At 49.1% G+C, this 142131-nt stretch overlaps 3 protein-coding genes across 14 annotated transcripts; 2 read left to right on the forward strand and 1 right to left on the reverse strand.

Moving 5' to 3' along the window:
* Positions 1–23077: 23077 nt before the first annotated feature.
* ZNF185 (zinc finger protein 185 with LIM domain) lies at positions 23078–85197 on the forward strand. 10 transcript variants are annotated; one of them, XM_053580225.1, is made up of 25 exons: positions 23078–23232; positions 34884–34971; positions 36057–36230; positions 37064–37142; positions 37333–37456; positions 37705–37770; positions 39332–39370; positions 39482–39559; positions 40168–40257; positions 40914–41000; positions 41921–42004; positions 42244–42285; positions 43359–43442; positions 48366–48452; positions 51301–51405; positions 52233–52331; positions 53735–53824; positions 59247–59444; positions 70990–71184; positions 74546–74656; positions 75776–75856; positions 77960–78031; positions 79570–79672; positions 84048–84146; positions 85018–85197. In XM_053580225.1, the coding sequence occupies exons 4-24, from the start codon at positions 37109–37111 to the stop codon at positions 84144–84146; spliced, it is 1968 nt and encodes a 655-aa protein (XP_053436200.1). In that variant the 5' UTR covers positions 23078–23232; positions 34884–34971; positions 36057–36230; positions 37064–37108; the 3' UTR covers positions 85018–85197. The 10 variants fall into 10 exon arrangements, with proteins under 10 accessions (XP_053436200.1, XP_053436198.1, XP_053436202.1 ...); XM_053580223.1 differs by lacking the exon at positions 34884–34971; XM_053580227.1 differs by lacking the exon at positions 34884–34971 and having other exon boundaries at positions 42247–42285.
* Positions 85198–97033: 11836 nt separating this feature from the next.
* PNMA5 (PNMA family member 5) lies at positions 97034–100857 on the reverse strand. Of its 3 annotated transcripts, none has more exons than XM_053580095.1 (4): positions 100581–100857; positions 98377–100403; positions 97880–98020; positions 97034–97512 (listed from the first exon to the last, which is right to left on the reverse strand). In XM_053580095.1, the coding sequence occupies exon 2, from the start codon at positions 100278–100280 to the stop codon at positions 98943–98945; it is 1338 nt and encodes a 445-aa protein (XP_053436070.1). In that variant the 5' UTR covers positions 100281–100403; positions 100581–100857; the 3' UTR covers positions 97034–97512; positions 97880–98020; positions 98377–98942. The 3 variants fall into 3 exon arrangements, with proteins under 3 accessions (XP_053436070.1, XP_053436068.1, XP_053436067.1); XM_053580093.1 differs by having other exon boundaries at positions 97034–97480; positions 97880–98035; XM_053580092.1 differs by having other exon boundaries at positions 97880–98035.
* An 11302-nt stretch (positions 100858–112159) lies between these two features.
* LOC128577712 (paraneoplastic antigen Ma6F-like) lies at positions 112160–116591 on the forward strand. The gene is made up of 3 exons (XM_053579995.1): positions 112160–112373; positions 112797–113389; positions 113930–116591. The coding sequence occupies exons 2-3, from the start codon at positions 112864–112866 to the stop codon at positions 115375–115377; spliced, it is 1974 nt and encodes a 657-aa protein (XP_053435970.1). The 5' UTR covers positions 112160–112373; positions 112797–112863; the 3' UTR covers positions 115378–116591.
* Positions 116592–142131: the final 25540 nt, after the last annotated feature.

Genomic DNA, 142131 nt, shown 5'->3' on the forward strand with positions numbered 1-142131 from the left:
TGTAGGGGGAAGGGAAGAGTCAATTCAGAAAATAGTAACTGGGTACCTTCTATGTGCAAAGGGATGCAGAGGTGACTAAGATAGAGCCCGTGACTAAGATAGAGCCCTTACCCTCAGAAATCTCAGTCCCACAGAAGAAGTGAAATGTAGACACTAATAACCCAAGTGCTTCTCTCCTTAACACAAACTATGAACATTGGGTCATATCCTGCTTGCCACCTACTTTTGTAAATAAAGTTTTATCAGTACACAGGCACACCCAAACATTTAATTGTCCATGGCTGCCTCTTCCTACAGTGGCAGAGTTGAGTGGTTATGACAGAGACCATCTGGCCTACAAAACGTAAAATATTTACTATCCTGCCCTTTACGGGAAAAGTTCGCCAATCCTGCTTAGGAGTGACTGATAGGCCAACAAACATGTGAAAAGATGTTCAACATCACTGATCATTAAGGAAATGTGAATCAACACCACAATGAGACACCACCTCATACCCATTAGGACAGCTGTTATCAGAAAAAAAAAAAGTATTGATGAGGATGTAGAGAAATTGGAACCCTTGGGCACTGTTAGTGGGAAAATAATGTAGCTTCTTTGAAAAACGATATAGCCATCTCCCCCAAAATAAAGTATTACCACATGATCTAGCACTTCCACCTCTGAGTCCATCCCCAAAAGAATTGAAAGCAAGGTCTTAAAGAGATACTTGTGCATTCATATTCATAGCAGCATTACACAAAATAGCCCAAGGATGGAAGCAACCAAGTATCCATCAGTAGATAAATGAATAAACAAAATGTGGTCTGTCAATACAATGGAATATTGTCCATCCCTAAAAATAAGATGGAAATTCTGACATATGCTACAGCATGGCTAAAACTCTGAGAACACAAAATAAGCCAGTCATAAAGGATATTTAAATCCAGAGACAGTAAGTAGAATGGTGGCTTCTAGGAACTTGGGAGATAGAATTGGGAGTTAGTGGGCAGCGCCTGTGGCTCAAAGGAGTAGGGCACCAGCCCCATATGCCAGAGGTGGTGGGTTCAAACCCAGCCCCGGCCACAAACTGCAAAAAAAAGAAAAGAAAAGAATTGGGAGTTAGTGATTAATTGAGTGCAGAGCGTTACTTGTGCAAGATGAAAACATTTGTGGATGGATTGTGGTGACAGTTGCACAAGATGATGAATGGGCCTAATGCTATAAAGTTACATACTTAAAAAGTGGCTAAGATGGTAAATTTTATGTTATATGCATTTCACTACAATTGAAATTATGTTTCTAAAGAAAGAGCGACTAACAAAAAACTGTGAGTGTGCAGAAGGAAGGTCACTACAGGAAAGGTGCCAGGGAAGCAGTGCCTTTGAGCCAGCCTGGAAAGATGAGGACAATTTAACCAACTGGAGAAGAGGAGGAATGGCATTTCAGCTTTCAGGCTGAGGGAGACACCATGGAGCTGTGGCTAGAAATAGTAGGAGATGAGCCTGCAGGAGTCAAGGAGCTTGGACTTTATTACCCGCTGCAGAGTGACATGATGACACTTGTGTTTGGGTGGTAGAGAGAGTGCAAGGAGAGGGACTGGAAGCAGGGGACCCTGGACTTCTATAGTCCAGGGGAGAGGCAATAAGCGTGTGTCTCCCCTGGGGAACTAGTAACGGAGATGCAGAGAAGACATAATCAGGCAATGCTTCTGGGCAAGAATGTGTAAGATGTGCTGATGGATTGGATGCAGTGCCAAGGAAGAGGTTGATAACTAGGAGGGTGAAGCTCAGAGGAATTGGTGGCCAGCTATGCCTTTCACTGAGCTGAGGAGCCAAAAGAGGGCAAGATTTGGGCAGAGTAAAGGAAAAGGTCAAATTCCGTTCTGGCCATGGTGAGTTTAAAAAACCTTGGGGTTTCTAGGAGGAAGTGTCTAGAAGGCAAGAGATAGATATTTGAGGGATCTTGGCCTATTCCTGCTACATGAAGCCATGGGAATGCAGGAGGATGAAGGATGGGACCTTGAGAATTAAGAGGTGAACCAAAAACTCAGGTGTCGAGGAAAACTCGGGAGGAGGAGGCCAAGTATGATAGAGTGGCCAGCACTAGGTGATGCTGAACACCTACTTTGTAACTGGTCCTGTGCTGGAAGCTAGGGATACCACAGTGAAGAATCTAGACAAGAACCTTCACAGAGCTCCCAAGCAGCTGTACAGAGGCTGGGGATTTGCACATCCTCTTCGTGGAACTCATGTCCTTCCTTCCTCCTCCCCAACATAGTGTTCCTTGATGGTGGTCTTCTGAAGGGCAGATATTCTTATATCTATTGATTGCCCTTCCAGCTCCTGGCCCAGAAAGGGGCGGTCATGCTGTGGACATTCAAGGTGTGTGACTGGTTTTGATGGAGGGGACTGGAGAAAAGACCAAAGATGAATGCTGAGCGAGATGACAGCACAGTTCAGGAAGGAGGCCTGTTGAGGCCAGCCCGGTCTCTTACTATCCCCCTTAGTACGGGGAAGCCCAAAGCTTTAGGCAGGTAAAAGGGCTTTTTCAAGACAAACAGCTAGTTAGGAGCGACATCCTGTTCCCAATGCCCTTCAACTTCTTTCTTAGGATAATCCTGAGTGGCCTGGCCCCCTTGCTTCTGCACTGGATGAGAACACTAGATATATCAGTGTCCTATGATTACTGTAGCAAATTACCATCAATTTAGTGGCTTAAAACAAAGTAAACTTACTTTCCTATAGTTCTGGAGGTGAGAAGTCCGAAATCAGTTTCAGTGGGCTAAAGTCAAGGTGTTGTCAAGGCTAGTTGTTTCTGGGGCCTCTCAGGGGGTTATCTATTCCTTGTCTTTTCCAGCCTCTTGCAGCTGTTATATTTCTTGGCTCATCGCCACCCCCCCATCTTCAAAGTGCACCACTCCAACCTCTTCTTCTTGTCATCACATGGCTTCTTTTCAGTCTGTGCCAAATCCCTCTCTGGATGCTTGTGATGACATTTAATGCCTTCCCCAGTGAGCCAGAATAACGTCCTCATGTCAAGACCCTTCACTTCATCACATATGCCAAGTCCCTTTGTGATATCAGTTTAAGAGTAACAGGTTCTAGGGGTTAGGACACAGACATCTTTGAGAGACCACTTTTCAACCTACCACAGTGACTAATGAGGCACCTGAGACTTAGAAAGAGGCTCCTCCAGGCTGGTGGGGCAGCAGAGTGGGAATGCTCTGCTCCTCTAAGCTTTGCCTGGCAAAACCAGTCAAACTTGAGGTTCTGTCCAAAGCCAAGTACAAAGTATTGAGACAGAACTAGTGTAGACAGTGGAGCCAGAGTTGAGTCTGAAGCCAGTCATTGTGTGGAGACCCTGGAGGAGAAGAGTACCGAGCAGGCCACTCAGGCATGGAAGGTCCTAGGGCCCAATTATGAGGCTGGGATCCAGCTGCAAGGGGGCCATTAGACAGGCAAGTCCTAACAAGTTTAATTGCCACAAATCCAGCATGGGGCAGCCCGTCAAGCCCTACCCATTACTCCAACTTACCTCCCACAGGGTACTCACCTGTGACAGGACAAGGACTGAAGCTAGATCCCTATACCCTGTCTGCCAAAACTAGTCAGATCATCAGTTTGGCTAGTTTGGCACCAAATGATGATGGCAAAAGCTGTACAGAGGTCACCCATAGGATAGTACTGACTTAGAGGGTGCTGAGTGATGTGGGCGGATCCTCAGGGCAGGTTCAAAAAGACCTAAGAATCCAATGGCTTGGGTGAGTGCTTGTCCCAGCACTGCCTCCAGGCTCACAATTAGGACTTCTGATCCTGGGTCTGGGCCTCAGGTCCCAGCAAGGAAAGGATTGAGACTTAGACATGCTCCTTTGGGGGCTGGGGTTAGAATTTAAAGGAATGAAGCTTAGAGGCTGATCTAGAGCTCTCTGACAAAGGCCATCTAGCCACAGCCCAACCGAAGGGGCTTCCAATAAGGGCCTAGGTAGCACTGAGACCAAGTCTACAGAGGTCCAAGGCCCCAGAGCACCACAAGCTGTTCAGGTAAGGGTACCCCATGCCACTGTGCAACCAAGGATTCCAAGTTCCCTGTCCCATTACCATGATAATCCGCTCAGGACCCTGGCTATGAAGAGGCTGCACTGGGTATAGAGGAGCCCAAGATAAACTCTGACATCTATAGCCCCTCTGGGCCAGGGTCTCTACGGAAAATGTGCTCAGGAACTTTAAAAGGACTCCCCCAGGGTTCAGTCACAACCATACTAACCTCACATTTTTGCCTTTTATTCCTGCCTCGCCTAGACCAAGGTGCCCCCAGAGGTAGAGCCTCCTTTACCCCCTGCAGTGCCAGCACAGGAAATGGTATGTTGGGATGATTAGAACTGAAGAGAAGCAGAAACTGCATCAGCATGAGACCCCAGCAATAATGAGAAAAAAATAACGATCCAAGTTCCATGGATCCAAGTTGGCCTGGGACAACCTGGGAATGGGGAAGGCTTTGGAGATCAGGCTGCAGCATCCACTCAGCCTGATCTTCTTGTGTTTAGAACTGAGAAGGGGCAAGCTGGGAGACACATAGGTCAGTCTCTGCCTTGCTCAGCGGCCAAGACGCCAAGATGGGCTGAGATTTGTCCAAGGTCTTTCAAGAAGAAAAGTCCATTCATGAAATAACTATTATAACAATAATCCCCTCCTAGAAGCTTCTGACCAGCTACTTCTAGAAGTGTTTGGTCCTCTCAGTTGCTCCCAGGTTGCTGTGCTGAGGAAAGAAGGAGGGAAATTCATAGGAATGAAGTACCCATTGGCCCACGGAGAGCAGATGGACACTGTTACACACTGCATTGTGTCCCCAAAATGAGGTGTTGTAATCCTAATCCCCAATACCTGTGAATGTGATTTGACCGAGAAAGAGGATCTTTGCAGATGTAATCAAGTTAGGAGGAGATCATTAGGGTGGTCCCTAATCCAGAATGATGATGTCCTCATAAAAAGAGAGAGACACAGACATATGAGTGAAGACAGCCATGAGGAGACAGAGGCAAAGATTGGAGTGATGTGGCCGTGGGCCAAGAACACTTGGGGCTACCAGAAGCTGGAGGGGACAAGGGAGGATCTTTTTCTAGAGGCTTCTGAAGGGCTGCTGAAACCTTGATCTCAGACTTCTGGCCCCAAGAACTGGGCGACAACAAATTTCTATTATTTCAAGCCACCGTCAAGTTTGTGGTACTTTGTCCTAGCAACTCACACACTGTCACAAATGTCTCATAACAGCCTCCCAATAAGGCAGCGACAGAAGCATCAACCCATTGTCCCATTCCAGTGTCCATATTCCTTGCTTTCCCTCTCTCAGCCACCACCACCCCAATTGAGAATAAACAGCGCCCCTCATCTTCAAAGCACTTGGAAATACTAATTAACTCTTAGTTAATTGGATGAATTAATGTGGAGCTCCAGTGACATCACCTCCATTCTGTGCCCAGATCTAGCCATAAGCAAAGTCTGGGACTGCTGGGCTGTGAGACTTGTCTTGTGGTAACATGTTGTGCCTTTCACAACCAGCCCACGGATCATGGCAGGGAAGGGCCTTCTATTCACTTCAGCTCCATGGGCTTCAGAAAATGGACAGCTGTGGGGACACTGGACAAATCAAGCACACACAACATAAACAGTTTCCGTGATTAAGTGTGTGCATGTGTGTGTGTGTGTTAACCACATACCCTCACACTGTCTGCACGTCACTGAAATGGTCCTCCTGGCGGTTTCTAAGCGAACACCTTGCAAAAACACATGTCATTGCAAATATTCCCATACCCCTGAGGGCCTGTGCATTGCTGCCTTGTAGAACTAAAGGGAGAATCCCTCTGCCCTTTATGTTCAGGACCCCAATAGGAGAGCGTGACTTGAGCTGGGCATGCAGCTGCTTGCAAGGCCTGGAGGCAGGAGCCTACCAGAAGTCAAAGGCAATCAGAGCCAGAAGCCACAGTTAGGAGAGACTCAGACCAAGGCCTGAAGGGCATGGCAGCCCCAGCCTTGCCCCACCACACCTGGCTCTTCTGTGGACAGAGGGAATGCCATGGTGGATGGAGTCAGGAGACTAGGATTAGAATCCTGCTTTTGAGATATGCTCTTGGCAATGGCCACTGAAAACCTCACCTGTGTGTCCTGGCAGGTGGACTTGAACATCATTGGTAATAAATGCCAATGGTTGTTCAACAGCAAAGAAAGTCCATCCCCATTCAATTCTCTTTCAACCCTTCAGATTATGAGGAAAAAAAAATCAAAAAACTAATCCCTAAAATCTCAGAGTTTGGTACTCTCATGGTTTTTAATTAGGTATTGAGGCACACTACAAAAATTGCATATTGTACATAAGTGCACAGCTTGACGCTGCTTGCAAAGAAAACACATCATGTAAAAGCACACAGATACTGGGTGTTTGTACCCCATTCTTGACACAGACCTCCTAAAGCCCTTATAATTTTCTAAGTGGTGGCCATGAGAAGAGCATCTTTTATTGTTCATAAGCCCTTTGAACCAGACCTTACTTTAATGAGGTGACTCTTGGTGGTCTCCTTAGATAGCTCCAAAGATGGGGGAGCTGTTGCCAAAAGAAGCAACCATGTGATTAGAGAGTTGGAACTTTCAGCTACCTCCGGAACTCTGTGGTGGCCAGAGAGGAGAGACAGAGTTCAATCGCCAATGAGCAATGATGTAATTAATCATGTTTACATGATGAAACTTCCATTTGAAACTCTTAAATTACAAGGTTTGGAGAGCTTCTGAGTTAGTGAGCATATGGAGGTTCTGGGAGGGTCTTCCCTTCCCTAATATCTTGACCTACGCCTCTCTGCCCTTTGGCTCTTCCTGGGTTGTATCCTTTATAATAAACAGTGATAATAAGTAAACTGTTTTTCTAAGTTCTGTGAGCCATTCTAGCAAATTTTTGAACATGAGGAGGGGTCATCAGAATAGTAATTTTATAGCCAGTTGATCAGATATGGGTGGTTTCTTGGGGTTTGGGACAAGCATCTTACATGGGGGCAATTTTGTGGGATCTTTGTTAACTCTGGGTTTCAAGTATTACAAGTGGATTATGGGATATCCAGTTTGCATCTGGAGACCTGAAGAATTAGTTGTTGGCTGGAGGAAAACACAAGCTTACACATTTGGTATCAGAGGTGTCGGGAGTCAAAACATTTCAGACCCTACTGTCAGTCAACCATTGATCTTCCTATTGCTGTGAAGGCATTTTGCAGGTATCATGAAAGTCTATTGTCGGTTGATTCTGAGTAAGGAGATAGTCCAAATCATCTGTGCAGGCCTCAGCCAATCAGTTGGGGAAATTTAAGAGCAGAGAAAGAAGAAATTCTGTTTCTGGACTGCAGCTCTGGCCCATGCCCAAGAGTCTCAGCCTGTCCTTTCTGGTGGCCTGCCATGTGGATTTTAGACTTTCCTGGCCAGTCCCCACCATCATGTAAGCCAATTCTTTGCAAGAAATCTCTTAGGCTAGGCAAGGTGGCTCATGCCTGTAATCCTAGCACTCTGGGAGGCTGAAGTGGGTGGATTGCTTGATATCAGGAGTTCGAGAGCAGCCTGAGCAAGAGTGAGACTCTACCTCTACTAAAAATAGAAAAACTGAGGCAGGAGGATTGCTTGAGCCCTAAAATTAGATGTTGCTGTGAGCTATGACACCACAGCATTCTACCCAGGATGACCGAGTGAGACTTTGTCTCAAAAAAAAAAAAAAAAAAAAAGGAAGAAACTTCTTAATATGTATCTCTTACTGGTTTTGTTTCTCTGCTGGAACCCACGTAGATCCATGATTGAACAGGGGCGCAAGTCTTGCTGCACCAATTCACCTGACTATAAAGGGTGGAATTCAGTTTGAGAACACGGCGGGCCAGCAGTCAAACTTTTCAATTATGTGCACTTGAAATCAGTGCCCACATCCTGCAGTTACTCCATATCCTAATTATCCTCCACCCCTATGTCCCCCAGGACTCGAAGCTGAGAAAGCCGTTGAGGAAGCTTCCTGGCTCTGCAGGTACTTCAGCACCACCCCTGCATCTTTCTCCTAGAACTCCCCATCCCACCCTGCCCACCTCCCTCGGGAGCTGTGGTCCTCCCTTGGAGCACAGCTGGGTCTCTGGGGATGCTTGTGGAAAATGCGAATCATTTCATCAGGCCAGTTATTTGGCCCGGCAGAGTCACTTCTCTGAATGGCTCCTACTGTCTGGGGTTGCTGTCCAGCTCCCCAGCTCCCCAGCTGTGTGGCAGTGGGCAAATGACCTCACTGCTCCTAGCCTCGCTGTCCTCCTATGGACCACATGGCACTCCAGCCCAAAGGTGAGGAAAGAGTCCCAGATCCTTTGCCCACCAGGCAGGGTGCGGCCTGGTGCTGATGGTGGGGCAGCAGTGGGGAGCAAGGGCAAATACCCTTCAGGCAGCCTGTCACGAGGACTGGCTCTGCCCTGTTTGGTCCTGTGAGAAGCCAGAATGAGCACACACCCCTCACCAAAGTAAGATGGCCATGGGGCTTTTCCTGCTGGGTGCTGGGGAGGTGGAATCCTTGTTCTCACTGAGACATTCAAGGTGGGGCAGCCAAGTGCAAGTCACCTTCTTTTTTTTTTTTTTTTGTAGAGACAGAGTCTGACTTTATGGCCCTCAGTAGAGTGCCATGGCATCACACAGCTCACAGCAACCTCCAACTCCTGGGCTTAAGTGATTCTCTTGCCTCAGCCTCCCAAGTAGCTGGGACTACAGGCGCCCGCCACAACGCCCGGCTATTTTTTGGTTGCAGTTCAGCTGGGGCCAGGTTTGAACCCGTCACCCTCAGTATATGGGGCTGGCGCCTTACCAACTGAGCCACAGGGGCCGCCCGCAAGTCACCTTCTGATCTTTCTAGAAATATCCTGCTAAAAGCCAATCACATGCTTTCTTTCAAATGTAGCATTTTGCACAAATGTTGAAACTGGCATAAGCAACGGGTTGCACCAGACTCTGTTACATTTAAGGCATGTCGGATTCCAATAATTTAATTTTGCCCAAAAGAAAACAGTTTCCTTAAGCCCAAGATTTTGAGGTTGCTGTGAGCCGTGATGTCACAGCCTCTACCAGGGTGACAAAATAAGACTGTGTCTCAAAACAAACACACAAACAAAAAAACCAAAAAAGTTTCCTTACAAAGTGGGAGAAAGAAGGGGGTTTTCCCAGGACGTCTACCAATGCGCTTAGCATCATGCCTAGCAGTAAATGCCAGCTTAGCATCATCCATGCATCTCCCACAGACAGCCCCTGACTCTACAGGCAAGTGGCTAACTGAGCAAGCTAAGCCCAGCAGATTGGAAGTTATGGGTCCGGGCTATGCGGCCGTAAACACTAGACTTGCCGCTCTGTGCCTCAGTCTCCTGATCTGCAAAGTGGGGATAATGTGTAGCAGTACACATGTCACAGGGCTATGGCAAGGATGGAGTGAGAAGATTGCAGCAAAGCACTGGACACTGCGCCTGACATCAAAAGCATTAAATCAGCCCCAGCAACTGTGTACCCTCTGATCATTCTCTTCACCCGAACTCTGTCAAGTCAGCCTTGCCAGCCATTAGGAGAATCTTGGTTAATTTTCAGAACTTTCTGGTGTCTGTGGTTAATAAAACTCAGACCATATTAAAATGGCAACCTCAGTCTGATTTAATTCTCCCCACACGCAGCGCAGCCTCCCTGAGCTCCTGGCTGCCCTGAAGGCCTGCTGCTACCCCACCTTCTCTGAGAAGAGGAAAGGACCCTGAATGTCTTACTAGGAGATGTGAGCACTTTTGAGAGCTCTTTGGGGCATGAGTAGGTTTCTGCCCCTTACACCCAGATGCATCCTGACAAATGTGACTTCTGACACCTTCCTGCAGGCTCCTGCCTTGAGGGGGTCCCTTTGGGAGCAGCTGTTGGCTCTGGAGCTCTGATCACTCTGCACACACTCAGCCCTGCCCACACTGCCTGGGTGAAAACATGCACTCCTGTAGCCTCAAGGGGCCATCTGTAGCTACCCCTGTTCCCCACATATGCTTGGCCTCTACCCTGGATGGTCCATCTGAGCCCCATCTCTTTATTGTCAGCTCACCTCCTCCCTTTGTTTCTCAGGCCCCTCAGCCTTGCCACCTCCCAAACTGACTTCATTCCCCACCCCTGAGAACAGCAGTTCTAAAGACAGAATTCCTACCCTGTCCCCTCCCCCCACCTATTTCACACAGAGTCTCTAATTCCAGAATAAAAGATTTACACAAGTAACTGAGCCAAGCAGTCCCCACTCCCTCTCCTCCCAGCTATGCACACCTGACACCTGTCCTTCTGTTGGGCTGGGCCAAGAAGTCCTGGGAGCCGGAGGGCTAGGGGGCCACCCATGTTGAAACTGTCAGTGGGGCCAGGGGCGGAGGAGATGGAAGTGGATTCTGTCCACGTAGGAACATTTCTACTGGTGCAAGAAACCAGCGTCAAGGTGGCCACAAGATGAGCTAAAAGAAGATGGATGGATGTGAGTCCACATTGGCTGTGCTTTGTGTGAAATTTGGACGTTATGGAAGGGAGCGATCGCCCTGTGCCACTTTCCTGCTCCCACCCTCCTTCGCAAGCTGATTGGGCACTGGCCAGGGGCAGCTTACAGCACTGGGGGTCCTTCTCTCATCCTTCTATTATTCCCAAGCACTTGCTGACCCCCTCTTCCTCCCCCGCCTTTTTCTCTGGTGAAATACAACAAAGGAGAAAGACTCATTCGTCTGGAAAAACTGCTGTGAGTCGGACTTTTACAAGGAGAGGATAAACTACAAAGAACCTCAGTCTGATGGTGGCCTTTCACTGAGAGGACACTTCCCCCTTCCCTCCCCTCCCTTTCTTTCTCCCTCCCTCCCTCCCTCTTTTCCCAAACCACAGCAGCCCCCTTATCCCCTATGGGCACAGCCTGGGCCAATACCTGTGACTTGAAGGTGCTCCCCTCTCCCCTCCTCCCTTCCCTCCCCTCCCCTCTCCTCTCCTTTCTTTCTCCTCTCTCTTTTTTTTCTTTGAGACAGAATCTCACTCTCTCACCAAGGCTAGAGTTCAATGACATTATCATAGTGCACTCCCACCTCAAATTCCTTGCCTTAAACCACCCTCCTGCCACCTCAGCCTCCACATACGTGTGCCATCACGTCACATCTGGCTAGATTTTTTTGTTTTCTTTTGGTTTGGCTTTTGTTTTGATAGAAACAGAGTTTCTCTATGTTGCTCAGGCTGGCTTAAACTTTCGGTCTCAAATGATCCTCCTGCCCCTGCCTCCTGATGTTTTCAGATTACAGGAGTGAGCCACCTATAACTCCTGGACTGAGGTGTTTTCTTGACGCTGTCATGTATCTTGCATTTGTGCAAATTGTTTTTTTCCCCTTTCATTCAACAATATATTGTAAGTACTTTCCATGTCCATAACTAGAGATTTAAAAGTCATCATCTAGCTATGAGCAAAGTTTCTATCAATAGATACATTCAAAATTTATAACAAGATGATGTGTGACTGAGCAAGATGGCTCTTGATCAGCTTGGTCCTGCCTCGGACCCACTTAATGGGAATCTCTGGGGGAGGGGGAAGTCCAGCACTCTGGGTTTTTATAAGCCCTCTTGGGGTTCTGATGCTCTCCAAAGTTTGAGACCGCTGGTGTAGAGACTCTCCTGATGCCAAAGTGATATGTATTCAGTAGAAACCAAACTCACTTTCAGGGCACTACTCAATATGTGACATGAGCTCTTCAACACTGTTATAAACTAGACTCTGTCAGATGCTTTTGCCCAACTTTAGGCTAATGGAAGTGTTCTATTATGAGACAGAGTCTCTCACTCTGTGCCATGGGTAGAGTGCTGTGGCTTTATAGCTCACAGCAACCTCAAACTTCTGGGCTCAAGCGATCCTCTTGCCTCAGCCTCCTGAGTAGCTGGGACTACAAGTGCTTGCCACAAATTCCAGCTAGTTGTTCTATTTTTAGTAGACATGGGGGTCTTGCTCTTGCTCAGGCTGATCTCCAACTCCTGAGCTCAAGCAATCCACCTGCTTCGGCCTCCCAGAGTGCTAGTATTACAGGTGTGAGCCACCACACCCAGCTAATGGAAGTGTTCTGAGTGTGTTTAAGGTAGGCCAGGCTAAGCTATGTTAAGTAGATTAGGTGTATTAAAAACACTTTCAGGGCCAGGCGCCATCGCTCATGCCTATAATCCTAACACTCTGGGAGGCCGAAGCAGATAGATTGCCTGAGCTCAGGAGTTTGGCACTCTAAGAGGCCAAGGAGGTTGGATTGCCCAGATGGCAGGAGTTGGCAGACCAGACTGAGAAGAACTAGACCCGGTATCTACTACAAGTAGGAAAATCTAGCCAGGTGTGTGGCAGGTTCCTGTAGTCCCAGCTACTCAGGAGGCCAAGGCGGGAGAATCACTCAGTTAGGAGTTCGGGACCAGCCTGAGCAAGAGTGAGACCTTGTCTCTACTAAAGTAGAAAAACTAGCCAGGCATTGTGGTGGGCACAATAGTCCCAGCTATTAGGGAGTTTGACACAAGAGGATCACGTAAGCCCAAGATTTTGAGGTTGCTGTGAGCTGTGATGTCACAGCACTCTATCCAGGGTGACAGAGTAAGACTCTGCCTCAAAAGAAAAAAAATAATAATAAATAAAATAAAAGCACTTTCAATTTATGACATTCTCAATTTAAGGTGGGTTTATGAGCCTGTAATCCCACTGTGAATGGAGGAGCTGTAGCTTAGCATCAGCTGGGAGGTTGTTAGAAACACAGAGGCTCAGCCAGGAGTGTGGCTGACCTGTGATCCCAGCACTCTGGGAGGCCGAGGCAGGTGTATTGCCTGAGCTCAGGAGTTCGAGACCAGCCTGAGCAAAAGTGAGACCCTCCCCCCCCCCCCCCCCGTCTCTCCTAAAAATAGAAAAACTAGCTGGGAATTATGGCAGGCACCTGTAGTCCCAGCTACTCGGGAGGCTAAGGAAGCAGGATCACTTAAGGCCAGGAGTTTGAGGTTGCTGTGAGCTATGATGCCGCAGCACACTACCCAGGTTGACAGAGTGAGACTGTCTCAAAAAGAAAAAAAAAAAAAAAAAAGTAAAGTAAAAAGAAAAGAAAGAAAGAAAAAGAAATAGAAATTCTTAGTCCTGCCTCAGGTCCACCTAATGTGGACCTCCCCCTGGAGGTCCAGCACTCTGTATTTTTACAAGCCCTCTGGGGGTTCTGATGCTCTCCAAAGTTTGAAAACCATTGGTCTAGAGCAGTGTTTTTCAACCTTTGTTATATCATGGCACACTTGAACCTATAGTTAAACATCCCCGCCACACTTAAATTAAATTGTTAATAAAAAAAGATTGTGCTTTGAATTTCTTTCAAAAATAATTAATGATCTTTAAAAATTTTTGCTGCATGCCTAAGATCCTGTCATGGCACACTGGTGTGGCACACCGATGGAAAATCACTGGTCTAAAGAATCACCCGTGTGATTAGAAGTTATGTTCAAGAATGTTCAGTGCAACAAAACAAGTAGAAACAATCCATCTACACACCAAGCGGTGGAAAGGGGCGAAGTGGTCAAGTTCTGGGTTTAGTTCGAAGGGAAAGTTGAAATATTTGCTGATGCGATGCACGTGGACAGTGAGGGATAGTGAGAAGTCAAGGATTATGCCAAGGTTTTTGGCCTGAGCCACTAGAAGAATGGCATGACCATCACCTGTGGTGGGGACAGCTGACGGAGAAACAGGTTTGGAAGAAGCAATAAGTTTGGTTTGGGACATGGAGTATGATGCCTGATAGATATGCAAGTGGTGGTGTTGACTAGGCCCTGGGAGGTAAGAACCTGCAATTCAGGGACAAGGCCTGAGTTGGAGATGTGCACTTACAGGTCACCAGCCTCCAGGTGAGATTTAAAGACACAGAATAGATTGAAATCATCGTGGAAATGAGTCTAATAAAGAAGAGTCCCAGGGATTGAATCCTGTGTTCCCTCCTACATTAGGAAATTTGCCAGTGGCGAGAGTGTAGGAGATGAGAAGGGGTCAAAGGAGACTGAAAAGGAGCTATTGGTGTGGTGTGGGAGGGAAACCGGGAGAGGGATGTGTTCTGGAAGCCAAGGGAAACGTGTTTTCAGAAGGTGGAGGTGATCTCCTGAGTTAAATGCTGCTGACATGCCCAGTAAAATGCAAACTGACCATTGGAGTTAGTAACATAGAATACCACTGACCTTGACAAGAGCCATTTGAGTGTAGTGATGGGAGTGAAAGAGGGAAACAGAGACAGTGAGTATAGATAATTCTCTCAAGGGTTGTCACTGTGAGGGGAAGAAAGAAAATAAATGGAGAGCAGCTAAGGGGAATGATGGGGTCAAGAAAAAATTTTTTACTTTTATGGTAGGAAGAATTACAGAATGTTTGTATACAGGTTGGATGATCAGTCACGAAGGAATAACTGATGACCCTGGAGAAAGAGAGAAATGTTAGCAAGATGTCCCTGAGTAGGCGACAGGAGATGGAGAGAGCACAAGCAGAAAAGTTGGGCTCTCATCTGAGCCAGGAGAGATCATTCCCAGGTACCAGAATGGGGCGGGGGGTGGGGGGGCAGAATGCACAGCTAATGGCACTGAGCTGTGGGTAGGCATTTATACGCATCACATTTAATACAACATAAATAAATCCTTTATATCTATGAGATAACAAAAAGAATTTTAAAACATTGGTATTGCTAGGTCAGAGAGTCCTCATTGTTCAATGTGTCACATATTTTGAGATCACCATCCCACAAAGTTGCGCTGACCCATCTTCTCACTCCTAGGCATCCCAAGGCATGAGTGCTCATCTGGCCACACCCTGGTTACCCAGGGTTTTACCCACCCATTTTAACTTTTACATACCTAAGGCAGGAGTAGAAAGTGTTGACCTCCTTTGCATTTTCTTCATATGTTAATTGGCAACTCTCCTGACTTCTTTTGTGATTGTTGCTTGCCCATTTTCCTATTGGGTTGCTTTAAAAGGAGCCCTTTTTTATTTTAGAAAGATCAAGCCTTTCACTTTCATATGTGGTGCAAATAACTCTTCCTGGTTTGTCTTTTGTCTAATGACAGCTATGATGGGTTTTACCATACGAAAGTTTTTAATTTCTCTGTCTTTTCTTCTGTGGTTTCTGGTTTTCATGACAAACTTAGAAAGGCAGTCTCCACCCCAGGATTCCTTCTAGTGCTTTTATGGTTTCATTTTTTTTACATTAAATTTCTGAGCCATCTGGAGTTTATTTCAGTGTGGAGTGTGAGGTAGGAAATCCAGCTTGTTTTTCCAAATGGCTAGTTATTCCAACATCATCTCTTGAATGACACACTTTTAATCCACTGACTCAAAATGCCACTTTGCTCACACATTGCATTTGAAATTATCTTTTATCCCTTCCTTCATTTGGTAGATGTTTCCTGTGTGTCCACTCAGGCACCAGGCCAGCATGAGGTACATTTCCTACCTCCAGGAAGAAGGGAGGAGGGAGGCAGGTAACAAGCCCTAGGCAGAAGGAGGCAGAAGAGACGCTCTGCTGGGCCTTGGTGGTTACAGACTACTTTCTGCTAGAGCAGCCACCTCCAAACTGAGACAGTGGAAGTGCAGTGGAAGGTAACCTGGGGTAACCTCAGTCAACACTAAGGTCTGGAGACAGAATGAGACTTAGGTGATGAATGAGACCTGGAGGGGAGGCTCAGATGCTGGCCCTGTTTCTAGCTGGGACAGCTGGAAATGGCCACCTTATCACCTAGAGAGTGACAAGGGGCAGGTGACTGCTTTGCAGAGAGTAGATGCAGAGGGCCACGAGTGGAAACCAGAAGACTGGGAAGATGTGAGGGGGCACTGGCTGGACGAGGAGGACGGTGGTGGCAGTGGAAGCGGCCTCTGGGTAGGTCTTGGAGGTGGAGCCACAATCAGGACTTGCTGCTTGATTGCACCAGGGAGGTGAAGGAAGGACAGGAAATCAGTTAGACACCTAGCTGATTTCAGCCTGGGTATCTGGGAGGTGCCTTTGATGATGAAAAAGACTGAGGGAAGAGCGATTTGGAGGGCACAGGATAGGGGAAAGGAGTTTTGTTTTGAACATATTTCATTCGAGTTGACTCTTAGCCATCCATGTGGTGATTTCAAGTAACAATAGCAGAAACAGCAAACACTAAGCACCACTGCTTAGCAAGCTCTATCTTTCTATTCTAAGCACTTCATGTGTCATTTCCTATTACCTCACAACAACCCGTGAAGGTAGATGCTGGTGTTCTCACCTCCATTGTACAGGTGAGAAATTGAAACTCAGAGAGGGCAAGTAATTTGCCCAAGTTCACACAGCTAGTAATTGGCACAGCTGGGATTTGCATGCAGACAGCTTGGTTCCAGAGTCTGTGCTCCTAACCTTTGTAAGTCCAGATAGGTGGAGTGTCAGGGAAGCCAAGAGAAGCAAGTTTTCTGAGAAGGAGGAAGTGATCAACTGTGGCTTAGAGGTGAGTGAGTGAAGAGGTGTGAACACTGAGTTTGGCAACGTGGAGATCATTAGGGACAGAAGCAATTTTAAGGGAGTGGTAGGGTTGAAATCCGGATGAGAGTGAGTTTATGGGAGAATGGAAGGGAAGTAGAGACAGTGAGTCTAGACAACTAACTCCTATGAGGAGTTTTTCTCAGTAGAGGAGTGGAGAGAGCAGTGACTGGAGGCTAGAGTGTAGTCATGTGAGATTCTTTTTCAAAAAAATGTTTATGGAAGAGCTCCAAATGAACCAGACATTTCTATGATGCAGAAGAGAAAGGGATAATTACAAAGAAGGAAGAGAAGAAGGGTGGGATTCCAGAAATTTCTATCATCAGCAGCAGCATTCTGCACAGCTGTGTGACCTTTGCCAGCACAGTTCTTTGCCTTCAGGCAGGTATGAAGAAAGCAGGCATTTAGATTTGTTCAGATTTGATGCCATAACAGGTGGATGTAACAAAGGAACAGAGTTGAAAAGAACTCAGTTGAAGGGACAGGTCATGGATCCTAAACTGGCCAGGGAGGGAATGAAGAGAGGAGAGGACTAATGAGGGGCAGAAAGTGGAGGGGCTGTGGCCAGGAGCCTGGAAGACCTTCAGTGTGGGAGCAGTTGAACAAGCCTGCTGAAGAGAGGAGGCTGGGGCAGAGAAGTGGAGACTGCTCCTGTGAGAAGAGATGGCTGCGGTGGAGTTGATAGTGTCTCCAGAGACACCTAGGAGCCCGAGGGTTGGGATGGCTGGTCCACAGCCATGGATACTGAAGTCACACAGTCCTCGCCACCCTCACGCCTGCATCGCATCCTCCTAGGCACTGTCCGACATCCAGCACAGAGACCTGCCTGAATGTCACATGGTGGGTGCTATAGGGTGACAGGCTAGTCTACCCAGAGAAGGAAGAGCCTACTGTGGACAGACTTGTGGGGGGGGGAGCTTGTTGGAGGATGGAGCCTGGCTTCAGCTGAGGCGGAGGTGGAGAGCTCCCTCCAGGGAGAAGCAGAGCTGCCCAGTGGAACTTTCTGTGATCCTGAACATGTCCTGTGTCCTCTCTCTGTGCTGTCCACCACAGTAGCCACCGGCCATATGGGGCTAGTGAGCACTTGAAGTGTTACCAGTGTGACTGAGAAACCGAATTTCCAATATTATTTCATTATGATTCACTTAAATTTAAATAACCCTGTGTGGTCAGTCACACCTCTTGTGACCAGTGGAGATATGTGCTAGTTATAGGCCCAAGATGGGACAAGTAGGGGAGGAAAAGGAAGAAGAGCAGGGTGCATGCTGCCAGAGGACCAGGGTGTATGGAGCCATTTAGTCAAGTTCAGGGTCCCCAAGTACAGATTATTGGGGCCAAGTGCAATGAACAGGGGCCAAATGCATCCCCCAGACAGGCTGGTCCAATTCCCTTGTGCTGAGATTTAAGTTTCTGTCAAGAGGCCTTGGCCAGCAGCAAAACTTGGGCCAAGGCAGGAGGAAGAGGAAAGCAGCACGATTGGAAAGTTCAGGGACCACAGTCCTGCTCAGATGAATGAGGGGCAGAGTCTGAACTGTCTCAAAAGCTGCTCCCCTTGAAGAAATCAAGGCAGATAAGGTCCCAAGGAGGTTTAAGGAGAAGGCTGATAATATAAGAGGTGAGTCACTGTATGGTGCCCTTTCCTTTGGGAAGAAGACTCAGATTTGCAACAGAGTTTCAAGGATCCACTGCATTTCCCCTTCCCAGGTGTGTATTTCCCAAGTGCACGGGCAATATGCCACCAAAAGGAACAAATCCACAACTCCGGGAGCTGGACAGACTCTCAGGCTGCTGCTGTGGCCTCAGCTCCCTCAGCCAGTGGTTTAGCCAGGCCAGGCTTAGCAAGGCCCCTGAATTAGAGCTCCCTCCATCAGAGGACAGAGCTAGCTGTTAGAAGTCAGCATTCACGTGCGGCCTGCATCTCCCTGCCAGGCCTCCCAGACCTGGGCCTCACTCAGGTCTGGGGAACCCACAGACCCCACCTCTGTCTCTGGCTTTTGTATTTCTTGAGCAGGAAACAGCTTCCATACCTTTTTTCTGCCCATGCTTGCAGTGCCCAGTGGGCATCTGTCCTGTGCCAGTAGCAAGGCCCATGGGGGCAGGGCCGGTCTGGGCTGCAGGGAGGAACTTCCAAGTCCCCAGGCTGAGGACCTGGACCCTGAGTGCGGGGCCCCTTGCCGGCAGCGCTGCCGCTGAGCTGAGCTCTGGACGAGGGGGCGCTGGGCAGGGAGCCCACTTGTCTCCTCCTCATGACTTCCCTTCCTCCTCATCCCAGGAGCCTCCTTGCCGGCCAACTGTACTAAAACTCCGGAAAACCATGGCGGGGAGGTTTTCCAATTAGAACATTCTTTTTCCGATCTGTGGATGATTCTTAAAGCAGCAAAAAGCCATTCTTCAGGGCATGCGGGGATTATCTGCCAGCAAGGCCTTGGCTACACTGGTGCACTTGTGCTCTAGGGGCCTGGCCTGTGCTGCTTCAGAGCCAGAGATGAAAGGCAGAGTCTGTGTTCTGGGGTATCAGGTCACACAGAGCTAGGCTGATGGCAGAGTGCTTCCTGGGCTTATCCACAGCTATGGACGCCAAGAGCAGTGGCCCCACAGGCTGCAGGGGTAGACAGATGGATGACCACCCCTCTGAGGAGACGCATGACTTCCCCTACTTTCCTAGCTTTAAGATAAGCCATGACCACTGTGGGGCCGCAGTCCACTAAGCAATCAACCCCTAAGCATCAATGCAGTTCCTTGTATCCTTATAGTGGAACGGGGCTGCCTTCCCCAGCAGACTGGGAGCTGCTCTAGGCTGGGATTGGATCTGACTGGTCACTGGACAGGGTGGAAATGACAGTGCATGGGGGCTTTAGACTAGTGAGGGTATGTGTGTGTATCAGGGAAGGGGACCACAGCCACTTTGCTAGGAATACAGGTCGAGGGTGGGGAATATAGGCCAAGGGTGGGGTGGGGAGCCCCACAGGACAAACCTGGTGGACTGGGGTGGGGGGCACGCTTATATGCTAAGGGGTGTGCCCTGTTCCTAGCAGGGGAGCTGGTTTCAGAGGCCTGGCCTCACAGGTTCAGGGCTACATAGGGCCTATCCTGTGTGCAGCCACACCTGGGGACCCCTGCCCCGAGGGGACCTACCCTGCTTGGAGTCAGCAGAGTCACCCAGCAAGTGTAAACTGGTTGAGGAGCTTAGGAGAATGAGATGGCAGGGCGGGCCCCTGAAAGGAGGGAGGAAAGAGGAGATGAGGGTGCAAGCAGGAGCCCAGCCTTCCCCACACATGAACCTGAGCACCCCGGCTTCTATCCAGCTGAGTGGGGCTCCGTCCAGAGCAACTGGGCCCCAGGATTTCGGCCCAACTCTGCCTCAGACTAGCTGCGTGATGCTGGCTAGATCGTGTCCCTACCCAGGCCTCCATTTCCCTATTCTTACAACTGCAGGGATGGGATTGGCTGCTCTTCTCCTGTGGGGATATTGCCTAGGTCATCTTCTACCTCTGCCTTGGAGACTTTTCAGCTGGAACAGCTGCCCAAGTCTGTTCCCAGCCCTGGCCCTCAGAAGCACGGTGGGCCCGGTCCTTCCAGCAGTATCTGCCATCATATCCGTCTGCTTGCTTCCATGCAGCCTCCCTAAGACTCTGTCTCCCTCACTTGCACATGGGCTATGCCTGCTCTCTGCACAGTCCTGACCACTGCTGCTCCCTGACTCTCCCCTCCAGCCCTCTCACCTGCTCAGGCAGCCCAGCCAGGCCATCTCACTCAGAGTCAGCATGTGTGTCCTCAGAGCAGGGTCTTGCTGTGGCCTGCTTGTCAGTGTGTGTGTGTGGGGGGGGGGGACTGCCCTGTCCTCTGGAGGTGGTAGTGCTGCCAAACTGGGGGGGGCTTCAGAAGAACCCCACTAGGGCCAAAGGGGTGGGTGGTTTCAGAGCTGAAGGTGGAGGCTGAGGCACAAGAGATGTGAGTAGGGAGGGACAGGGCCAAGCACAGGCCACACAGGTGTAGAGCCAGTGTAGAGACAGCCTTCACCTAGAACTCGAGGGGGCTCTGAGAGACAGTTCATGAAGGAGACAGTGTTGCAGCTATGAGAGGGAGGTCACCTGGAATCCCTGGGTAAGAAATGACATTCCAGACATGGGAGCATTTTGTGTAGGTCTTGGTGATACTGTCGTACTTGGCGTATCTGGGTCCATGTCATTTGGACATGCCTGGTGCCTGAGGAGGCTGCAGAAGCCAGGAGGGGCCTGGAAGTTTGGCTGAGGTGACTAAAGGTGGCCTTGGCAAGGGGTTGGGGGTGGGAAGCATCATTGGCAGACTCTGTTAGGGCAGTGGACAGGTGGGCAGGGCAGGGCAGGGCAGGGCAGGGCAGGGCAGTTACCATTCGAGTCAAACCCGTTTGCAGGCAAGATCAGCTGCAGGGCCTGGCAGCCTGGCTGGGAGGGAGGAGTTGAGGGATACCTAGTCTCCTTGGCTGGAGCCATCATCACGGATCTGGCCTGGGAAGGGGTTGAGTTCCCTGGAACATGAGAAGAGCTTGAGGCCCAGGGACAGCCCAGCTAGGGGCAGTCCTCACTGGCTGGCCTTGCCTTTGGACACAACTCTTGTTCATGCTCTCCAACTGGTCTACCTTGACGCAGGGCTCTGGAGCATGCTTATTCTTCCTTACTTCCTGCCCTCTATGTCTGATCCACACTACGTCCTGTATGCTCTACCTCTATGAGCTAGGGGCTCCTGAATGGGACAGGGGCTTAGAGAGGCAGTGTGACATGCTCTAGGTCATATAGTGAGTGTTTTTAGAAGTTAGGCTGCCAAGACAAATCCATGGCCATTAGTTGCCATGGTGGTTGAAAAGGTGACATTAGATGCTGGCCACCAGACTGGGGCATATGGTACGGAAGTGGGAAAATGTTTGTTGGCAAGAGACGAATATGAACTGAAATGACTTTATGTACAAGCCCCCCACACACATGTAGTCGCCTCCTCCCTACCTGATGAACCCTGGGAAGAGAAGGATGAGGGCAGCTGCCACAATCTCAGTCAGCCCTCCACCCCTGCCTTCTGCAAAATCTTCAGCTCTTCTGTGCTCATTCCCTTGACCAATGATGAGTCTTTCTGGAGTTCAGTCTAGAGCAATACAAGGTGACAGCTACTTGGTATCCTGTGGAGGAACCAGGGGAGTGCCCAGAAGGAAGTAATCTGCTTAACTGGGTGGCAGGCAAGGAGAGGCTTTACGGGCACTTGAGTGAAGTCTTGGAGAATGACTAAGTGTCTGCTAGTCCCACATGGGTATGAAGGGCATTCACCCCAAGGTGACAGCACATGTGATGCATTCAGAAGACAGAAGACGGGCAGCACCTGTGGCTCAAGGAGTAGGGCACCGGTCCCATATGCTGGAGGTGGAGGGTTCAAACCCAGCCCTGGCCAAAAACCACAAAAAAAAAAAAAAAGACAGAAGGCAGCCTTGAAGGGGCAGAGCCAGAGTGGCTGGACCCAGAGAGAGGAGTTTGGCTTTTATCCCAAGTCAAAGGGAAGGCATGAGAGACTTGTGCCACATGTGAACTATCAACCGGACTTCTGTGTAGAAGCTGAGAGGAAGGAAGGCAAGAACAGAGGTGGGGATACCAGCAGAGAGGCTGGTCCTGCAGGCAGGGCTTGGACTAGGGTGGTGGCAGTGGGCACCTAGAGAAAGGGGAGGATGGGAGGCCCGTGAGAATGGAGACCAGGCAGGCCTGGTGAAGGAGAACCTGGAGTCCATAATTTTGAGCCTATCATCCTCCCACTCCAACTCTTGGCCAACTTTACACCATTTCTGGGGTTGGATTAACAGACCCCTCACCTGGGAGGTGGTGCTCTCTCCACCTCAGCCCCAGCCCAGGCCTTGCAGAGGGCAAATACTCAGTAGGCACGAAGGAGGGCAAACGTGCATTCAACTGCATTTTCTGGGACTGTCTGGCTGTGTCTCCCTACCCGCCCTGTGAGGTGGCCCTGTTTGCTGTGCCTCAGGCGCCTAAGGTCTTCCGAGGATGGCCTTCCATAGTGAGCGGCTGCCTCACTTTCTTCTCCTCCTTCCCTGGCTCAGGGACTTCCTGTATGATCTCAGCCGCCAGCCCCACGCCCCTCCCGCCCTGTCTGGAATCTCCATCTGTAAAATGGATCTAGGAACGGTAGTTCTGCGCAGAATTAACCCGACAGCATCTGTGCAAGTCGTTGGCCCAGGGCCGGGGCCAGATCGCGCAACTAGGCAGCGGGGCCCTTCACGTGGCAGAGACTGCCCGGCCCGGGGCCGCGATCCCAGAGGAATTGGCCTGGAAGTTTTCCTCGCCGGCTCGGCGAGGGCTGCCCGGGTCTTGATTTCTCCCGCAGCCCCGCGGGCGGGGCCGGGAGGGGGCGGGCGGGCGAGGACACTGGCGGGAGAATGTGCGGAATGTGCCAGGCGCATCTACCTACCCCAGGAGAGGGCAGGGGAAGGGGCCGGCCGAGGGGAGGGGCGAGGGGCGAGGCTCCGGGAGGCCAGAGAAAACCTGTTTGTTCTCCCGCGGGCGGAGCCCAGTCCGCGCTGCCTAGCCTCCCTCTCTGCTCCCCCTGCGCCCGCGCCCCGCGCCCCGCGCCCGCCTCCCTGGCCCGGCCTGGCCTGGCCGGGCGCTGCCCACCCGAGGGAGCCCGCGCCCCGAGCCCGCCCGACCCTCCGCCCGCCCCACAAGCCGGGCACCTGTGCCAGGTAGGGCTGTCGAGTCGCCATCGGAAGCGCCCCAGCGGGGAGGCAGCGGGAGATACCCGGTCCGTGTACAGCTGGGGACAAGTCAGGGCCTCAGTTTCCCCATCCGTAATCCTCACCCACTCTAAGCATCCCTCCTTGGGGCCCGTGGGGAGCTAGTGTTTTCACTTTGAGTGAAGAGACTGGCTTTCTGGTTTTCACTTTGAGTGAAGAGAGAGGCAGAGGACGCCAGCGTGCCCGACCCAGGCAAGTGGCCCCCTTGCTGGCCTGCTCCCTCTCTGGGGGCCCCTTCTGGAAGAGATGGTTTGATTGTTAGTAAATGGCCTGGGACCAGGGTACTCTGAGAGTTGATTGCAGGCCTGTAAGAATCAGGGAATCTCAGATTCCTCAGTTCCCCTTGTTCATTTTATGGATGAGGAAACCCCAGAGAAGACCTAGGGCCTGGCTCTCACCTTGAAGACCCCCTCACTTGCCCTAGGGCCTAAGGAAAGTGGCTGCCTGGTGGCCTGTGATGGGCATATGCTGGGCACAGAGAATCTCTGGGAGGGCACTGGGGAAGGTAGCTAGCTGTTCATGCTCTGACAGAAGGCGCAGAATCGGGTGTTGCTGGGTGTTTATCCAGCAATCTGCAGTGCACTGACTCTGGTGGATTGTTTTGATGGGGGCAGGGAAAGCCAAGAGCTGTCCTCTTTGGAAAGGCAGAGTATTGCTCTGCCTTAGAAAAAGGCCGAAAGCTCAGGTCCTCATGTCTGCTCTGCTGCTTCTGAGCTGGCGGCACCTGGGCATTTCCATCAGTCCAGGGGAGTAACAGGCTAGGCCACCTCCCAGTCAGGACTGCGGGGGGTTCAGATAAGACAGGTGGTGGGTATGCTAGGGCTTTGGAACATTCGATGTGCCAAAGGAACTGTGTTTTCACCAAGCCATTTGCACTTTGCCTCGACATCTGGCAGGCTGTGCAGCAACAATTGCAGGACCAAAACTGGTAGAGGGTAAGGTGCTCTGCTCACACTCCACGAACCCTGAAAGGGAGTCTTTTGCACTCCACTCAGCAGTGGCCCAGGCCTCTGGCGCCAGGACTAATGTTAACCTTGGTCTCCTGGCCCTTCCCATATCTGGTCAAGGCACCTAGCTGGGGGCAGGAAGCCAGGTCTCACAGGTTGACAGACTTGAAGAGTGGGGAGAAGGTTCTGGGTCACATGGCTCCAGCTCTGTTCCTTCCCACTCCTCCCAGTGCAGGAAAGCTGCAGAGGGAGCCTGGGGGAGGTCCCACCTTCTCGGAGCCTCCCCTATCCCATCTGAAAAACCAGAGGCAGCTCAGAGGCCAGCAAGTGGCCAAGACACAGATGCACAGACTAGGGGCCAGCTTCCTGGCAGGCCTTGGTGCTGTGCTGTCCCCTCATTGCCCACAGGCCATTCCAGAATAAAAAGGAGCAGATCCCACTCACCTTCCCCTCCCACTCCTTCCAGCAATTCCCAGACCCTGGTAAACAGCAGGTGCTCAAGATCTGTTTATCTCCATCCTCTCAACACTCAGGAGTCAGCAAAAGAGGTGGCCTAGGACCACATGAGTGGCGTGAAAACATTAGGGGCCCTTGCTCCAGGACCAGGAAAGCACCCTTGGCTGGGAATGTCAGGGAAGACTTTCTAGAGGAGGGAGACTTGGAGGCAGGAAGAGCAGCTCAGCAGCCACCAGGTCAAGGCCTGTTCATCTTTTGGGGCTGCTTGAGTCTAAATGCCCTGTATTCCTGATAGACCAGCTCCAGCTCTTCCTGCCCTCCCATATGGAGACCCAAAGGGAAATTGGCCTCACATCTTGCCCAAGGAGTAACCGTCTATCTGGGGAGGCAGAGAGGCCACTTATTAAGGAGCTGCCAAGTGAATGGAAATGGCAGTAGTGATTGTCCACCTCACTTCCTGCTCAGCTCAATTCCAGACTCCAGAGAAGGCCCTCCTTATGTAGGAACAGTGGTCCTGGGGCTACCACTGCCCCACCTCAGCCTCCCCCAACCTTCCTTATGCTCCTTGCCTTTCTGCCCAGCATCCCCGCAGCTTCCTGAGCTCGGAGCCTGGGACCTATCCACAGTAGGCATTGGCACCTATTCCCTGAACTGTCCTCAGTTGTGTGCCAAGAAAATGCCCCCAATTCTGGCTCAGTGCATTCTGGGAGCCAAGAGTTAACCTTCATCCTTCCCCACTCAAGCTTTCACAGGTGACTGATCCCTTTTGTCTGGATCTTACTTTAAACCACAGCCCAAAAGGTTCCAGGTCACATGTAATTCAAACTCTCCTGCTTGCTGAGCCCTGAGGCTGCCAGTCCCCTGGTAGCATGGGACAGGACCAGTGCTAGAAAACAGAACTACTTCCCATTGTTCTAAAGTGCTAGGCAGCAACCCACAAGGCATGCTAGGCCTTTGGCCACTATGCGTGGGACCATATCAGGGGCTCTGCATTTGTTCCCAGTGTGCAGGAAAAGAGCTGGCAGATGCTAGGACAAGGGCAGTGTAGTGGGGGAACCTGCCTGCCTAAGGACACTCAGGAGAGGTTGACATCATTGCTTCTGAGGGCTGGGGAGCTGGCCAGGGCCTTGTGATGTGGAGCAGGGGGATAAACTGTCCACTGTCTCATGCCCTGTAGGGTATGTTACAGGTGAGGGTGGCATCTTTACAGCCTGGTGGTTAAGAGGATATCTCAGAGGTCAGGCTGGGTTCAAACCCCAGCTTGGCCATCACCCAGTTGTGCAAATGTGAATATATCACACAACCTCTGGTGGCCTTGGTTTTCTTACCTGTATGGAAGGACAGCTGCAGCCAGAGCACCTGCTGTATAGCCCACAAATAGCTGGGTGCCTATTCGTGGTATTTCTTTTTTTTTTTGAGTCAGAGTCTCACTTGGTTGCCCTCGGTAGAGTGCAGTGCCACCCTTCCTGATAGAGTGCCACCTCGGAGGCCCTTCCCAGCTCTGTCATAGCACACAGCAACCTCAAACTCTTGGGCTCAAGCAATTCTCTTGCCTCAGCCTCCCAAGTAGCTGGGACTACAGGCACCTGCCACAATGCCTGGCTATTTTCAGAGGCAGGGTCTCGCTCTGGCTCAGGCTGGTCTTGAACCTGTGAGCTCAGGCAATCCACCCACCTTGGCTTCTCAGAGTGCTAGGATTATAGGTGTGAGCCACTGCACCTGGCCTCAGAGGTGGCACTTCTATCAGGAAGGGTGGCAGAGCTGGGGCTTGGGGTGGGGAGAGTGAAGCTAGCCAGGACATGCCCCTCTGACCTGAAGAAAGTAGTTTGTAAATCACTGCTGCTCTGCCCTGGTGATATGTACAGTGTCTACCCATAGTTCAATTATGGGCTAAAGATCACTTAAATCTTAGGGTCATTTCTGATGCCTGCTTCAGTTGTCTGATTTGCTTTCTTTTTTGTTTTCACTTTTTTTAAATTTAGAGATGAGGTCTTGCTATGTCACTCAGGCCAGAGTACAGCAATTATTCAACTCCTGGGCTCAAGCAACACTCCCACTGGAGCCTCCTGAGTAGTTGGGACAACCAAGCCTGTCCCTGTTCTCACTTTTTATCTTTAATTTTTCATCTTGAATTAATTTAAAACTCACGGAAAAGTTGTAAGAATCGTGCAGAGAATTCCCAAAGCTTTACCTGAATTCCCACTGTTAATGATTTGACACATTTCTCATGAGTTTTCTTACTCGTGGCCATGGAGGGTCAAGAGGTGGGCAGACATGACGTCAGTTCATTTTCCAACTGAGGCATAGAGAGGGACTTACTCAAGTGCCATTTGAGAAGTAGGAACTGAGGCAGGTTAGCTTCTCAAGGATACATCAAAGCATTTGGTATTTGGTGGTGTCCTGTGCTTGCTCTCTGGGTTGGGTGCTGGGCGCAGGATGACAGGGAGCTTAGAGGGTGTGGACAGGGAAGCAGGAGGGGTGGGTCTGGGTGTCATTCTCTGTGTTTAATGCACAGACTCACACTCGGAGGTGAGGAGGCAGCAAGGAATCTGCAGCTTAAGCATATGTCCCAGCTGACTTGGCTGCCAGGAGGACCCAGAGGCCACTTTCAGAAACACCGTCTAGGCTTTTCCTATGGGAGGCATGTGTACTTCCCATTTCAAGAGGGAGACGGGGACAGGGGAGGCACCTTCTTTGGTCAGGGAGGTGGGCCTGGGAGTCCTCCACTAAGGGAGTCGTCCCTCAGCTTTCCCACTAACGCCTGCTGAGTCCCTCCTGTCAGAGCTGCCCTTGGGGTTTCCCTGGGCAGTGAGGTGGCTGAGCAGACCCACCCAGACCCACCCCTCCTGGAGGTCTGGAGGCACCCCCTGGGCCGGAGATGAGACCTCAGTGTGGGCAGGCCCACCAGAGGTTGCTGGTGGTGGTCCTCAGGCTTGGCCCCATCTGTGGGCACAGCTCCGGCACTCAGTCCGGTCCCCTTGGTCTGGTCCCTGTGATCGTTGGCTCAGCATGCCACTTTCTGATGAGTAGGTCAATTTCCCAGTTTCTATGGCAAGCATAGACGTAAGGATTTTAGTCATAAGAACGTGCATCTCAGGTGAAAATGCTTACATTGAGGCAGTGCCTGCTTAGACTGAAAAGGAAAACAAACCCGAAGCCCAGGACTTGCTTCATTCACCACTTCAGCCCCGGGAGCCCCTGCTCATTCTTTCATTCCTTCAGCCTGAGCCAAGGGCGCCTCCTAGGGAAACGCAGCTCTGGCTGCACCCTTGGGGGGCCCCTCCTCCCTCCAGACTCCTGGCTGTCTCCCCAGCACCCAGCCTTGGGCAGCTCTACTAACTGCTTGGGACCTTGCGCTAATGCTTTCTCTTTTCTGGGTATCCATATTCTAATCCAGAAATGGGGGGCAGTGTTAGAGGTAAGGGTGAAACTAAGGGGACTTGGGGCCTGGGGCCCACGGGAAGGTGAGGAAAGGGTTCTGGGAGGACTCTCAGAGCTTGAGGCAGGTGGGGAGGGGTGGCTGGGTGGTTCTTTTCCTTTTGAACCTCATTGGTGATCACCCGTACCTAGGACAAAAGGAATTAGCTTTGGCCAATGTTAGTCAGGGCCAGTAGGGTAACTTCCTGTTATTGGCCCTGCTCTGGCAAAGACAGAACGGGCGGCAGTAGTGAGCATGTGGGGTATCCCTGGGTGCAGGGAAGAGGGAGAGAGTGGTAGTGTAAGTAGGGCTTGGGTTCCATGACCCCAGAGCCCCTTTTGACCCTGTTTGCTACCTTGTTGGCAGATGGAACATGGGGACAGCAACTCTGAACTACTAGGATTGGTTCCCAGACTGCAGAGACAGCTGGGGTGCAAAGGCAGCCAGGGCCTTTCAGTGTGGAGGGGGAGCCTTAGGGTTCCTTTGGGCCCAGTTTTATAATGCATCTAGGAGGTGAAGCCCTGCTAACAATGGTAATGTGTCACCTAGGGGGCTCTGACCAGCGGTCTTTTTTGGGGTGAGGGGGCATGTTGGCCTGCCCAGCCCCCTCTTGTCCATATAGACATCTCAGAGGGCCCTGCCTAGCAGCCCTCCATGGCCCTTGAGCCAAGCCACCTCTGAGCAGTCACTTGTATCTAGCTTTCTGAGAACTAGAAAATGATTGTAGCAGATCCAGGAGGGGTCCTGGGGCCCCAGGAGTGTGAGTTTTAAATTAATTCAAGGTGGACCCTTCCCACCTTGGGGTTCTAGCTCACCACCATCTTGGGAGGGGAGCTGGCTCGCCTCGGATATCTGCCTCCCAGGGCCCCTCCAGTGCTGATGCCTAGAAGTCTAGAAGCTGGGGTGTTTGGGGTGGGATGGGGAGAGGTGAAATTCCAGACTTTCATGCAGAAGTCATTTACCTGTAAAGCACATTTACAAATACCACCCCCCATGCGCTCTTTTTCCAAATTACATTTTTTTTCCCTCAGCAACTCAAGTCTCTTCCAGCTCTTTCTTCCACTTGGAGCGCCTCCTTCCTGCCACCCTGTTGGCCTCCAGGTATAGGCCCCAGGACTGGAGCATGATAGAAAAGAGGGGCCAGCCAGGGGATTCTGGGAGCTATGTGCTAAGCAGTAAACTAGGGGGCTCAGACAGGCGCCAGCTGCTTAGCTCTCAGGGGCTCAGCCCAGCCCAAGGTCCCTAAATCACCACTGAAGGGCTCCTTTCCCTGGCTCTGCTGCAAGGACCCTCTGCATCTCGCCAATCCTTGCAACAGCAGTGGCAGCAGCTGCGGCAGTGGTATCTGCTCTGTCCCAGTCTCAGAGGAAAGCAACCTGTCTGCTGACTGGTGTCTTGCCAACTGCTGAGACTCCAGTGCAGGAGATTGGGAATCTGATCCTGCCTCATGAGACCTGGCCACAGGAGGCCGCTTCATAAAATAGACCATTTCATCATCAGGCCAGCCACTTCAGTGCTGGCTCAGGTCAGCCTGGGTCCAAAGTGAGACAGTTGGCCAAGTACACACCTTGAGAAAGGACTGGACGAGGGCACTCTAGCAGGCTCGAAGGCCATGCTCCTTAACCACTATTGTTCCTCAGCTCCTCACACTCCTCCCCATGACAGGCACTTGGAGCTCACCAGCTGGTCCTTGCACTTCCTACAGTAGCCTCCCTGCTATGCTAGGCCTTTGACCCCTGCCCCCACTTCCACCATGAGCAGCACTGTCCGGACCCTGTGCCAAAGTGATGCACAGAGGGGCCATACTGGGGCCTACCCCTTCCCTGCATGCACAGGTGCAGGGAGCATCTTGACACTCGGATTTCCTTGAGACCATCCCCCCTCCCATGGGCACAGAGTGTCATCTTCAACCTGGAGCCACAGGGTTGTAAAGCTGAGCTCTGGCTCTTGGAGGACCAGCAGGGACAGGTGTAACAGCTGGGCTCTCTCTTGTACATATAGTTTTTTCCATGGATTAGTCATTGGCACCCTTATCCAATGTCCCTTGTGACCAGATGGGAGCACTTAAGTTTACGCTGAAGTGATGAGGGCCCAAGTACTGGTCCACAGCCACATTCTAGGCCTCTGCCTCCATCAGGGCTTCTTGCCCCAGAGCCATGTGGAAATGCTTGCAGCCAAAGCTTTCCTAAAACATGGCCAGAGGTTGACCCAGCCATCAGCTTCTGCACTAGGTGGCCCAAGTCTTGATGACTTTGTCCAGATGTCACTTGCCACATCACTGTGCCCTCTTGCCAACTCCTGACGCACACCTAAGGGGTCTTCCCGGAGCTGAGCTGCAGGCTCTGGTTCTAAGAGACAGAACTGTGTGTTTGATACTGTGAGTCTGGCTGCCTGGGATGAGACCCTGCAGAAGTTTGGCATACACTGGGAAGCAGAGCCAGGTCTCCTCCCGGTTAATAGGTGCACAGAGCCACAGCTCTCTTTCAAGAAAAAAAGCCCTTGCTTCTGCCCGTGGTGCGCACACTGAGACAAGTGCTAAGCCCAGAGCCCTCCAGCTGCATCTCAGCGTGTTTTGCCCCTCTTTCCACTCAGTTTACTTAAGAGGCCCTGCCTGGCATCCAGGCCCCACTTCTGCAGTTTGTGAGCCATCCTACTCCCCTGCCATCCATGGTGCGAGAAGGCAATGGCTCAGCCTGCTGTCTCCTCTCATACAAGCCCTCACCATAGGGCCCATGTCATGGGCCTAGGCCAGGCTGCCCATTTTAGGAGGCACAGCTTCCTCATGCCCCCCCTCCTTGATGTTTGCTCCAGTTCTCTGAAGCCAGCCCATCCCAGCTCTGCTGGGACAGACAAGGCAGGAAGGGCTCTTTGATGGTGGGGTGGGCTGGTGTGAGGGTAGCAGCAGAACCAGAGTGAGGGCCCAGGAGGGGTGACACCCGGGGGCCACAGACAGCCACCAGGGTAGATGCCCCTCTGTGTCCAGGGCTCCCTGGGGTCCTGCCCAACTGAAAGCAGAAGGTGGCCTGGGTTTGGTCTCCCTCTCCCAGGACACACCTTCCTTTGCTGCCGTGTTTTCCTCTTCTGCCATTTTTAGTGCAGTGTGACCAAGAATATGACTGGGCTGTGTCCCTGAGCCAGAGGGCGGTGGGACTTCAGGGTTGCTCTGGGAGGTGCCTCCCAGGGAGGGTCATTCTGCCTCCCAGGGAGGGCAATTCTGCACAACTTGCTCTGAGTTAATCTTGCCTTGGAGGCAGAGCACATTCTTGTGGGGAGACAGGACACCCCTTCTGCTGCTGCTTCCATCTTCATGCGTCTCCTCATGCACCAGCATCTGCATCATTGTCTGCTGACTCCCCTGACTCCAGTGCATGCGTCACCTCCCTCACCTGCCAATCTGAATGCACTCACTGATCAGCCTCTGGCAACACCAGGCTTGCTGGAGTCAGGGAAACAGGCTTCTTGCAGCTACCTCATTGGCTCCTTGATTCCATCTATTCAATCAGGGCCAGGGGCCCCTTCCCTTGGAGGTTGCTGGGCAGCCTTGAGAGGCCACAGTAGCAGGGAGGAATGTGGAGAAGGAGGTTGGCCATTGGCATTCTGAGGCCATCAGAATTCAAGGAGGGCCTGCCCGCATCTCTTCCCACCTAGCCCTTCCTGTGATGCTTCCCCTGACTGCCCTCTTTGCCACTTCTCATCTCACCTGTCCTAAGACTTCTGCAGGCCAGTGGTAGAGAAAGAAAGAGGGAGATGAAAGGTTAGAAAGGTAGGCCAGTGTCTGAGGTGGCCTGGCCTGCTCAAGAGCTAGTGGACTTGGTTCTGACCTGTCCTGGGACAGGCTTGTGTCGTCTGAGTGTAGAACTTTGCTCAGAGCAGCACAGGGAGGGGTACAGCGAAGTAGGGCCACATCTAGTGGGGCTCCAGGGGTGTGCCAGGAGGGACAGTTTATGTGGAAGATGTCAGATGAGCTGGCCATTCCTTTGGTGGCCCAGGCCAAGTACTAAGCTGGGTGATATGGAGATTCCCAAAGAACTGGAAGTCTTTTCCCAGTTGGGGTTAGAAAAGGGAACCATGGTATTGAAAAGGTCCACACAGTGGCTGTGCTATCTAGAAATAGGCTTATATGGGCTATCAAGACACCCATGCCATGGGAAGGAAAACTCCAGAGAGGGGTCATATGTTCAAGCCTGGAGATGTCCTCTGAGGAGGAGGCCCACTAAGCAGGACCACAGCCTTGCTGAGAGAGTGGGAAGAGGAGCAGAGGTGTAAACAGAGGGCTGGCCTTTGTGGAATGTCAGGGCTAATGGGTCAGGCTGGCCTAGTAGGTGTTAAAAGAAGCCCATGTTCCCTGAAGAAGAGGACAACTAAAAGGCCTGGGCAGGTAGGAGGTCCCTGGCTTTGCTTGTGAAGTTGGCTAGAGATGGAACATTTGTTCTTTACCTCCCGGGGTGAGTGGGAAGGTGAAAGAACCTCCATCACAATAGTTTCTGTCTGTTTCTTCTATAACTTTCTAAATCTTGGATCCTAGCCACAAGCCCTGAGGCACAAGAGAGCTTGGTGTGTTGGACTCAAATGGAAAGTGTGGGGCTGTGGAAGTGGGGGTGGGTGTGGGTGCGCTGTCCTAGGTCTGGGGTCACTGCTGGATCAGGCTGAGCAGCACAGGCAGGGTGTGGTTGGCCTGAGTCTGAAGATTCTCCTCTCTCCCTTGGGGGAGAGTCGACTGCTGAGGCCAAGTGGCCAGCTTTGGAGGAAGCAGTAGAGGTGGCTGGTGATGGGTGTGCCTGGGCCACCTGGGTGCTATCCTTTGGCTCCAAGGAGCATACAATGCTATTGTGCTTGGAGTTACCTGGACCACCAAGCAGGCCAGGGCTTCCATCCCTGGGGGGTGTTTCCTGGGGCCAGTCACTGACACTCCTGGTCTCCCTTTGCTAGGGGTGAAGCAGAGAAGACACTATACTTCCTACCTGTGGGTTGTAGCTGTGCCACCCAACATCATACACTGATTCCTGGACTGTGTGTGCAGGTAGCCTGCCTGGTGCAAGGAATGTGCTCTATAAAGGGACACTGGCATTGTTATCTTTGCCTGGGGCCCCATTGAAGGGAAGAGCCCAAGCAACAGTCCAGGGGCTGGGTCTTCTCACAGTTTGGTGGTTGGGAACTGGGTACAGTCCTGGAGGAGGGCAGGAGGCTTTGCCCACAGCTGCCTGAATCTGTGTCTGATGATGACTGCCTTCAAAGGGTAGAGAGTGCCCAGGTACCAGCTGTGGAGCCCAGGTATTTGCTGTGGCCATCTCTGGCAGGTTCCTGCTGCCCAGGGAACCCAGGGTTGTGCCCCTATTTATAGCAGAGAGAGCAGGAGTAGGCATTCCAGGATGGTGTTGGAACACATGTGTCCACACCTGAATGACAATTAGTGCTGCACTCGCCAGGCCTGCTGCTTGTGAGCCTCATGAGCAATCAGTTGTCCCTGTCCCCTCGACTACTTCGTTCTCTGGGCAGAGGGGCTCTCAGTGGGCCTCAGGTGCCTTCCTGCCCCTCCTAGGGGCCAGTCGCCTCCCCCTTCACCTTTCCCACCCCAGGTCTCCTGGGATTTCTACCCCAGGGAGAGCACTCTCTGCATCCGTGTCCTCTCTCCTCACCTCCCTGTCCCTCCTGGGCACTGCTGCCTGGCATCTACTCTTCAGACCAATCATTGGCTACGCAAGCAGCCCTGGTTTCCTTTTCACTTGGTTTAGAACAGTGTTTGTTTCATCTTAATCACACGTACAATACATATTCATGATGGGGAAATTAGAAATACAAAGAGGGGCGAAATTCTCTGGTGTATAAACTTTCAGATGTTTCTTTCTCTGTGCATTTTTAAGTAAACATATTTTTACCTAAATGACGCCATCCTGCACATCCTGTTTCAGAAGGCACTTTTCACTTAACGATGCATGGAAAGAACAAACAGTAATGAAGGCACGTTCAATGCTATGTATCAGTGTCATTGGTCATAGCTGCACAGTATTTGCTGGGATGGATGGACTATATTAAGAAAAATATGGCTATTGGGCATTTAGATTATTGCGAGATTTCCACCCCCTCTTGTGTGTGTCTTTGTTGTACTTGTGCAGTTGTGAGGGGCTGCTGGGCCCGTGGCCTGATCCTCGAGCCCCTGAGACATGCAGAAAGCAGTCCTTGCAAACACTCCCGACAGCATGTAAGAGCTGCCAGAAAGGGTGCTCAGCAAGGGTGGGGCCTAGGCACCCTCTGGAAGACTGGAAGACTTGGGGCAACTGTACCAAGGTGCCCAGGCCTGAGCCTGACTGTGGGTAGGAGTGGGGCTGGCCTGTATGACTGGGCCCTGAGGGAGAAGTAGGGCTCAGCTCAGCAGTAGGAGTTGGGAGGACATTCCTGGCGTGGGGACCAGCATACACAAAGGCACAGGTATTCCCTTGGCAGGGCCACCTTCTATGGACTCTGAGTTTTGCGTGGAGCACAGTGTCAACATTGGGGGAAAAGAAGTAGGGTCAGGTGACTGGTGAGTCTGCCCCCAGTCTCAGGGACAGGTGGAAGCATGAGACTGACATGGGCCCTGTGGGATAGGAGCTGATGGGTGTTGCTGGGAGGAGGATGGATGAAGGCAGGGGCTGGGACCAGGGCAGAGGTGAGAAGTGATCATGGCCTGAACTAAGGCTGGTAGAGGCGGGTGGCAAACAGGAGGGAGAGGGCAGCTTCCCAGCTGGGGCATAGATCTGAGCCCCATTTGTTGACCACATCCAGGACTCATCCCTTTACAGAGCAGACTGACTCACAGTCTGGAAGGACTATGCAGGCAGAGATCTTTCTGACTTCTGAGATGCAGCCAGGAGAGGTGGACAGTTATCTGTGAGTCCTTTGATTGGGGTCTTCACTGTCAAGATGAGGCCCGAGGTGGTATGGGCTTCTGCTCCCTCTTGCTGGGGGATTTTGCACATGTTCCTGCCCTTTGGCCTGGGAATTACCAGTGGCCCCTCTGCCTGTGTCATTCACAGGCATAAGTCTGTCTTGATTGAAAATGGCTTATTTGGCTCTGATTTGGCAGGAAACTTCTTGGCAACCATTGGGTTTGTCAAGGGGGAACTGATAAGTTTCTGGGTCTAGTGCTGGGCCTGGGATGGAGTTTGCTCCCAACACTGTGGATGCCCTTCACCTGCTTGCCAAGGTCATGTGTAGACATGGTCCCTGAGGCTTTAGAAAGGAGTATGTCTTTGAGGTGCCCTGCACAAAATGAATTATGCCAACAAGTTGGCCCAGCAAAGTTAGGAGGACCCTGAAGACCCAGTAGTGCCCCTCTTCCTCCTGTATGTGAGCAGCCGAGGCCGCGAGGGGGTGAGGACTATCCCAAGTTCTCAAAGTCAGTCAATGGCATCAGGAGACCAAGAGACTAAGATCTCAGGCTTCACAGGCTTGCCTGTGTGTCCTGCCTGTGGGGCCACTGCACAGGCTGCTGGGATGGGGACAGCTGGGCCTGTGTGGTCCTAGGATCACCCATGGAATGAGCTCCACTCAACGAAACCCTTGACGTGGCAGCCGTGGTGCAGGGCTGAGCACATGGGGCTCCCACTGGTGGTGATGAGGTGCTGTTCCTGGCCGGCAGCAGACCTGGGCCACCTGGGCTGCTCGTTCAGTGCAGTTTATGGAGGAGCTAGCTCTTGCTAATGTGGTGAATTTGGTTTGCTCTCGGCTCCCTGCCCTGGCCATTTCAGTGTACCCCTCACCTCCATGGAAACATAGCCTGGCCCTGGCAGCTTGTGCCAGGCTGGTCAGGGCGTAGCCCTGGATGGGCTCTGAGGGTGCCAGGCCCTGGGGCTGTGTCAGCACAGCCAGGCTTTGCTTCCCATCATGCCCTTACACCTGAGCCCCCAGCCCCTCTCTTGTGGCCATTCAGGGCAGTGTCCTGACCCACGACCTGGGCCTCTGTCCCCTTGCAGCTCTGGATCATTTCCAGCTTGAAGACCTGGTTTCCTCCTCTTGGCAAACAGCTATCATGGTGCTGTGAAGGCCTCGGAGACCACCACAGCCCATCCCTCACCTGCCACAGGAGGGCAGCACCTGGCTCAAGGGCAGACAGATTCAGGCCAGAGAGCAGGCAAGGGAAGAGCAGGGTGAGAAGAAGCACATCCCCACCCTTGCCTGGTCCCTGAGGACCACTAGGAGTCGGTGGTGGGACCCTGGGCTTTCCACTGGAGGTGGGGAAAAGAACCAAATACGGCTACATGCCCCCAGACCACTTTTGTACTGATTGGGGACCACTGAGTGCCCCTCTCCCAGCAAGGACAGATGGAGAGTCACTGCTCCTTTGTTCCTGTCCAACTTCTCAGTGATCTGTGCTGTACCAGGTGGTGCCAGGCACTTACGGGAACATAGACTCATTTGTCCTCACAGCAATTCTGAAAAGTAGACTTTACTACCATTTTACTAATGGAGAAACTGACCAAGGGGAGCTGGTCTCTGTTTGGAGGAATTTTCCATGATAGTATCCAGGGGGCGCTCTGAGGTATCCCGCAGAGGCTAGCTGACCTGCCCAAAGTCTGCCCTAGAGATTGAAAACAGTTGTCTGACCACAAAGCAGGTGGGCTTCCAGCCCCACCCCGAGTCCCAGGCCATCTGCCTGCCCTGAAGGTGTTTTTCTTTGGGTGTCACTGTGGATGCTCCCCTGCTGCCTGCTGTCTCCCCATACTCCCCATCCATTAGTACCCTTGTTTCCCAGGTGGGAAGCCCCAGGCAGACAGGTGGGTGTGCCACTGGCCAGTGGCAGGTCCAGTGAGTGCTTGCTCCCTGGCCTCTGTCTACATCTAGGACTCTGCCAGCTCTTGGCACCCCCAACACCCAAGGGAAAGTCTGGATGACTTTGGTGTGCCAGGAGCCCAGCTCATGGTGACCCTCAAGCCATTACAAATGCATAAAATGACAAGCATGTACTTGCCTTTGTCCCCAGAAGCCCCATTGAATTAACTGACAAGGGTCCTGCAGAACAAGCATCATGAGTATTTCAGCCCTCGGAGGCAGTTCCAAAGGTGAGACCTGAACCCTCTCTTGCCCTGAGCTTGGTGCATGGCTGCCTTCTTCCCAGCCTGCCCTGAGAGGGCCACGAGTGCTGGGCAGACAGCAAAGGGAGAGCAGCATGTTGGGAGGGCTGGAAAGGAGGCCCGGGGTCCTAGGGCTGGGGCTCCCCTTCTGAGGCTGTTTGAACTTGCCCCCCGACAGGGAAGCCTCTGCCACCAGGTGAGGAGGAGCGCAATAACGTCCTCAAGCAGATGAAGGTGCGAACCACACTGAAGGGGGACAAGAGCTGGATCACCAAGCAGGATGAATCAGAGGGCCGCACCATGTAAGTCCCAGAGGCTGAGAGAGATGGCAGTGATGTGGGGGCTGCAGCCTATGGGACCATAGCAATAAGGCCATGTATAGGGCAGAGCATGGGAAAGGCCAGGGGCTAGGAAAGCCCCCAGGTGCCCAGGAAGGAGACAGCCAGGCAGGAGTGGTGTGGCTTGGCAGGCAGCCCCTGGGATGGAGGCTGCAGGGCTTTTGGTGGCAGGGAGCCCAGGAGCCACTCTTTCAGGACCTATCTTTCCCCAGAGAGCTGCCCTCAGGCCGGAGTCGTGCCACATCCTTTACATCAGCTGGGGAGGTCGCCAAGGCCAGGTAAGATGTGGTGCCCAGGTGGTTGGTGGTGGGCCCCAGGGACTCTCCTGTGGCATGGGGCCAACTGTGCAGCAGGGAGGGGCGAGCAGAATGAAGGGGACAGGGTCAGGAAGGGAGCCGGAGCCAAGAAGGGAGATGAAGGGACTGTGGTGAGTACTTTGGTGTCCATGGGGAAATATAGCGCAGGAGTCACTGGTCCAGACCACTGGCCTTGCTGTGTGTTGTGGGGCCAGCTGACCCCTTGCTGGGCCTACCAGGTTCTAGCTGTCAACTGAGATCAAAGCTCTCAATAAGAAGAAGACTCTTATTCTGAAACCTGTCCCTGCAGGGAGCAAGAACATCTCTGAGGCTCTTTGGGCAGCTTCAGGAGTCACAGGGCCTCGCTCCTGCAGGTAGCCCCGACTGCTGAGCACACTTGCTAAGTAGCATGCCAATGGACATGCACAGGTTTGCTCCAGCTGTCTCCTGAGGTCAAGGTGATGTCTTTTGTCAGCTGACCAAGGCGAGCTGGCCTCTATTTGGAGGATTTTTCCATGACAGTCTCCATGGGGGACTCTGAGGTGGGAGTGTGCCCTGCTGGTGTCCAGAGGAACTGCTTCTGAGAGATGAGGGGACCGGGAAATGCGGGCTTGCTTCTTGCTTCAAACATCTGGCAGGTGGCCTCTCAGGTGGTGGTAGAGGCAGTGGCAGCAGCCGGAAGGTAGGGCCCCAAGTTCACTGCTGACCTGCCAGGCTGCCTCTGGCGACTATGGTCTTGCCCTCCCTCGAGGATTCAGTGCCACTCCCTGCCAGGTCTTGTGCTGGGCACAGAGGATACAGTAGTGACCAGGACACAGGCCCTGTCCTCAGGAAAGTGATACCCCAGGGTTCCTGCAAGTTGGCCACCTCCAGGAGGCCATCCTCTGTTAAGGACAGACCCTATGGGGATGGAGAATGCTGGGGTTCTGCGTTGTCCTCAGGCCTGAGTCTGCTGCTCCAGCCCCAAGGCCCTGGACTTCTGGACAGGGGGACCATCTACCTTGTTTTCTCACCCACCCATGAGGAAAACTCTTTAGAAGGGCCTTTATCACGTGCCCCCAAGCCCACAACTGACTGGACCTCACTGCCAGCTCCTTGCCTGTGTCCCTTGGCTCCCTTGAGTTCTCTGAGCCCCCTCGGGTGCTGCCAAGGAGGTCACAGCACCACAGCCTTCTATATTCCAGCCAGTGACCAAGCCCTGGCTATGCCCTCTGATCTCAAACCTCCATCAAGACTTGGCATGTGCCATCCAAGGGGCCAGAGGAATGGGAAGGGAGGTTACCAGCCCTTGGCTGGCAGGTGCCTGGCTCTTCCCCTCTGGGCCTCAAGTGCCTTCCTGGAGGAGGCTGTGTCAGGGACAGGTCAGGGCCTCAGGGGAGCATGAGAGAGAGAGGGGGAGCACAGTAGGCACTTGGCTCAGGGAGTGGGGGTGGCTGGCACCAAGCCTTTCTGCTGCACTAGGACATCCGCCAGCCAAGCCCCTTACTGTTGTTGGGGACAGGATGAAGTAGGCCTCACCTCACCCCTCCTTCCCCTCTGGCAGGCCTCCAAGCACAAGGGCTCCCACTGGCTACATCATTCGGTGAGTGCTCTCAGCACCCCACCTGCTTCCCTGTGCCCACCCAGGTCAGCCTTGCCTTCCTAGTCCTCTTACCTTTGGGGAGCTCATAGCACCTTCTGGGCTCTCTTTCAGGGGTGTGTTCACCAAGCCCATTGACAGCTCGTCCTTGCCCCAGCAGCACTTCCCTAAAGCCGATGGAGCTCCGAAAAGGTTGTCTGAGGGGTGCCTTCTGGTGGGCCAGTAGGGAGGTGGGAGGGCCTGGCTTGTGCTCTGCCTTCCAGGGCTGTGGGGGCCAGAGGACATGGGGCTGGCAGTCCTGGGCAGATGTGTGGGCCCCTTGGAGGCCCTGGGCCACTGATAGTGCCCTTGCTCTAAGACCAGTCCCAATAGCCCTGGTCACTGGGGCAGAGAAGTACAGGAGACTGGGAGGGTCTGGGTCCAAGGTGGCCCTGGCCTGGCCCCTCCCACCCTTGCCGTGCTGATGGCATTGAGCTATGTATTGCAGTCCACCTTCTTCCCATACAAGCACTTTGGCATCAGGCTGAGCCCAGCCTCCGTCAGAAAGGAAAGGACAAGGGGACTGAGAGACAGGAAGCAAAGACACAGGCAGGAGCCCACTGGGCTGTTCCTCTGAGGCACAGCTAGGACTGTCCTGCTCAGGGTGGCACAGCGCTGGGTGTCTGGCAGGGCTGAAAGCAAAGAAGAAAGGCTCCCAGCAGCCCCTGCTCTGCCTGTCACATGCCTGTTGAGCTGGGTAGGCAAATATGGAGGCAAGGGGGGCCTGCAGGTGAGCACATGGAAACTTCTTGCCTTTCCAGAGCGGCCGGTCTGGTGAGAGCAGCTAGCACCGGCCCCCCCCACCCTTCATACTCTGGGTACAAGATGACCACTGAGGATTACAAGAAGCTGTGAGTATGTGATGCGAGACTAGCGTGCTTCCCTCCTCCAAGGAATAAGCCCAAACACTGGGTCCTTGAAGATAGCTGGCGCAGGGAGAGCTGGTCTCACTGGCCTGCCCCCCACAGCTGGTTGTGGCCACAGCCTGAAACCCACTAGAGGGCACCAAGTCCCCCAAATTGGCCTTGTGAGTCTGGAGAGCGGGCTCTGGGTCACAGACCTGGGGCCACTGTTGGCCAGCCTTGGGCTCTCCTCCTGGGCTGGGCCACCCTGGCAACCTGTTGAGGTGGGCATTTTGTGCCTAAGTCAGAGCTGTTTCTTGGATATAAATCTTTGGTGTTCTCTCTGGAGCTCCCCTTGGGGTTCCTCTCAAAGATTCCCTTGCATGCTTAGGGATGGGGGTTCTGGACAGAAGTCTGAGTTGTGTCCCATATCTTTCTATTCTTTGTCCCTTGTGCCCATCATCCAGTGATATGGAACGGCTGGAAAATCCTTCTGGGGATGGGGTGAGAGTTGAATAGGGCCTTGAGGGGACACTTGGGATTGAAATAGGAAAAGTGGCTCTCAAGGAGGAAGGTGCAAAGGCCCACAAGCAGTTACACTAATGCCAGTCAGCCAAGCTGCTAAGTGGCAGATGTGACAGGGACTCATATGTCCCCTCCCCCAGGGCACCCTACAACGTGCGGCATAGCTCAACATCAGGGGATGCTGAGGAGGAGGAGGGGCCCTTCTCACTGGATGAACAGAAACGGAGGTAAAGGTGTCCTCTGGGTGGGGCAGGGGCCTGGGTCTTCACTGACTGCTGGAACGACCTGGGTCAGTTGAGGTGACAGTGCACATGTAGGCCATCAGCAGTGGCCTGTGGGGTAGGGGACTAGGTGTCATTTTGTGAGTCAGTGCTAGGCCAGCTCCAGGGCCTCTTTGGAACCTTCCGTGGGGTAGGACCTAGGAGAAGCTGCCTACACAGCGGCTTCTGTGTGTGTGCGGTGTGTACAGAGTCCTGATGGCCCTTCATGCCCTGGAGACAGGGTGGACTCCACAATCTTGAATGCCTCCACATCCACGTAGGCAAGCAGAGTTTCTTGAACCCAAAGGAATAAAAGCCCCATCTGTCACCCCCTGCTTGTAGCATACCCACTGTCAAGGGGAGAAACCTCACACTGCCCATGCCAGTGAGCTGTGACTGGGAGGGATCACTGAGTCCCTTTTATATGCCTTCAACTCGAGGCCTGGGAGGCAGCTAGGCCCTGAGGAAATAAAGTCTCCATCCCTGGGCTCAGCCTGCCCCTAGTTCCACATGTGCCAAGCTGTCTGTGGCTTTCTGGGGACCTGAGAAGAGTGACAATCCTAAGGGAAGAGTTTAGAGTGGCAAGGGTCCCCAGGCCCAGTGGCCCAGGAAAAGAACCAGGCCCTCAGGTTGAATGCCTACCGTGCCCCTGCTCGATGAGTGCCCTCGGGCCAGTCAGGAGCAGTCCCTGGCTTCAGCTTCCTGTCCTGTGAATTGTGGGGGACAGTATTACCTGCTCTGCTGGGCCCATGTGGGGCACACCACACGCTCAGTAAATGTTTCCCCTGGGGTGGCCCTGAGGACTTCCGACCCTACCCCAAGCTAGTTTGACAATGCGTGTCCAGCTTGGCACCCATCACATGCCCTCCACCCCCACGCTGCCCTAGGTCAGAGGCCGCAAGCAGCGTGCTGAGGAAGACAGCCTCCCGGGAGCACTCCTATGTCCTGTCGGCGGCCAAGAAGAGCACTGGGTGAGTTGCACATCAGGGACAGCTGGTGAACAGGTGCTGGAGAGATCACCCCAAGGCCCTCCTAGCCAGAATTTCTCCCATTCTCACATGCATATTCTAGAAACTCTGGGGTCTGGCTGTGGCCACCAGGGCAGGTGAAGTGCTAGCAATGGGGGAGAAGCCTAGGACTCTCTGGGGTAGAGCAGTCATGCCTGTGAATGGGCTCCACTCAACATGCCTCTTTTCTGCTTCCTTTCCAGTAGTCCTACCCAGGAGACACAGGCGCCATTTATCGCGAAGAGGTAAGTGTCATCAAGGGAAGCCTCAGAAGCCTGTCACAGGCCATGGAGAAGACCTCCTTCTGTGTGGTATGGGTAGCTGTGGTGTGGTATGGGTAGCTGTGGGGGTGGGAAATGAACATGGTAAGCCTGCTGTCCCTGAGCGAAAGGCCAGGTGAGCAGCTGGCGTCTATGATGGCACATGTGGGTCAGTTCTTCTATTAGTCAGTGCTAATGGGGCTGGCTCCCTGGCCCAAGATGGAGCTGCAGTGTTCTGGCCCCCTCACGTGTCCCTCAAGGCCCTATTCAACTCTCACCCCTTCCCCTGCAAGGCTTTGCAGCAGATGCTACTGGGCGGCAGAGGTGTTGTTCCCTGGCCTCCCCTTATAGCGCCTAGCTGTGGGCCCACACCGGGAGGAGCCAGAATGCCAATTAATCCAAGGAGAGGCCCAGAGGGCACAAGGGCCCGGAGGTGGGACTAACTTGCTGTGCCAGAAGACCAGAAAGCAGGGCATGGTGGCAACACAAAGGAAGTAACAGAGACTGGAGCATCCATACCATCTGTGTTGGGTTCCTGGGGCTTCTACAACAAAGCACTGCAAACCAGGGGGCTTAAAACTGCAGGAAGATTCTCTTACAATTCTGGAGCCCAGAAGTCTGAGATTGAGGTGATAGCAGGGTGAGGTCCTTCTGGAAGCTCTGAGGGAGACACTATGGTCCCAGGCCTCTGTCCTCCCTTTTGGCAGTTGTTGCGATCCTGGGTGTTCTGTGGCTTATATCTGCAATGCTCTGGTCTGTGCCTCTGTCTCCAGAAGAGGGAAATCTGGAGACAGAGGCACAGACTGGTCGTTGGATTTAGGGCTCATCCTACCCCAGTATGACCTCATCTTACCTGATTACATCTGTAAAGACCCTATTTTCAAATAAGGTCAGTCACAGGTTCCAGATAGACAATATTGGCGGGGGACAATATGCAATCCAAGGTCACCCCATGGCCCTGGGCCAGTTAGACACCACTGAAAAGATGTCCTTCAAGGGTCAGCAAGCTCCAAGATGGCCAAGATGACCACAAGTGCCATTTCTCTTCTTGCCCAAAGAGTTGAACTGGTGGATGAGGACGGGCCTTCTGAGAGGAGCCAGGACACGCCTGCTCTGGCAAGATCCACTCCTGGCTTGAGCAGGTAACCAACCGCTGATCTCTGCCTGGGGCTGCTGGCTGCCAGGCCTGCCTGCCACTCAGTCACTGTGGAACCTCTTTCAGGCCACCTCTCTGCTGGGCCTCAAGGTCAGTGTCCCCATGTGCCCAGTGACAGGGTGAGGAACAGAAATCAGTAAGGGCCTGTCTGGCTGGATGTCCTAGGGATGAAAGGAGCACCACAGTCCAGCCTCCAGGGAGCAAGTGCCTGCCTCTTGTCTGTTTAGTATTTATCTGTGTCACCTGAATCCTTGCATTACTGAGCTCAGAGGCAGCACAACACCCCAAGAAAAAGAAGCAACCTTGGGGTTTGAGAGGGCCGGCCACCACAGCAATAGCCTGCCATTGTTATCCTTGCTCCTGGCATTCCTGTAAGTTCACCAGGTTTAAATTGCCTAGGGAGGAGACTTTGCAGGCCCCAGCGCTGCTGGCAGCGGCTTCTTTGGCAGTGAGGATGGAGGCAGAGTCATAGGGTCCCAGGTGGTTTGGATCGCGCGCCTGCTGCATGTACCTAGCCCCACTAGGAGCTGAGAGCTCAGGTGGGTGCTGGGAGCTGGCTCTAGACCGTGTGATGGTCTGATGGCTTCCCACCAGCCTGGACAGCTAGGCCTGCCAGCCAGGGAGGATCTGGCAGTAGGGTAACAGGGTAAGGACAGACAGGGTGCTGGTGAGCTCACTCTGGGCAGGGATGTGATATGCCCTGATTTCTTAGTCCTGAGTGTCCGGGGCAGATAATGGTGCTCTCTTGTTCGTGGATGAAGAGCAATCAATACCTCCTTGTACTTCATGCTGAATTGGTACTAAGTCCTGCAGGGAGTGCCACAACCCTGTTGTCACTGCTGGTCAAAGTACCTGCCTGGATTGAGACCTTTGCCCAAATCCAGGTCTGCTAAGAGCTGCACCTCTGTGGCATCTTTGGAAGAGCTTTGAGGCCAGAGTGGGGAATGTCTGTCCCTACAGGTCACTTCCCAGGCCCCAGGAGTCATTCTGGCTCTTCTAATGCCATTGCAACACCTCAACTCGAGCTCTACAACCATTTGTAGACTGACCACTATCCTTGGAGCCCTTTCCTCTGTGCCAAGCCCTATCTCTAAATACAGTCACATTCTGAGGTACTGAAAGTTAGGACTTCATCATATGACTGTTCAGCTTTTAAGTTAGTCCATAACAGCATATATTTCTCTTTTGATAAAGGCAATGCATGGTTTCAGATGCCTTTTCAAAACTAGTGTAGGAGAATTAGGTTGTGCAATATTATGGATTTACGAGACATTTTGACATTTATTCCAGAAAATCCCTTTGGATTTTGAATACCTATCACACGGCTGCCGTAGCAAGGTGGCTATCTTAGTTGGTCAGGGCTGCCATAGCAAAGTGCCACAAATTGGGTGGTTCAAACACCCTAAACGTATTATTTCCCAGTTCTGGACGCTGGAAGGCCAAGATGGAGATGTCGGTTCCTTCTGCGGGCTGTGAGGGCAGGCTGTGCTCCAGGCCTCTCTCTTCCCCTTGAAGACGGCACCTTCTCCCTGTGTCGCCTTACACTGTCTTCCTTCTGTGTGTGTCTCCATGGACAAATACCCTCTGTTTATAAGGACCCCAGTCATACTGGATTAGGGTCTACCCTAATCACCTCACTTTAACTTGATCACCTCTGTAAGGTCTTATCTCTAAAGGTCACACTCTGAGGTACTGGGGTTAGGACTCCAACATACAACTTTCGGGGGGACACAATTCAACCCATGATAGGGGCTAAGGAAGGCTGAGACTTTAAAATGTCAGCCTAGAGTAAGTGGTTTAGCTAGAGGTACAATCACAGAGCTGGGAAGAAGTTGTGTTTGGCTCCAGCCATGCTGCAGTACCATGGCCCACAGATAGGCAGACTCCAGACACCCAAGAAAACACCTGTGTATTCCAAGGGTGACAATGGAAATGGCTCACAGATTGCTGGAGCCACCAATAGCAGTGGGAGAGAAAGGTGAAAAGGAAACACTGCCTGGGGATGGGGAAGTAGGGGAAGGATCTGGGGTTCTCAGCCTGGAAAAGAACAAACTCAGGGGGCCACAGGCACCAGCTTCTGGTCCTAGCCTGTGTCCTGGTGTGCTGCCTGGCAGAGTAGCTGGGGAGCAGTGAGTAAGAGCTGAACTTTGTCCCATACTGGCTGTGTGACCTTGAGCAAGTGTCTTTGCCTTTCTGTGCCTCAGTTTCCTTGAAATGGGGAGAACAGTAATAGCTCCTTTCTGAGGCTGCCCCAAATGCCATGTAGGACAGTGTGCATAAAGCACCTAGGGCAGCGCCTGGGTGTCCTTCAGCGTTCCTGATCCAATACAGGAGGAGACCAGTATCGCCACCTGCTGGCACATGTGGGAAATGCGTCTACAGGCACGTGGGAAATGTGTCCACAGGCCTAGGAAAAATGATGCTTTCCTCCCTCCCTCTTCCCTCTTCTGGCAGGATGAGTCACATACTCTTTGGCACAGGCCACTGTTGCTTGAATTTCCACAGGTGGGTAGGGCCACACTGGATATTCACTGATCAGTTCTGGGCCTGAAGCTTCAGAAGACTCTGGGCTCTATGTTCTCTTACTGTCTTTCAAGAGTGTGCAGCCTTCCAGAGTGTTTCTGGCCTCCAGGAGCCCAGCTGAAAACTTCAGATTGGACTAGGGCTATCTGTGATCCAGGGGCTGGAGTTTTCCCTGGCTTTTTCCCTTTGGTGACCGTGAACATTCCAGGTCCCTCCCAGGGTAGAGATGGTGGGATAGCCACAAGCAGGCCACTGATGCAGCCTTCCATGGGCTCCCAGTCTGACTAAATTGGAGCTAGACACCAGGGTCAACTTCAAGGCTAGCTGAGAGCAGTTAAGTTAAGGTGGCTGGCAGAGGCTGCAGAGGAGGTGCTGGCAGGACCACAGTCCCCCTGAAGGCTCCTGGAGGGGGTCTGTTCCATGTCCTTCTCATAGCTATTTTCCCCACAGTTCTCAGAGCTTCTTGGCTGGCAGATGCATCACCCCAGTCTATGCCTCCATCTCCACATGGCTGCCTTCACTCTGTATGTTGGTGAAGTTCCCTCGTCTGATAAGGGCACTAGTCACTGAATGACAGCCCACCTTACTCTAGTATAGAATAGTATGACTTCTACCTTGATTACATCTGCAAAGTTCATAGGCACAGATACCATGGGTGATGATGTTGGTATATCTTTTTGAGGGACACGATTGAATCCCTTAACAGCTGTCCTGAAATACGTGCCATTGGAGCTGGGTCTTTAGGAGGGGAGTGACAAAGGAGAAGGTGCAGAGGAATGAAATAGATGGCAGGCTGTGGTGATACTTTGTTCCTATTTTCTCTCTGACAGAACCAGAAATGTCAGTGAGAAAGTATGTTTTGCTTGCCTTTGACATCCCCAAGTCAGGTGTGTCCCTATTCCCTGGCACCATGTGCTTCAAATAGGCAGAGTGGGGTCAGCAGCCAAGGGCTTTATGCTTTCATCATAAATGCTGTCATTTTGACAATGATGGTATCGCTATTATCATGAGAGGAGAGGGGCAGAAAGCAGAGATGCCCACGTGTACTCAGCCCCTCCCTGGCTCTTTCCCTCTGGTCACCGTGAGCACTCCAGGCCCCTCCAGGGTAGAGGTGGTGGGACAGACACAAGCAGCCCACTGACCCAGCCTTCCATGGGCTCCCAGTCTGACTAAATTGAAGTCAGACACCAGGGTCAACTTCGAGGCTAGCTGAGAGCTACCTGAGCTCACCCATAGTGGGATATTATCCTCCTCTCTGCTTTTACCCTGACCCCTCCAATCCCTGTCCTCTTGGGAGCCCCGAGTGGCCTTTGTAAAGTGTCATCTTGGTACTATCAATCTCCCTAACTCCCACTTCAAGGCCCTCTCCTACCTTCTGGTCTCAGCATTCAAGACCCCTGCCAGCCTCCAGCTACTCCTTCCATCTCCCTTCAGCTGGCCTGGGTTGGGGTAGACCTCCATGAAGCTTGTCTCATGCCCTTGGGGCTGGATTTGCCCTGGGCCTCACAGCACAGTACTGTCCTCATGTGCTACTCTCCCACCTGACCCCCCACTGGGCCCAGAATTTCATCAGGACAGGCCTGGGCTAACTACTGTCAGCACCTACAGGGCAACCAGAGGACGGAGGGAGTAGCTGCAATGGGACTTGGGCTGAGGCCTCACTCCGTGGACCTGGGGAGGCCTGGTATGGGGTGAAGAATACACCCCCCACAAAACTAGGGACCTCCAGCTTTCCTCTAGCCTTGGTCATCACCATGGCCACACTCGCTGGATGACAGGCCCTGCAGTAGGGCCAAAGAACGTATCAGACTTAGGCAGATGTGTGGTCACCCTGGGGCAGGCTCTGGGCACGGCCGGTGATGGAAGATCTCAAAGGGGCCCTTTGAAATCTGAATCAGTATGTCCTTCATGGGCTCCAGCTCATAGGCACCTGGGCATTTGCCCTTACTCTTGAGTCTCCAAAAAACCTCTCACTGGCTGCCATCCCTAGCAATCCCCATCAACCCAGGAGGCAAAGCCCCCAGCTTTGCACATACTCACTTTGGGTGCTCCAGTGGGGCCACAGCCTGGGCTTGCTTCCGCCAGTGGTTGGCAGCATCTAGGGGGGCAGCTACAGGCAGGGGGTCATTGGGGCAGGGTCTGAGGGAGGGAGGGCTCAAGTCAGGGGTGCAAGGCTGGGGCTTACAGGCCAGTGGCCCAAGCTCAGCTATAGCACCAAGAAGACTCAAGGCCACAGAGCAGAAAGGGGGAGGGGCTATGGGTCTGGTGTCCCAGTGCATTAGCCAGGGTGCTCTTGAGGGAGTATGTCCTTGGATACCCATCCCAGCTAGGGAGGGGGGGGTTTCTCACCAGCAATAACTATCTGGGTCTCTCCTTTGGCCCACAGCTCAAGAAGTGGGGAAATTGTCCGCCTGCAGATCATGACACCCAGGGCGGGACTCCACCTGGTAGCCCCGGACCTAGAAGGCATGAGGTATGGGGACCTTCTTACTCCTGACTCCCTGAACACCTTTCTAGAGATGAGGGTAGCAGGAGCCAGGGGCTGAATTTGCCACTGTAGGGATTACAGGTTGGTGAGAGGCATGGCTGGCCTGGGTTCTCTGCCCCTGTCTCATTCTTTCACTCAACAACTGTCGTGACATGAGTATGTAGTCCATGTGAAGCCACAGTCAGGTCCTGGGACTCAGTGGTAAGAGGGACCCCATTGGCTGGAGTCAAGCATGAGCTAGGTCAGGCCGGGCCTCCTGGGAAGACAGGACCAGCTAGCCATGTTGGGGAGAATGGGGACTATGGAGCCTCCTGAGTTACTGTGGCAGTTCCCCTGCCTGTGTGAGGAGGCTGCTGGGAAGTGCGTAGGGTCACCTGGTCAGCCTGCACAGCTCTACATGTTGCCCATGCTGGGGAGAAAGAGAGATAGGAGGGCCTCCACAGGGAGCATGAAAGGCTTAACCCCGGACCTAGGGTGGAGGGTGAACAGCCAGGTGCCAGGCAAACAGGATGTGGGGGCTGGGGAGGGGGGTCAGGGGAGATCTGTACGGGAGAGCTAGGTACTGGCCGTGTGATGCCCAGAGTACGGGGAGGGAGGCGAGTGTGTATGCTGAAGGTCGTCTCTTAATTCCTGGGGCAGCGGGAGCCCTGAGCGGGGGGCCTTCTCACCACCATGGACAGGGGGGTACTCAGGAAAGGCTTCTCAGAGGAAGTGACATCTGAGATGAGTTCTAGTAGCCTCTAGGTCCCTTTACTCTTCTCCATGGCTCCTCTGTCTCTAACCCTGCCCACTCCCCCAGGCAGGTACCGAGTCCTATCTTTGTTATTCTAGGGATATCTCCAACCCTACTGCCGTGCCGTGGGTCCAGGCCTCCATTATTAGGTGTCCAGCCACTTGCCCCCATTTGCTGCTGCCCACCCCAAATTATAGCCACACCAGCTCTCTGCAGAAAACCCTGCATCTCCCTCTGCCCTTTGCTCTGCAGCGCAGCTCAGGCCCCGGCTGCATCCTGGGTTCCTTCCTCCCTTGTCCCACTGTATGCCACCCCAACCTCTGTCCTTGCTGGCTATGGGCCCTCCCTGGGGGCCCTCTCTCTTTTGCATTGTGCAGTCTCACCTCAAGTGTCCTCCTTTGGGGTACCTTCCTCTCCTGCATTTCTAGCTTTCTTTCTTTCCTTTTTTGGGGGGACAGTTTCATTTCATCACCCTTGGTAGAGTGTCATAGAGTGTCACTCCAACTTTGGTAAAAGCAAGATGCTTTCTCTAAAGATTAGATAGATAGATAGATAGATAGCTTCAGATGTTTCAGAGACCACTGAGAGGAGATGTTAAGTGAGCAACAGAACAGATAGGTGTGAAAATCTGGGGAGTGGTTCAGGATGAAGACTTTTTTTTGTTTGTTTGAGACAGAGTTTCACTATGTTGCCCTTGGTAGAGTGCCATGGTGTCACAGCTCACAGCAACCTCAAACTCTTGGGCTTAAGCGATTCTCTTGTCTCAGCCTCCCAAGGAGCTGGGACTACAGGCGCCCGCCACAACGCCCAACTGTTTTTCTGTTGCAGTTGTCATTGTTGTTTAGCTGGCCTGGATAGGGCTCGAACCCACCAGGCTGGCACCATAACCACTGTGGGTAGAGTGCATTGGTGTCATAGCTCACAGTGACCTTAAACTCTTGGGCTCAAATGTCCTCTGGCCTCAGCCTCCTGAGTAACTGGGACTACAGGTGCCCACCACAATGCCCAGCTAGTTTTTAGAGATGGGGTTTCACTGTTGCTCAGGCTGGTCTCAGACTCCTGAACTCAAACAATCCACCCACTTTGGCCTCCCAAAGTCTAGGGTTACAGGCACGAGCCACTGTGCCAGGCCTCTCTCCTGATTTTCTTTCTCAGGCAGTATCTGAGGGGATTTCCCTATGAGATGGCACAGCACTGTGTCCATACCTGCACACTGTGTCACAACTATCCACCCATAGACCAGTCTCCTGTGAGAGCTCTTGAGTGGCTGGAGGCAGGGGCTGTGCGGGAGACTTTGCTGCCCAAATGACTGCAAACCATCCAGCGTGATGTCTCTAATAAGGCAGCATCAGAAGCTGCTTCCTTAGTTCCTTAAGGTGATCAGCCTCTGAAGAATGGGCAGAGTGACACTAAGAACTAAGAGATGCAGAAGGAAGCAAGGCTGCCTCTGAGGAAGGTCCCTGCTGTGTCCCTCACCTCTGGCACCTTGTCTAGGAATGACAAAGCTACAATATCCCATTGATGTCCCCTAGAAGGAGGAAGAGGGATAGCTAGCAGGGGTGGGGATGGGGGACAGGGAGGGGTGAGAGAAAGACTTAGTGTTTGCTGAACAAACTAATTTGATGAGGTAGGAAGCATCTGAATGTTTGTGACTGCGGTTTGGGAGAGGCAGTAGTGATGATTTGACAACATGTGGCTCATGGATGACCTCAGAGACAGCAGAGACAGGGGACATTGAACAGGAGGTTGCAGTCAGTCTTGCCGGGTTCACATCGCAGTGCTTCCTCTTATTTGTGGGACTTAGTGCAGGTCACTTGGGCTTTCTGTGCCTCAGCTAGCAAATCCAGAAAATGGGTGTGATCATAACAGTGCCCCTATCCTGGGCTTACTGTGGAGAGTTAATGTGTGTAAGATCACAAGCACAGGCTCTGGCCCTCAGGCAACAGCAGCTGTTAGGAATGAGGTTTTGAGGAGCAGCCACTTTGTCAGTAGCAGCTTTTACATGTCTTAGAGATAGCTGGCATTTGAGGATGAGGTGACTGTCTCCAGCGGAGTGGGAGTGGCTGATGAGTGACTAACTTGCACATTGTTCCTTCATAGATCTTCCCCAGGTCACAAAGACAAGGAGGCGCCCTGCCTTGGAGAACTCCAGAGAGACTTGGCTGGTGAAGAGGCTGTCAGGGGCCCCAACAAAGACTCTGAAAGGTAACTCACAGAGGTAGCAGTGTCTTCATCCCCTGAGCACAGAGCCTCTGTGTCCCCTGCTGTCCTGTTCCAGCTGGGTCTTCAATGCTTGGGGTAGTGCGGATGTTCAATAAATAGCTATTGAGGAATTAATGACTTCATAAAGGAATGAGGCCTGGAGAAGGGAAGGCCTCTGTGAAGATTCCTCAGGGAGCCAACTGCAGAGCAGGACCAAACTCACCCTGCCACCCTTGGCCTGTGCTGGGTCCCTTCCACTCAGCTGCAGTTGCCAAGGCCAGGGCAAAGCAAGGCTACCAAGCTAGCAGTGTGGGGGCCTAGTGACCAAAGGGTATGTGGGCCCCCATATAGCATCTATCAGAGACTCTCAGGATGATCTATGGACAAAGGGGACATTGTGCAGGGGGGTGGGGAGGGGTAGGTCAAGGATGTGAAGTGGGGCCATGGTGGGGGATGATGGGCCTGGTGAGCCATGTTGGGCATCCTCTTGACAATGTGGAGCCTTGGAGCCCCTAATTGGGGCTTTGAGATAGGAATGAGGAAAGGGGGCTCTCTGTGGCTTTGCCTCTTGCTCTGTTGGCCATCGGCCCCCTGGGTGCCACCCTCCTCCTAAGGGTCCACCTTGCTCTGTTTTGTGGCTTCACTCTGGCTCCTAACCCATCAGGTTCAGCAGAAACGCAGAAATACTTGCTGTTAGAGTCACCTTGGGCTTGGCTGGGCTGCAGCTGGAGCAGCAAGTGCCTGTGCTCAGGTCCTGAGGCCACTCTCAGGACATTCAAGTTAGATAAGCTCAAATCCCAAAGTCACCAAATGCTTTCTTCTCACACCAGCTCAGGGGCACAGTGGAGTGGTGGCAGCGTGGGATCCGGAGCCACAGGGTCCCCACCTGCAGGCCTGGCTGGAGCAGACGTTGCCTCTGAGAGAGAAGGGTGAGCTGTGTGGGGGGAGGCAGTTCTGTCAAGTCCCTAGTTGTTTCTTGTCTATTGCTTCCCACGCTCCCTCCCCACTACAGCCTTTGTCCTAGGGCTCTCCATTTCTTGGAATCACCCCCTTTTCCCATTCATTTTCAAGAGTTTACTTAATAATTGAATTTAGTGATTATGGTTGCAAGTACAACTGGCATAAACAGGCTTGGGACCAAACATGATGGACTTTTTGGTGGTGTGCTCCTTCAATGGAAAGGACAGGCATGTGCAGGCTGTGGGTACTGTGAGCATCAGTCTTCCTGTTTCATACAGAGAAAGACAATGCAGCTTAACCCAGGGATGGCTGGGTAAATCTGTGTCAGGTGGGTGGATACCGAGGGACTGGGAAGGGCCCAGTGACAACAGGAAAGTCCTAGTGTATGTTACAACCCGGGTAGTATGGAAGTGCTTGGCATCCATGAACTCATTTACTCTTCTCATAGAACTTAGGAGGCAGACATGGTGCTCATCCCTATCTCACTGTCGATAAAACTGAGGCCCAAAGATGCCACATGGCTGGGAAGTAGCAAAGCTATGATTTATATCCATGCTATACAGTCTCAGGTGTCTGGCTACCTTGGGATAAAAGTATTGTGCCCCAAGCATCTGCTTCAACAGCTCCTCAGTCCTTGTCATCAGTTGGGGCCACCCTTTTGGGAGAGGGTAGATATATAGACACAAAGTCCTGAATGCAAGCCAGGCTTGGCCTCCTTGCACAGGCTTGGCTCAGCTGCTAGCTTCACTCCTTTCCTGGATGATCAGGATATACATGGTGCCAACTCTCAGTTCTTCAAGACTGGACCAACAGCCATCAGGCAAGGGCAGGGCAACTTCCAAGCAGAAGTTAGGAAGAGGAACCCCAGGGACAGCCAGTCAGCACTAGAGGGCTCCATCCAGGAGCATGTGGCTGATGGCTGGGAAGGGCAAATGGCTCCATGGGCACAAAGGTACAAGGGGAAGAGGGCGTGTATTCCTGGGCAGTAGCCTTCTGCTCTGTTTCATCTACCAGTTGTGCAGTGAGAGCAGCCATCTTGCTGTGGGTGTGTGGAACATTTGGCAAACCCTAGTAAGGAAAGATCTTTCTCAACTTCCACAAACCCCAACAAGGTGTAGGTCAGGTAAGGACACTGGAATCCCAAGCAGGAGGAGGCTTCCCCAGGGAACCCAAGGTGGTCACGGGCAGTGCTTGCTCTTGAACCCAGATGTTCAGGCCACATCTGAGGCTGACACAATTGTACCCCACACGATGTGTGTGTGCTACACAAATGCCAGGACTAACAAGCCAGCCTTTTCTGAGAGAAGGCAGTCAGGAAGGGGTGCCTCCTTTGGTCTGAGGTCTCAGCAGGCCGCTGTGCTTCATCCCTCAGTGCCAGTGCCACGTGGATCTCTTCTATCCCAGCTGATAGGAAGAGCGACAACACAGAAGATGTGGAAGACACAAAGGAATATTCAAAGGGGTAAGGCATCAACAGACAGTGCCGAGCTTCTGGCCTGAGCCAGGTAGCTCAGGTGTGCAGCCGTCTTCAGTTAGAGAATTGAGGCCCAGTGAGTTTTGTGAGCTGGCCTGACGCATGTGGCAAAGGCAGAAGCTGCAACTGGAACCCTCTGGCCTTCGGGCCATGAAGCTTTCCACTAAACCCACTTGTACTTCCAGCCAGTAAGTACATACACCATAAGCGGGAAGGGTCACCTTTCAGTCAGCAGCCACTCCCACTGCACCTGCCCATTGCCAGAGGCCGGAGCACACACACAAATCAGACATAGCCCCACGTTCAAGGTGCTCTCAGGCTGGGGAGTGGGCAAAACTCAGCCTAGGTTGGAATAGCACATCAGAAGAGGGTTTTGTCAGGAGGTAGCTTTTGGGTTGAATCTTGAAAGGTAGACAGGAGTCCTCCAAGCAGAGGGAACAGGATGTACAAAGGGCTCAAGAGAACCTGGTGTTTCCTGGGCGCTGTACATAGCTGGGTATGGCCAGCAGTGAGGGTCTTTTCTGGGGAGGGGTGGAAGAGGAGGTACTACATTACCTAAGTAGCAGGGGCTGATAGGCTTTTTGTACCATGATACTGTTAAAGATCATAAAGGCTACTTCACTTCAGGGTACCTACTGTGTTCACAGCCCTCTACTCACAGTATCTCATACAGATCTCCTCAGTTTTTTGAGGTTTATGCCTAATTCACATTAGAACAAAAGGCCTGGAACCCAGGTCTTTGTGCCTCCTGGGAAGGACAGTGCTATGAAGAAAACAGGCAGGTTGATGGTGGATGGAGAGGGCCACTCAAAAGAGCTATTCTAAAGAGAAGGAACTGCTCTAGAAAAAGTGGAAAGAAAGAAGAGGGCAGACAGGGAAGCATGAACCTAATACAGTCCTGTGGTGGGCATGTGCTGAGCCCAGCTGGTGAGGGAGACCCTGCATAGAGAAAGGCTTTCCTAAGCCATGGTGAGGAGATTGGATCTTATTTACAGTTCTAAGCCAAAGAGGAGCCTGGTGTGATTTAAATGTTTAAAAGGTGAATTCATGTTTGCATTTCCAAACCACATTGCAGTCACTTTTTTACTTAAACCGAGATGCTTGGAGGTGGGGTATGCAATGGACACACCCAAGGTATGTAGCCTTCTCATGTGACTTTGTTTCTATTTCAGATCCCTCTGACAATGAACAGAATAGCTGACACCTGTAGTGTTAGGGGGCTATGGAGACCCCAGCCCTGATTCAGGCTTTCCCTGAGCACCACTAGCAAGTGGTTCCCAGAAACTGAAAGCACTTCAGTTCAGCTAGTGCAAAACCACAAAGTGAGCAAGTGCAAGGTTATAGCATAGTTTTTTTTTCTTTATTATTTTGCAGTTTTTGGCCCGGGCCGGCGCCACCTCCGGTACATGGGGCCAGCACCCTATTCCTTGAGCCACAGGCACTGCCCTTTTTTTTCTTTTTAAGCAGATAGTACATTCCAAAAAGAGAGGACTGGGCCTCTGCCTGGCAAGTGAGAGAAGACACCTTTACAGACTTTTCCCCTTGTGTTTATTCCCTAATTCCTAGCTTTGCTCTGCCTACTTGTAATGTTTATGCATTTCTTAACTCACGAATATGCATTAGGCATGGTATATAACTTCTTCCCATAATAGTTCCCAGAATTCCATGGTTTAATTATATGCATGGGTGTGGCAAATGTAAATGATATTACAATGAAGGACTTGACATCAAAAGGTCAACTTTAAGGTGCCCTACTTAGGACTACTTATGATGGTTGTCATAAACCACAGGTGCTCTTGTGGTTTGACGCATACCTCTTGTGGTCTAGCCTGTGCCTATCTTGGGGTCCTATTATACAGTAAGAGCTCCTTTAGCTGTTACAAACATCTTGCAGTAGGCAGTTTCCTACTAGGAACCGTCTGTTCTCTCTTACTATTTTTTTCTATTTTATTTTTTCTTCTCTCTCACCCTGTTCCCTGTCTCTAACAATAATGTACTGTGTTGGGTGTTTTACAGTCTTTCCCACAACCCTGTGAGATGGATGAGGTGGGGAAGCTCAGTCATAGAAAGGTTAAATGACTTATCCAAGGCCTTACAAGAAAAACCTCCGGAGAAACTCAAAAGCTACTTTATGACATATGTTCTTTGGGTCCTATTCCCAAGACCCAGAACCAGTAACTTCTGGCTAGACGAAAAGCATGCTGTATGATCTCGTATGATCCCATCTAATCCCTGCATATGTTGTAAAGGATTAGATTTCTTATTATGCAACTTGACAGAAGAGGAAGCTGAGGGAAACAGTGAGAAATAGAGCCCAGGCTTAGAACTACTATTCTCTGATGTTTCAAAGGTAGCTGCACCAGAGAACCACCCGCAAAGTATTAAAAAACAAAACAAAGCCCAGCTGAAAACTTTCTGAACCCCAAGTGGAGATTGGGATTTAATTTTTTCTGGGGTGGGCCTTCACTATCCATGTCTTTATAAATGCTCCCCAGCGTATTCCCTCCAGTGTAGTTTGAGAACTACTGTTCTAGGGGTAGTGATTGTGAACCAGGGACATCTCATGAACCTCTCAGCCCCCTGAGGGTACATCTAATGACGTTCGGAGTCATTTTGGGTTGTCAAATTGGGGGTGGAAGGTACTACACACTTCTAATGGGTAGAGATGTGGGATGCTGCACAGCACAGCCCGCCCCTCTCCCAACACGCAATTATCTTTCCCTAACCGTTAACACTCCTGAGGCTAACAACCCCTGCCATAGAGCGCCCGCTATCGGTACAGCACGATCGGTGCAGCGCGCTCGACTGCAGAAAAGTAAACGGCGCATACCAATAACGTCACCCCACCCTCCGGGTATCTGCGCAGCGAACCCGGAGGGTGCGTCTGCGAGCGTGCGCAATCGACTGTCGGGTACTTAATTTCGCGCTCCTGTGACTCCCCGAGCGCGCAGCCATCGTCAGTGTGCCAGCGTTGGCCGCCATTTCCCGCAGCCGTGAGCTCGGGTCGCAGTGGCCGCCGGGAAAACGTGCCGTCCGCTATGCGAAATGGCTGCCCGGAGCCAGAGAGGCCTTGGAAGAGATTCTCCCGTCCGTGCCCGCGCCGGCCACCAGATGGCGCGCCAGGATCACAAATGGCCCTGCCGCCCTTGGGCCCTGGGCCCCGTCCGCCCGCCCTCCCCCACTACCGTGTTGTTGGCTGTGCCGGCCCGACGCGTCTCAGGTGGCGGCGTGTGGACCGTAGCAGGCCGCCCAGGCTTTGGCGCAAGCGGGAGGAAGCGCGGCGGCCGCACGGAGCTGGAGGGTGTTCCTGCTGCCCGATCTTATTTCCCAGGGCGCCCGTGGCGACCATCGCCTGTTGGATGCTGGACGCTGGTCTGCGGAGATGTCCAGAGGCAGGGCTGGGGACGTGCGGGGACGCAGCTACACCCTCCATACCGGGCACCTTCGGGCTGACCTGGGCTAGGCTGTGGGGCTCAGGGATGAGGGGCTTGGTTCCCGAGAGTCTGGCAAAGGAGCAGGGTGGGGCCGTGAGGTCCCGCAGAGCAGGGCAGCCTTTGTTTTCTAGATTACCACGCAGTTACAGCTCTGGGACACTTGGGGTTTCTGCCCTATTCTAACTTGGGCGTGATCCTTCACACGTACAGGAGAGCCTCGTGGTGAAGAGAGTGGATTCTGGTGTTTGAGTTCAAATCCAAGCTCTCTGACACAAGCTCTGTGGCCTTGGGCATATTACTCAGCTTCTCTGTGCCTCAGTTTCCTCAAATGTAGAATGGCAGCAATAATACCACCTGCCATACAGAGTTGTTAGAAGGGCTAAATGGGTTTGTATGTGTAAAGCATGTAAGACATTTCATGGCACAAGATACTGTATAATTGTCAGATGATCATTTTATCAATCCTTCAAGCTGAATGAAACAGCCCCAGAGGAATACCTCCTTAACCCCAAAGTTTTCGAGGACACTCAGGAAACTTCTCCCCTTTACCAGCTTTATTGGCTTGATTTCATTTTATAAGCCACAGTAGCTCAGTCTCCTTGCCACTAAACTTTTCATCTGAGGTATTTTTCTTGTTATGTTACAAGTGTGGGCTTTTCAGGTTTAAGTTCTTTATGAGGAGCAGGTGAACTTCAATTGTCAACTAGTGGAGGATTTTAGAAGAGGTGGTACAAGAGTGGGAGAGGACACTTGTGTCTTTGTAGAATGTTGTTATGTCAGGAATTGGCAGTGGCTTCAGTCAATTAGTCCAAAATCCAAGGCCTCATCAGTGGCCACCCCTGGTGTTACCTGGCATATCTCTAACCACTTGACTTCTGGGCAATTCAGGAGGGCTTGCCCCTGGGGCGTGACATCATTCAGCAAGGCTTCCTGTGTTTGCTTAAGATGCCCTTGTCATAACCTACCTTGCAGAGGACCCCAGATTGCTCTTTCTGGATAATCTTGGCTCTATGCATAAACTTGGCGAGGATAACCTCTATTAGCATATTTCTACAGAGGGCACAGGACAGAACAAGACTCTGGTCAAATCCAGTGTAGCTAGCTTTACCAACTTTCCCCTAGTCACTGGGTGCAGTCCCTCCTGCTTGCCTGCAGTTTTGCCTGGCACAGCTGGAGGTGGCAGTCAGCTCGCTCATTGTCCCTACTGGGGCAGTTTAGTCCTCCCACCTGAGATTGAAGACTCAGGTGCTCAGGACATACTCCCTCTGTATTCCAGCTTGAGGCAGGGAGTCTGCCTAGTGTGGAATTAACTTCCACAAGTAAAGGGCTCAGGACTGGTAGCTGGCAGTTTGTCCCATTTGTGTCAGGATGGCTCCTCCTAGCTATTAGAGGGAGGCCGACCATATTGGGAAAGTTGAGTTCAGGGTGAGCCAGAATTGAGGCAATGGTGAGCTAGATTTGCATTTGGGGGCTGGATGGGCTTATGCTTTCAATAATCTGATTCAGTGTGTGACTTTGGCCTAGTAGATCCTGGAAGCAGTGCCCTGTACCTTGGGGCAGGGATATTGATGGGAGGGGTGTGCAAGTGTGGGATCTGCCTGTATCCTCTCCTCTCTTCCCCGTGGTACCCAGCTTTGAGAGTGTAGGTGTGAAGTGAGGCTAGGGAATATCCCCCACCCTTCAAAGAACTCAATTCCTGGGCCAGCTGGATTCAGGGGTTGGACAAGCATTGAAGGCCTAGGCTTCATCTGTTATACACAGAGGCCGGCTTTCTCAGTGGGAAGCAAGTGGCAGTGGTGGGTTCTTCTTGAGAAGTGGACTGCCTGCTCCCTGGGGTGGGAACTGTGCCTGACTCCTCCCTGCTCTAGCCTTGGGGAAATGAGCCTTCCGAGCCCACCAGGTGCCAGCCATGTGCAGTGGGTATGTGAGGGCTATTCCAGCACTTGCTGCATCGGGTGCTGCTCGTTTTTCCTCAGCACCTTGGATGGTTATGAGAAGAATGCGGCCACAGAGGTTGGAGAGGCTTCGCAGGAGAGGCTGGGAGCCCTGACTGGTGGCCAGGGAGACTGTGCTGTACCCAGCCAGCAACCTGCAGATCCCAGCACCCCAGAGCGACAGGGCATCCCCAGCGGACCTGAGCAGCTCATTGGATTGGACGGCTGTGGCAGCAGCAGGTAAGAACCTGATCCCCTCCTTGCCAATGCCTGACATATTGCACACCCAGTGCTTGGGCTCCCGCTCTGGGGCAGGACATGGTGGTGATTCCCTGGGCCTGGAGCAGTGTGTACAGGCTTGCTATGGCTTGAATTGCTGGGATGCGGCTCTAAGGAGGTGTCTGTCCCTGGTACAAGAAGCCCTGGCTAGTTCCCACTGTGTGGGGCGGAAGGGAGGGCTGTCTGCAGGTGATGGTCCCAGGTGAGGGCTATTTGGGTTACAAAACAGTATTGTCAGAAAACAACAGAGGGTGGAGAGAGTGGAAAAGAGAGTGAGAGTGAAAGACAGTGGAGTAGGGAGAGGTCAGAGCAAGAAGAGGGGGCACGTGGAAGCGGGCATGAGAGAGCGGAGTGGGGTGTGACTGGCTGGTGTGCTGTGTGTGCCCGTGCGTTGTGAGTGGGAGGTTTTCAAGTCAAGGCTCTCCTGAAGGCCCCAATACTACCTGTCCCAATCAGCTACCCACACACACATCCATGTCAGTGATTTCCAGGAGTGCAAGGGAAAGTACTTACCACTCCTGAATAGCAAAGCTAATGCTGGCTTCTAACACAGGACAGAAATGGCCTAAGGGGATTAAGGCTGTCAGCACCCCAGGAGATGGGAGATGGTGGGATCCAGTGAGGAGGCCTCTGTGAGGAGCAGGTGGGGCCTGTGGCTCCTTTCGCAGGGATGAAATAAAATGCTCATCCACGCTCTTGGTTATGTGGCTTCTTACATCAAAGAAGCTCCAGCACACGTTAGGAAGGAGGTTGGCTTTAGGGCCAGGCTCAACTGTTAGCTAACAGATTTCCTTGTTTAAGAATATCAAATCCTTCTTAGACACCTGAGCCCCAAGCTGTGTAGGGGCCCAGTCAAAGGCACCAAGTGAACAGCTTTGGACATCCTATCACATTGCATGGCTTCCTGGACTAGTCAGTGCTTTGTGCAGTGCTGGGGGAAAGAAAGTGCAGGCCATGGGTCAGTGGTTTTCAACCAGTGTGCTGCGGCACACTGCTGTGCTGTGAGAGGATCTTAGAGGTGCCTGGAAAAATTTTAAAGACCCTTAATTACATTATTTTTGAAAGAAGTTCAAAGCACAGTAAGTATATATATATTTTTGATCAACATGATTTTTTTTTTATTGTGTGGGATTCATTGAGAGTACAAAGACTTAGGTTACACTGATTGCATTTGTTAGGTTAAGTCCCTCTTGTGATTCTGTTCTGCCCCCAAGAGGTGTGCCATACACTGTGACCCCCCTTCCCCCCTCTCTCCTCCCCTCTCCCCCATCCTTCATTCCCCTACCCCCCACCTTGTATTAGATCATCTACTGCCTTCGTATTAGAATTGAGTACATTGGGTTCTTCTCCATTCTCGTGATGCTTTACTAAGAAGAATGTGTTCCACCTCCATCCAGGTTAATACAAAAGATGAAAAGTCTTCATCTTTTTTAATGGCTGAGTGGTATTCCATGGTATACATATACCACAGCTTGTTAATCCATTCCTGGGTTGGTGGGCATTTAGGCTGTTTCCACGTTTTGGTGATTATAAATTGAGTTGTGAGAAACAGTCTAGTGCCAATGTCCTTATGATAAAATGGTTTGCTTTTTCTTTTTCTGGGTAGATGCCTAGTAATGGGAATACAGGATCAAATGGAATACAGGAACTAATTTGAGTTCTTTGAGGATTCTTCATACTTCCTTCCAAAAAGGTTGTATTAGTTTGCAGTCCCATCAGCACTGTAAATGTGTTCCCTTCTCTCCACATCCACACCAGCATCTGCAGCTTTAGGGCTTTGTGATGTGGGCCATTCTCACTGGGTTTAGGTGATATCTTAGGGTGGTTTTGATTTGCATTTCTCTGATGATCAGGGATGATGAGCATTTTTTCAAATGTTTGTTAGCCATTCGTCTGTTTTCATCAGAGAAGGTTCTGTTCCTATCTCTTGCTCAGAGGTAGATGGGCTTGTTTACTCTTTTTCTGTTGATTAATTTTGAGTTCTCTGTAGATTCTAGTTATCACCCCTTTGTGAGATTGATACCCTGCAAATATCTTTTCCCATTCTGAAGGTTGTCTTTTAGCTTTACTTGTTGTGTCCTTAGCTGTGCAGAAGCTTTTCAGCTTCATTAAGTCCCATTTGTTAATTTTTGTTGTTGTGATGGCCGCTGAAGTCTTTGTCATAAAATCTTTCCCCAGTCCAGCATCGTCAAGAGTTTTCCCTACACTTTCTTTAAAGATTTTTATCATTTTGTGTCTTAGATTTAAGTCTCTTTTCCATCTTGAGTCAATTTTTGTAAGGGGTGAAAGGTGTGGGTCGAGTTTCAGTCTTTTACATGTGGTGATCCAGTTCTTCCAGCGCCATTTATTGAATAGGGATCCTTTTCCCCACTGTATGCTTCTATTTGGTTTATCAAAGATCAGATGGCAAGTAGAGACTGGTTTCATCTCTTGGTTTTCTATTCTGTTCCATATGTCTGTGTCTCTGTTTTTATACCATATTTCTGTGTCTCTGCTTTTTTTTTTTTTTGTAGAGATGAAGTCTCACTTTATCACCTTCAGTAGAGTGCCGTGGTATCACACTGCTCACAGCAACCTCCAACACGTGGGCCTAGGCGATTCTCTTGCCTCAGCCTCCCGAGTAGCTGGGACTACAGGTGCCCACCACAACGCCCAGCTATTTTTTTGTTGCAGTTTGGCTGGGGCCGGGCTTGAACCCGCCACCCTCAGCACATGGGGCCTGTGCCCTACCCACTGAGCCACAGGTGCTGCCCTGTGTCTCTGTTTTTATGCTGTTTTGATTACTATGCTTGTAATACAGCCTGAAGTCTGGTAGGGTGATGCTTCCGACTTTGGTTTTATTACTAAGAATAGCTATAAAGGGTTTTTTCTGGTTCCATACAAAACAAAGTACTATTTTCTCCAGTTCTTCAAAATATGATGTTGGTATTTTAATTGTGATTGCATTGAATCTGTAGGTTGCTGTGTATAGTATAGACATTTTGACAATGTTGATTCTTCCTGCCCAAGAGCATGGTATGTTCTTCTATTTGTTAATGTTTTCTATAATTTCTTTTCTTAGGGTTTCATAATTCTCTTTGAAAAGATCTTTCGCTTCTTTTGTTGGGTATATTCCTAAGTATTTCATTTTCTTTGAAGCTACTGTGAAGGTAATTGTGTCCTTGGTTTGTTTCTCAACTTGGCTGTTATTGGCGTATACAAAGGCTACTGATCTGTGGACATTTTGATCAACATAATTTAAGTGTGCCACAGAAATTTAAGTATAGGTTTAAGCATGCCATGAGATAAAAAATGTTGAAAAACACTGCCATAAATGAAGGAGGAGGTGATTGCTTCTGGGTTTTTATTTTTACTTTTGTTTTGTTTATTGCAGGAGTGTGGTGTCAGGAAAAATTTTCTTTACAGGTAGAGTGAGGTTGGAGCTGGGTTTGGAAGGCTGAGGAAGATTCTGTCAGACAGACATGCTGGAGAAGGCATTCCAGGCAGAGGAAACTGGAGGCTGGCAGGTGCAGAGGTCCATAGGGAGTTTGGGGTCAGGGTAGAGGTAAGGCAGTGAAGGGGGTTAATTTGCAGCTTGGCAGGAAGCACCAAGATATCACTGAGCAGGCATCTGCTCCTAGAACCCATATTCTGAGGTTCCAAGGGGCCACAGGTGGTTCCCATGCAGGGGAACGCCACGGCCAGACTTCAGTTGCCTGTGGAGGATCATACCTGGGGAGTGTCCAATAAAACAAGGCAGGAGACCATCAGGAAACTGTTCACTTAGCCAAAGGAGAGGTGATGAAGCCAGAAGTGGTTTTGACTTATTAAAGGTAATGGTGAAAAGTGTTAGCCCAGGCTGCTCTCCAGATTTCAGGCCTGGGCAACTGGATGGATGGTGACAAGAAGTAGCTAAGGGTGAGGAGGTTGGGGGGCTGCAGTAGGTCTTTGGGCCATGCCTGTGGGGATGCAGGCAAGGATGTCCAGTAGGCTGGTGGATAAATAGGTATGGAGCTAAGTGATGAGCTGAGCTAGAGCTAGACGCCTCAGTAGGCGTCATTAGCTCGTAGGTCATGGCTGAAGGGAGAGGATGAGGTTGCCTGGAGAGTGTCTTTGGACATTCCAAATCATGGATGCCCTGCCTCTCTCTGTAAGCTTCCAGGGCTGGTTGTCCACCCAGGCCTGGGCTGGTGGGCAAGCCCATGTGACTGAGGGATGCAGACAGAGCCTTCCCTTAGGGCTGTAAATGTGAAGCAACCTGCATTATCAGGTGACCTTTACTTCCATTTTCTGCTTTTGTCTCAAAAAGAAAAAGAAGAGGGGAGTAGTTAATGATTGGTCCTCTAAAACCCTGAGTGTATAAAATGAAAAGAAATAAAAATAAGGGAAATGGCAAATGGGCCAGAAATCTGGAAAATAATATTGAAGGGTCTTAAGGAGGAAGGAGACCTGCAGAGAGGTACTGAGAGGGAAATTTTAGATAAATGGAAGAATCGGGAAACTGTACAGTCATGGACACCGAGCCAGGCTAAGCTAACTTTCCAACATGCTGTGGGCTCTGAATTGGGCCCATCAGATTTGGCAAAGTGGAACTCGTGACTACCTTAAAAGGAGCAGGCTGGGGGAGCAGAAAGGGGGTGGTTGCGTTATGGTGGATTGAAGAGGGAGTGGGAGCTAAGGAGGCACAGTTGATGCGGGTTCACAACTTTCTAAAACTGGCCATAAATGGTGGGTGTGGGAGGGTGAGCAGATAATCACAGTGCAGGATGACGGCAAGGTTTTCTGTATGTGAGAGTAACGTGTACATGCTAGGTACGTGCAAGGCAGAGAAGCCTACTGACAAGTCCCCATGGGCTCTGAATCTCTAATGAGCTTCCCTCCCTGGTCGACAACATTGTACATGTATCACAACTCACTGCTGGGGGAATTAAGTGCATCCTGTGTGACCCACTGGGAGATGACTCAGGGCTCGTGCCTGGTCTCCTTTGTTTCCCGTGTCCTTTCACTGTAGTTCACCGTCACCATGAGTACAGGTCTGTGCTCCTTGCTGGAGTCCTCCTTGTGAGTCACCAATCTCAGTAGTGGTCTTGGGGACCCCTGACACAGATGGCCAGGGTTACATCTTTATTACATAATAAAGAGGACAAAGAGGAAGCCAGGAAGGTTTGGGGGATGACATGGCAAGAGTTGTGCCTTGGACTGGGCTCTCCAGTGGCAGTGAGGAGAGAGGCCAGGAAGTGGGCAGTAGGAGGAGCTAGGGGGCTTGTAGCCCCCTCCATAAGAAGTGATGGCGATAGACACAGAGCTGGACAGTAAGTAGAATGGACTCAGACTCAGACTTAGGGGAGCAGCGAGGAAGAGAGGAGTGTTAATTCAGAAAGGCGCATTTCTGGGTCAAGTGACTGGGTGGACTGTGTGACCCTTTCTGACCTGGGTGTGAGCAAACTATCTCCAGCTCACCACAGTGCTGTCTGGGAAGACTGAGCGAACACCTGGGCCTGGAGACACTGAGCTGACAAGGGTGCCTGAGATATGGCTCCAGCTTTCCCAGAGAGGCTCTGTTGAGGCTGGCCTATGTGGATGGCCCTGGCACATTTTCCAGTGTTTCTGAGGTGGCCAGCAGCACTTGCAGGGACTCTTCCCTTCTTCCTCCTCCTGGAACATTCTGAGATGTGACTGTGAACAAGTCCCTTTTCCAGGCATGCTGGGTTCTCTGTTTCTAGTCTTTGGTTTCTCAGTAGGGTAGTTTGATCAGGAAGGGTAAACTGTGCCACGGCACCTGATGGGTGGCATTTGGTGTCCGTGGGCTGGGACTAAGGCCCACTTAATGTTAATGGTCCCAAGTAGCAAGCAGTCCCTTAGCTCCAGTCAGGGCATGCTGCAGGAAGAAAGCCACAGGATGCATTTTCCTAGTGCAAGAGGCTTAACTAGCGTGAGATTCCAGGAAGGGCAGAGACAGGCAGAGAGAGAATCTGCAGAAATGTAGGCAATGATAACAGCAAAATTATGAGAGAGTGAATGGAGGTTAGGAAAATCCTTGTCGGTATTATAGAATGTCTGAATTAACAGGGTTAGGGTCTTTGAGAGTCCAGACGGAAGAGGGGATTCTTATGGGTGGGGCCAGTTATTATTTCATGGGTGGGAGGGGCAGTTGATACGACCCATAAAGAAAGGACACAGGGCCGTCATTGCTAAGGGCAAAAACTTAAGCTGTGGGAAATCGAATTTTTCATCAGTTCAGCTTTAACTTTAATAGCCCCTCAGTTTCCATAATTTCAGATGATAGAGATGATAAAGACAATGTCATTTGGGGGATAAAGGAGGAACTTGTTGGATTCTTTGTATGACTTTAGCAAAGAAATGGATTCCTCAGCTATTTGAAAGAACCAGTAAAATTCCCTGTGTGGGAAATAATTATTCTAACAGATATTTAGTGGCACTGGTGGGATAAACCTTTTATATAAGGGAAAGCTTCAAGACAGTTAGCAAACATATGTATGGTAGTAAGAATATATTTATAATAACGAGATTTGGGGGCTGCATAAAATCATATTGGCAATAGCACCATCTTTCTAGGCTGGGTGCCTGTGGCACAGTGGTTGCAGCACCAGCCACACACACCAAGGGCGGAGGGTTCGAGCCCAGCCTGGGCCAGCTAAGCAACAATGACAGCTGCAGTAAGGAATGGCCTGGCTTTGTGGTGGGCACCTGTGGTCCCGGCTACTTGGGAGGCTGAGGCGGGAGAATTGCTTAAGCCCAAGAGTTTGAGGTTGCTGTGAGCTGTGATGCCATGGCACTCTACCCAGGGCAACATACTGAAACTCTGTCTAAAAAAAAGAGAACATCTGTCTAAATGTGTATATTAACAGAATTTCATAGATAAGTGATGTCAACTTCCAGTTGAAAACCAATGGCTTAGAATACACTGGATATAAATTAAGGAAGTAAAATTGTGACCAAGTTAACATTTTAAAAAACAATTTAAATCATGACTGACAACACTGAATTGTTGTCTAAATAAGGCAAACTGGGAAACTGATAAATAGCAACATATCATGGGCGCCGAGGACAAAGAACAATTTCCAGGAACCTCATATAATTTCTAAAATATTTATGTTAATATCATTTCACCCATTAAAATTAGTTTAGGGAAAGACTACCTTTTTTTTTTTATTTGACAATGCTTCCAGTGCAATTTATATGATATTATCAATAAAGCTATTTTTATCACCTCTCTTATTATAAAGTGAAGTGAAAGAATAGGGCGGTGCCTGTGGCTCAGTGAGCAGGGGGCTGGCCCCATATACCAATGGTGGTGGGTTCAAACCCAGCCCCAGCCAAACTGCAACAACAACAACAAAAAAATAGCCGGGCGTTGTGGCAGGTGCCTGTAGTCCCAGCTACTGGGGAGGCTGAGGCAAGAGAATCGCCTAAACCCAGGAGTTGGAGGTTGCTGTGAGCTGTGATATGATAGCACTCTCTACCAAGGATGGTAAAGTGAGACTCTGTCTCTAAAGCAAAACAAAACAAAGTGAAAGAATAAATTCTTTTGGATTTTCCAGGACCTTCTGGGAAATCCCAATTTCAGTTTCAGGCATAAAATACATTCAAGATTTGATTTTAGGAAGGTACACAGGAGGCCTTGAACATTTGATTGCATAAGATTATGAGTTATTGAGAAATAATACTTGGTTATCTATTGAATCGAAGTGATAAAAATTTTGAAGTAAACATAGGAGGTGAAGTGATTATAAAAATTCTTAGTGCCTTTAAAATTGAAAAGACTTTTTGGGTGGTGGCTGTGGCTCAGTGGGTAGGGTGCCAGCCCCATATACCCAGGGTGGCGGGTGCCTGTGGTCCCAGCTGCTCAGGAGGCTGAGGCAAGAGAGAGAATCACCTAAGCCCAAGAGCTGGAGGTTGCTGTGAGCTGTGACACTACAGCACTCTACTGAGGGCGGTAAAATGAGACTCTGTCTCTATAAAAAAAAATAATAATTGAAAAGACTTTTAAAAAAATTAAGGAGATAAAAAGTCAGTATAAACATAGGGCATATAGCATTTTGATAAGACATAAAATATTTGCCTTTTAGACAGATTACTCAGAAGGAAAGACAGATCATTTATATCCTTTTATTAAGAGCAGACCAATGATCCAATAAAATTTTGTAATTTTAACAACAAAACCCAAATTTTAGTTTTACACCAATATATTTGACTCTAGAGCTCTTTTTTGAACATCTTATAAGTAGATGCAATATATTTTAGCCAGTTTTAACCATGAAGAATAAAATTCCTTTCTGTGAACCTTTTATAATTGTTACAATATTTGTTTACATTTTGTCTTACATATTTTTGGAACCATTAGTTCTTTTAGGATAAAACAATTCTCTTTTTCCTTAACAAAAAATTGTTTTGCATAACTTCCATACAAAATTGTTTCCTTTTGCCATTATTATTTTTAGTAGTTTCCTTTATATATTGATTATAATTTTTAAACATTAATAACTTCTATCTCACAGAGAAAACCAGGAGGTAGGTAATATTGAACTATCATACACCAGCATTTAATAGGACACCATATTAAGAGGTAGGGCAGAACAAGAGGAGTCTTTCAAATAGATGAAGGAGGCATTGAGGAGTGGCCAGGTAAGTAGGAGGTCAACCAGGGCCTGCCATGGAAGAAGAGGAGAGTGAGCACCTGTAGCAGTTAACTGCACTTAGCCGCTAAAGTGTCTAGAAAAAGGAGATCCACAGTGTGATGCTGTGATAAAGTAGCCTGACCCCCCTGCCAATGATGTGTCGCCACCTAAGACAAGTACAGAAGTTTATTTATAAACCTTTTAAACGCTTTGCTATTGCAGGGCACCTGAGCCTGTGATCAGTTGACTCTCAGGTTGAACGGAGTAGAGATCAGCTCTGGTGGTGTGGTGGGTCACATGTTGGTCCCAGACAGCCGGGGTTAGGGAGGTCATTCAATGCAGTTTTAGGAGCATTAAAAGCTTCTATGGCAGGTGGTGCCTGTGGCTCAAAGTGGTAGGGTGCCAGTCCCATATGCCGGAGGTGGTGGGTTCAAACCCAGCCCCAGCCAGAAACTGCAAAAAAAAAAAAAGCTTCTGTGGCATGTTGGCAATGAAAAGGTGAGAAGAGTGTATGCAGGAAGGGGAAAAGAAGTGCTGGGGTGAGGTAGGGGAACTGAAGTTCAGAGAGACTTTTTTATTTATTTGTTTATTTTTTATCGTTGGGGATTCCAGAGAGACTTTTTACTAGAGGAGATGTTTAGATGATGAGGCCCCGCCCATGCTTCCACCCTACAGTCGAGTGCATTCCCCGCTTTCAATTATCCCTACCTAAATTTGGTAAGGCCTGAACTGTAGGGACTATGACATGATCAGGTTGAGCCCCAGGGACGGGCAACCAAGTGCCATCCTGACTGCCATTTGTTAGTTACAAGTGGACCACAACTTTTACATCTTTTTTTTTATTTTTTTTTTTATTGTTGGGGATTCATTGAGGGTACAATAAGCCAGTTACACTGATTGCAATTGTTAGGTAAAGTCCCTCTTGCAATCTTGTCTTGCCCCCATAAAGTGTGACACACACTAAGGCCCCACCCCCCTCCCTCCATCCCTCTTTCTGCACCCCCCCATAACCTTAATTGTCATTAATTGTCCTTATATCAAGATTGAGTACATAGGATTCATGCTTCTCCATTCTTGTGATGCTTTACTAAGAATAACATCTTCCACTTCCATCCAGGTTAATACGAAGGATGTAAAGTCTCCATTTTTTTAATGGCTGAATAGTATTCCATGGTATACATATACCACAGCTTGTTAATCCATTCCTGGGTTGGTGGGCATTTAGGCTGTTTCCACATTTTGGCGATTGTAAATTGAGCTGCAATAAACAGTCTAGTACAAGTGTCCTTATGATAAAAGGATTTTTTTCCTTCTGGGTAGATGCCCAGTAATGGGATTGCAGGATCGAATGGGAGGTCTAGCTTGAGTGCTTTGAGGTTTCTCCATACTTCCTTCCAGAAAGGTTGTACTAGTTTGCAGTCCCACCAGCAGTGTAAAAGTGTTCCCTTCTCTCCACATCCACGCCAGCATCTGCAGTTTTGAGATTTTGTGATGTGGGCCATTCTCTCTGGGGTTAGATGGTATCTCAGGGATGTTTTGATTTGCATTTCTCTAATATATAGAGATGATGAACATTTTTTCATGTGTTTGTTAGCCATTCGTCTGTCGTCTTTAGAGAAAGTTCTATTCATGTCTCTTGCCCATTGATATAAGGGATTGTTGGCTTTTTTCATGTGGATTAATTTGAGTTCTCTATAGATCCTGGTTATCAAGCTTTTGTCTGATTGAAAATATGCAAATATCCTTTCCCATTGTGTGGGTTGTCTCTTTGCTTTGGTTATCGTCACCTTAGCTGTACAGAAGCTTTTCAGTTTAATGAAGTCCCATTTGTTTATTTTTGTTGTTGTTGCAATTGCCATGGCAGTCTTCTTCATGAAGTCTTCCCCCAGGCCAATATCTTCCAGTGTTTTTCCTATGCTTTCTTTGAGGATTTTTATTGTTTCGTGCCTTAAATTTAAGTCCTTTATCCATCTTGAATCAATTTTTGTGAGTGGGGAAAGGTGTGGGTCCAGTTTCAGTCTTTTACACGCAGACACTTTTACATCTTTAAAAAGAGATGGCAATGCCATTGCTTTTTAATAACAACTGTGACTACTTCACGATTAAGAAGACAAAGAGGTCCCAGCTGTGAAAACAGGCACGGAAGTGCGTGCCGGCACGTGCACGCGCCGGGCTCTGCACACCCAGTGCGCTTGCGCGCGCCGCCATTTCCTGCAGCTGTGGGCCTGGGCTGCGGCGACCGCTAGGAAATAAGACTGTCAACAAAGAAAATGGTTCTCTTTGCTAGATCGGCGCCGGCGGGGCTGCTTCTGCAGTAGTCCCAGTGCCGGCCTCCAGTCGGCGCTCGAGGATCACAAATGGTCCCTCACCGTCCTGTGGCCCCGCCCTAGAAACTTTGCGGTCTAGTGGCCCTTCCCCCACTTCGCGGAGTAACACCTCCTTGGAGAATCTGACGAGCACCACGTGCCTGCTTTCCCTCCTTCACCCAAACCAAGCCTGCCAGGGCAGCCTGGGGGAGAATCCCTTTCCCAGATTGCCTGGCCCTTGACGCGTCTGGCCAAGTGCACAGGTTTTCCTGAGCACTGTAGCTGGAGGAGACGATTGGATGGCTTAGATCTTTCTAAACTGGACAGATGGTCTGGGGCAGTAAAGGGATGGAGAAAGGAGGAATGACTGTGGGAGGGCGGGGACGGGAAGGCCAGTGTGTTTGTAGCCAGGAAAAGACTTTGTCTTTTAACACCCCATTGGTATCAAGTGGAGGAATAGACTGCTCCTTGAAGTAGGGGCTGTGCTTGTTCCTTGGGGACATGAGCCCTTCCAAGTCCACCGGGTGACGGCCAGCAAGTCCCAAGCACTTGCTGCATAGGGTGCTGCTCATTTTTTCTCAGCACCTTGGATGGTTATGAGAAGAACATGGCCACAGAGGTTGGAGAGGCCTCGCAGGAAAGGCCTGGAGCCCCTAGCAATGGCCAGGGAGACCCTGCTGTACCCACGCAGCAACCTGCAGATCCCAGCACCCTAGAACTACAGGGAAGACCCAGGGAACCCCAGCGGCTCGTCGGACTGCACGGCTATGGCAGCAGGTAAGGGCTGAGCTGTACCGGGCTCCCGCCCACTACAGTCAGTGTTTCTGTCACAGGCTACAACCCAGGACAGATTCATACACACTAGGCTTGCCTGTTACCCTCTGCTGCTGTGAGAGGATAGGAGCCAGAAGGAAGCAGACCAGAAACCAGTGCCCTGAACATACATCTCCACGGGCTTCCACTTAGAGCCATAGTATCAAATCTGTTAGACTAAGCCTGGCACAGAGAAGGTGCACAGATAACCTGGTTGCTCAGCAGCCAGTAGGAGCTTGAAAATCTGGGTTGGGAGAGGGATATGGGGTGCTTTTGCCATTCATGAAGATGGAAAGTTTATGAGGAAGGTGTACCATGGTGTGGATGGGACTTGCTAGCAGAAATAAAAGCTATACCAGTTGGGTGATCTTTTCTCCTGCCATCACCATCAGGATGGCTGTGGATTTGGGCAATAACTCACCTCCACAGAGGTAACATTAGAAGAAGTTAGCAGCAATAACCCAAGGAAATGGGGGATGTGAGTTTTCCGAGAGAGGCCAAGGACCAAGGAAGAGCAGGGTAGCAGGGAACAGACAGCACCAGCCACTTGAGGTGGTTTCCGTTTTCTGGATCCTGACCTCTGAAGAGTAATGCCTGGTCACACCAAATCACAGTAGCTGAAGTAGGACAACTTTTCAATTTTGAAAACCTAGATGACTTGTAGAATAATTTTTCACATTTGAAGATTTTTTTTTTTTTACAGGCAATCTAGTATCAGATTTTACTGCCCCAGTGGGACATGTAGTATAGGATTCATGTCCAAGACAAGACTTGCATTATCCTTCAAGTTGCATTACTTCTGGTGTTTCATGGCAATTTTCCTTTACCCTTTCCTGATTTGGGGCCCCTGCCTTGCTCTGACTTCTGGACTTCCTTTGTGTCTTAGTTGCGAGTCATTCTCTTAACCAGATCTCCCTCTTGCTGCCACTGCCAATCAAGTATTCTAGCTCCACCATCCTCCTCCTGCCATGATCCATTGCTTTGTTTTGGTGGCCCCAGTAATAGAGCTGTGAAAAGGCTATTCTAGCTTCATCTTACTGAGGAACTAAGCAAAGGTGTTTGCTCAACTTTTGTGTTCCTCAGCCTGGCTCAGGTCTCCCAAACTTGATGGATAGGATGCATACCAGCAGTCAGCTTCACTGTCCTTCTGGCCCTTTTCTGTGTGAAGCCAGAGGCCCTTCCCTTATCACTTCCTAGAGTTGCAGTCTATGAGGTGAAGGAAGGCATATTTGCCTGTTGGGAGGTCTCTGTACTCCCCAGAGATCTTTTCCCAGAGCGGCCATGTTTGGGAATAAGCAAGAACCAGGGGCTGCGACCCAGAAATGACGCATACACAGTGAACACAGTGGCCAGGCCCCACCCACCCACCCTCAGAGCACACCATCCAGTGGTGACTAAATATGGTAGCGATGCTGGAATGCTGGCACATGCTGAGGACGTGCAGGTGCTATTCTCCATGCTTTATGCAGGGTCACCCATTTCACTCAAACCCACTCTATGAGGGAGGTACTATTATTATCTTTGCAGGTGAGAAACTGAGGCAGATGAAGGTTAAGTAACTTCCCAATAATTACTGAGCCAGCAGGTTGCCTCACCTGGATTAGAACCTGGGCAGTCAGAACCCAGAGACTGTACTGGTAATCCTTATGATGTGTACACTGCTCCTCCATTTGTGATAAGCCCAGAAAAGAAAGAAACCAGGTGCTCTGATGGTGAGGAGCTGGGGCAGAGGGTATTGTAGCTAGAATGGGTGGGAAAAGCTTTTCTGTTGAGGAGGTGACAGTTCAGCTGACACCTAAAACACCTGGAGGCGTCTACCTTGCAAAGAACACGGACAAAGGAAGAGGAAGGGGCCCTGAAAGATGGACCCTGTGGTTAGAGGGTAAGAGGTGAGGTAAGCAGGGGATAGGAGGTGGGCCCTATAAGGTCTTGTAGGCCAAGGAGAGGAGGCATTTGGGGTGCACTGTGGGTCTCCTGCTGCTCACATTGCAGTCCTGGGGAGGATCTCCAGGGGATTTGCTGCGTAGAGACAGGATCTTGTTATGTTGCCCAGGCTAGCCTAAAACTCCAGGACTTAAGAAGTCTGCTTGCCTCAGCCTCCTGGGTAGCTCCGGGGGATTTTTTTTACCTTGCCCCTTCAGTTCTGGTGTCCCCTGACTACTCAGCTGACATGGATCACCAGATGCCAGACTCTTGCCGGTTTTTCAGTCAGCAGTGGATCTTACTGCCCTTCTCTCACAGTCAGCCCCCTTTGCACTCTTTGGTTCTGCCCTTCATCCCCATCTGTCTTTCCAGGTTCCTTCGGGGCCTCCTCTCCCATCCAGTCCACCTCCTCGACTCTCCATGGCATATTTATGTGTAATAGGGCGATGAAGGGAGAGATGCAGGCTGACCAGGTTCACTGAGGCAGAGTCTCACACAGCCAGCAGGACTTCCAGCATGAGAGAGCTTGGCAGATCCACAGATGCTGCGGGCCAGTCTGTGGCTTGAGCTTTGGTATCATGTGACATACTTTGAGACTGAGGCAGGACAGCTCGGCAGATGCTGGGTCATGCTTGGTCTGCCTCTTCCCCATTCTTAAACTAGTTCAGGACTTGGATACTGGACACTGACAAGGAGGTGACACCCCAGAGCCTGGGCCAGGTGAGTGGCAGCATGTTGCAGAGAGGCCAGATTCAGCCCAGGGCAGTGTGCATCCACAGCACAGGCCAGAGGCTGCTGGAGAGTGGACATACCTGCTTTGAAAGAGACAAAAAGAGGATCAGTGGCAGTGTCCAACACAGTGCCCTAAAATGAAGTGGGCAGCCGTGGCAGCTTTTGGCCTGGGACCCGTGGCATAGGGGTAGGCAGAGCAAGAGCCAGGAGGCCTGGCCAGTGAAAAGCCCTGTGAGCTGCCTAGGAGGTCAAATGCCAGGCCGAGGGCTGTATGTTGCAGCTGAGGTGTGGAGGTTCCAGAAAATCAAGGTCCCTGTCAGTTCCTGTCCCCGTTGGTAGCATGTGCCTTCCAGAATGCATTGTGTCCAAATTTCTTCCTCATCATTTCTGAGGGGATGCTGGAAGATTAGGGTCTGGCTACTGATCGACAGTGCCAGCTGGGCCACGTCTCATCTCACTTAATCTGGGTTTTCTTATCTGTAAATTGAGAAGTTCCATCCACTGATCTGTAACGAGCCTTTAGGAGCAAAAGCTCAGTGACATGCAGGTGTTGTTTCAAAAACACCAGCACCCTTTTAACTCTTGGCAGTGGCAGTCTCCAAATGAAGACCCTGGAAGACATCAGCTCTTAGTGTTGACACGCTTGTCCCCCACTCTCCGTTTCTTTCAGTGTGAGAAGCCCCTCAAGCTGCATGGTCACTGTTACCACCACTGCCCCTTCTGAGCAGCCTCACGTTTATAATCCAGTCCCCCCAGGTGAATTGGACTCCAGCTCGGCCATGTAAGAAAGGACACCTAGCAACCTGGGAGATGTTATCTGGGAACAGGGTAGTTCCCTCATTTTCTCCTTGGGAGTAAAGGACCCATGTTTGTTCTGTGTTTTTCTTCTCTGGCACCTCCCCCCAATTCCCAGCAGCCCTTTGGCCAAGGGTTCACATCATGCAGTCTTAGTCCCCCAGTATGAACTCCATGTGCCAGCCCACACAGGTCTCACGGCACCTCACCTTCTCCCTATCCCAGTAAGAAGCTGAGGCAGCACCTCCTAGGGTGTTCCTGGATATCTCCACACAGCCAGCAGCTGGGCACTGCCATCTGTTGGACCTTGCTCATGTCTCCATGGGACATGTCTGAGAAGGCCAGGCCTGTGCCTGTGTCTCTCAGTCACCTTCCCACTGCCTCACCTGCATTTCTGGCCACTGCTTGGGGTGCAAGAAAAGGCACCATTGTGGGGAGGCTGCTGAGTGGGATGTGTGTGAAGGGGGACTCTCAAGGGGCCTCCACTGACATCAGGTCAGTAGGCTTGATTATACACCATGGAGAGGTGGGTCTGTCCAGGATGAGGTGACTCTATCTGTGCCTCTGGGACTCCAGGAATGAGAAGGGAGAGATTAGATTTGAGATGGAGATTGCACAGCAGCTCAGGCCTCTGGGGAGGCTCCGAGTGGCAAGTACTGACAGCCATGGTTTAAGGCTTAGAGGACATCTTGGTTGTGGGTAGGTAGGAAAGAGGACACTTACAGAGAGGGGTGGAAAGCCCATGTGACTCAGGTGTAGAAGTACAAGAGTCTTCTGGGAGAAGGTGAGGACATGGAGGGCTGAGTGAAAGAGGTTGGCACATTGCCATCAGTTGCAGGGAGCATCTTTCTAGGGCTCTCAGTCTAGACACAATAAGCTGAGCTCATGGGCTAGGATTTCAGCCTGAGTCCCCCACAGCTCCCTCTGCTGTTGGCCCTGAGGCCTGGGGTCCACTAGCACCTCTGCCCAAGGCCTTCCATGAGCATCCTCACTTCCTTCAAACGAGGCTGGGGTCCCTCCAGCTCTGCACCCCTTCTGTGGGCCAGGTTGTCCCCCTGGAATTTTCCAGCATACCCCTTTGTGTTCTGCTCTGCTCCTTCTACAGTAAAGGGGTCCTCTTCGTGAAGGAGTACATCAGTGCTAGCGAAGTGTCCTCTGGGAGGCTGTCGTCTTCACGCTGTGGCAGGTAAGGGCAAACCTCAGACAATTCCAGGCCCTGGCCTTCTCCTGCAGGCCCTGTTTTGTCCTCATTCTGCACCCCTAGTACCTTGTTCAGGGTATGGCCCAGAGTAGCTTCTGGTAAAAGTTTGTTGAATGCATGAGTGATGTCATTGCCCTCTGATGTGATTTCTGCTTTTTTAGGTTTCCCGCCTACCTGGGTGCCTTTGAGTTCTTACAGTTAACTCCCCCTGCACCCCACTGTCAGTGCTGTCCTATTATTCCATCCTTCGTTGCTTTCTTTTGTGAAATAACAAACGCATCCCCCTCTACAGAGCTGGCAGGGCCTTTAGGGACCATGTAGTTCGGCAGTTTTCAACCTTCCTAATGCCGCAGCCCTTTAATACAGTTCCTGTGGGTTGTGACCCACCGGTTGAGAACCACTGGACTAGTTGATTCTATCTTATTTCAGATCACAGGGGTCTTCTCATGAGCCCCCATGCTCTTTCCTGTCATGCCAGGCTGCCTCACTTGAGCATGCATAGGACTGCAGCTCCTGCTACACGCGTGACTTTGCGCAGATGTGTCTTCATCTGCCTGCTTCCTAATGTGATGTGGAAGGGTACGACAGTGTCATGCTAGTGCACAACCACCTACCACATGGGGTTTCTTAGGGGACATTTTTATGACAAGTCATCTCACTGCTAAGGTGAAGAGTTTAGTAACATGGAGGAGTGTCCCAGCCTTATTTTAGGATCAGGGCTCTGGGGCTTCCACGCTAGTTTTTCCTGGTGCTACGGAATGATGAACATAGGTATGGCAGTCGCAGTCCAGCCTCAGTGCAGCCCCCCACTGTTTCGGTCATTTGGGGTAAGATGCTCGACCTCTATGAGCCTCAGTTTCATCACCCGGAACCCCTCAGAGTGGTTTTTCTCAGCAGCTTTATTAAGTTATAATTCACCCCTCAAAGTGTGCAATCCAGTAGGTTTTGGTATATTCATGGAGTTGTGCAACTGTTACCACTGTCCAATTCCAGAACTTGTTCATCACCTCAAAAAGAAACCCCAGACCCATTACCAGTCCCCCACATCACCACCCTCAGCTCCTGGCAACTGCTCATCTATTTTTTGTCTCTATAACTTCATTCAGGGAGGTTTTGAGGTTAGAAATAATATACGTGAAACCTTTGGACACCCATGGGAGCACTCATTGCCATCTAGAGTTTGCTTCTATGAAAGTCACTTGGCAAAAGTGTTCATTTCCTGGCCTTCTCCCAGTCCCACCACCCTGTTAAATTTAATTCTTAGATTCTGAAAATTAAATTTATTTTAAAATATAATTTAACACTTAGTCAAAATATGATGTGGTATGAAAAGCCAATAGCCTTTTTTAATTGGGCAATGTGAATTGCTTTATCCTCTAGGAAGCTTAGAGATGAATTTGGTGCAGAAGAAAACAGGACATGGGATGAAATTCTAGCTCACTTCCTTCCCAAGTGTGACCTTAGGCAGGTCACTTCACCTACAAGGCCACCCCACCACTCCTAGGAGAATGGCAGCTTCGTTAATGGGTAACCCAGGGCTCAGAGCTAGTCAGTCACCCTTCCCTGGCCATGTTTTTGTTTGGTCACCAGTTTTTGTTATAAAAAATGAAGATACGAAAAGGAAAAACAAACACCCTTCTCTCTTAATGCTATGCTGGAAGCCAAGCACAGGCTTCATGTCATAATGTTCCCTTCTTTCTTCCCATTGCCAGGGTCTGATTTCTGCTGTGAATGGGCTCCTGTGACTGTCACATTATAACACAGGTGGGGAGGTGAGCTCTGCTCTTTGCCCACTGGTCAGTGGAAGTGAGAGTCCTCTTGGTATATAGGCCACTCATCCTTGTCATTTTACTCCTTGTGACAGATCTTCTTTGCCCCCCACAGAAGAGCTCTTCTCCAAGAGAACCATGCCTTCTTAGCATCAGTCCTTATGGCACCAAGTGCCATTTGGGATGATGGATGCCAACTGGCAGTGTGGAGTCATGTCTCAGCTTGTGGCCCCAAGGTTAATTAGGAAAGTGTTCCCTAACTGTGACAGTGATATGCTCCCATCTTCTGCCCTCCTCTTCCCCATCACACTCCCTGCAGCATCAGCAGCATTGAGGATGTGTTTGACATGGAGAAGAAAGCCCCATATGACAGCACCCTGTATTCTGAGAGGTATGTCTGCACTTGATCTTAGCCAAAAGGCCAAGAAGCGATGAGAGGTATGTCTACTCTGTATTCTTTTTATTTTTTTCTGTCTTTCTCTCCTCTCCCCACTGGGAAGCTTGCAGTTCTTATGGAGGAGAAACAGCTCAGGAAGATGTCCACACAAAGTCTGTTTGTTTTTGTCCACTGCTTTGCAACTTCAGATCTGTTTGCAGATCTGTTACGTGATGCAGGACACTGCCACAGGGTGGTGATTCTCTTATTGGGATCTCACATTTGTGGCAAGTAAGGCTTTTGAACCCAGCTAAACTGGAGGGTAGATACAGAAGGCTGCACCATGCAGAAGGGTGGCGTCTGAAAGCCCTAGGGGCTCGTGTCCCTAGGAGAGGACCTGTGGATCAGTACCTAATCAATCACTTCATTAACTTGTGAATCTGACCAGAAATAAAACATAAAGAGAAAAAGCAACTAGGAAAAAGGTTAGTGGGTGGGACATGAAGAAAAATGCTGTTATTAAGAATCTAGAAAGGAGACACAGAACTAAGAATGCAAACTGGTGTGGGGACATTGAATGGATGAGCATGAGAGCACCTCATTCGGCAGTTTTGAAGCTTAGACTAGATGATGTCACACTCATGGGATGATCTTAATAACAAAAAATTCCTATTTTAAATTCTTGGAATGGGAAAAAAGAGTCATAGAGATTGAATTCACTCAGGTCACTGTGAAGGAAGCGAGGATGGATAGCATAGGGAGTATGCTTTATGTCACACAGTGAGTCTGTGGCGGTCAGGATTAAACCCTAGGATCATGACTGCTTCTGGATAGGGATGTTTCTGTTCTGCCATCTGGCTTCTCACATATCAAGAGGTTGAAATTCTAGTGGATGACATTTGGAAGCCAAAGCTAGATTGGGGAGAAGGTGGGAGGAAGTGAGTATTAGGGACTCCTACCAGGCCCCAAAATTAAACAGGCACTAGGGCAGGCAAGTAGAGGGTATAAGTAAATCCTCTCCAATATGGCTGAAGAAACAGCCAATTACCTGGACCGTGGGCAACCACAGAGGCCAGCTAGAGCATATGATGTCACATCTCCTATGGGGAAGGCATTGGTCTTGCCACTGTGTAGAGGAACAAGCCCTAGAAGGTTTGGCAGGCAGAGGGGCAGGGAGAGTCTTGTGTCCTCCAAGCCTGCACGATCTAGCCCCTGCCCCCTAACTCATGCCATTGTAGCCATGCACGTGCTTCTGCCCCAAGGCCTGTGCATTTGCTAGAACAAGTATCACAGTGGGCTGCTCACACACACTGTAGTGAGTGGGGAAGAAAATGTGTGGCTGGTTTTGGAGATACTGCAAACTCTTCAGAGGCCGAGAACTGGTCTAGCCCAGGGCTATGCTGCCAATCACACACCACAGAAAAACATGGGAGACTGGGGATGCTTTTCAGCAAACCTGGGCCTGACTGCATCAAACCAGAGGGGCTGGCTGTGTCACACCAGGAGTCTGTATGCCAGCCTGACCGCTGGATTATTGTGTTTTCATTTCCCAGAACAACTGGTGGGATTTGTACTTACTGTAACCGTGAGATCCGAGACTGTCCAAAGATTACCCTAGAACATCTCAGCATCTCCTGCCATGAATATTGCTTTAAGGTAAGAAAGGGGTGCTGCTGAGGACATCCTGTAGAGTGTAGGAGTCTTAGGGTTCAGAGAGTGTGGAGGAGACTCTGTCTCTATATGCCTTTGCACACAGTTGTGGAAGCTTTGCAGAACTGGGAGGTGAATGAGCTCATTCCAAGTCCAAGGGTGTAAATGAACGAATGTTCACTATTCCATGTGCTTTGTGCCACAGAGAACACAAAAGAAGTCTTCTGGGGAAAGATTGTTCCAGTTCGAGGGCCATAAAAAGCACAGGCCTTGGGACAGAAGCACGTGCATGGCTGCAATGGCATGAGTTAGGGGGCAGGGACTAGATCATGTTGGCCTTGGAGGACACAGACTCTAAATTTTATTCTAAATGCAATTGGAACCTACTAGAGGGTTTGTCTAAGGGAGTGATAAGATCTGATTCATGCTTTTAAAAGGGTCCTTCTGGCTGTGAGAGAGCTCATAGGGAGCAACTATGAAAAAAGGAGGCCAATTAGGAGGCTGTTGCAGTATATTAAGCTAGAGAGTTGGCAGCACTGATGGCAAGATGGTGGCTGTATTGGGGGTATTGTTGAAAATAGAGCTGCCAGATTCTGATGTTTGAGAGCAGTGAGAGGAGATGCTAAGCTGTGGGGCTTGAGCCACTAGGTAAGAGGATGGTGATGTTTGCTCAGATGGGAAGGCCTGGAGGGGAGCGGGTTTGTGAACATAGTTGAGAGTGGAGGAGGAGGCAGTTGACATTGAAGATGCCCCAGGGAGAGCCAAAAGAGGAGGGTATGCGGCCAGCTGGATGTGTAGCTTTGGGTTCTGAGGAGAGACTACGGCTGAGGTGCTCTGGACATATGTTTGCTCTGAGCCTTGGGACCAGATGAGCTTACCTAGGCTGTGAGTAGGCAGACAGGTGGGCTGAGGGCTGAGCCCTGTGACTCTCTACCATTTAGAGGTTGGGAAGGAGATGGGGGTCTAAAAGGAAAATGAGAAGTAATAGAGAGTATGGTGCCCTGGGAGCCAAGTGACGTCATTTTTTAAGAAGGCTGCGGCAGCCACCCTGTCAGTGATTGCTGAGGGATGAAGAAAGACGAAGGCTGAGAATTGGATTTTGCAACATGGTGGTCACTGATGACCGTAGTAAGAGCAGTTTTGGTAGAGTGATAGGGACCAGAGCCTGACCAGAGTGAGCTCAAAAGATAACATGTTGCAGAAGTGGAGAGTCTACCTGACTTGCCCAAGGGCTTGGCTTTGTAGGGAGCAGAGCAGTTGGGCAGTGGGGAGGAGATACTGGAATGTGCTCACATTTATGAGTTTATGGGAGGATCCAGAGGAGAGCAGAAACTGATGCTGCAAGACATAGAGGCCAGTGTGGTCACAGTGTCCATCTGCAGGAGGAGAGGGAAAAGGCTGAGCATGCACCTCGCATACAGGGAGGTTCCCAGGTTGGGTGGTAGGACAATGAGCAATTTCTTTAGCAGTTCCTTCTGTTTTCTCTGTCAATACAAAGCATGGTCATCTACTGTAAGTGGAGGGATGAGTGTTGACCATATAAGGAGAAAGGGGAGGGGGATGATAGATAGATCAGAACAAAATAGAGGTTGAAATCCCACCAAGACAGGTCTACATAGTCATGTGTCCCCAGCTATGCTCAGGAGCACTAGTGAAGCAGGGGACTGGAATTTACCAGGGCGATTTTGCCAGGTGAGTTAAAGTGAGAGTGAGGTATGTGTATGGAAGGGGTGAGGTGGTGGTCTGGCCCAGGCAGTGCAGTGAGCTGTCTCATGTGGAGAGCAACTTTACTCAGAGTCTGGTTGAAGTGGAGAGGGTGCCTAAAGTATTGGAGAGAAGGAACTACAGGTTGGAAAGGGGGAATTCCCAAGTGTTCATGCATCTGGAATTTACCCAGATAGAAGCAGTGCTGGGGGGAGGTAGAATAATCCAGATGCTAAAATTAATGACTAGGGGGTAGGAAGGGCCTGGAGAGCAGCAGATCTTTGCAATAAGATAAGGATAAAGGGGATTCTTTGAGGGCCAGTTGTGTTCAGTGTACTTTAAGTAGGATTATATTTTTCAACCTGAAGATAATCATGTGTGGTGTGATTAAGAACATTGTTCTCCATGACTCATGGAATTTTACATGAAAAGTCCTAGGAGATTTTGTGAGCTTCTAGTTACATTCTTAGTATAGAGCACTCCTATGAAACATAGAGCAAACTTACAGGAGCCTGGCACCTAAGCCACTCTCGGATGTATTTGATGACACATTCAGGGTGGGCAAGATTGCCTGGGAAGTCTTTGTGAGGGATGTGGGTTTGGACTCAGGGGAGGAGTACATGGTAATATTTTCAGGGTGCCAAACGAACAAAGGTGGCTGCCACCTGGACTGTGCATGCAGGGATGGTCAACTTGCTTGAGGTGCTCGAGTAGGCCACAAAGAAATTGGCACAGTGGGGCCTGATATTTTTGAGAGGTTCTTAGAGGTGACTGCAGTGCCCTGGGCCACTCTTGTGGGCGATGAGCACAGAATTGGACAAGGTGTTACCTTTCTGAGGCCACAGGGCTGCTCAGAACCAAAGAAATGACATCAGAGCCAGTGTCACCTCAGCTGCACTCTGCTGCCTCCCAGCAAAAGCCACCACAGTGCTCAAGTTCATTTGCATAACTCATTTCATCATACACTTTGACCATAGGTTTTTCTTCACCTTGTTAGGTTGTCATACATTTTTGGGTTTTTTTGAGACAGGGTCTCACTTTGTTGCCCTCGGTAGAGTGCCGTGGTGTCACAGCTCACAGGAACCTCAGACTCTTGGGCTCAAGTGATTCTCTTGCCTCAGCCTCCCAAGTAGCTGGGACTACAGGTGCTTGCCACAATTCCTAGTTTTTAGAGACAGGGGCTTGTTCTGGCTCAGGCTGGTCTTGAACCCATGAGCTCAGGCAATCTGCCTGCCTTGGCCTCCCAGAGTGCTAGGATTACAGGCACGAGCCACCACACCCGGCCTATTGTCATAACATTTTAAAATACTTGTTTGTTTTGTTACAGTTAGGAAAGAAAGCGGATACCCAGGGCCACAGCATCATGGCAATCATTTGAGGTCCCCATTCTCCATGGTATGAAGCACTTTTGCCAGCCCAGATAGAGTTCTTTCCTGTGGATCTAGAGGTGATCTTCCTAAATCAGTGGTTCTCAATCTTCCTAATGCTGTGACCATTTAATATAGTTCCTCATGTTGTGGTGACCCCCAACCATAAAATTTTTTTCATTGCTACTTCATAACTGTAATTTTGCTACTGTTATGAATCATAATGTAAATATCTGATATTAGGCGACCCCTGTGAAGGGGTCATTCGACCCCCAAAGGGGTCGCGACCCACAGGTTGAGAACCGCTGTCCTAAATAGATCAGCAACATCAGTCAGTCAAGTTGAGGCTCAAATCCTGTTTCACAGTAACCAAAGAGACAGAAACATAATACATGAATCAGAGGGCTGATTAGTTTACAAGGAAAAGTAAAACTACCAGGAGGTAGGAATTGAAAAGTCAAAATAGCCAGGCTGGTTGCCATCAGCAAGGTGCAGAGTAAGAACAAACAAAATGGTTTGGAGGATCCCAGCAGCCCCTCTCTGTGCTTCTCAGCACCCTTGGGGAGCTTGAAGCCAGAGCCTGGAGAGGTCTTGAGATCTAGACAGATACAGAGACTCCTGGAATCCTCTCCTTTGAGACTGCAGGCCATGCCACCCTGTCCCACAGTGCCAGAAGGGAGCCCGGCTGCCCATGGCTGGCTGTTCTCCTCTCCCCAGTTGGTCTTCCTGGGAAGGCAGGTTGGAGAGCCTTGAGGTTGGAGGGGCTGGGCTGCTGAAGTAGCCTTCCCTTTAATGGGACTTGTCATAGCATCTTTCTTGGGACCCTAAACATCATCATTAATGTTCTCCCAGGCCCTCCTACTACAGCAATGACCACTGACATTTACCGAGCACTTATTTTATGCTTGGCCCCAGGCTGAGTGCTCTGCATGGACTGAGTCACCAAATTCTCCCAGTGACATTGGGGAGTACATCTTGACAGTAGGCCTATTTTATAGATGAGGAAATGGACACTGGGAGGGTTTTGGTGACTTGCTCAGGCTCATGTAGCTAATGAGTAATGGAGTCACGGCTCAACCCTGGGCTGAATTTTGAAAATATGTGATCATTCTGCCAGCTACTTTTTGTGGGATTTTAGTTTGGGTTTTACTTCTGGGTTTTGCCATTTTTTAATTGACTGCTTGGACATCCAGGATGTGACACAGGCTTGTAGCACCTGCCTGCCCACCTTGCTCAGGTGCCCTGTTCCTGCCCCAGCTGTTCCTGTCACTTTGCTTGGTGGGTTCACCTGAAGCTGCCTTCTCTTCCAGTGTGGGATATGCAGTAAGCCCATGGGTGAGCTCCTGGATCAGATCTTCATTCACCGTGACACCGTCCACTGTGGACAGTGCTATGAGAAGCTCTTCTAGGTGAGTGCTGGCACCACAAGGGATAAGCAGCCAAGAGACTCGTTAGGGGAAAGAAATGTGCCCTGCTCTTTCCCTAAGTCTTAATCTAGACACTGTGCTCTCTCTCAGCCTTTATGTTCAGAGCGACTCAAGTCCTTATGTTCATGTGCACTAGGATACTGTGAGATCTTAGGTAACAAAGTCCCTCCACGGGTACACTTCCAAGTTGTACCTTCTATCACCACCTCAGCTGAGTCCTCTAGCTACCCTGGGGATGTGAGTAACACTATTAGGTTAAATTCAATAGGATGTGATTTTTAGGAGGCTTCTAACCAAAGGGATATCTGTGTTGGAATTTTTATAACTGATTCATATTTTTGCCCTCAATTCCTGTTCCCTGAGCTTTACATAGGAGCTTAACCCATTTTCAACAAGGAAATACAGACTCAGAAAGGGAAGGGGCCTGAGGAAACCTACTTGGTTTGTGGTAGAATTGAGACTTCTCACCCTAGGCCTTCAGATCGCCACCCAGGGCTCTCTGCTACAGTTCCTTTTACTGCCTCCACCATTGCTTGCGTAGCTTTAGATCAGGACTCGATGGCCAAGCTGTGCCACGTGGTCAGCACTGCCTGAAGGCTTGCTGTGTGCTAAGAGTCAGTGGAACTGGCCTCTGGGTCTGAGCACAGAGCTGGATACATCCCTGGAAGGCAATCAGGACAACTAGCAACCAGGCTTCCACCAGATACGTACTGGTCACCTTCTCTCCAGAAGACACATTCGGCTGAACTGTGACTCCTGAATGCTGGAGCAGTCACATAACCTGAGGGGCTGTGGCTGATTATTGGATTGGTTACATATTTCCAATCTCATGGTTGCTTCTATTTTCTTTTAGTTCCCTCAGGCTGGTCAGAAGCTGATGCCTCCCAGCTAAGTTTGGCTGTCTCCAGTTGCCCCAAGATGCTGGCTCCTCTGCCCTCACTGCCTCCCTCCCTGTTTGATTTCTTCATGCGTTTGCCATTCTCATGTTGAACTTGCTTACATCCATTATTGTATCTTCACGATGCTATGATAATTACTGGTGGGTTTAGCTTCTTATCACTTACAAAGCACTTAATATCCACGTGATCTCAGTTCCAGCTCTATCAAAGAGGATTGAAGAATTCCATCTTGACTTCCCTCAAACAGATTGACTTTCTGTTGAGTTTAGGTGGGCAGAAGTGTGAGATTCAGTATATCCTGACTCCCTTGAGGCTTCTGAAGGGCCAAGTAGAAGACTGTTGATGATCCCTGGTGGGTAAATTGCAGGCATTGAGTGTTGGGGATTGGCATAGGCTAATATTAGCTTGTTTAGTTGCCATATATGGGTTTTAATTTCTATAAATGTTTTAAAGTAGTTAGTTGCTTTTGATTGAGTTACGTAGCAATTTTAATTCTCTCCTCTCACCCACCTTTCACTATATTTGAGTTTTTCCCTACAGGTGTGTGGACATGTATTGGAAGGTTTACACTATTAGGTTAAATTCAATAGGATGTGATTTTAGGAGGCTTCTAACCAAAGGGATATCTGTGTTGGAATTTTTATAACTGATTCATATTTTTGCCCTCAATTCCTGTTCCCTGAGCTTTACACAGTAATCCTCTCTAGTGGATTTTAGGGTGATTTGATCCCAGCAGGATTAAGAAGGGAGAAAAGCAGCTAACACTTCTTGAGGCCTTACTACCTACCAGGCACTATCACAAAGTGGTGACATTAATCCTCTAAATTCTTCTGTGAAGAGGGTTTTCTTGTTTCCATTTTACAGATGGAAGAGTAAGTGAGGCTTAGAGAGAGGTGGTCATTGCACTGTGTAGAACACTGTGCATAACTGCTGTCTCTCCAGGAGCAGTGACCACAGTAGCAAAGCCTTGATTTAGCACTCAGTATGTACTTCCTACCAGGTAATACTGCTTCCCTAGGTCCTCCAGAGGCATAGTGTCACCAAGGGGGGTACAGGAGGGTATGAAATCGTGCCCCCTTCTGGGCATCCTGGATGCTTGGATTTCTGCAAAAGCCAAACTGTCCCTTTTCTCCCCTCCCCTTTCTGTGAGAGTCCTTCTAGACTGAGATGCTGTCAGCTGGGAGCAGAATTGACTCATCTTCCCAAAGAGGGGCTTGTCAATCCAGGGAAGTTCCTGAGGGATAACTGGTCTGTGAGCACAGAGTTTCTAGTGCCCTATTTTCCAGTGCAGACTCTGTCTCAAGCTAGTGGCAACTATTGGGGCCTCATATACTTGGAACACGGAAACCTTTTGGCTGGCTGGGTAGATGCAGGCTGACCAACACTCTGTTATAACATTCAGTTGTACTCTGCCACCTGTGGCCCAGCATCACTTTGTAAGCTTCTTAAGAGGAAGAACAACCTTAGAGTATTTCTGACACACAGTGAAGGCCTCTTCTCTTGATTTAATTATAAAATGTCTCACCATCTTTCTCCAGTTTCTGAACCCTATTCACACTGGCTTGTGGTCTTGTTTTTCCTGCCAAATGATCAGAGAGGAACATTCCATTTGTTTGCATAGCTGTGTATTATATTTACGCTGCAGGGGAAATGTACAATATGCTATGAACACACGCTAAATATGAGCTGGCCGTCCTCACGTCTAGCCCCCAGCATGAGACTTGGCACATAGTAGGCACTAGCACATAGGAGCTGAATCAAAATGAGTGAAAGAGAAAAGACCCTCCTTTAGTGAGAGGCACCATCCCTGCGTCTCAGTGCAAGTCTGCCCGATAGGATGCCACCTGAAGAGGTCCAAGGTGGGCTGGCTGCCCCTCCTTCATGGTATCTTCTACTTTTAAGGGTGTTTTCAAACCAACATGCCAGATATTGAAAGAAAGCAAGATCAGTAATTGCTTTTGATCCAAAACAGCCTCTTTCATGTCTAAAAGGCACAGAACCTGCAATCTTATGGAAGAGCAATGGTTGCATTACATTTTTGTTTCTTTTTAATTGCTTAGTATTTCTATTCATACTTGCTTAATCCACATTCATGTACACAATCATAATAAATGTTAAGGTACTACATGGGTCAGTGTTAAGGTTTCCTTTCGTAGCTATCTAACTTGGTATATTCTGCTGTGTGATTTCTTTTATCCTGTTGTCTGAAGTTGTTCTCTCTACAAAAGCGAGTAAGTACTCAATAGCAAAAATCCACAAACTAAGTATGCACAGGAATTATGAAATTATAGACTTACAAATCGTAATGAGGAATGTTTTATTCTTTGGAGTTCATCCTCCCTGCCCTTACCATTGCAGGTGCACAGCCGCCTTCTCTTTATAACACTTGTACTGAGCAGTAGCTTGGTCCCTTATGTGTGTACTGTCTGTGGAGAGCCTCAATTTTAGAAGGTGTATTCTTCAGTTGAGTTAAAATATGTTTCCCTTTAGTTGTCACCCACTGGTGGTCTTTAATTCCTCTGCTAGATGCCAGCCCCGAAAATAGATGAAGATACTTCTCAGATCCTCTCTGTCAACTCTTGTCCCATCTAAATCAGTTCTTCCTTGACAGTAATTCAGAATATACATTTCTCAAAGGTGACCCCAGCCCTCTGCTGCCAATGTGTACCAACAGGCAAGATAGTTTCATCTTGCTCTTTAAGGTGTCAGTGCCCAGGTTGTACAAATCCTGTTGAATCATCATTGTGCCTATCAGGTGAGCCATGATTGCAAGTTCTATGTCATCTGGAAATGCAATCTACATGCTATCTGAGTCTAGATCCAACCCAGGAACAGGAACAAGTGACCAACAAGTCCAAAGATGGAAGATGTGACACCCAGAGAACTTCCATCACTGAGCAGGGACCTGGGGCCATTGAACTCCCCTTACCTCAACCTTGGCCACCATCTTAGTACAAAGGGAAAGCAGGAAGAGCTTTTCCTAAATCAAGAGACACGGACTACAACAGGAGCTCCTGACTAGGTATTTCTAGGACTCGGTGGTAGTGTATGATGCAAAGACCTAAAAGAACAATAGCGGAGTGTTATTTTGAAATAGCACTTAGAGAGCCAGGTTCCATCCAGCGAGTTGATTCCTGTGTTGGGCCTCCTCCATTACCACTCCTATGAGGCCCTACCTGTGCATGCCTGTGCGTTGTCCTCTGGAGGCTTCTCTTGGCTTCTGAATGTCTTTGGCCAATGAATTTCCCCTACAGAACACATTCCTCTTGTGAAGCTTCTCCACACAGTATCCTCTGCCCGGGAAGGTCTCAAATCTGCCTCTGAATGCCTTCTGCTCCAGGCCCCATGCACACTGCCTCTACTTGCAATGCCCTCTGCTCTCTGAACTCTGCTTGTGAGTTTTGTCCTCACCTAGGGCTCTACCAGTGAGGCTGCCTGCACACAACCTTCTTCCTGTGAGTGCCCTTGCCATTGTGTGCTTTGCTTAGTCTTACTAATTGTTGATTTTGTTCTTTTCAAAAAAACATTGATTTTAATTGTTTCAATGATTTTTTTCCTATTATTTTGTACTCCTTGTTTAATTAATATCACCTCTAATCTTTATTATTTCCTCCTTTGTACTGCTTTGGATGTAGTTTGCTCTTTTTCTCTTGTTCCTTAAGGGATTAAATTACCTTATTGATTTGAGATCTTTCCTTTTTAACATCTATGTTCACAGCTATAAAATTTTCTCTGAAAACTGCTTTAACTGCAGCTTATATTTTCCTTTTCATTCTTCTCAAAGATGTTCTAATTTCCCTGTGACTTCTTATTGTTTAATGTGGCCTTCCCAAACTTCTTTCTGTTAATGATTTCTCATTTCATTGCACTGTATTGGGGTGCATACTTTGCATCATTTCAAACTGTTTAAATATATGGAGGCTGGTTTAATGGCTTTGTGCTTTGCTTTAAATGTGTTTTCCGTGGGGGTTCTCCCCCACCAGCTGCCTTTGTGGGTCACTGCCCATGATCCCTTTCCACCCTGCCCCTGCCCTCGCAGCCTGCTTGAGAATTGCCCTTCTCCCTGAAGGCCTGCCCCACATTACAGTTTTCCTCTGAGGCCCACTGGCCACTGTGTTCTTTCAGTGAATCTTCCCATAACAGCTGCTATGCAAACCATCCAGTAGTGGGTTTAGTTCGATGTGGCCAGATCACTTCCTTATCATGTGCTCTGCCTATGAGCCCCCTCTGTCACTGTCCTCTGCCTACACTGCCCTTTGCAGATTTTCTGGCTTCAATTTCTTCTCCCATGAAAGTCTTCTGCCTTTTGATGCCTTCTTTTGGTCAACACCTTAACCTGCCATTGGCTGCTCAGTGGCTCAACAAGCCCTTATTGACTGGGTGTCTCCTACCAGTGTGCTGGATGTAGGGATCCCCTCCCAGGAAAGCAGACACAGTTCGGATCCACATGGAGCTTACAATGTAACATCCAAATGCCACTGTGATTGTGCCCTGAAGAACACATGCAAGGTGGGCTAAAGCTACAGCACAGTAACCTGCATGGGGCTGACTGGTCAGGGAGGCTTTAGTATGAGCCTGCTAAGCAAAAGACTGCTGTGTTCCAGCCCATCTTTTTTAACAGGCAGCTGTACTTTGTTCCCCTCCCCAGGACCCCACTGATTCTTGTGCAGTGTGCCAGGCCTTCTATGGGACATGGGATACATTAGTGAGCAAGACAGACACAACCTGTGAAATCACAGAGTGACTGTCTCCTATGGAGAAAGATAGGGCAACAACCCTGTTTCAGTAGGGGCTATTAAAGGAGCACAGAGGAAAGTTTCATAATGTGGATTTGTAAGGTTAAGGATGGCGTCCTGGGCGGCAGTGACTGCTGAGCTGAAACCTAAAGGATGAGGAAGGGTTGTTCATTCATTCGCTTAATAATTCCAACATTTTCTGAGTACCCATTGTGGACCACATACTGCACTGGGGACCAGTGAATAATCAGACAAGACTCCTGCCCTTCCAGATGGTGGTGGGAGGCAGGTACTAAACACACATTTGAGTCATTGCCCTCTTGAATTTGCTCTTGAACCCACTCCTGTCAGGCTTTGGGATGCTTGCCTTCTTCATGTACCTGCTCAGATGCCACCTTCCTGATGCTCTCATGGACCACACCTCTAGCACTCCTCATACCTGCTTCCCCACCTAGTTCTTCTCTGCGGCACGCACCACCATCTAACATGCTTTCCATTTACCACTTACCTTTATGGTTTGTTTTTCCCTACTTACACGTCATCTCCAGGAGGGAGTTTTATCTTTTTGCCCATTGCCGCCTGGTACATAGTAGGTGCTCAGTGAATATTTCTTGCCTAAATAAATGCATGAAAGAAATTAGGTCATTTCAGATAAGTTCTATAAAATTACAAAGCAGAATAAGCTAGAGCTGTGATATTTAAATATGGTCTCCATGTGCCACATGAGGCTATCTGTATTTAAATATAAATTAATTAAAATACATTTTTGAAAAAACAGTTCCTCAGTGATACTAGCCCCATTTCAAGTATTCAGTAGCCACATGTGGCTAGAGGCTATCATATTGGACAGTGCAGGCCTATAACATTGCCATTCCCATACAAGTTTCTAGAGAGAAGGATTTTTCAGGCAGAGCAGACAGTAAGGGCAGAAGCCCTGAGATTAAGAGCCAGGTGTGTTTGAAGGACTAAACAGTGACTAGAGTGGGGGCCAGATAATGTAGGGTTTGTAGGCCATGGTTAAGAGTTTGATTTTTTGAGAATCCACCCATGGTTTCTAAGAAAGGAAGTGATATCATTTGATTTGTGATTTTCAAAGTTCATCAACCCAGCATGGAGGGGTTGAGATCACCAAGGAAGTGAATATAGATAGTAAAGAGAATATGGCCAAGGAATGAGTCCTGGGGGGATCGAGCAGAGGAGGAATAACCAGAAAAGTAAACCAAGGAGGAAACCAAGGCCAATGAAGTGGGGGAAACCAGAAGAAGGTGCTTCATGAAGGAAGAATGGTCACCTGTGTCAAATTCTGAGGTATTGGTATAACATAAGGATATAGAATTGACTCGTGGATTTGTCAAGATTCAGACTGTTTGGTCACTTTAAGAGTCCTGTCTGCAGTGCTGGGCTCGGTGGCTCATGCCTGTAATCCCAGAACTCTGGGAGGCCAAGGCAGGTAGATCACCTGAGCTCAGAAGTTTGAGACCAGCCTGAGTAAGACTGAGACCCCGTCTCTAAAAATAGCCAGGCATTGTGGTGGGTGCCAGTAGTCCTAGCTACTCAGGAGGCTGAGGCAAGAGGATCACTTGAGCCCAAGAGTTTGAGGTTGCTGTGAGCTGTGACATCATAGTACTCTACAGAGGGTGACAATGTGAGACTGCCTCAAAAAAAAAAAAAAAAAAAAGTCATTTCCCTAGCAGAATAGATGCAAATGTTGCAGAGAGTTGTGGAGGAAACAGGGGCTGAGAAGTAGGGGCAGTAGGTATAGATAAGTCTTCAGAGAAACTTTTCCATGAAGAGGAACAGGTGAACAGGGTGAGAGGCAGAGGGAGGTGATGGTGAATAGTATGTGTCAATTTGACTTGGTTGAGGGATGTCCAGATACCTGAATGTTTCTGTGAGGGTGTTTCCAGAAGAGATTAGCATTTGTATCAGTGGACTGAGTGAAGAAGATCACTGTCACCAAAGTGGGCACGAATCAGCTAATTCCTTGAGGGCCCAAATAGAACAAAAATGGGGAGGAAGAGCTACTTCTGTCTCTCTCTCTTTTTTTTTTTCGAGACAGAGTCTGACTCTGTTGCCCTGGATAAAGTGTCATGGCATCAGCCTAGCTCACAGCAAACTCAGACTCAAGTGATCCTCCTGCCTTGGCCTCCCTAGTAGCTGGGACTAATAGGCGCTTGCCACAGCATCTGGCTGGTTTTTCTATTTTTAGTAGAGATGGGGTCCCGCTCTTGCTCAGGCTGGTCTTGAATTCCTGGGCTCAAGAAATCCACCTGCCTTGGCATTCCAGAGTGCTAGGATTATAGGCATGATCTCTCTCTTTTTGAGCTGGGACCTCCCTCTTCTATTGTCATTGGACATTGGACCTCTGGCCCTCAGGCCTTCAGACTCACACCCACCCCCTTCCTCACCCAGAGCCCTGAATGGCCTAATACTATAAGTTGCTCAGTTTTAGACATCCTGACTTGGACTTAATTACACACTGTCTTTCCTGATGCCCCAGGTTTCAGGTGGCAGATTGTGGGACATGTTGACCTTCATAGTTACTTGAGCCAATTCCTATAATTATCTGTCCATCTGTCTGTCTTATCATCTCTTATTGGTTCTTCTTTTCTGGAGAACCCTAATATAAATGGAAATGTAGAGGGTTTGTGTCTGTCCTTATCAAGGACAGCATTCCTGCCTCTTAACTAAGTAATAGGAAAGGATGGTTGTATTAGTTCCCTAGCACTGTCATAAGCAAGTACCACAAACCAAGCAGCTCAGAAGTCTGAGATCAGGGTGTTGGCAAGCTTGATTCCTTCTGCAGGGTGTGCGGGAAGGCTGTGCTCCATGCCCCTCTCCCAGGCTTGTAGGTGGCACCTCTTGTCTGTTTTGGCGCACATGGTTTTCCCTGTTTGTGTATGTCTGTGTCCAAATTTCTTCTTATAAGAACACCAGTCACATTGGAGTAGTGCCCACCTTAATGCCCTCATTTTACTTTAATTACCTCTTTAAAGACCCATTTCTAAAGGTCTTATATTGATGTACTAGGGTTAGGACTACAACATAAGAATTTTGAGGGGGATAAAATTCGGCCCATAACAGTGATACTTTGCAGTAAGTCATTTTCTAGAACACCAAAGAGTGGGGCAATTTTGTAACCATTGCTCTTTTCAGGGGTCACAGGGATCCAGTGAAGTTTGACTTTGTCATTGGGCAGCTGGGAAATGCTGGGACCAAAGTGCTCAAAGGACTTGTCCCCATGTGCAGGGCCAGTCAGGCCCGTAGCAAGGGGGGCAGAGTCTGGAGGGGGATGGTAGCCTTGAGAGAGCCTGTATCCCACGTGACTGGGACTCTGGTGGAGAAAAGCTCAGAGGACAGAGTGTGTACCCAGAAGCAGGGCCCATCTGGCTGAGGAGAACCTCGGGGCCTGTGGTTCAGGGCCCCCTGGCAGTGGGATCCAGAGCCCAGCTGACAGGCTGGGGAAGTGGCTAGTGGGCACTTGAGCTTTGGCCCTTGCACACCTGGTTCTGAGGTGCAAGAGCCCAGGGGCTGGGGATGGTGGTCCTGTTGGAACCCGAAAAGGGATGGGAAGAGAGGAAAGCTTGCACCGTGTCTAATTGTCCTGTTCCCATGGAGAGGACTGAGGCAGGGCACGGGATGGCTTCCAGGGTGCTCACCCTTCTGCACCAGGCCCTGTTCCTGCCTCCTGTGCCGGGAAGCCTCTTTCCCAGGGCCTGTTTTGAGCCACACTGCATGGGAGTGGCCCTTCTCTTATCACCCTGTCATGGGAAGGGCAGGAAAATTCCCCATGGCATCCTCTCTTCAGAATTGGACGTCCTGTGCACCCTCTCTGAGAACGGGAGACCTGAAGTCTGAGAGCAGGAAAAGGCTGCAAAGCCAGAGAGGCCACTGAGGGGAGCGTTGGAGAAGTAGCAGAGTTCCCAGTCTTGGCCTAGTATGTCTTGCTATCTGTGACATGATGCCAACATGCCCTTAGAAGTCGGTGATGTCCACAGATTTCCTTTTCACACAATATGCTGGCCCTCCTCAGACCTAGAGGTGCTATCTGGGGAAGGCCGGGAGACAGACCACAGGACAGGGCCTCTTTCAGTCCTCTGTGCCCAGAGATCAGACTGCAGGACCGACAGACATCTTGTCAGTCCTGTCTGCCCAGCTTCATTCACACAGCAGGATCTGTCCTTGGCCTGGTGCATGCCCTTCCTGCTGCTGGAGCCTTCTATGACCCTGGGAGCTCCCACCCCCGCCACCTTCTGGGATTGTCTCAGTCACTGGCTATCCAGGAAAGCAAGTGGGTAGTCCTGTGCCCCAGGTCATACACAGTCCCACCAGGTGCATGAACTCAGGACTGTGCAGCTGCACCCAGTGTATAATATAAGCTCTGCAATCAGGATGTGCCCACGACTAGGCAGGACTTAAGTGGACAGGGGCTCCTTCTGGGTTGGGGGTAGACCTCAGTGGGGTCCATCACTGGTCTCCCGGCTCCTTCTGGGTTGGGGGGAGGCAGCTGGTGCCTTTGATAATGTCCTGCTGCTTCCATGTTTGCTCCATTGAAGGATTCATAGCTGCCAACTGTCCCAGGCCTGTGCTCTCACTCAGGGACACACTTACACATTCAGCGACACACACCCATGACACACACAATTTAGTGACATATGTTCAGTGACACTGACACACATCCAATGATATATCCACATGTTCACATTCACTGACACATCCAGTGACACACATTTGGTAACACACTCATTAAAATGACACACACATTCAAAGACAGTCACATACATTCAATGACACACATTCAAAGACACATAATTCAATGGTACACGCACATACATTGAGAAACAATGATAGACACATGTACACATTCAATGACACAAAATCTCACACACATATACACACATTCAAAATACAATGACACAATGACACACAAATTCACACAATCACATGTTGAATGACATAGACATATTCAATGACAAACATTTAATGACACACACAGGCAATGACACATGCTAACACAATTTTGATACTCTTACACATGTCTCCCTCCACTCATATTCACATTCAATGACACACAGTCACGTACATTATGACATACTCTCACACACCTTTAATGCCACACTCATGCTCATATTGATGCACATTCACACACGTTAAATGATACAACTCAGTTAACACACACTGACACACATTTACCAACACATTCAGTGGCACATTAAATGATAAACTCACATTCAGTGACGTGCTCCCATATTCATACCCTTCAATGGCAGACAGACACACTCAGTGACACACTCATAGGCTCTTGGTGACACATATTCACATTCACGCACATTAAATGATACACTGACACACACTCGATCATACAGACTCAGTGATAAAGTCACACACGTTCAATGAGATGTGCACACTCAGTGATATACACACTCAGTGACAAACACACAAATGCTCACATGCAAACACTCACACACTCTTGCACACATTCATCCCACACTCACTGCAGAAATCTACCTGCATCCATATGCTCATGCTGACGCTCACACACACATTCACACTTCCATACCCACTCGAACACTCCCATGCCTACACCGACACCTGCTCAGGGGTCACAGCATGCAGGTTCACTCTGAATAGGGAGATACAAGGAGGCCCCCACACCCCTGCAGCCCTGCCATCTGCAGCCCTTGCCCTATGGCCAGGTCAGCCAGATGCAGGGCTCCTGCGGGCCACTCTGGCTGCCACAAGTTCTTGTCCCGGCTCTTTGTCTGCCTTGGGGACTGTCCTTCATAGACACAGACTTAGTGAACCCAAGGGCACTCATCATTTCCGGGTCAATGATCCCATCCCCTCAGTGCACATGGACACGGAGGGGCCCAACCCTCATCCTGGTCCAGTCTCCAGAACACTGAGCCTGTGGAACTGCTGATGGGAGGCTGCCCTCTATTTGGGGTGGGTGTGCTTACCTATGGGGGACAGGCTCAGACTTGGGGGTGTTAAGCAGGGCAGATTCCAGGCCTCTCACTCCTGATGAGGACAGTCCCCTCCAACAACTGGCCCTCCCGAGAACTGCCCCTGTGGACATGAAGCTCAGGGCAGAGATGTCCCCTCCACATGGGGTTGGGCTGTCCTCATGAGGAAGGAGAAATAATCTTGTACTTCTTAGTGATCCTGAGAAAGCAGCAGGCAGCTGCAGAACTCCTCCAAAGATAAGAACAAACTTTACACTGAGCTGAAATAACCTTGAAAAGAAAAAAAAAAAGAACTCTGTAACTAATAACAATACCCTGGTTTCTAACATCTGTAGCCACAACTGTGTAGCTGATATTGAACTGAAAGAAAAAAGGTATAAGAGTTTGGAACAAAAACCGTTCCCCGGAACTCAGCATTTCATGCCTTCAGGTACCTGAGTTCTCCCCTGCAATTAAAGGTTCCTTCCTCTATATTGTTGGTGTTAAGTGTCTGTTTTCCTGCAATACTCAGGCATCTTTGGGGCTCAGCATGCTGCAGGGACCCAGGGCAGGAAAGGTCCCCTTCACAGTCTCCCCTTCTGACCCATCACCTGCCCTCAGGACGCAGGAGTGATGGCAGCACCAGGAGGCCGGGAGGCGCAGCACAGGACTTGATGGAGGGCAGCCCTCCCCATCCTTCCTATCACCCAGCCCAAGGCTTGAGCACTGTGGAATCTATGCCCGGGCTGCACACTGCCCCTCAACAATCACTCAAGCCCAGTCTGCAAACATGCCTCAGGGCCTACGCCAGGGTGCACCACTTGTCAGCTTGCAGGGGTTGGCCGAACCAGGTGGGTGGACAGACCCAGCACACAGCTCTGGACAGGGTGTCTGCCCTCACGTCCAGTGCCTCTGGGGCCCTTCTCTGACCTTGACTGCCAGCATGGAATCACACACATGGCCTCTGACCTGTCTGAATGCCTTGAGCTCCCACAGTGCTGCTAAGTAGGAATCCAAGAACCCTGAGGCCAGCTATTGGCCCTGACCCTCCCTTCCACGTCTGACCCACTCATGCCTGGAGGTCCCCACAGGCCCTGGGGACTCAACCAGCCACTGCTTACACCCGCCAGATCCCCATTGCTTGTCTCCATCCAGTCAGGGTACCCCACCAGCCCTCACAAATACTGCCCCTAGTGCACTCCAATGATGTCCCATGTACTGTTGCTCTCTCCCCACCATGACCTCCCCAGTCAACATGTCCTCAGTGACACACAGAGGGAAGACTCAGCTGGAACATTTAATGCAATTTATTGAACAGAAACATTTAGTACAAGCACTGCAGGGATGGGAACAGCAAAAGACAGAAACTGCTAACCGCCACTTGAGGCCATGGATCCCAGGCCCCATGATCTATCCCTTGCCAGGACGCTGGACTCTGGCAATTGCCACTCACTTCAGAGAAGACCCTCAAGACCCACCCACTTGGGGGTGGCCCTGCCCCATGGCCTGCACAGACCAGTCACAGAACACCAGAAATAACAGCAGGACGCCCCCCCCCCCGCCAAGTCAAGGACAAGAGACACCAAAACATAGTCCCCTGGGATGCTCTCGAAACCCTCCTTCTGTCATCCTTGGTCCAGCTCTTCTCCCAGCTGTATGGGGGTGCACATTCCTGCTGCCTCCTGGGACTGCGCTGGGGGTCTCTGGGAAGGAGCTTCTTGGGTAAGAACACACATCTGTGCGAGGACGGGCAGCGATCAGCCTGCATCTACATGGAGGAAGTAGAGGCTGTGCTCACAACACAGGATGGCAGCAAGCAGAGCCTGGGCTGCCACTGAAGCTCACAGCATGTGCTCGGGGACCAGAAGTGGCTGGCCTGGCAGGCTGGCACACACACAGCGACCTCTGCATATGAACGGTGGCAGGCGGCTGGGGACATGTGTGCTGGACACCTGGGTCACTACAGGGCCTACATGGATAAGGGGGGCATCCCAGAACAGGGTACACAGCCTGCCCCAAGAATGGTGAATGGGGACTCCTAACTGAGGCTCACACAGCCAGAACCTCTGAGACAGTTTCTCTCCCCAAGGCCTCCCCGTCCACCTTGGGTGGCAGATGTGTTCAGATGCCCTTACCGAGGCCATGGCTGGCTACTTAGAAGTGCTTCCAGGTTGGCTGCCCAAATTGGTAGGGTTTGGGGCTGGCCTTGACATTGGCAGCTGCTGAGTCATGATGGCCATGCCAGCCCCAGGTTCTTGTCTGCTTGCTCCAGGCCTCTGCATAAACACAAGCTGAAAAAAACAGCCCCTAAGCCTTCCCTCATCCTCCACTCCTGTCAATTCTTCCTCCTATTACTTTTTTCTTAAGTAAAATAGAGAATTTTCCCTCCTGTTACTTCTTCCCTTTGCTGCTCCTCCTATTACCCTCTTCCTCCTTCTCCTGCTTTGGAACAAAGGCTTCCCTGCACATCCACTGTGGTCTCTGCCAGGGCCCCTGCCAGGGGTCTTCCCCATAGTCTGCACAGTTCTGGCAGGACACAGGGTACAGCAACCGCCCCTAGGCTGGTGCTGGGCTCCCGGGGCCTTGGGGTCTCCTGCCTTCACTGGCACAGGAACTCCAGGGTGCTGCCTACCTGGGGCTCCCCGAGCATAGTGTAGATCATCCTGAAGACCGGCTGCAGCCTGCAGTCTCCCCTGCAGGGCTTTGGCACTCTGCCTCGCAGGTCTTCCTCACAGGCCCTGAATCCTGGCAGGGGTGGCCCCAGGGCAGACTCCTCCAGGCCCTGCGATGCTTGGGGGCTGGTGAGCTCCTTTAGCTCGTAGCCCATGGGGTGCACATTTAGCGGTGGCCAGATGGCTGAGTTATCACCCAGGCTTGGGGCCCCAACCACACCTCCTTCAGCCCATCCTTGTTTGGGATCCCCATCCCAGGTCCAGGTACTCCAGGTGCTGGGTGCAGCTCCCGGAATGCATTCCCTGCACCTGGCCCTCAATGAGCCGTGTGTGGTTTGGTGTTGGTTGTTGGAGTCCCCTCCAGCTGCAGGAGGAGGCTCAGCCTGGGCCTGACTGCCCTGCCCCTGTGCATCAGGCAAGGACCCTGAGGTTTGCATTGGCTGCTGCTGCTGCCCCTTCCCCTTGTTAAAATATCTCTGCTTCCTGCCAGGAGAAGGAGCACCTGGGTAACCTGAGCCAATGCTTCTCAGGGCTCGGGGTGGCTCATAGCCCCAGCCCCCATCTCGTTTCCCGACTCTTCAGTGGCAACCTGAGGCCTCTGCTTCTCTGGAGGTTCGTTTTCAGCACTGGAACAAGCTTCCTGGACATGGCTTTCTTCTCCAGTGCTGTTGCAGCACGGGAGTCGCCTGCGCTTCACTGATGGGGGTGCCCCTTCCTCTAGGGTCTGAGTGCTGCTCTCACTGAAGGACCTTCCCTGCACACTGACGTGAGATGAAAGGATAATGGCTTCTGCTTCTCCCTGTCTACCAGAGCCCTTCCGGCCCCTGCCTGTGTTCCTCTGCTTCTCCTTTGTCACTGCCACGGTAGTCTCCCACTCTTCTTCATCTCTAATGAGCTTCATTAACTCCAGAAAAGTGGGAGCACACCCTCGCTGATCCAAGAGCTCAAGCTTACCCCGGAGGGTGGTGGTCATGGAGGCCCGAGCTAGGATGTGTTTCAGGCGAATCATGTCTGCGCTGCGTGCTGACAAGGGGCTTTGCTGCACAGCTTTCTGCAGGAAGGGCTCTAAGCGCAGCAGAAAAACAGAAACTTTCTCTCCAGACTTCTGAAAGGTCTGAAGGAACCTAAACTGAGAGGTTCTACAATCCTCTTTATTCCCAAAGATCTGTGTCAGGGCATCCAAACACTCCTCCACAGTCATGGACTCATTGTTGGCCCGGAGCGCTCGCATGATTGACAGGGCGGGGCCTCGCAGGCTCTCTAGCAAGCGGCGCCTCTTCTCTACCTCGGACACCTGCCACATGTGCAGCATCTCAGTAACCTGCTCCAGCCAGACTTCAAAGGTCTCTTCACCTGGGGCTGGGAAAGCATTGCCTGAAAACACTTTCAGTTTGCGGTACCACATGCTTTCCTTCAGAGGTGGAAAAACCGGTGGTCTGATCTGGGGCATGGCCTCTGGCTCCATGCCCTCAACAGGGAGGGTGCTATACCCTAGGGTTCTGGCCACGTCTACCATTCTTCGGCCCTCATCTTTCAGAAAGTAGTTCAGTCTACTGATAAATTCATCATCTGGGTTACGGGGTTTGACCACCACCTCCCAGGCACCCCCCTTTCCTGGTATCTGGCTGGGCATCGTAGCATAATCAACAGGGTCAGTCAATTCGAGAAAGACTGCCTTAGCGTTGTCTTCCCGCCTGAACATTCTGCCCAGCACCCTGTATGTGCACAGGGGCTGTAAACCTTCCCTCACAGTCTCCTTAATTTCCACCTCACTGCACTCCACGGGGATGCCAACAACCAGTAGGGCTTTCCTGGGGTCCATGTCCATCCCCTTGCACCAATCCTCTAACAGTGTCACTGCCATCACTCCCACTTTTTATGGACTGATCTAGGCTAGGGAAAGTGATTAGCTCAGACTATTACTACAGCACAAATAATTCTAAGCCAATGCCAAGTAGGAAGGCAGAAATGTCCAGGCTTCCACAGCCTATAATGCAAACAGAGTGAGAGCATTGTTAGTGCCCGCCCCCCACCCAAGTATCCCACCTCCCGGTGCAGAGATTTAGTCCCTGCTTCCCAGGGCTCCCTAAGTTATTCTGCGGAGAGCAGAGTATGGAGTGTGTCCCCAGGCAAGGATCCCCCCACCTCACCCCTCCCTGCTGACCTCCTCCTCCTGTGGGTTCCTCCTTGAACTCTGTGTATTCTCTGCAGGCGCCTATGGTGAAAAGGCCAAGGTCAGCAGGCGTGGCCTGCTGTCTGGGGATACTGACAAAGACCTCTGGGGAGGAAAGGGCAGGAGAATGCTTTGCCGCCTGCTCAGGGCTGTGCAGGCCCAGGTCACCCAGCACCCTGCTTGCTGGGGCAGAGGCTGGCAGAAGGAGATGCTGAATTTCCCTCTTTCCCAGAAGATGCCTGACAGATGAGAAAGCTGGCTGGAGCTCTGTGCAATGCAACGATAGTGGTGGGTGCAGAGAGTGTGTGACAAGCTGCAGTGTTGCCATGGATACCAAGAATAGCATGGACCATGAGTTTCTATCGCAAGGGGGTGTCATGTGATAAGGTTAAGGCCCTCGAGGAGCAACAGGTGATGTCACTGGCTTCCAACCAATGAAGCATCCTAGCAACAAGAGGGTGAGAGGGAAGGGGAGTGGCTGTCAGTGAGGAGTTGTTGCTGAAACAAGAGCTTATGAGCTCCAATTGTGTGGAAGCTGGAATGAGGGGCAGGAAAGAGATGCAGAAAGGGCCCTCAGTGCCACAGTGCAAGAAATAAGACATTTCTTCCCAGATGTGGCCCTACCCTGCAGCATCTGTGAATCCTGGCAGGCAGCCTCTCCCCTTCTGTTCTTTGCCAGGGTTACAGAGACCTCTGTCAATGTAGCCCACCTGAGAGCTGCTCACCTTGTTGAATAGGGCCCTGCTGGCAGTGCCGATGCTGTGATTCTGCAGGCACTGAACACTTGGTCTGTCCTCTTTGTCCAGTTAGGCAATTGCTGGACCAGGGGTGGCGGATCCTGCTCCAGTCACTCTGTCCAAGGCAAGGAAGAGGTATTTTACTATGCCTCTGTCCCATGTATCTCTGCTTAAGCCATACCACCTGAGTCAGCAGAGATGTCTAGTACAGACCCAGAACTGGCAAATACAAGAAACTATGCAAGTGGGGTCTGCTGCTAGGGCAGGAGGATCCTTAACTAAGGTTGCTGCCCCACTCCATCCTAAACTCCACCCACTGCTAATCCCACCCTCCAAGCCCCGCCCACACACAGGCCCCGCCCACCAAACCCACATCACCCCGCCCATCATTTAGGTCCCGCCCACACCAACGCCACGCCCCCTTGAGGCCCCGCCCACTGAAACCCCAACCCCCCCCAGCCAGCTCCACTGAAAACCCCACCCCCATCCAAACCTTGCCCTACTCAAACCCCCGCCTTCCAAGTTCCCCACCGCCATTTTGCTGCTCCCCCTCACTCCCACCCTATTATCTACAGCCCCTACTCCTTCACATACCCCCTCCCCCCCATCCACCCACCCCTCACCCCCCCCACTCCCAGTCCCCTCACACAGCCCTCATTCCTAGGCAGGGACACAGCCAATCAGTTGAAATAAGCAGAAGCAAGGAGGGAAAAGTTTAAAGTCATTTTCTCTCAAGGGCCAGGGCCAGAGCTTCTGCCCTGACTGCAGTGTGGATAGGTCCCCCCCGAAGTTCCCAAGCTGGCCTCAGTGCCTGGAAATGGCAGGGTGGCCCTCAGGATGCTGGGTCTGATTTAGTGGGACCCTGCTTTCAAGGAACACCTATGGTGACTGGCCCCTAGACCCTGTGGGAAATAACAAGGGTCACTCGGGGTGACTCCCTATGATCTGGACTTCTGTTTGTGCCCCCAGGCCGAGCTCCATACCTGTTGGCTCCAGGCCTGAGTGCCCACGCAGCACGACCAGCACACGTCTGCCGCTGCCGCTGCCGCTGTGCAGACTGAGCCACGAGGTTGTGGCGGGAAGGGGTTGTCGGGTGATAGACCCCCTGCAAAGAGTTGCACACGGCCCGCTTGCGCCTGCGCTCTGGAGGCCTCAATCCTGTGGCCCCGCCAAAAGAGGGTTCTTTCCCCTCCCTCTGCCTCTGTGCCAGTTTGATGAGAGAGAATTCAAACTTGGCTGGGAGCCACTCACGTTGCACAGTAGCTTCCAGTCCTGCCGCTATTGGCTAATGAGGTTGCCAGGCCTACCACGTGCAGGGCAAGGCCCAGCATACATTGCGGCTCACGTTGAACATGTCTCGTCCTCATTGGCTGAAAGCTGTGGAGTCACATTAACCAATTGCTCCCTTTATTTCTATAGTCCAAGCTGTAAGCACAGGGCTGGGTGCAAAGTATAGGCCCAGAGAGTGTTTATGAAGTGAAAGTTATGGCCCCTATTTATTATTTACTGGGCTGTGCTCTAGGGAAGGACAGCAAAAAATACAGCTGCTTCCTGCATTTCACAAGGAAGTATGTTTTCAGGACTTACTGAGAAATGACTATAGAAGACATTCTCCCATGAGTCTCCTGATTTCATGACCAAGTATCACCTACCTAGTACCCAAACCTCTTCCTGTCCTTTCCTAAAGCAGGTTTCTTCCACAGAGTGAAGACCCGGATGTTTGCCCTGGAGCCTGCAGGGATTCCCAAGCACTGTTTAAGAAAAGGGCGCAGGTGGGACACAGGTAGCATAGCGTAGTGTGTACCCAACATCCCCTGGAGATCTTGAAAAAAATGCAGATTCTGGGGCAGGACTGAGGTTCTGGGAAAGTGCCATGATTTGATGCTGCAGGTCTGCCCATGCCACATGCAGCAAGGCTCTGAAGCCTATGATTACATTTCAGAGTCAGAAGTTGGGGACTTTTGGCGACAGAATAGATTTGTTTTACTTTATTTGGGACAAAACCGAACTTTTCTATAATGTTTTAATAAAAATGTTAAAAGCAAACATTTTAAATATTTGCAGATATCATCTGTTTCCCCTTAACTGCTGGTGCTTCCTATGTCTGAGACAGGAGTACAGCTACCTCCCTCCATACTCTCTACTTAGTAACAATAGACCATTGCGAGCATGTTAATTAAATGTTGTTTGACTGACAAGGACAAAATGGTTATCTGGTGCTGTCAGAGAGTCACAGACACCAGGTGGGACACTTTATCTCAGGGTTCTCGTAACACCAGGCCCCCTCCTATCCTTGGAGCCATTGGTCAGCTGCTTGGTATCAAAGTATCAGAAGATGATGCCCGGGAAAGGGGTTCTCTGCTTCATAGTCACCTATGGGTTCCATTATCTGGAGTTGTACCTCACTTCATTCTACTTCTTATTGGGAGGGCTAGCTTCCTTTCTATGCCTTCTTAGTCTGTTTTGTGTTGCTATAACATAATACCTGAGACGGAGTGCTTTATAACAAACAGAAATTTAGTTAGGTGGAGATGGGTGGATTGCTTGAGCTCACAGGTCCTAGGCCAGCCAGAACCAGAGTGAGACCTCGTCTCTAAAAATTGCCAGGAGTTGCCATGGACAGCCTAGTACCAGCTACTAGGGAGGCTGAGGCAAGAGGATTGCTTGAGCCCGAGAGTTTGAGGTTGTTGTGAGCTATGATGCCACAGCACTCTACCAAGGGTGATAAAGTGAGACTCTGTCTCCAAAAATAAAAATAAATAAAATAAAAAGAATAGCTGGAGGTTGTGGTGCATGCCATAGTCCCAGCTACTTAAGAGGCTGCAGCAAGAGGATTGCCTGGGCTCAAGATTTTGAGGTTGCTGTGAGCTATGATACCACCACACTCTACCCAGGGTGGCAAAAGTGAAAATCTGTCTCAATAAATAAATAAATTAATTAATTTTAAAAAGGCCACATCTGGTGAGGCTCTTCTTGTTATGTCATCCCATGATAAAAGACACAAGGGCATGACAGCACATGCGAGGGAGAGCAAGGGGGCCCAAACGCATCCTTTTATCAGGAACTCACTCCTGATAACAAACCTGCTCCCTAGATAATGGCAGTAATCCATTTACAAGAGCAGAGCCCTCAACCTAATCACCTCTTAAGGCTCCCACTTCTCAATACTGTTGCATCCCTGATTAAATTCCCAATATATGAATTTTGGGGGACTCATTCAAAACATAGCAACTTCCTTTAAAAAATGTTGAAGATTGTTGAATTTTTCCTGAGCCCTGTGATCCTGGAAAACAATGAAGTTAAAGAAACTACCCTGCCCCCTAGCCCTTTGTGTTCCAGAAAACAGCTTCCTGAAAACAATCCTCCTTCCGCATGCGACTTGGATAAGACTCAGCAAATGGCACTCAAGGTTAACTACGGTAAGGCCAGGCACCAGATCCTCCAAATTCTTTTTCTTTGCCTTAAAAATTACTAGCTGAAATGCTTGTTGTCACTGACTACTAGGTACAAGATGCTTGATAGCCAAAGATTGGGATAGCTTCTCTTCTGCCTCCAGGCCCCTGAACATTGGCCTACCCTCAAGCCTGAGCCAGCAGACAGCCTTTGTAAAAATAGACTAGTCCCAGCTAAACATTCTCTGATCTACTGTCTGGTCATTCGGCATCCTCACCTGGCTTCCTTCTAGGCTTGTTTACACCTCTTTTTAAAAGAAAGCCCTTTCTTGCCTAACCCTTGAGACACTTGTGGATCTCACAGTTGGAGTTTTCTCTCCATTGAAACATCCTCTCCACTCCATCCATGGCAAGAAGCCTTTCAAGTAAAGTTTCTCTTTATTAAGTTGCATGATTTGTTTTCCTCCATAACTTTATAGAAGTATGATTGACAAGTAAAAATTTTGTATATTTAGGGCACAAAATTAGATATTTAGATATATGTAAACATTGTGAAGCGATCACGATTGAACTAATTAACATATCCATCGTCTCCTATACTTAACTTTTTTATGTGTGATGAGACATTTAAAGATCTACCCTCTTAACAAACTTCAAGTTTACAATACATCATTATTAACTATAGTTATCATACTACACATTAGGTCTCCAGCACTTACTCATCTTATTGCTGAAGATGGATACCCTTTGACTAATCTCTCCCCTTTCCCACCCTCCTAAGCCTTTGATAACCACTATTCTATTCTCTGTTACTATAAGTTTGACTTTTTTTTTTTTTTTTTTTTTTTTGCAGTTTTGGCTGGGGCTGGGCTTGAACCTGCCACCCCTGGTATATGGGGCCGGTGCCCTACTCCTTGAGCCACAGGCACCGCCCCAATGAGTTTGACTTTTAAAAAAATATTCCACAAACTAAAGCATGCAGTGATTAGTCTTTCTGTGTCTGGCTTACCTCACTATTCTTAAGGTTCATTCATGTTGTTGCCAATGGCAGGATTTCCTTCTTTAGGCTGAATAATATTCCATTATACACACACACACAGACACATACACATGTACACAATCTCCCCCTTTTCTGGCACCCAAGGGGATGGGTAGATTCTGGATAAATGTAGTTTCTGGTTGCTTGAGAGTTACTATCAAAAATAGACCTAACTAATTCTATACCCTATACTATGCCATACCATACCACAAACTCTGTATTGATTTGATAATAATATTGAAATTCACTAATTAAAAGCAAATTAAGACAAACACAAAATTAGCTTACTATAGCACAGTTTTACTGTATTATAAAACAGCTTTGTAAAGAAAGTATACAACTTTAGTTAAATGGCAGTCAATACACTTTTCAACTTTACTATCATATATATTTTTTGTTTTTTTAATATTTTTTTGAGAAGAAGAAAAGGGAAATTCATTACTTTGACAGCAAAGGAGAAAAAATGGCAGAGGTATTTGTCTCAAAATATCATTTTTTTCCCCCTGTACATAAGCAGAAACAGAGCTTTTAAAGAGGGGGAGGTTATTTTCATTCAACTACAGTTAATGATTCTCGTTTTCCTTCACTGCTGAAAATGAAACTGTGGGACTCTGCCCACCTGGGAGGCCTGTCCCACAGCTCATATCTCGGAACCTCTGCCAGTCAGCCAGGTGCCCACCTCCAGGCCCACCTCCTCAGCACCATATATTTTTAAGTTCCAAAAACACACATTAATACCTAACACTGATATAGAGAACACATGGGAACCATGAGAGTGACACATGAAGTGTTAATTTACTGACAGCAGGGAGCACCAAGTTTAAAGTCTGATTTTTTTTTTTCTGTGTCACATGCTGGTTGCTTAAGTTCTGGATAATTGGGAGTTCTATATTCATATATATACATATATATATACACATACACATATAACACATATATAGGGTGTCCATAAAGTTTATGTGCAACTTAAAAAGTTTGTGTGCAATTTACAAGGTTAAACTATTTTAAATTGCACATGAACTTTATGGACACCCTGTATATGTTTCACATTTTATCCATTCATATATCAATGGGCACTTAGGTTGTTTTTCCATCTTGGCTATTGCGAATAATGCTGAAATACTTGTTTTTGTTTGTTTGTTTGTTTTTTGAGACAGAATCTCATTTTGTTGCCCTCGGTAGAGTGCCATGGCATCACAGCTCACAGCAATCTCCAGCTCTTGGGCTTAGGCGATTCTCTTGCCTCAGCCTCCCGAGTAGCTGGGACTACAGGCGCCTGCCACAATGCCCGGCTATTTTTTGTTGCAGTTTGGCCAGGGCTGGGTTTGAACCCACCATCCATAATAATGCTGAAATAAACATGAGAGACTATATATCTCTTAATGATAGTGATTTTACTTCCTATGGCTATGTCCCCAGTGGGATTGCAGATCTTATGATAGGGCAACTAATTTTCAACAAAGACACAGAAAATACACAGAGAACAAGGGATAGATAATTAAATAAATTGTACTGGAACAACTAGATATCTATATGCAAAAAAATTGCACCCTTCTTTTACACTATACACAGCAACCAATTAAAAATGAATTAAAGACTTAAACATAAGATCTGAAACCATAAAACTCCTAGGAGAAAACACAGGGAGACAGCTCTTTGACATTGGTCCCGGCAATGATTTTTTTTTTTTTGATATGATACCAAAAGCATAGGCAACAAAAAGCAAAAATGAATGAGTGGGACTACATAACTTAAAAGCTTCTGCACAACAAAGAAAACAGTCAACAAAATGAAAAGACAGCGTATGGAATGAGATAAAACATTTGTAAACCATATATCTGACAACTGGTCAATATCCAACATACATAAGGAAGTCGTAACAGCTCAGTAGCAAAGAACAAAAATGGACAAAGGGCCTGAATAGACATTTTCCCGAAGAAGACTTGGACACTGCCCCCTTCCTCCATGAGTGATAGCTAAGAACAGAGGCTACTATGTGGGAGCCTTGAGCCTCAAGGACAGAGGCAGTGAGGGCTTAAAGTTTGACCAAGGGAAGACCATTCTCCCTTCTCTGATATTAGCCACCAAAGTGACAATGACCTCTCTCTTGCTCTGTAACCCTCAATGGCTCCCTGATGTTTTCAGAATAAAGGCTAACAAATACTTAGCTTAAGTATGGGGAGAGGGGGAAGGTCACTAGGTACATGAAAAGGTACTGAACATCATTAATCAGGGAAAGGCAAATCAAAATCACTGTGTGATATCACCTCACAGCTGTTTTGATGGCTATTATCAAAAAAGATAAATGATAATAAGTGCTAGTGAGGATGTGGAGAAAAGGGCACCCTTCTACACTGTTGAAGGGAATGTAAATTGGAATAGCTGCTATGGAAAAAGTTTGGAGGTTCCTAAAAAAAATTGAAAGTATAACTACCATATGATCCAGCAATATCCAAAGGTATTTGTTTTTATGTGTCAATTAATGGTGTCAAGTCTCTGATGGCATGCTGACTGCCCCTGTCTTCACCTGGATATTCATGCCAGCTTCTCAGATTCTTTGTGTCCTTTCCTGACTGGGGACATTGAGAGGCATGGTGGTGAGTCATACATTCTCACTGAATTCAGTGACCAGATACTCATAAACCTGTAACATGGTAGTAAGGAGTTTTATTCTTTCTGGTGAAGAAACTCCTTTGCACCTCTCTGTACAAATATTGGTGGGATGCTTCAGTTTTAGTTTTAAGCAGGTCACCTCGACATGTTCCATCCGCCAGAAACACAATCCTGGTTAACATTTAAAGGTGAGTCAAAGATGACAGCCAACTCTTTCATAAAAAGCAGTGAGCTTTGCATTTCTGTGGTTTATGCATGACTCCTCATTGATAATTTAGAAGTAAAGCCATTAGAGCCCTATTCATGTGTTTCCATGTTTGTGTATATATGTGTGTGTGTCTGTGTATGTATGTAATGTATATATGGTATTTTCCTAGCTAGATCATATTACCAAATTAACATATAAAATCCTTTAAAGGAGCTTTATTCTACTTGGCCTAGAGATAAACAAGTACTTACACATATTAACTATTACTAACCCCCCCACCCAGAATTTAGAAACTAACCCAAATACTTTGAATGTTAAACTTCACATAATTTAGGTAAATATTTGGCAAACAAGAATAGCTTAATTTTGCCAGTTTAATAAAAACAGCTATGTCTCTGAGTTATCATCATTAAGCATAATAGAAGACACATATTTATTTTACCTGGATACATTCTTCCTAAGCTTATAAAGGCTTACTACTCAAGTAAGATAATATTATATCTTTCAGATATTTAAGATTACAAAAGTATGAATTTGAGTTTAATCAAGATGAGTCATTATTCTGACAACCTTTATTACAACAGTAATTGGTTTATAATATATCAGGTTAATATTGTTAAAATGACACTACTTCCTAAGTCATTCTACAGATTCAATGACCTTTATAAGAAAAAGGTCATAGAATTTTGATAGGAAATTGTTTTGTAAATATGACACCAAAAGCACAAGCAACCATAGGGGGAAAAAATAGAAAAGTTGGACTTCACAAAGGTGAAAAACATTTGTGCGTTTAAAAACACTATCAAGAAAGGGGAAGAAAAGGTCATAGTTCTTCTGCTCTCCAGGCAGGGGACTGCATGTGCTGATGGCAGTAGTCATTGGGGGATGACAGCCAGGGCTCTGGAGGAATGGCTCTGCCTTGCTCATCCTGGAAGAAGCTGCACTTTTATCAGGGATTTCACTATCCAAATAAGCTGCCCAGAAGGTAGGGGGCCCCCACCCTGCTCTCACTGAGGGAGAACCGTGGGGCATTTCCTCCTGGGGGCGAGCGTGGTGAAGTCCTAGTTCTTAGAAGCCTATCTATATGTATTATTTGCCATGTGTAATCTGTGGGCATTCGTAACACTATACTGAGTTCCTGCCATCTACTCCTGTTATGCTGTCACTATCCACTGTGCCTCTTATTTCTATCAGCTGCTTCTGTTGCGTTTTCCCAGGTGCCACCGTGTAAGCTATAATAGATTATTTCCCTAAACGATCCCAGGATGGAACCCTAAATGTTTTTGTGAGCATAAATGTGTCCAGTGCTGCTGGTCTATCATTATGTGGTACACCCAGACTGATATGGGTGTCCATAAAGTTCTTTAAACTGCACGCGAACTTTATGGACACACTGTGGGCAATTAGGGTAATAAATACAGATGCAAAGTTTCTTGAAGAGAAAGCAGTCTTTTGTTATTGAACACTCAATTGCACCTTGTCCAGTGAACCAACATCATGTTCCCAAATCTGGCTGTACAATACCCCATTGTTTGAGCATTCTACACAAAAATTCAGATTTTAATTGTTAATAGAGGGGATGGGGTGGGTGAGACAAGGAAGATTTCATCACTTAAATAGATGAGAATTTCATATGAATCTCAGAAAAATATTTAGTGGGCCAGGTATACATATTTTCCCCTATTATCTGGTGCTTAATTGTGTCTACTTGTTACTTGCATAGCCAGAGAGCAAAACAACCCTCCATTATTAATATCACTAGTTCTATAAGAATGGGCCTCAGGGGGTGGCACCTGTGGCTCAGTCGGTAAGGCGCCGGCCCCATATACCAAGGGTGGCGGGTTCAAACCCGGCCCCGGCTGAACTGCAACAAAAAAATAGCCGGGTGTTGTGGCGGGCGCCTGTAGTCCCAGCTGCTTGGGAGGTTGAGGCAAGAGAATTGCTTAAGCCCAGGAGTTGGAGGTTGCTATGAGCTGTGTGATGTCATGGCACTCTACCCAGGGCCATAAAGTGAAACTCTGTCTCTACAAAAAAAAAAAAGAATGGGCCTCAGGGAAACTACAAATCCATTAGAGTCACTTTCCCTCTCAAGTCAAAGTTACATGCATGAATACTCCTACCACTTTAAGTAGTTTCTAGTGTTCAAAGAGATCATTTAAAATGTCTCAAGAGCAAGAAGTAGCTTCTTCACGGGTCTGTAGTAGGCTCATTCTGACTTGTGGTTAGGATGTAGGCCTTGACAGACCATTAATTTCACTGTGACAAGCACAAAAAAAAATCAGATAATCAAAAAAATCATAGTTTTTTAATGGACATTTGAGTGTTCTGTTTGTGATGAAGTCCAAAGTAACTAAATTCCAGAGAGAGATGAGCACATACCAATGGCCATTTCCTCCCTGACAAGAATAGGCTTGGAAAGCAGAGGATTAGCTCAGTCATAGGTTGAAAAAAAAAAATAGCTTGGATAAGGACTGTCAATGACTCCCTGGCCTGGACAGATGGATTGGAATCCATAGGAGCCCAAATATGTTGCTAGTTCTCCCCATATATGGATTCTCCCACCGGGTCTTTTTTCCCTGAGTTGTTGATGATTTGAAGACATATTAAGGGTGTTGATACAGGGAGTGATGGAGAATTAGGGACAATTTAAAAATCAATCTGCAAGAGTTCCTGAGCAAAGCCCTCACTCACACTTTGCATGGAACATGAGCTATGGTCTGCCTCTGCTGGTCCTACCTTTAATGTCAGGTTTGTGGCTAGGAAAGTGAGGCGAGGGCAGCTCCTTGCCACTGTCACTCTGCTGAAGGATGCAGCAAAGGTCCACTCTTGTGAAACTCCCAAAGCTGTTGAACATATGAGTGGCCCATCCTGCACATGTCAGAAAGTGGCTAAGTTCACCAAAGCCTGCAGAAACAGAAAGTCATACTGTCACCTTGGTCTACCCTTTGCTCCTTGGGAAACAGTTCCAATGTTGCTCTCACATCAACTTTTTCCCTCAGGGCTCAGACTTGGGACCATTAAGCTGCAACAATATCCTCTGGTTCCCACACTTTGGTTTGGCCCCTGTACCACTTCATTCTTGTGCCCTGTGCTCATCTGCTAGTGGAAGGCAAAGCTCTATGATCACTCTGCAAGAAGAGTGTATTTATCGCCCACTTGCAGATGAGGGGCATAGATGCTCAGTGACCCATGTAGGCTACTCAACTGTCAGGTGACCCTGTATTTGTCTGCCCCAAAGTCCACAGCGTTCCTGTGCAATGGCTGCCCAGAAGGTATGGGGGGCTGGCTTGATAGCACAGGGCACTATGACCCGGAACACAGCCAGCCTGGGTATGTCGTGAAAATTCCAGGCGAGCGTGAGGAGGGCAGCCTGCCCCTGATTTTCGGTCCCAGCCCCACAGATTTGCCCCAATTGTTAACAGCGGCCTTTCTGTTGGTGAAAGGCCAATGGCTGTGCCTGTTGCTTCCAAAGGCCGCATCAGGCCCTTAGGATGACACAGGTCCTGTTGTCATGGCGACATGATCTACACCACCCCCCCAGCCCCCAGCCTGGCCATTTGCCTCCCACAGACACTCCGACATCTTCCTCCCTCATCTGCCCCGGGCTTCGGGGGACGCGGGCAGCCCACGTGGCCTCGGCACCGAGGGCCTGGAGACCCTCGACTGCGCAGCCCTCGGCGGGCAGAGGCGCGTTCCTGCACCCTCCTGCCGCAGGGTTTGGAGGCGGCTGGTCCCTGCGGGTGGTGCCGCGTCCGCAGAGTCGGAGAAAGTGAGCGGCAACCGGGCTTTGCTCAGGTGGGAACCCGGAGTGGCCGCGGGTCCCGGGCAGGTGGTGGGGGCGAGACGGGTCGGAGTCCCAGGGCGGCGGGGGGTGAGGGGAGGTGCGGCCCAGCGGCAGAGATGTGGGCGGGGAGGGCTCCTGCCGCAGGGGTGCAGGGCAGGGGGCAGACCACCGGCACCGGTGAGGAGGGGGGGCACGCTGCTCCTGTCGGTCAGGGGGCGTCTTGCAAGGCAAAAGGGGTTGTTCCCGCCGTGGAGGGGAGGGGTACAGTGAGGGGCTCTGAGCCGCAGGGGTGGGGGTAAGGGGGAGCAGGGGCTGCGACACTGGGCAGGCGAGGTGCTTCAGGTCCCCGCTGTGGGGGGTGGTTGGCCACCACGGGGCAGTGGCGTTGAGCTGTGTGTGGCACCAATGTCCCTCTCTCCCTTTGGCACTCACAGGTTGTGGCAGAGACTGCGACAGTCAGCGCATACCCCTGTCCCATCGACTCCCTCCCTGTCCTCAGCGATGGCGCTGGCAATGCTGCAGGACTGGTGCGGCTGGATGGGCGCGAACGCGCAGCGTGCCCTGCTCATCCTGGGCATCCCTGACGACTGCCAGGAAGGTGAATTCCGGGCGGCCCTGCATGCTGCGCTGTGGCCTCTGGGCAGGTACCGAGTGCTCAGCAAGGTCTTCAGAAAGGAGCTGGGGGCCAGGGCAGCCTTGGTCGAGTTCGCAGACGTTTTAAACCGAAGTTTGATCCCCAGACAGATAGCAGGCAAGGGGGGGCCCTGGACTGTGATTTTCCTGCCCCAGGCCCCTGATGCTGACTTACAGGACACACGGAGTTTTCCTGCACAGCCCCAGGGGCAATCAGTGGCCAGATACGCAGGTGGGGCAGGAGTTGCAGGAGCTGCAGGAAGTGCAGATGGGGCAGGAGCCCCAGGTGAGGAAGGAGCCCCAGGTGAGGAAGGAGCCCCAGGTAAGGCAGGAGCCACAGGTGAGGAAGGAGCCCCAGGTAAGGCAGGAGCCACAGGTGAGGCGGGGTCTGCAGGTGGAGAGGAAGCTGCAGGTGGAGAGGAAGCTGCAGATGAGGTGGGGGATGCAGGTGGAGAGGAAGCTGCCGGTGAGGTGGGGGATGCAGGTGGAGAGGAAGCTGCAGATGAGGTGGGGGATGCAGGTGGAGAGGAAGCTGCAGGTGAGGTGGGGGATGCAGGTGGAGAGGAAGCTGCAGGTGAGGCGGGGTCTGCAGGTGGAGAGGAAGCTGCAGGTGGAGAGGAAGCTGCAGATGAGGTGGGGGATGCAGGTGGAGAGGAAGCTGCCGGTGAGGTGGGGGATGCAGGTGGAGAGGAAGCTGCAGATGAGGTGGGGGATGCAGGTGGAGAGGAAGCTGCAGGTGAGGTGGGGGATGCAGGTGGAGAGGAAGCTGCAGGTGAGGCGGGGTCTGCAGGTGGAGAGGAAGCTGCAGGTGGAGAGGAAGCTGCAGATGAGGTGGGGGATGCAGGTGGAGAGGAAGCTGCAGGTGAGGTGGGGGATGCAGGTGGAGAGGAAGCTGCAGGTGAGGTGGGGGATGCAGGTGGAGAGGAAGCTGCAGGTGAGGCGGGGACTGCAGATGAGGTGGGGGATGCAGGTGGAGAGGAAGCTGCAGGTGAGGCGGGGACTGCAGGTGAGGTGGGGGATGCAGGTGAGGCGGGGACTGCAGATGAGGTGGGGGATGCAGGTGGAGAGGAAGCTGCAGGTGAGGCGGGGACTGCAGATGAGGTGGGGGATGCAGGTGGAGAGGAAGCTGCAGATGAGGTGGGGACTGCAGATGAGGTGGGGGGTGCAGGTGGAGAGGAAGCTGCAGGTGAGGTGGGGACTGCAGATGAGGTGGGGGATGCAGGTGGAGAGGAAGCTGCAGGTGAGGCGGGGACTGCAGATGAGGTGGGGGGTGCAGGTGGAGAGGAAGCTGCAGATGAGGTGGGGGATGCAGGTGGAGAGGAAGCTGCAGGTGAGGCGGGGACTGCAGGTGAGGCAGGAGCTGCAGGGGAGGCAGACGCCTGGTCGCGGCAATGGAGTGAGTCCCTGAAGCCTCTGCTGAGAAGTCTGGCCTGCCAGGAACTGCGAGCCTTTTCCGGAAGAGAGCAGCCAGGCTGTGGGGAAGAGTCCTTTGAGAGCTGGCTGGACCACGCCAAGGACATGCTATACCTGTGGCGCCACACGTCAGAACGGGAGAGGCGGCGGCGGCTGGTGGAGAGCTTGGACGGTCCGGCCCTGGACCTCATGTGCGGCCTCCTGGCAGAACATCCGGACACCCCGGCTCAGGACTGCCTGGATGCGCTGGAGCAGGTGTTCGGGAACAATGACACCCGGGTAACAGCGAGGATGAAGTTGCTGACGTGCTCGCAGCAGCCAGGAGAGAGTCTGTTCGCCTACGTGATGCGCCTGGAAGGCCTGCTGCACGTGGCCATGGAGCAGGGAGCTGTCCACCCAGCCATGGCAGACCAGATGCGAGCTAGGCAGGTGCTGCTGCAGGCCGGGCCCAACGCCATGCTGCAGGACAAGCTGCGGAGGATGTGGCTGGAGAGGCGGCTGCCTGGCTTCCTGGGGCTGCTCCGGTTGGTGCGGGAAACGGAGGCCTGGGAGGCTGCTCTGCCTCTGAGGGAGCTGTGCAGAGGAGAGGAAGGGTCCCATGGAGACGGTGGAGACCTGGCTGTTGCCCAGGCCGTCCCTGTCCTGGGAGGCACCGCGGAGGTCCCCCTGGCCCTTGGAGGTGCCAGCCAGGCAGTTCCTGATGCCCCTGCTGAGCTTCTCCCCGTCAGCAGTGTTGCGGCTGGGGCCTCCCCTGTCCCCCAGGGAGAGGAAAGTGTCTCTGAACCTGTGGGGCTAGGTCAAGCAGCGTCCACTGAGGCCCCCGGAGGCCCCTCCCCAGCCCAGATGGGTAGTGCACCTGGGGCGAGCCCAGGAGGTCCTGGCTGGGTGCCTGACAGGCGTGCCCAGGCAGCAGAGCAGGAGGCCGAGGAGCCCCCGCTGGAGGGGCTCAAACCCATCCCAGAGGAGTAGGGAAAACAGGACAGGGCTGGGGACATGAGCCACCCGGAGTCCTCCTCAGGCAAACAGGCTCAGAAGGCCCATGCAGGGGCCTCCTCTCCTGCCTTCTCTGGCAGCGGTGTCCACAGCCACCACCCTACCCCATATGGGCTCCCCAGATCTTCCATCTCCCTCAAGGGGCCCCAACCATTACCTCCAGACATTCGCAGTGCTCCAAATGACCAAGTTTGCTACTCAGTGGGGAGGAAAGAGGTGCCCCCTGCCATGACACCACTGCACCTGGCTCCAGCCACAAACCCTGCCAACTTGGGCAGCCTGGAAGCCCCTCTGAGCTGCCTGGGTGAGGGAACCCGAAAGACGTCTACCACCAGAGGTGAACTGGGAGTCCTTTGGGAGAGAGGCTGTCTCAGAGGTGCTCACTCCCTGGGCCTCCTCAGAGGGGCCCCTCATTCACCACCCCTGGGGTAGGCTATGTGCCCTGTTCTGGGAAGCACCCCCCTTTATCCATGTATACCCCGTAGTAACCCAGGTGTCCAGCACACACAGCCCCCAGCGACCAGCTACGATTCGTGTGCAAAGCTGCTGTGTTTATGCCAGCCCTGGAGGCATGTCCTGGCCTGCCGGGCCATCCACCTCTGGACTTGGGGCACAAGCTGTGAGCTTCAGTGTCAGCCCAGGCTCTGCTCGCTGCAGTCCCACTTCCTGAACTCAGCCTCTGCTTCCTCAGTGTAGATGTAGGCTGATCGCTGCCCATCCTTGCGCAGATGTGTGTTCTTACCCGAGCAGCTCCACCCCGGAGACCCCCAGCACAGTCCCAGGAGGTGGCGGGAATGTGCGTCCCCATACAGCGGGGAGAAGAGCTGGACCAGAGACAAGAAGGGGGGCTTCGAGAGGCTCCCTAGGGACTGTGCCTTGGCGTCCCACCCCTGTCGTCCCTTGTGACTCAGTTTCCTCGACTTAGTGGGGTGTGTCCTGCTGTTATTTCTGGTGTCCTGTGACTGTCCTGTGTGGACCGTGGGGCAGGGCCACGCCCCAATGGGTGGGCCATGAGGGGCTTCCCTGAAGTGAGTGGCCGTTGCCAGGGTCCAGCGTCCTGGCAAGGGGCAGATCGGGGGCTGGGGTGGCCCGGTTCCCGTGGCCTCTAGTGGCGGTTAGCAGTTGCTGTCTGTGTTGCTGTTCCCGTCTCTACAGTGGTTGCGCTAAATGTTTCTCTTCAATAAATTGCATTAAATACTCCAGCTGAGTCTTGCCTCTGCTGTGGAGGATTGAGAGGTCTGTTGGGGATGAGATGGGGGTTGGGGGGCTCAAGGGTGGCCTGCCATTCTGACCCTAGAGTGGTTATTTGGTATGGTCCGGGTACTTGCTGGGTGGGGCCTTTGGGTGCCCTAACTGCTAAGGGTGGTCCCAACGCAGGGTCAGTGCCTTTTGAAGCTGGGCAGTGCTACCCCGGGGAATATGCTGAATAGTGCCCATCACAGGACACAGGTGGGGGCAGGCACTGTGTGGTTGCGTCCCCAGGGCATGTGCTAAGTCTTAGAGAAGTGGGTAAGAGATTTAAAAGAGGGCTGGAGGGCAGGGGACAAGGCAGAACTGGAGGCTTGGGTTGAAAACTCTAACATAGATATATTTTTAATAGTGCCCGAATTTATTTCATGGTTATTCCATGCCTGAACTATACTGCTAGAGCGTCCGCGACCTGTGCGGCATGATAGACTTTGGATGGAAGAGTAAACGGCGTGCCACAGCAAAGGATCCCCCGCAACTCTCCGGGGGTTGGTCAGTGTACACAGCTTGGGGCGCTGGTGTGCCTGCGCGCCTGCGCAGCCAACTGGCGTGCACTTAATTTTGCTCTCCTGTGACTCTGTGAGCGTGCAGCCGTCGTCAGTGCGCCTGCGCTGGCCGCCATTTCCTGCAGCCGCAAGCTCAGGTTGCAGCGGCCGCCAGGAAAACGCGCCGTCCGCCACGCAAAATGGCCGCCCGTGGCCACAGCGGCCTCGGCGGGGATTCTCTATGCCATACCCACGCCTACCGCCAGATGGCGCGCCAGGATCACAAATGGCCCTGCCGTCCTTGGGCCCAGCCCTGGGTCCGGGCCGCCCTTCCCCCTTGCTGTGTGGTTGGTTGTGCCGGCCCGACTGGTCTCAGGTGGCCGCTTTCGACGGTCGTCGGCCGCCCAGTTTCTGGCGCTAGCGGGAGGAAGCGAGGTGCCTGGAACCGGAGGGTGTTCCTGCGGCCTGGTCTTTTTTCCCAGGGCTACCGTGGCGACCATTGCCTGTTTGATGCTGGACACTGGTGTGCGGAGATGTCCAGGGGCAGGGCTGGCGGAGGGTCCGGGGACGCAGCTGCACTCTCCACATTGGGCACCCTCGGGCTGACCTGGGCTGGGCTTGTGGGGCTTAGGGATGAGGGGCTTGGTACCCGAGAGCCTGGTGAAGGAGCAGGGTGGGGCTGTGAGGTCCTGCAGAGCAGGGCAGCCTTTGTCTCTAATCCCAGAGACCATGAAACCCGTAGTTGTTTGGAGATAAAAACTGGTGAAGTCATAAAGGATGGGATTTTTCTGGTTACACAGTTGCAGAGCCAGCTTCTTAAGTCTGGGACTATTCCTCTTTCCTAATGACGCAGAAGGGCGAATTAAAACAGACAGAAACGGACACCAATAATATAGAGGAAGGAACCTTTAATTGAAGGGGAGAATTCAGATGCCTCAGGGAGTGAAATGCTGAGTTCCGGGGAACAGTTTTTTTTCCAAACTCTTTTTTTTTTTTTTTTTTTAATTGAGACAGAGTCTCACTTTGTCCCCTTGGGTAGAGTGCTGTTGCGTCACAGCTCACAGCAACCTCCAACTCTTGGGCTCGAGCAATTCTCTTCCCTCAGCCTCCCAAGTAGTTGGGACTACAGGCGCCCCCACAACGCTGGCTATTTTGTTGTTGTTGTTGTTGTTGTTGCCTGGCCAGGTTCGAACCCACCAGCCCCAGAGCATGTGTCTGGTGCCCAAACCACTGACCTACAGGCACCCAGCCATCTGAACTCTTTTATGCCTTTTTTTCTTTCAGTTCAATATCAGCTACATAGTTGTGGCTACAGATGTTAGAAACCAGGGTATTGTTATTAGTTACGGAGTTTTTTTTTTTCTTTTTCTTTTCAAGGTTATTTCAGCTCAGTGTAAAGTTTGTTCTTATCTTTGGAGGAGGAGTTCTTCTGTAGCTGCCTGCTGCTTTCTCAGGATCACTAAGAAGTATAAGATTTATTTCTCCTTCCTCACTAACACTTTGCTTCTCCCAGTGCTTGGTGAGCACAGTGGGTGTGTTGCTTTGCCTTAAGTCCGAAAGTGAAAGATGGGGAGCTGAGGCTGATAATTCTCAAAATATCTCCTAAACTGTCAGCCTAATAGCCCACCTCCTTCCTCACAAAGGCTTGTGTTGGTGCCCTAATCTCTAATATATTCCCATTCCTGCCTCACAGGTCCTTGTTATTTTAACCAAAGCTCAGCTGTTAGACTGGGAGTGATGTCATTGGTCCTAAGTCTCCTGTCATCTTCACATTATTGGTATCTTCCTTACTAAGTCAAGTAGATTTTTGGCTGGCATTGGTACCAAGAAGCTGAGAAGCCCAATATCATTTCCTTTCCCTCAGTCAGTGGTTCTGCCTTTCAGCCTCACCTGATTTTTATTCTTTCTAGTAAAAGCCCTTCTGGCTTAAGGTGGGCACAGCGCAGGCCACATTAAAGTTTAACATTTGCCTGCCAAAGTCTTCCTTTCCGAAAGCAGCAGCAGCACGGAGAGGAACACCTGCTCCAGCTTTTAGTCCCTCTAGGAACTTTCCATTCCTTTTCTTACAATGAGGCTACACATTTGAGCAAGCTGATAAGAAAACCCGAGTGCTCCCTTCTTTGTTATAGGAGCGGGATTCAATCCACACAAGTCCTTCTGAGAATTCTCATTCCAGCCCTGCCCCCCAATAACCATAATAAAAATTCAGGCCACTCCTCTTTCCTCTCTCCATTATGCCACTTAGGGATTGCGTTATATGCCTGTCCTCTGCTCAGAACCTTCAGTTATGCAATTAAGGAAACTTTTCTTGCCCTCTTGGTGTTTATGTGGTCTCATCAGTCTCAACATCCAAACTAATTTTTAGGTGAGGATCCCTTTGCTTCTGCAGGTGACCCTAATATTGGGGAAACCCAAGTGGAAGCCTAGGAAACTATAACTCCACCCCCGCTTCTAATGGCCTTAATAGTAATTTATAGTTTCACAAGAGGCATGACAGAGATTAAAGTCACTCTTAAAGATCTCAAGGATGTGAGTATGGTGGTCCCATCATATCTTCACTTAATTTGCCAGTTCTGTCTTATATAGAAATTGAATAGATTCTGGAGAATGACTGATTACACACTACCCCCAATAGTGCTGATTACTATTCAGCAAGTAGTAATCACACTTGTAGATGCTGTGTACCAGACATAATTATTGTTGTTCAAACAGATTAATAAAGCCTTGAGTGTATGGTATGTGGCCATTGATTTGATGAATGCATTGCTTTCCATTTCATCCAATTAAGGAAAGAGGATAAGAAGCTGCTATGGTTTGAATATTTGTCACTTCCTAAACTCATGTTGAAATTTAATCCCCAATGTTGCCATATTGTAGAGTAGAGTCTTTAAGATGACTGGGTCATGAATCTGTTCTTATGAATGGAGTAATGTGTTGTCATGGGAGTGGGACTGGTGGCTTTATGAGAAAAGGAAGAGTGACCTGAGCTGCCCACTCATCCCCCTTGCCATGTGATGCCTTGTGCCATCCCAGAGCTCTGTAGTGAGTCTCCACCAGCAAGAAGGCTCTCACCAGATGCAGCCCCTTGACCTTGGACTTCCTAGTTTCCAGAACTATAAGAAATAAACTCCTTTTCTTTATAAATTACTCAGTTGCAGGTATTATCTTGTAAGTAACAAAAATGGGTGAAGGCATAAGCATTTTGCAATCAAATGGACAAACAAAATCTTTATTTGCAATTTATTCTAGGACTATGTTGATTCTTTTATCCTCTGCCATACTTTTCCTATGTCATAATGTAGTCCAAAGAGATATATGACACATAGCATGTCACTTGGATCCATTATACCAACACCATCCTTCTGACTAGATAGCAGTAAGAGGCAGCCAGCACACTGGAGGCCTTGGTAGACACATGTAGTCCAGCAGGTGGGACACAGACCCCATGAGGATTCAGAGATCTGCTACTTCACTGAAAATTTTAGGGGTCCAGTAGTCAGAGTGCACCTGGTAGGTCTATTTGGTTTGGGGGGAGAAGGAAGGCCTAGCATGGCTTATGGGTGACCTGGCTCAGTATTTGGGTGTGAGCTTCAAATGGGCAGCAGGTGTATTCCAGGTATACACACCCCGGCATGTCCTTGAAAGGGAGGACGGAAGATCTTCCTAATGAGCGAAGACTTTATGGGTCAACCTTGTCATCCACTTTGTGTGGGAGCAAAAGTGCCTAGGATGGGAATATACACGGATTCCTGAGAAGTGGCTAATGACTGAGCCAAAGGCCCAAAAGGAAAAGGACTGAAAGCCTGGAGACAGGGGGTTTGGGATGAAGGCAGAGCATATGGATAGATATGTGGGAGTGAGTGTGAAGGGAGACATTTATATAACATATTGATGTCCACCACAAAGCATCAACAATTGAGGACAAACTGAATAATCAGTTAGACCTAATGACTCAGCAGGTTGACATTAATCAGTCTTTGTCATCAGTCACTCCAGAAGTAACGCAATGGGTATATGACTACAGTGGCCACAGTATGACAGACAGAAACTGCTTATGGTCCAGCAGCATGGAACCCCACTTATCAAGGCCTGTATTGCTGCTCCTAGCTCTGAATATCCAGTCTGCCAACAACAGGGATGGATGTGAAACCCCAATATGGCACCATTTCTCTTTTGCAAGGGCCATCAGCTCTTTCTTACAAGACTAGAAACCTGTTCTGAGTATGGGTTATGCTTTCTTTCTGGCAGAGCCTCAGCTAGTGTCACTATCCAGGGACTCTCAGAGTGTTGTCTACAGGCTTGTGGTTCCACACAAGAGAATAGCCTACAAGAGGACTGTGTCAGAGTGAAGGTACGTGAGTGAGCCTATGAACATGATAAAGTACTGGAATGGGCTGCTGATGGTGCAGCTGAGGTGCAAGCTCAGAGGCAAAACCTTGTAAGGATGGATGAGGTGCCATCCTCAAGGATGCGGTATATGCACTGAATCATAGACCTTCATGCGGCACCATGTGCCCCCAGTAGGAAGAATATGTGTGTCTGGAAACCAAGGGGTGGAGGCCAGAGTGGCCCCACTTTCCATCTCTTCAGTGACCTACTCAGGAACCAACATTGTGCTTCCCATATTCTCAACTCTGGGCTCTGCAAGGTAAAGGTTCTGATCCCTAAAGACAGTGTACTGTCACCAGGAGCTAGAGCCAGGGTCCCATTGTCCTTATAGCTGTGACTGCTGTCTGGGCATTTGGGAGTTCCTTGTGTCCAGAGATTAGCCATCAAGAAGAGTCATTATCTTGGCAAGTGTAATAGACAGTTATCAAAGAATAGGTAGGACTGCTGTTACAATGGGAGAGGGGAGGAATATGTGGGGGACTGAGATGATCTGCTCGGGTATCTTCTTAGGTACTCCTTTGCTTGGTTGAGACTATGAGTTTCCAAGTGCAGTAACTCTCGCCTGAGGAGGGTATGGATACGAGGGACTCAGACCCCTCAGTAATGAAGGAAAGTCACCAAGACTGCAAAGGGGACTGGTAGCTGAGGGTGAGGGAAGCCTAGAATGGACACAAGTATAGAAGAGAGTAACAAGGACATCTGTTGCATCTGCAGGACTGGCTGCATTGATGGGGATTGTACTTTGTCCCATAAGTTCTCTCCTCTAAGTTTACCTTCAGAAAGAGTGACCCACGTGAGCCAAGGAGGAACTGATCCTCAAACATATATGGAACAGTTTCTGTGTGGCACAAAGGATAGCCTTCAGCAGCTGTGGATGTGCACCACTTAGATGTTGCTCTCAGAGAGCACCTGTCATGAGAAGTGCACTTACTTACCAGCCTCCATATGCAATGCCTTCAGGATCCACTGCAGTATTTGAGCTGAGACTATATTATTCTTAAGTGGCTTCCAGTCAATGGCTTAGCAAAGCAAGGTACTAGGGTTATTTCTGTTCAATATGGGACTCCTCTCTGGGCCTTCTTTCATCAGAGACCCCCGTTAGCTTGGATAAGACCTTTTCAAAGCTGCATCACAGTCTGAGACTCTTCTTTTCCATCCATCTTCCTTCTCCTCTCCTTCCACAAATGTCAGATCTAAAACATTGTCTGAAGGCTCTTCCTGTCTTCTGTGTCTCTCCCCTTCATCTTTCTCAAGAAATCTTTTGCACTTCTCCCTCCACCTTGGCTTCCTGGAGGACCTGAATTAACATATTTGATTCGGTGTTAGAGAGAGCTCCTTCTTATCCTTCCTCATGGGGAGGGTAGGAGAAAAGTCAAAGCCCTCTTTGCTTCTACAAATGCCCTTTGAAAACCATATTTGACATGTTTAATCTTCTCTTAAATAGCTTTAATGGGATGAGGGTTGCTGAACTGGCTTTGTCATCTTTTAGGAAGTTCAACATTGTAGGGAGGTTGTTCAAGGGGTCCTCAAGGGAAAAGAGAGCCTCAAGGAACAGTAATGCCACACTTTATTGGGCAGCATGAAGGCTGCATGAGAGGAAAAGTTCTTACAGCATGACACTGTTCAGAGGCTTATGGGTGGACAAGGAGACCATCAACTGGAAGGGAAGGCAGGCAAGGGGATTCACGGGGAAGGGAGATGAAGAAGAACCTTACATGTCTAGGTGATGTCACTTGGTAATGTGGTGGACAGCCTCTGGGTCAGCGAACTCCAAAGGACAACAGTAGCTTGGGGGCTTATGACCACAAGGCTCCATTTTATCAATGGCCAGCAGATTCAAGGTGAGGTTTCATGGGATATGAAAAACAGGCAGGCTGTAAATGGCTAAAAATCCACTTATTTGGGCTGCTTTAAAACTAATTAGATGTGTAAAAATTTGGCTTTGGCACCAGTGGGCTTTTCAGCTAACAGTTCTCAGACTGCAGTGAAGAAATGACAAGTTAGGGGCCAAAATACAGAGGGTATCTTTGGCTCTTTTATGTAACAAAAATTGTGTAGTGTTTTCATTTAGACTGTAGAGCTTGTGAATACTTAGCACCTCCTGTCCTCAGATTTGGGCTAAAATCCTGTGAAAATAGGCAACATTCCATTTAACAGCCTGTTGTATATTCAACAAATGCTGAACTGTGCTGTGCTTTGTGGTAAGTACTAGAGATACAATGGCCAGCAAAGCTATTTACATTCCTGCCATCACGGAGCTTCCACTTGCTGAGAGAATTGCTGTAATGCACGTGTGACCACTATGTTCAGTGCTTAGGACATGCAAGTAGTACCCAAATACTCCAAGAATGAGTCAGAGAGGGCCCTGAGTCAGAAAGGGGCATGGCTACCAAATGAGGCATCCTTGATGGAAGGAAACAAATGTTGAGACCTGAAGGATGATTTAGCGTGGCAGAGTAGGGGTCGGGTCATGCTCAGGCTAAAGTAACAGATTCTGCAACAGGCCTTGAAACTGGAAAGGGTCATGGCATAAAAGTGACCTCTACTCATCCACCCTCTCCCAGGTGGTCACACCCCAGGCTCTGTCATTCTGAAACTGTCCAATCTCAAGTGATTCAAGTATACCACTTTTTGGCCACCAACTCCCCACTGTAATCATTTTTCAACCTCTTTGGGACCTCCAGACATTGAGTCCTCTGTTTCTCCCCATTTATCAGCCCTCTCCTCTTTCATCTCCCCTTTTCCCCTAGTTCCTTTTTTTTTTTTTTGTAAAGACAGAGTCTCACTTTATGGCCCTCGGGAGAGTGTCGTGGCGTCACACAGCTCACAGCAACCTCCAACTCCTGGGCTTAAGTGATTCTCTTGTCTCAGCCTCCCGAGTAGCTGGGACTACAGGCGCCCGCCACAACGCCCGGCTATTTTTTTGTTGCAGTTTGGCCGGGGCCGGGTTTGAACCCACCACCCTCGGTATATGGGGCCAGCGCCCTACCCACTGAGCCACTAGCCCCTAGTTCCTTTTTGTGTAAAGGGCTTTACTCTGATATATTCACATGCACATATTTAAAGTGTACAATTGGATAAATGTTGATATATGCAACATTGATATATGTTACACTGATACAGGGTCCTCCCTTTTCTAGGCCTTGGAAAACAGGTCTTTTCCAGACATCACTCTCTGGGAGCAAACAGGATCACAAAAAATCAGAGAAAAACAATATCTCATCTGGACTTCATTTCCAGGAGTGAAAAATCTACACCCTGCTGCTTTGCTTGGGACAGGAACTGTGAGGACTTTATTTGCTAATACATTCATTCGCTAATCAACAAGGGCAAGATGTTTTCTGTCTGCCAGCTGCAGGCCAAGTGTTACATGCATTTCCAGGACTCTGTCCCACACAGGCAGTGTATGAACCCCTAGATAGAATACACATGTGGGTTTTCCCACGTGAGAATTCCCCCCGTGTGCTGCAGAGGAGGCTTTGGTACCTTTCTTTGTTACCTTTTTTTTTCTATGTCTTTCCTTATAAATAAACTTTGTCCTGTCACTCATTCACATGGTCTGGAGTTTCATTCTATTCTTTCTTTCTTTTTTGAGACAGAGTCTCAAGCTGTTCCTCTGGGCAGAGCTCCATGGCATCACAGCTCACAGCAACCTCCAACTCAGGTTCAAGCAATCCTCTCCCCTCAGCCTCTCCACTCTACTTGGTAGAGACCAGGTCTCCCTTTTGCACACCCTGGTCTCCAACTTGTGAGCTCAAGCAATCCACCTGCCTAGGCCTCCCAAAATACTAGGATTACAGGTGTGAGCCATGACGCCCATCCTGCCGTATCGTTCTTGAATCACCAGACCAAGAACCTGCTGCAGAGAGAAAAATACAGGTAACAAACTCATTACCACAATGAAGATGATGAACATATCCATCACCCCCTTTGTCATCTCTCCCTTCTTCTATCCTGAAACCTTGCTAAACTCCCTTAGTAGTTCTAATAGTTTTTTTTTTTTTTTTTTTTAGATTCTATCAGATTTTCTACATGGAAAATATTGCCTGGAAACAAGGACAGTTTACTCCTTCCTTTCCGATGATACAGGGAGGGTAGAGCCCTGGCAGGTGCAGCCCGAACTGAGGGGAGGACCTGCTGCCTTCTGTGTCTGCTGCCCTGGGGATGTTGGTGGAAGGCAGAGGAGCCATCGGGTTGGAGGGTAAGCAGAAGGGGCCACAGGCAGGTCCAGTAGCCTGAGGGGCCAGACAACTGCTGGGGAGACACCTCCAGATTGCCAGCTCCAGGAGCTCCTTAGCGTCTCTGTCCTAGCCTCTGTCTTCCTCCCCTTGCACTTGTGGCTCAACAGAGAAATCTCCATCTCCCAGGCCTGGTCAATTTCATGTATGTTTTCTAGGCCTGGAAGCACTAACATTTTGCCCTGAGTGGAAGGGATTGTATCCATTCATTTGTTAGTGTGTATATATATATCTATACACTCCTAGAGACAAAGGACCCAGGGGGAGATTTTTCTGACTTGGGTTTTTCTGTATGCCAGAAGCTCTGGTGGTTTTTCTGTAGTCTTTTCTCTAAAATAAATCCTGTCTTACCACTGATCTGTGGTCCCACAGATTCATTCTTCAAATACCTGGGTCGAAGGACCTACTGAAGAAAAAATTCCAATAACACCAATATCAATACCTTTTATTTTTTTTCTTGTCCTATTTTCAAAAGGATTTCTGCTTAGCTCCTTAGTTCCTCACCACACACAGCCTCAGAATTCAGCATAAGTCTTGAGGTGTAAACCAGCAGGGTGACAGACATGGTCCTCCACTTTTCCCTTCTCATTAGAACTGTGAGCAAATGTGAACCTGAAAGAGCCAATCCTTCAAGAGAGATTCCAGATGGCTAAGGGCCTAAAGTTAAAATAGAGTGGTACAGCCATTTGCTGATTATAGGCCACACTCACTCTTAGTTTCTGAAGATCTCTACTTTTTATCTTGAGGACTTTCTGTGCTCACTTGAGTCAACCAATCAAAACTTACCTGCTTTAGCCAATCAGGGCTTAGATATATTCACCAATCAGAGATTAGCCGTATCAACCAATCAAAACTCAGTTGTATCTACCAATCAGAACTAAGTTAAGTTTCAATCCTTCATTTGTATAAACAGACCTGGTGAGGAATATGAGTGGGGACTTTTGGCATAAAACTTGAGTTTTTGCCTTGTCCTCTGGAATTCACTTTTGCACCTTCGTTTTACCCCCCACCAAAGACGCATCTCCTTGGTTTGCAAACTGTTCACTAGAGTCCAGTCTCTTTTCTCCAAATTCCTTTTGAGAGAACTTTTGTTCATGGAATCTTCTTGGCTCTTCAGATCACCAATTTTGTCTCTCCAGGCCTGTGAGACTGCTGAAATCTCTGTTGTTTTTTTGGTTCCCAGCCATGGCCACTTACCTAGTCAAATCCCAGATTCTCAGCCTGTCACCCTACACTGGGAGTTGGCATGTGAGTGGAGGGATGGGAAGTGGCTCTACAGTGTCAGTTCACCTTCCCATAGTTATCTTTTCTACATGTTGGCCTCTTAAGTCTTCATCACTTTATTAATTCTCTAGTGGCTTTAAATTGATCTTTTTGTCATGTTTTAATGGTTTTTTTCTTGCTGTTCTCTATAGAAGCATTTGTCACCCCAAAGCTACTCTTGTCATGCCCATAAGTAGAAGTCAAATCAATAAAATTGTAAACTCTTAAATGTTCTCAAATCTTCCCACTTTTCTTCTCTTCCACCACTGTCCTAGTTAAATTTATGACCACACCTACCCTATATTAGTGCAACAGCCTCCTCTTGAGACAGTCTCACTGTATTGCCCTTGGCAGAGTGCTGTAGGGTCACAGCTCACAACAACCTCACTCTTTGGCTCAAGTGATTCTCTTGCCTCAGCTTCCCAAGTAGCTGGGACTACAGGTGCCCGCCACAATGCCCAGCTATTTTTGGTTGTAGTTGTCATTGTTGTTTGGCAGGCCTGGGCTGGGTTCTAACCAGCCAGCTCTGGTGTATGTGGCTGTTGCCCTAGCCACTGAGCTACAGATGCCGAGCCTGCAATAGCCTCCTTAATTGCTCTTTTTTGCATTCACTCATACCTCTCCCTTATACATTCCTGATACAAGGAATTCAGCAGCAAGAATTCTTAAAAAAAAAAAAAAGAAAGAAAGAAAGAAAAGAGGGCAGTTCCTGTGGCTCAAGGAGTAGGGTGCCGGTCCCATATGCCGGAGGTGGTGGGTTCAAACCCAGCCCCGGCCAAAAAAAAAAGAATTCAGCAACAAGAATTCTTAAAAAAAAAAAAAAATAGATTATGTTACTTCCCTATTCAGAACTTTTCAATAGTGTCCCATTATTTTCTTTTTATTTTTTTGTAGAGATAGTGTCTCACTATGTTACTCAGGCTGGTTTCAAACTCTTGGGTTCAAACAATGCTCCTGCTTCAGTTTGCTAAAGTGCTAGGATTACAAGAGTGAGCTACAATGCCCATCCATACTTCCCATTGTTTGTTTAGCATAAAATGAGAAAGTCATTATTAATAACAATAAGTGGTACCCCGTTTTCCTGAAAATAAGACAGTGTCTTATTTTAAGGTGTGCTCCCAAAGATGCGCTAGGTCTTATTTTCGGAGGTTGTCTTATTTTTGGGGAAACAGGGTATATGCAGAGTTGTGGTAATGCTCATCTCATTTCTGTTCCTCCCTAGATGTCCAGAGAAACATAACCAACAGGAAAGATAGTTATATCTTCCACTGAGATGGATGGAGGGGGAGAAGGGAGATGGAGAGGTTTTTAATCCAATGTTTACAAAATTAAATGGTAAAATTGTGTAAAAAAAAAAAACAGTTTACTTTCATTCCTTCCTAAACCACACTCTTCTCAGTGGTAAGTACTTTTATCTTTTTCATGTGTGTCTATTATATTATGTCTACCTTAGACACAATATTACATACACAGGTGAAGATGGCAGGTATACCCCAGTGGCTCCTTCATTAGCTATTTTCTCCTTTGTTGTCATCCCTGCATACATCATGTCATTGATATGCTATGACACTGAAATTATGTCACAGGACATGATCTACATTAATAAAAGGGAAGCTTGTCTGTCAAGTGTGCCACTATGTAGCATGTGAAAAAAACAAAGCTTATTCATGGACGACTGTCAGTGACTGATAGCTGTAAGAATCCATCATTTTGGATTTTCCAACTGCAGTAGAAGTGGGTACTTGCCTGTTTTTGAGAGAAAAATGGGAGAGGGATGGAGGCAAGATGGCCGACTGGAGCAAGTTTTCCACAGAGGCTCTTGTCCAGAAGGAGACTTAAAGGACAGAAGTTTAGCAAGTAAGCCAATGGTTTGGAGCTGAGCCAAGAGAGAAGGTTGAAAAATGCACATCAACCCTGCTGAGGCGAGCTGTGACCCCAAGGAAATAAACAGTAGGTACAAAATCCATCACCAAGCCAATGGGAGTCTCCTCCCCCATAAGAACGGCTTGTAGTATACACTATACAAACAAGTGAGCAGAGTTCAGATCCCCTCCTATTTTATCCCATAGGAGAGACTCTCTATAAACTGGAACTCCTTCCCTAGAGAGGACTTATGAATGTGCCATGGCACTCTCCGGCCAGGCATAAAACTGTATAAAAGCGTATGTATTCTCTACCTATAATTTTGAACTCCCAGCACTTCCCTCCACTCTCACTCTCAGGTCTGGAGGCCTGTCCCCCATGGAGTCCAGATTCTTGGGCGTGGGCTGTTGCTGGTTTATGCTGATTCTGTGGCATGGGAGTAAGGAGAAGACAGTGAACTGAGGGAATCATATGGGAGAGAGAAAGGCGGTGCCCCATGGCACAGAGCAGCAGAGGCTCTGGTGGGAACAATAGGGCTCACACCCTTGGGGATATTTTGAAGAGACACTACCTGCTTCATTGGGCAACCAGATGAAGCTGGGAATCTTCTATGGTGGCAGCCACTGGCGGAACAAATCTGGGACAAAAACGCGGGCTCTGTGAGTAAAGGGTATGCCTGAGGTGGTACCAGCCTGGGTGGGGTGCTGCTGGGACCCTCCCAGAGACAGCATACTCCCAGGGCAGGGTTGAGCCATAAGGACTGCTTTAGTGAGCCTAAGAAGCACCCAGTCCTCAGGGGATTATAACTGAGACAAAGGCAGGTGGGCAGAGGCTGGAACTGACAGCTGAGTGTGAGCTCTAACTGCACCTGCCCCAACACAGACTGCAGCCAAGACAGACATACCAGCTATGGGCAGTGGCACAGACCCGGCTGAGTCGCAATTTCTGTGAACTCAAACAGCATCTGGTTTGCAGGGGAATATAGCCAGGACAGAAACAAATTCTGTGAAAATGTTCTGTTCTGTCAGCAACATCAATCAGGGGTGGGGCTGGAACTGAGTGAACCACCCCAGCCTCCATTAAGCACCTGAGATTGTCAGGCCTCAGCTCCCCCTGCCAGATACTGGCAGAGAGCAGCAGCCTGGCTGAGGAGACATAGATCTCTCTGTAACTCAGGCAGGCGCAAACCCCTAGAGCATCTGCACTGCGGGGTTACCAGTGACTGGGTGTGACAGAGGTGCAACGTGGGAAAGGAGGCATCAACCTTCCCAGACTAATTTATTCACTGGGTGGGTCCTTCTGACCTCATAGAGCATTGGAGTGAGTCATACTTGAGCTGTTAGTAGACCCCTGTTATCTAGTTGCTGGAGACATTTTGAACTCTCCCACCTGAGACCAGTGCTGACTGGGACAATTGATTTGGACCTCTGGAAGTGAGCCAATCACCCGAGAACTATCCAAAGTGGTAACCTGGGTGTGTGGTTGTGGGAAGGTTTGATTTTCCTTTTCCAGTTGTTGCCCATGGGGGCAGGGTGACTTAATTGCTGGTATTTCACCACAGCTGAGACTTCAACCCAGAGTAACTGATTCACTAGGGTAGGACAGAAACCAGCTGAAAACAAGACAGAGCCACTTAGCCCCACCACACCAAGCAGGTCCCCAGTTTCTCAGGCCATAGCATTGTATGGGTCCTTTGCAAAGCTGTAGGGGAAAAGGTAGAGACATCAGTCCCAGCTCTTGAGTAAAGGGCTGGTTAATCACTACTCCAGTACCCCCGAACTCAACTTCACCTTATCTGCTCATCTAGAGAAATGATGTAAAATAATTATGGGGTGGAATCAGTGGAAAAACTCTGGTAACATGAATAACCAGAGTAGATCAACTCCCCTGAGGAACAACATGGTGGACACAACTGAAGACCCCATTCATAAACAGATGGCTGAGATGTCAGAAATCAAATTCAGACTTTGGATTGCAAATGAGATTAATAGAATGGAGGTAAAGTTGGAATTAGAAATTCAAGGAGCATTTCAAAAGTTGGCTCAAGAATTCAATGAATTCAAAGACAAAATCACCAAAGATTTTGGCACATTGAGACAAGAATTTGCAGCCTTCAAAGATCTGAAAAATACAGTAGAATCCCTCAGTAACAGAGTAGAGCAAGCAGAAGAAAGGGTTTCTGACATTGAAGACAAAGCTTTTGAATACTCCCAAACACTCAAAGAGGAAGAGAAGTGGAGAGCAAAGACAGATCATTGTCTCAGAGAGCTCTGGGATAATTTGAAGAAAATGAATATTCACCTTATAGGAATCCCTGAAGGTGACGAAGTTGCTTCGCAAGGCATAGAGGCTCTTCTTCATGAGATTATGAAGGATAACTTTCCAGACATGCCAAGAGATTCTGAAATTCAGATAGCACACAGTTTCAGAGCTCCAGCATGACTCAACCCGAATAAGACATCTCCTAGGCACATTATAATTAACTTTGCCAAAGTTAAAATGAAGAAGAAAATTCTGCAAGCAGCCAGACATGAAAAAATCATAACCTACAAGGGGAAGAATATTAGAATGATTGCAGATCTCTCTGCTAAAACCTTTCAAGCTAGAAGAAGGTGGTCATTGACTTTTAATCTCCTAAAACAAAATAACTTTCAACCCAGCATCCTTTATCCAGCGAAACTGAGTTTCATTCATGATGGAGAAATTAAATACTTTAATGACATTCACATGTTGAAGAAAAATGCCATAACTAAACCAAATCTCCAGGATATTCTTAGACCTATCCTCCATAATGACCAGTGCAATCCACTACCACAAAAGTAAACTCACTCAGAAACTTTTGATCAAATTCCAACTTCCACAGTGGTGAAAGGATTAAAAATGTCCACTGGACTTTTGAAAAGCTCAATACCCAGAATTCTACCAGGCTTATCAATATTTACAATTAATGTGAATGGCTTAAATTGCCCTCTAAAGAGGCACTGACTGGCCAATTGGATACAAAAACTCAGGCCAGATATCTGCTGTATATAAGAATCTCATCTTACCTTAAAAGGTAAAGACAGTCTCAGGATGAAGGGATGGTCATCTGTATTTCAGGCAAATGGAAATCAGGAAAAAGCAGGTGTTGCAATTTTATTTGCAGGTACAATAGGATTCAAACTAACGAAAGTAAGGAAAGATAAGGATGGTCACTTCGTATTTGTTAAGGATAATACTCAACATGATGAGATTTCAATTATGAAAATTTATGCACCCAACCAGAATTTGCCTCAACTTATAAGAAAGACTCTAACAGACATGAACAACTTGATTCCTCCAGCACCATAATAGTTGGACATTTTAACACTCCTTTGGCAGTGTTGGACAGATCCTCCAAAAAGAAGCTAAGCAAAGAAATTTTAGACTTAAATTTAACCATTGAACAATCAGATTTAAGAGACATCTACGCAACATTTCATCCTAACAAAACTGAATACACATTCTTCTCATCTGCCCATGAACATCCTTCAAAATTGATCACATCTTAGGTCACAAGTCTAACCTCAGTAAATTTAAAAGAATAGAAATTATTCCTTGCATCTTCTCGGACCATCATGGAATAAAAGTTGAACTCAGTAACAACAGGAATCTGCATACTCATACAAAAACATGGAAACTAAATAACCTTATGCTGAATAAGGACCCAGTAAGCTGGGTCATAGATGAGATTAAGAAGGAAATTACCAAATTTTTGGAACAAAATGACAATGAAAACATGAATTATCAGAACCTCTGGGATACTGCAAAGGCAGTCCTAAGAGGGAAATTTATAGCAATGCAAGCCTTCCTCAAGAGAATGGAAAGAGAGTAAGTTAACAACCTAATGGGACATCTGCAGCAACTGGAAAAGGAAGAACATTCCAATCCCAAATCCAGAAGAAGAAAAGAATAACCTAAATTAGAGCAGAATTAAATGAAATTGAAAAGGATTATACAACAGATTAATAAATCAAAAAGTTGGTTTTTTGAAAAGGTCAATAAAATAGATAAACCTTTGGCTAAGCTAACCAGGAGAAAAAGAGTACAATCTCTGATTTTATCGATCAGAATTGGCAAAGACGAAATAACAAAAGACTCCTCAGAAATTCAAAAAATCCTTAATGAATATTACAAGAATCTCTTTTGTCAGAAATATGAAAATCTGAAGGAAATAGACCAATACTTGGAAACACACCACGTTCCTAGACTTAGCCAGAATGAAGTGGAAATGTTGAACAGGCCTATAACAAGCATCAAATATAAAAAATTGTACTAAAAGGAAAAGCCCAGGACCAGATGGCTTCACATCAGAATTCTACCAAACCTTTAAAGAGGAACTATTACCTATATTACTCAACCTTTTTCGAAATATAGAAAAAGAATAAATACTACCCAACACATTCTATGAAGCAAACATCACCTTGATCCCCAAATCAGGAAAAGACCCAACAAAAAAAGAAAATTATAGACCAATATCTCTAATGAATATTGATGCAAAAATATCCAACAAGATCCTAACAAACAGAATCCAGCAACACATCAAATAAATTATACACTATGACCAAGTGAGTTTCATCCCAGGATCTCAAGGCTGGTTCAATATATATAAATCTATGAATATAATTCATCACATTAACAAATTAAAAAACAAAGACCATATGATGCTCTCAATTGATGCAGAAAAAGCTTTTGATAATATCTAGCATCCCTTCATGATCAGAACACTTAAGAAAATTGGTATAGAAGGGATATTTCTTAAACTGATTGAGGCCATTTACAGCAAACCAACAGTCAATATCATATTGAATGGAGTTAAATTGAAATCGTTTCCACTCAGATCAGGAACCAGGCAAGGTTGCCCATTGTCTCCACTGCTTTTTAACATTGTAATAGAAGTCTTAGCCATTGCAATTAGGGAAGCAAAGGTAATCAAAGGTATCCACAGAGGGTCAGAAGAGATTAAACTTTCACTCTTTGCAGATGATATGATTGTATATCTGAAAACACCAGCGATTCTACTACAAAACTCTTAGAAGTGATCAAGGAATACAGAAGTGTCTCAGATTACAAAATCAACACTCATAAATCTGTAGCCTTTATATATACACCAAAAATAGTCATGCTCAAAAAACAGTCAAGGACTCTGTTCCGTTCACAGTAGTGCCAAAGAAGATGTAATATTTGGGAGTTTACCTAACAAAGGACATGAAAGATCTCTATAAAGAGAATTATGAAACTCTAAGAAAAGAAATAGATGAAGATGTTAACAAATGGAAAAACATACCATGCTCATAGCTGGGAAGAATCAACATTGTTAAAATGTCCATACTACACAAAGCAATTTACAATTTTAATGCAATCCCTATTAAAGCTCTCAAAAAAAATAATACTTCATTTTATATGGTATCAGAAAAAACCTTGAATAGCCAAGACATTACTCAGAAATAAAAACAAAGCAGGAGGAATCACACTACCAGACCTCAGTACAAAAACAGAGAAGTAGATGTATAGAACAGAATAGAGAACCAAGAGATGAACTCAGCTGCTTACTGTCATTTGATCTTTGATAAGCCAATTAAAAGCATTCTATGGGGAAAAGATTCCCTATTTAACAAATGGTGCTGGGTGAACTGGCTGGTGACCTGTACAAGACTGAAACTGGATCCACACCTTTCCCCATTAACTAAGATAGATTCTCACTGGATAAAAGATTTAAATGTAAGACATGAAACTATAGGAATCCTAGAAGAAAGTGCAGGGAAAACATTTGAAGAAATGGCCCTGGCTGAATATTTCAGGAAGAGGACCCCGCCAGGCAAGTAAAACAACACCAAAAATACGTTACTGGGACCTGATCAAACTAAAAAGCTTCTGAACAGCCAAGAATACAGTAAATAAAGCAAGCAGACATTCCTCACAATGGGAGAAGATATTTGCAGGTTATGTCTCTGACAAAGGTTTAATAACCAGAATCCATAAAGAACTCAAATGTATTAGCAAGAAAAGAACAAGTGATCCCATCTCAGGCTGGGCAAGGGACTTGAAGAGAAACTTCTCTGAAGAAGACAGGCACACAGCCTACAGACACATGAAAAAATGCTTATCATCTTTAATCATCAGAGAAATGCAAATCAAAACTACTTTGAGCTATCATCTAATTCTAGTAAGATTAGCCCACATCACAAAATCCCAAAACCAGAGATGTTGGCGTGGACGTGGAGAAAAGAGAACACTTCTACACTTCTGATGGAAATGCAAATTAATACATTCCTTTGTAAAGATGTTTGGAGAATAGTTAGGGATGTATAAATAGACCTGCCATTCAATCCTATAATTCCTCTACTAGGTATATATCCAGAAGACCAAAAATCACATTATAACAAAGATATTTGTACCAGAATGTTAATTGCAGCTCAATTCATAATTGCTAAGTCATGGAAGAAGCCCAAGTGCCCATCGACCCAGGAATGAATTAATAAATTTTGGTATATATACACTATGGAATATTATGCAGCCTTAAAGAAAGATGGAGACTTTACCTCTTTCATGTTTACATGGATGGAGCTGGAACATATTCTTCTTAGCAAAGTATCTCAAGAATGGATGAAAAAGTGAAAAAGTATCCAATGTACTCAACCCTACTATGAAACCAATTTATAGCTTTCATGTGAAAGCTATAACCCAATTATAGCCTAAGAATGTTGGGAAAGTGGAGAGGGAGGGGAGGGGAAGGGGGAGGATCGGTGGAGGGAGGGTAATTGGTGGGACCACACCTACGGTACATCTTTCAAGGATACATGTGAAATTTACTAAATGTAGAATATAAATGTGTTAGCACAATAACTAAGAAAATGCTGTGAATGCTATGTCAACCAGTTTGATGAAAATATTTCAAATTGTATATAAAACCAGCACATTGTATATAAAACCAACACAATCATGCAAACCTCATGATTGCATTAATGTACACAGCTATGATTTAATTAAAAAAAAAAAAGAGTAAAAAAGAATCCACCTTTTCCCTCCAAACCGGAGGCAGGAACTATCAGCTCTCAGGTTGGGGAGGTGTATAAAGGTGAAGAATAATTTTTCAAACAGAAAGCGAAGACTTGGTTTTATTGTGTGAGTTTATTAGACAAGTATCTGCAGGAACTTTCCAAAAGAAGACACCAGGAGAAGGGAGAGTGTGGACAGGACTCTGTAATTTAGTATGGTCCACTGCCACCCTAGGGGTATAAGTGGGCCTAGTGTTTGGACCAGAGCAAGTGCATGAATTGAGATCTGTAGTTGGCTGAATAATGGCCCCCAAGATAGCAGGCTCATATCTCTGGAATCTGCAAATACTACCTTATATGGGAAAAGGGTACTTGCAGATGTGATTAAATCAAGGATCTTGAGATGGGGAGATTATCCTGGATTATCTGGATGAGCCCTAAATCCAATCACAAATGACCTCATAATAAGGAAGCATAGGGATATCACACACAAATGCTTGCACACACATGTGCATGCACACACAAAAAAGTAATATGAAGAAGGAACAGAAAAGGATTTGAAAATGCTAGTGTTAAAGTTTGGAATGATGCAGCCGCAAACCAAGGAATGCAGGCAGTCAGAAGCTGGAAGAGATTCAAATGAATTCTTCCCTAGAGCCTCTGGAGGAAGTGGGGCCCTGCTGACATCTTTTTTCAGCCTAGTGATACTGATTTAGGTCTTCTGTCCTCCAGAACTGTGATAGAACAGAATTCTGTTGTTTTAAGCCACCCAGTTTGTGGTAATTTGTTTTAGTAGCCACAGGACACTCATACAGAAACAAGTCTAACTCTTAACATGCCAACCACATACACATAGTCTGTATGGATACTATGGATTGCCAGTGCCTGTGGATTGAAGCACAGGGATTTTGACCTTGGGCATCTTCCTGTGACTGATAAATGGAAAGAGAACATGAGGGGGAAGCTGAAGGCTTGGATTAATGTTTATTGTGAGGTGTTTAGTTGACCTCCAAAAGGCTCCACTTTGAGCATATGTTTGTCCATGGTGATTTTGCAAGTTAAGTGTCAATTTCTATGGTCACGTGGACTTGGGCCCCTGAAGCTAGTGGGGAGCCAGCTAGCCAGCTTCTAAGTCCTGGATATAACAAAGATCTAAAACCTTAAAAGCACCAGTGCCATTAGCTGCCAGTCCTCTGCAGTGGCAGCTTCAGTGTCCTGTCCTTACATGGGGTCCAATGTCAAATTAGGGAATCATCTGCAGCTTAATGGCAAGGCCAGTGCTCAGGTCAGAGAGCCTTTGGGGAGCAGTATCTTTGTCAAATGCTAACAACAGATAAGAGGAAGTTCTAGTTATGTAAGCCTAGAGAATATTAGTGGGTGAATTGAAATATAAATTATGGGAATTCTTGATATATTTAAGCTGTGTTTACCAAAATAAGAAAAAAACCATGCTTGGCACTGGCAGTGCAGTGGTTACGGCACCAGCCACATACACTGAAGCTGGTGGGTTCGAACCTGGCCTGAGCCTGCTAAACAATGACAACTGCAACAACAACAAAAATAGTCGAGCGTTATGGTGGGCACCTGCAGTCCAAGCTACCTGGGAGGCTGAAGCAAGAGAATCGCTTAAGCCCAAGAGTTTGAGGCTGCTGTGAGCTGTAACGCTACGCACTTTACCGAGGGCATATAGTGAGATTCTGTCTCAAAAAAAAAAATCAGTAGGAGGGCTGATGACTGTTGGTTGACTAAATTAGATATCTGAAAGTTAACAATGAGGAACTCTCCCAGAAAATGCAAAAAGACAAATAAGTGGACACCATGGGGAAAGAGCACTAATAGGATTTCCCATAGGAGAATACAAAGGAAAAGGAAGTCAATTTCTTCCCCTGCAGATGTGGTCTCTCAGGCCTCTGCCGCTCCTCCGCATTGTTCTACTGGCCCTCGTCTTCCTCTTTTGTTCTCCAGCCAGTAAAAGGCTGTTGCAGAGCATTATAACGTCACTGAATCCACTTGAACTCAGGTTAGGACATCAGGACCAGTTGTGATCTGTGCATGGTTGGACGGTATGTGTATCGCCCACACGCCTGGCATGAATCGGGTAGAAGCCCTTTCTGTGTCCAGCATCCTGTGGGGATAGCACTTCCCAAGCCATTCAGCGTTGGGTTGGGGTGGAGTGGTGCAAAAGGCACAGCTGCATCCCCAACAACTGGGAACCCTCTTCTCTCCATGAATTCAAAGACACGACTGTGTTAGGGTTGTCCCCTGCTGGTGGGAGGTCCTAGCTGGGGAACATGCCCTGGAGTCCTGCCTCAGGTGACAGTGAGCCTGACAGGTGAAATCTAACCTCTGATGCTGCCCCGGAGAAGTAATCATTGGACTTCAGAGAGGCCACCTTTGCCTGCTTTTAAAGGTGTTTGAGACACTAAAGAAGGTCTTATATAAGGCTGGGCGCGGTGGCTCACGCCTGTAATCACAGCACTCTGTGAGGCCAAGGTGAGCAGATCACCTGAGCTCAAGAGTTTGAAACCAGTTTGAGTTAGAGCGAGACCCCCGTCTCTAAAAACAGCTGGGCATTGGTGGCAGGCGCCTGTAGCCCCAGCTACTTGGGAGGCTGAGGCAAGAGAATAGCTTAAGCCCAAGAGTCTGAGGTTGCTGTGAGCCACAGCACTAATGATGCCACAGCACTATTCTGGGGGCAACAAAGTGACACTCTGTTTTAAAAAAAAGTTTTTTATGCATGCTAGGGGGATAATTTTCATAAAGTATTCGGAGGTGTGTGGCTAGTGTTGTGGCCAGCATTTAAAGGGTTAGGGAAAGTTACTTTGTTAAATGCACAGAGTATGCATTCAGAGGAATCTTGGCTATTTGTCTTTTATTAGTGTTATTATAATATTATTAACGGGCTCCTTTCAAATTCATAAGTTTGATAAAAAGGGCAATAAACAAAATAGAAGCAGCAGTGAATACTTCTCTGCATGCCTTCCCTTTCCCCCAGCCATGAACATTGCCAGGGGCAGCCTCCGGGGCACCTTGATCTTCAACCCATCTCTGCCTCCAGCATCCTGCAGCGCACAGACATGCCACCTCCACTGATTTCCTGTGCACCACCACGATGGCAGATACAGCCCAACTCCAGAAGTACTTTTGTTTTGGCAAATGCAGCCCTGAACCACCATTTAGTCACCCAAGAAAATCCTATGCTTCCTGTCATCTCTTACTTTCCCCCAATGTCATTGAGGCTAAAGTTTTAGGTAAAATTGGTGTATATTCCTTTTTAGGAGAAGGATGCGTAAGAATTCCATTATGGCTTATTGGTAACAAAAGCTATTTAATTTTCTTTAATGGATATTGATTTAATTTTAAGCTGTCCCTGAAGTATGAAGTTCCATTTTTGTGACTCGTTCTTTTAAGGGAGAAAACTTGTTGCATACTGAAAATTGTGTTGTGGCAATCAAGAGGTTGTGTCCTGGGGTGGCTAAACTCGTGAGGTTTGTTTCCACCTCCAGACCTCTTGGTTGCTAACAACCACTGTTTATGTTAAAAGTGAAAGACAGAAAGGTTTACAACAGAGATGCTAAGCCTCCAAATAGAGCACTTGGATAGAAAACTAGGGCCTGTGAATTCAGCATTTTTTGATACTTGAGATCTAATAAATGAGAAACTGAAGGTATTCATTCCCCTGTGAATGAAAAGAAATTTGGTATTTCCAGAATTTCTTGGGGTACTACACCAGAGGACCAAAGAAAATTGTCAGGAATAAGCTACTGACATGTCACCACTGTCCTGAAACTCATGTTGATACCATGTAGGCATGGAAGATGAAGTGATCGAGGTTTGCAATGTAGTGATTATCTATATGAACTGGTAGTCAAGGTAAGGACAACCCAGCTGGTCCAAATCCAGGTCTAAACTTTATTGATTTCAAGTGAGCAGTTTGTCTCCACAGACCAATCCTCCTTTACCATCTTGAAGGCAAGTTAGACAACACTCTCAAACCTATACCTTCCCCAGGCCTTCTGTGCCTTCTCCAGAAGTGTCAAGTTCAAGCTCATTCATGGGATCCACCAGTTATCACGTGCTCTAGAGTGGCCATCATGGTGACCCCAATTGGCCAAATCAAGTAAATGTTCCAGCCTGAAATAAGTAAAAACTCACTTTCTCTCAGGACAAACACCAAGGAGCCCCAAAGTCCTCCACAGCTTATCATATACATGTAACAATTATATGAAACACAATGGCACACATTACACAAAATCTCTAGTTTGTGTTTTTCATGAGGGTTCAAACGTCTAAATGAACCTGTGTCCTCTTTTTCCACATTTCTTCTATGAAACCATTGCCCACCTTCCTCCTACTTAGAAGCAAGCAATTCTATTGGTTCTTATTTTCCACTTATTTCTCCTTGTGGCATGTTTCTATCTTTTCAACAGTGCCTCCATTCAAAGCACCATCCCAGGCTCCAGTTCCCAGCACTGGAATATTACAGGTTATGTGCTCCTTCTTCATTATGCAGGAAAATGATCCAAAACACATAACCCCTCAAAATAGGAAGAACTTAATGTTGTCAAGATGTCTGTTGTTTCAAACTAGACATATAGATTCAATGAAATCCCAGTAAAAATCCCACAAGTTATTTTGTGGATACTGACAAAATGATTCTGAAAGTTATATGGAGAGGCAAAAAATCCAGAATAGATCATTCAGTATTAAAGTATAAAAACAAAGTTGGACAATTGACATTACCCAACTTTAAGACTTACTATCAAGCAACAGTGACCAAGACAGGGTGGTATTGGCAAAATAATAGACAGAAAGATCAACAGAACAGGACAGAAAGCCCAGAATTGGACCTACATAAATATACTCGACTGATATTTGGTAACGGAGCAAAGGCAATATGGTGGAGCAAAGATAATCTTTTCAACAAATGATGCTGGAACAACTGGACATCTACAAGGAAAGTGAATCTAGACATATACCTTACATCCTTCATGAAAACTGAAATTTAACTGAAATGGATCATAAATCTAATGTAAGATGCAAAACTGTAAAATTTCTAGAAGATAACATAGGAGAAAACCTAGATGATCTTGGGTATGGTGATGACTCATTATAACGGCAAGGTACAATCCATGAGAGAAACAATTGATAAGCCAGACTTTATTAACATGAAAAACTTAGGCTCTGTGAAAGACAATGTTAAGAGAATAAGAAGACAAGCTATAGACTTGGAGAAAATATTTGCAGAGACACATCCGATAAAGGATTCTCATCCAATGCGTACAAAGAACTCTTAAAACTCAACAATAAGAAAATGAACAACCTGATTAAAGATAGGCAAAAGACCTGAACCACAGATGATATATAGATGGCAAGTAAATATGAAAAGACTTTCAATATCATACGTTATTAGGAAAATGCACATTAAAACAATAATGAGATACCACTACATCTATTAGAATAGTCAAATATGGCTGGGTGCAGTGGCTCACGCCTGTAGTCCCAGCACTCTGGGAGGCTGAGGCAGGCAGATCTTCTGAGCTCAGGAGTTCGAGACCAGCCTGAGCAGGAGCGAGACCCCATCTCTAAAAATAGCTGGGCATTGTGGCGGGGGCCTGTAATCCCAACTAGTTGGGAGGCTGAGGTAAGAGAATCGCTTGAGCCTAGGAGTCTGAGGTTGCTGTGAGCTATGATGCCATGGCACTCTACCAAGGGCTACAAAGTGAGACTCTGTTTAAAAAAAAAAAAAAAAAGAATGGCCAAATCTAAAACATTGACAACACCAAATGCTGGAGAAGATGTGGAGCAACAGCAGCTCTCATTCATTGCTGGTGGGAATGCAAAATTGGTACAGTCTCTTTTGCAAGACAGTTTGCCGGTTCCTTACCATACAATCCAGCAATCAAACTACTTGGTATTTACCCAAATGAATTGAAAATTTAGGTCTACACAAAAACCTGCACCCAGATACTTCTAGCAACTTTAATCATAATTGCCCGAACTTGGCAGCAATCAAGATATACTTTAGTAGGTGAATAGATTAATAGGCTGTGATAAATCGAGACAACAGAATATTATTCAGTGCTAAAAAGAAATGACATACCAAGCCATGCAAAGACATGGAAGAAACGTAAATGCATATTACTAAGTGAAAGAAGCCAGTCTTAAAAGCTACAGACTGTATGATTTCAACTACATAATATTCCAGAAAAGGAAACTCTGTAGAGG

Source organism: Nycticebus coucang, chromosome X (genome assembly GCF_027406575.1).
Source record: "Nycticebus coucang isolate mNycCou1 chromosome X, mNycCou1.pri, whole genome shotgun sequence".
Classification (NCBI taxonomy): domain Eukaryota; kingdom Metazoa; phylum Chordata; class Mammalia; order Primates; family Lorisidae; genus Nycticebus; species Nycticebus coucang.

Excerpts from the sequence above, each read along its gene's own strand:
- ZNF185 (XM_053580225.1), top strand. The coding sequence starts at position 37,109 with ATGAGTATTTCAGCCCTCGGAGGCAGTTCCAAAG. Across the intron at positions 37,771-39,331 it reads GGGGAGGTCGCCAAGGCCAG|GCCTCCAAGCACAAGGGCTC; the intron begins GTAAGATGTGGT and ends CCCCTCTGGCAG. Across the intron at positions 39,371-39,481 it reads CCCACTGGCTACATCATTCG|GGGTGTGTTCACCAAGCCCA; the intron begins GTGAGTGCTCTC and ends GCTCTCTTTCAG.
- PNMA5 (XM_053580095.1), bottom strand. The coding sequence starts at position 100,280 with ATGGCAGTGACACTGTTAGAGGATTGGTGCAAGGGGATGGACATGGAC.
- LOC128577712 (XM_053579995.1), top strand. The coding sequence starts at position 112,864 with ATGGCGCTGGCAATGCTGCAGGACTGGTGCGGCTGGATGGGCGCGAAC. Across the intron at positions 113,390-113,929 it reads AGGTGAGGCGGGGTCTGCAG|GTGAGGCGGGGACTGCAGAT; the intron begins GTGGAGAGGAAG and ends AGGAAGCTGCAG.